This window comes from Hypanus sabinus, chromosome 18 (assembly GCF_030144855.1).
Source record: "Hypanus sabinus isolate sHypSab1 chromosome 18, sHypSab1.hap1, whole genome shotgun sequence".
Classification (NCBI taxonomy): Eukaryota; Metazoa; Chordata; class Chondrichthyes; order Myliobatiformes; family Dasyatidae; genus Hypanus; species Hypanus sabinus.
Window position 1 is genome coordinate 31187713 of NC_082723.1, and position 144179 is coordinate 31331891.

Here is a 144179-nt window from a genome sequence, read left to right on the forward strand (position 1 = left end):
GGTGAATCGTCACCGAGTCCAGAGACACGAAGCCCGGAGCAGGCCCTCAGCCTGATTCAGTTCATCACACAGCAGGATGAATCGTCACCGAGTCCAGAGACACGAAGCCCGGAGCAGGCCCTCAGTCTGACTCAGTTCATCACACAGCGGGATGAATCGTCACCGAGTCCATGGACACGAAGCCTGGAGCAGGCCCTCAGCCTGACTTAGCACGTCACACAGCGGGATGAATCGTCACCGAGTCCAGAGACACGAAGCCCGGAGCAGGCCCTCAGCCTGACTCAGCACATCACACAGCGGGGTGAATCGTCACCGAGTCCAGAGACACGAAGCTCGGAGCAGGCCCTCAGCCTCAGTTCATCACACAGCGGGGTGAATCGTCACCGAGTCCAGAGACACGAAGCCCGGAGCAGGCCCTCAGCCTCAGTTCATCACACAGCGGGGTGAATCGTCACCGAGTCCAGAGACACGAAGCCCGGAGCAGGCCCTCAGCCTCAGTTCATCACACAGCGGGGTGAATCGTCACCGAGTCCAGAGACACGAAGCCCAGAGCAGGCCCTCAGCCTCAGTTCATCACACAGCGGGGTGAATCATCACCGAGTCCAGAGACACGAAGCCCGAAGCAGGCCCTCAGCTTGACTCAGCACATCACACAGCGGGATGAATCGTCATCGAGTCCAGAGACACGAAGCCTGGAGCAGGCCCTCAGCCTCAGCACATCACACAGCGGGATGAATCGTCACCGAGTCCAGAGACACGAAGCCTGGAGCAGGCCCTCAGCCTGACTTAGCACGTCACACAGCGGGATGAATCGTCACCGAGTCCAGAGACACGAAGCCCGGAGCAGGCCCTCAGCCTCAGCACATCACACAGCGGGATGAATCGTCACCGAGTCCAGAGACACGAAGCCCGGAGCAGGCCCTCAGCCTCAGCACATCACACAGCGGGATGAATCGTCACCAAGTCCATGGACACGAAGCCTGGAGCAGGCCCTCAGCCTGACTCAGCACATCACACAGCGGGATGAATCGTCACCGAGTCCAGAGACACGAAGCCTGGAGCAGGCCCTCAGCCTGACTCAGCACATCACACAGCGGGGTGAATCGTCACCGAATCCAGAGACACGAAGCCCGGAGCAGGCCCTCAGCCTGACTCAGCACATCACACAGCGGGGTGAATCGTCACCGAGACCATGGACACGAAGCCCGGAGCAGGCCCTCAGCCTGACTCAGTTCATCACACAGCGGGGTGAATCGTCACCGAGTCCAGAGACACGAAGCCCGGAGCAGGCCCTCAGCCTGACTCAGTTCATCACAGAGCGGGATGAATCGTCTCCAAGTCCAGAGACACGAAGCCCGGAGCAGGCCCTCAGCCTGACTCAGTTCATCACACAGCGGGATGAATCGTCTCCGAGTCCAGAGACATGAAGCCTGGAGCAGGCCAACAGCCTAACTCAGTTCATCACGCAGCGGAACAACTCATAGTGGAGCAGCAAGCAGAACTGGCCTGACCCTCTGGCCCCCACACCCTGCCTTTTCAATCCATCCAGCCTGGCTTTTAACTTGTCAGCCTCAGCATTCAGGTCATTCCTTGTTCTAAGACATGGGCCCTGTCGATACACTCTGGACCTGGACCTCACTGCCAAGTCTGGGCTCGCGTCTGACCTTTCCAAATCGGCCTGCAGTTGGATCAAGCAAACCTCTCTCTCAGTTTAGATGGACGGGTTTGAATCTCCTCTGCCCCGCACGCCCGACCTTGCTTTGACTTTGCACCACATCTGCACGCCTCGGCCCTCGTGTCACCCTTGCCTTAGTTTGCCTCTTCATTGCTTGCAGTGATCGTTTGCCATAATCCTTTAAAGAAAAAGTGTTTTTAATAAAGTATTTAGTTGTATTTCTTGACTTGGGAACCACCTGTAAGTTGTCGCATGCGTCCAGCAGCACTATCTGAAACTGGTCCCGTGACCACGAGGGTTGCTTCCCAGTGCTCCGGTTTCCTCCCTCATTCCGGAGACACGTCAAAGTTAAAAGTAAGTTTATTATTAAAGTATATACATATCACCATATACAACCTGAGATTCGCTTTCTTGTGGGCATTCACAGTAAATACAAAGAAACAATATTAACAATAATAACACCACTCAACTTAAATAAAAGTATGACGCAGGAAACTGAAGACACTATCACATTATCAAATGTCAACCAACATCATCACGATCTGAAGAAACCAGCTGTCAGCACGGGAGCATCAAACGCCGGCTCAGAGTTGGGGACCTCTTCCCCGAGACAGAAGGGCTCCTTGCTGCAATACAGGACCAGGAGGTTAACATAAAAATTATCAAAAAAACGCGATAAAAGAACAGCAAATTCAAGATGATAGATGTAGAAAATGCCATGAAAAAACAGAAACAATCCAACACGTTACAGGATCTGCCAGGAGTTAAACTCAGTCTGATTACGTACACAGGCACAATCGAGTGGCAAACGTCACTCACCAAACTCTTGCTTTAAAATACAAACTCACCATTCCTTACTATAAACACAAGCCTGATCCAGTTTCAGAGTCAAAGTCCCACAAATTATATTACAACCAATCCATTATTACAGTAGGGACAATTCATAATAACCATCTGGATAGAATATTACAGGAAAAACAAGCAAGATCACCTTTCTTAATAGATATCGCCATTCCAAACACACATAACTTACAGAAATCAATTAAGTGTCAAACACCAGAAATACATTGAATTAAAAAGGGAAAATTGAAAGACTTTGGAACATAAACAATGTATCCCTTGTCCCAATGGTAATATCTACAACTGGCCTCGTCCCAAAGGCACTACACAATAACATTAAGCAACTAGGCCCACACAGCAATATTTATGCAAATCTCCAGAAAGCTGCAATGCTAAACACCACAAGAACAGTCCGAAAGTTCCTGGCAATTGAGAAGTGAGTGTGTTTGGCTCTGCCCATACCTCAGGTTTTACCAACTTGAGCTGAGAGAAACAACTAACAAATAAACAAACGAATACAATGAAAGAATAAATAAATAGTAAGATGGATGGACAGATAGATAAATAAATAGGAAATTTAAAAAACTGAGAACATGAGATGAAGAATGCTTTAATGACAGTTCAAAGTTTATGGGAACGGTTCGGTGTTGGGTTGGGTGAAGTTGAGCGAAGTCATCCCCACTGGTTCAAGAGACTTACTGTTTCTGAACGTGTTGGTGAGGGTGCTGAGGTTCCGGAACCTTCCTCCTGGTGGCAGCAGTGAGAAGAGAGTGTGGCCTGGATGGTGCGATCCTTCATAGTGGATGCTGCTTTCCTGGGCCAGCGCTCCACGTAGCTGTGCTCAATGATAGGACGGGCTTTACCCATGATGGACTAGGCCAGATCTACTACTTTTTGTAGACTTTTCCATACAAAGACATTGGTATTACCATACCAGGCTGTGATACAGCCAGTCAATATACTCCCCCTCTGTACATCTGCAGAAGTTCGCCCAAGTCTTAGGTAGCATATTAAATCTTCACAGACTCTAAGAAAGTACGGTAATTGGGTGGCGTGAGGCACTTTGAGTGGGGAGGGCCTGTTACCATGCCTCATCTCTAAAACATTAAAAATACAGAAAAGGCCAGTGAGTAATATCATACTCAGAGATAAAACAGTTCCAGAAAGTTACATAAATAAAAATATAATTAACTGAAAACACATTCCCTAATTACAGATGTAAGCATTCTTTAAACACAATTCTACCCACAGGACATGAAGAAACTCCATTTTATATCAACCAATTATACTTGGCAGCAATATTTATATAACATTAAAATGTTAAATTCCAGATTGTTTAATGTCAATTTCCTGTACACAAGTGTAAAGGAAACAAATAATTATAACTCCAGATCTGTTGCAGCACAAAAAAATCACAATAACGTAAAGAAAAAAGTATGATAAAGAACACCATAATTGTCAAAACACAATAAGTATAAATATATAAGATAGACTTATATAATTTGATTGTATGTCTATAAAGTGACACTAGGCACAGGAGTGTCCGTACATAAGGTGACTGACAGGAAATGATAAAGTAACGGTGATTGGGGGTGTGGAGGGGTGGGTCAGTAGGTGGAGGGGTTGATCAGCCTTACTGCTTGGGGAAAGTAACTGTTTTTCAGTCTGTAGACTGAAACAGGACTGATGAAGGGTCTCGGCCCGAAACGTCGACAGAGTTTCTCCCTATAGATGCTGCCTGGCCTGCTGTGTTCCACCAGCATTTTGTATGTATTGTTGTTTGAATTTCCAGCATCTGCAGATTTCCTCATGTTTGTTTTTCAGTCTGGTGGTCCTGTCATGGATGCTACATAGCCTCCTCCCTGATGGGAGTGGGATAAACAGCTCATGAACAAGAGAAAATCTGCTGTTGCTGGGAATCCAGGCAACACACAAAAAGCTGGAGGAACTCAGCAGGTCAGGCAGCATCTGTGGAAAAGAGTAAACAGTCGGTACTTCGGGCCAAGACCTTTCATCAGTACTGGAGAAAAAAAATGAGGAGCAGAGTTAAAAGGTTGGGGGAGGGCAGTGAAAAACACAGGGTGATAGGTGAAACTGTGAGGGGCAAGGTGAAGTAAAGAGCTGGGAAGTTGATTGGTGAAAGAGAAGCAGGGTTGGAGAAGTGGGGGTCTGATAGGAGAGCACAGAAGGTCGTGGAAGAAAGAAAAGGGGGGAGGAGCACCAGAGGGAGGCAATGGGCAGCAAGGAGATAATGTGAGAAAGGGAAAAGGGGATGGGGGTTGGTGAAGTGGGGGGAGGGGCTATTACCAGAAGTTTGAGAAATCACAGTTCATGCCATCAGTTTGGAGGCTACCTAAACGGAATATAAGGTGGTGTCCCTCCCACCTGAGTGTGGCTTCATTGCGACAGTAGAGGAGACCATTGATGGACATCTCGGCATGGGAGGTGGAATTAAGATGGGTGGCCACTGGGAGATCCTGCTTATCCTGCCAGATAGAGCATGGGCGCTCGGTGAAGTGGTCTCCCAATCTGCATCGGGTCTCACTGATATACAGCTCATGAGTAGGATTGATCAGACACGTGACTATCTAAATATATTTGTCTATGGGATGTGTCTGTCTCTGGCATTTATTGACAATTCCTGAACTAAAGATACTTAAATGTCAATCATTCAGTGGGTTGGAAGTCAAGTGTAGGCCAAACTGCCTGAAGACAGATATTTTCTTCTCTCTCGTCGTTTCATAGCTTGTTTTTCATGTTTTGTGCTTTTCTCCTTAAATTACCGGACCTATTTTATCTCCGAGTGTCACGTTACTTGCAGGCCTTTATGTTTTAAATTTATTTATCTATTTAGTTGAGCTTGAGTCCCTCAGCTGCTTCAGTGAGGTTTGAACTCTTGCCCCTGGATTTCACCATCTCCCCCGTGGTGTAAACAGGAACTGACTGCCCGTAAACCCAGAAAACTAATCAGCTGGAATGGGCTGAGTATTCGACTACGTATCCCTGGAGTGATCTCCGTATCACAGCTTGGGTGACAGGCTGATTTGCCTTCACTTGTGGCAACCAAGCATGAGATGAGGAACTGCTGCGTGCTTGTCCTTGTAGAAACATGGCTCCTGTACAGCACCCCATGCACCATCAGGCCATGACACTCAGGGACCTGTGCTGATATTATTTTGTGACTGTATGTGCTATCACGATTCCTGAAGGTTATCTTAGCCGTGGGTGGTAATGAGGACAAGCCCCCACTACCTGAGGACAAGTGCTCCCAACGGCGCGCGCCTCAACTAGCCTCTGACAACCAAGTCCAGCTCCTGGCCTCCACGTGTGGCCTAGCAGAACAGTTTCTACAAACAGGAGAAGGTGCAAAGGCGGATGACTGGCACCTTAAAACCAGCGACTTTGGGCAGATGGGAGCCATCAGCCGTGGCTGGCAGCTCATCAAGGAGAAGGAAAACTCCGATCTCACACCTCCGCTCCCTTATGGCCAGACCCACCCATGGGGAGGGCTTCGGGAGAAAACCCCGAGAGAAAAATCCGCAACAGGGGTTTCTAAACCAGCCCTACAGTTGAGTTCGACACCGACTGGCAACTCCTGCAACACCACAGGTGCCCAACTGTTTCAGCCTCTGCCATTCCTTCACCAGCTGTGTGGAGAGGGTGAGTCAGCTACATGGACAACAGCTTCCCCTCCCCTCCGCATCATACAGCCCTAGCTTGTGTATTCACCCCAACATCCTTGGTTGAGCTTGACCAATGGAGGGCCTGGTGAGCGACCATAGCTATGTGTGCTGGTGTGACAGAATGTGCTGGTTTTGCATCTCTGCCCCGGAGCAACACTGAGCTGTTTAGTTGTATACACGTGTATGGTTGAATGACAATTAAGCCTGAATTTGAACTTGTAATCCCTCTCCACCTACAGATCCACTGGTCCAGATGTTGTCCACTGCTGTTGGATGTGAAACTGCCGACAATTCTCAGCAACGATACCCAGAAGTTTCAGAGGGCAACCAACAGAGAAACTGGAAAGCACAGACCTGTTTGTCCTGGTACTTGTCCATATGGGGAAAACATTTAAAAACCAGAGGTGCAAAGGGATTTGGGAGTCTGCATGCAGGAATCCCTAAAGGCTAACTTGCAGGTTGAGTCAGTGGTGAAGAAGGCAAATGCAATGTTAGCATTCATTTCGAGAGGACTAGAATATAAAAGTGAGGACATAATGCTGAGGCTTTATAAGGCACTGGTCTGACAGCACTTTGAGCAATTTTGGTAAGCAGTTTTGGGCCCCTGATCTAAGAAAAGATGTGTTGGCAATGGAGAGTCCAGAGGAAATTCACAAGAATGATTCTGGGAATGAAAGGGTTTACATATGAGAATCATTTCATGGCTCTGGGCCTGTACTCAATGGAGTTTGGAAGAATGAGGAGGGATATTATTGAAACCTATTAAATACTTAAAGGCCTTGGTAGAGTGGATGAAAGGAGGGTATTTACTATAGTGGGGGAGTCTATGACCAGAGGGGACAGCCACAGAATATAACTCAAAAAGAGAGCAGGGTAGTGGAGGTGAAGAAGCTGTTTTTACAGCATTGAGAAACACACACAAACTGCTGGAGGAACTCAGCCATTCGGGCAGCATCTATGGAAAGGAATAAGGAGTCGCCGTTTTGGGCCGAGACCCTTCATTATTACCTATGAAAAGGGTAACTACTGGAACTGATTAAACTAGTAATTAAATGCCTAGCTGTTATAATCCCTACTGTCCAATCTCTTTAATGTCCCTTCAATTTCAACACATTCATTTGGCTATCGAAAGATGAGCTTCATTTGTCACACGTACACTGGAACATACGGTGAAACGCATTGTTTGTGTCGACGACCAACACAGTCTGAGGATTTGCGGGGGCAGCCCGCAAGTGTCTTCCCACTTCCAGCACCAATATCGCATGCCCACAATTTGCTAACACTAACATGTATGTCCTTGGAACGGGGGTGGAACTGGAGCACCAGAGGAAATCTAACGCAGTCACAAGGAGAACGTAGAAACTCCTTACAGACAGCGGCGGAAGTTTGTCGTAAACATCACTCTCACTTCCGCCTTCCCCACCAACCCCAGCAATGTATTACAGGCACCCACAACCAATGTTCCCTCTAATTTTTAGTAGTCAGTGTGCGCAAAAATCTTCTGTTGTGTAAATTTTTTTCCTGTGACAAAGGTATGTGTGCACTGAATGCACACATGGCACAGTTTATGTAGATTTACAAAATATTTGACATAAAACTGCACAGAATAACAAAATAGCATACATATTTAAGTCACTCAGTTATTTTTTCTCTCTCCTGTTTACCCATTCTTTGTAAACTCTATCTAGACTAACAATGTATAACTATTAATTACTCCATTATTTTAGGTAACTAACCTTTTGTGCGCACATTAATTTCCTTGGTGCGCTGGTTGAAAAACGTGTGTAGGCGCAAACACACACAGCTTAGAGGGAACATAGCCCACAGCCCTCTGTGTGAAAAAAACTTGCTCCACACGTCTCCTTTCAACTTGTCCCCTCTCATCAAGCCCTCTGGCAGCCAAGGAAAAAGATACCAGCTCTTCCTTTATCATTGCCTCTCATAACCTTATAAACCTTTATCATGTCTCCCCTCAGCCTCCACTGCTCCAGAGAAAGCAACTTCTTGTTATAGTTAATCCTCCCTAACCAAACAACATCCTGGCGAAACTCTTCTGCACCCTCTTTAAAGCCTCTGACCTTCCTGGGTAACACAACATGCTGGAGGAACTCAGCAGGTCAGACAGCTTCTGTGGAGAGGAGTAAAGAGCTGATGTTTCGGGCTGAGACCCTTCATCAGGACCAAATCACAGGCTCTTTAACAGTCTCCATTGATGCTACCTGACCTGTCGAGCTCCTCCAGCATTTTTAATAGGTTTCTCCTGATTTCCAGTATCTGCAAAATCTCATGTGTTTTCGTCCTTCCCGTAATGGGGCAACCAGAATTCCAGCATCTGTAGTGTTTTTGTTTTTTCAGTATTTCAGGGGGACATTTTCCAAGATTGTGACCCTTCATGCTATTGGCACTCTATTACACAAGTTACATTTGACAAGACTACAACAAACTCAGCGACAATAACTAACGCAATCACCATCGTGAACTGAATTTAAATGTTCCCATCTCTGTCCCAGCTGACAGTTTAACCCCTGTGGTGCCCAACAGCCATGGGCATCTCTGTCCCGGGTGACAGTTTAACGCCTATGATGCCCAACAGTTATGGGCATCTCTGTCCCGGGTGACAGTTTAACCCCTGTGGTGCCCAACAGCCATGGGCATCTCTGTCCCAGATGACAGTTTAACCCCTGTGGTGCCCAACAGCCATGGGCATCTCTATCCCGGGTGACAGTTTTACCCTTGTGGTGCCCAACAGCCATGGGCATCTCTGTCCCGGGTGACAATTTAACCCCTATGATGCCCAACAGTTATGGGCATCTCTGTCCCAGGTGACAGTTTAACCCCTGTGGTGCCCAACAGCCATGGGCATCTCTGTCCCAGATGACAGTTTAACCCCTGTGGTGCCCAACAGCCATGGGCATCTCTATCCCAGATGACAGTTTAACCCCTGTGGTGCCCAACAGCCATGGGCATCTCTATCCCGGGTGACAGTTTAACCCCTGTGGTGCCCAACAGCCATGGGCATCTCTGTCCTGGGTGACAATTTAACCCCTATGATGCCCAACAGTTATGGGCATCTCTGTCCCGGGTGACAGTTTAACCCCTGTGGTGCCCAACAGCCATGGGCATCTCTGTCCCGGATGACAGTTTAACCCCTGTGGTGCCCAACAGTTATGGGCATCTCTGTCCCGGATGACAGTTTAACCCCTGTGGTGCCCAACAGCCATGGGCATCTCTGTCCCGGATGACAGTTTAACCCCTGTGGTGCCCAACAGCCATGGGCACTGCCTGTTCCCTCTCCATGGTTACCCGGGCATGCACATACCACCAGGACATCCCCAGACAGACCCACCACTACCAGCTTCCAGGACCCATTTTTGTCAGCCCCAGGAACAGGTTTACAACAATACCCTCATCCCTCCCTACAGAGCGTCTGTGAGTAGGGCACCACAGAACTGCCCTCACTTGTGCGTGGTGAGAACTCATTGAGGGATCAGCAGTGGAAATGGTGAGCAGTTTGACATTCCTGGGTCTCAACATCTCTGACGATCTATCCTGGGTCCAATCTACTGATACAAAGAAGGTGTGGCGGTGGCTTTATTCATTAGGAGTTGAGGAGATCTGGTTTGTCGCCAAAGACACTCGCAATTTCTACAGATATACCACAGAGAGCATCCGAACTGGCTGCATCACCACCTACTAAGGGGGTGCAGGTTCGGGAAAAGCTGCAGAAAGTTGTAAATTCAGCCAGCTCCACCACAGGCACTACCCCCCCCCCCCCACCCCAGACTCCGGGGTATCTTCAGTAGGCAATGCCTCAAGAAGGTGGCATCTTCAGTAATGACCTCCATCACCCAGGACAGGTTCTCTTCCCTCATTCTTACCGTCGGGGAGGAGGTACAGGAGCCTGAAGACCCACCCTCAGTGACTGAGGAACAGCTTCTTCCCCTCTGCCGTCAGATTTCTGAACCGACATTGAACCCATGAACACTATTTTTGTTCTCTCTCTTTTCACTCCTGAATTTCTTTTTAAATGTATACTCTTTTTGTAATTGATAGGGTGTAGAAATCATTATGGATTGTAGTGTACTACCGCGTAATACCACATAGTTCATATAGCAGTCTGGTTAAACCCGATTCTGACTCCCCCAAACTGCCCAGAATGGGGGCGTTAGGGAGACCCTCGCTCGGTTCACAACAAGTTTACCGTCCCCGAGTCAGGACGAGACGTGCAGGTCAAAGCGTTGGGGAGTGGGTGGGGGTTGCAGCGATGTGGGAGGAGGGATCCCGCCTCTTTGGCCACTCGTCAAGGAGTGTGTATGTGTGGGGGTGGGTATCCGGCGCCGCAGCCACTTGTCTACACGAGTTGCGCGGGAGGCAACGCTTGGTTAGGCGGCGGATGAGAGCGGTCTCTGCGCCAATGGATGGTAGGGTCCCAACTTTCTTCCCCTCGGGGAGGTAGGGGCGGGGAGCTTGGACTCGGGCTTCGCCTCATCTTTACTATTTTTTGTGGTCTGTGTTTCAGCCGCCAAGAGCCTGTTGTTTCTGCTAAGTGTGCTGGAGGTGTGTGCAGCCGGTGAGTTTCCTGAGAGTCCGGTGTCGGGAATCGCGGACTGGCGCATGGGGCAGGGGCCACCCAAGGGAGATTCCCCAGGGGGTGGGCGCACCTAGAGCTTTGCGCTCTTCGGGCGGGACAACGGGCACTGCGACCCCAAGTCGCTCTTGCACTTGTCAGCGACAAGTCCGGGGGAGCGCCTGTTCCAGCACTGTCCGGGAACCAGGGGCGCATCGGCTATCTGTGTCTCTCCTTCCCTCCCGCGGGGAGAGGACGGGACTGCGGAGCTGCTGCCCTCCGCTGTTTCGCGGCTTCCGCTCCGTTTCCAGGCAAGGGAGTGTCCGCAGTTCGCTCGGGCCATCCCCGTCCGCACTCAGCATCCAGGTTCAATGTCCCACTCCGCGAGGGCAGTGCTCCGCGGGGAATTGCAGCGCCTTAAACATCTATGGTGGCTGTAATTAACCTTGCCAAGGCGCTTGACTCTTATTGGCCGTAGGCAAAGTTAGCGTCCATTTCGAGAGGTCTAGAATATAAAACAAGGGTATAATTCTGAGTGTGTATAAGACATTGATCAGTCCACACTTGCAGTACTGTGAATGGCTTTGGGCCCCTTGTCTATGAAAAGTTGTGCTGGCGTTGGAAAGGCTCCATTGAAGGTTCACAAGAATGAATAAAGGAATGTAAGGGTTAATATATGAGGTCTGCACACACGAGGAAATCTGCAGATGCTGGAAATGCAAGCAAACACACACAAAATGCTGGTGGAACACAGCAGGCCAGGCAGCATCTATAGGGAGAAGCGCTGTCGATGTTTCGGGCCGAGACCCTTCGTCAGGACTGACCGAAAGGAAAGATAGTAAGAGATTTGAAAGTAGGAGAGGGAGGGGGAAATGCGAAATGATAGGAAAAGACCGGAGGGGGTGGGGTGAAGCTGAGAGCCAGACAGGTGATTGGCAAAAGGGACACAGCTGGGTGAGGTGTGGTTGATGTTCTGGGTCTGCACCGGCTGGAGGTACAAGCACGGGGTTGGGGTTCTCAGTGAAACCTATCAGATGTTGAAAGGCTGGATGTGGAGAGGATGTTTCTAATAGTGGGGGAGTCTGGGTCCAGAGGGCACAGCCTCAGAATAGAGGGGTATCCATTTTGAACAGAGATGAGGAATTTCTTTGGTCAGAGGATGTTGAATCAGAGGGCTGCTGAGGCCTTTAGTAAGGGCATCGAACGTTATGGAGAAAAAGCAGGAAATGGAATTGAGAGGGATAATAAATCAGCCATGATGGAATGGTGGAGCAGTGTTGATGGGCCAAATGGCCCAATTCTGCTCCTATGTTTTATGGTCTTATTGTTAAATACTTAGACGGGATTTGGATTTGTGCCCATTTTGTGAACCTCATCACCGGTGTGTACCGATTCCTGCACTCTTATCCAGTGGTAAGGCTGTTCATGTATCAATTCAAGTTAAAATTTATTGTAATTTCAACTGTACACGGATACAGCGCCAAATGAAACAACATTCCTTTGGATCAAGGTGTACAACACAGTACATATAACTCATCCAAAACACCATGAAGTAATACTACCACAAATAAATTAAAAATAATGAGATATATTTGCATAGCACAAGTTGGAGCGTGTGTGTGTGTGTGTGTGTGTGTGTGTGTGTGTGTGTGTGTGTGTGTATAAAAGGCAGGGACAACACGTTTAGAGAACTTTGCTTTTCAAGAGATATTGAGGCCATGGTTATGAGAAAAAAGGTGCATAGGGTGCATAGCAGGTACATGCAAGTAGGAACAAATGAGGTGTTATGGAGTACAAGAAATACAAGAGGACACTTAAAGAAATCAGGAGGGCTAAAAGAAGGCACAAGGTTGCCTTAACGGACAAGGTGAAGCAGAATCCTGGGGGATTTTTCAGATACATTAAGAGCAAAAGGACTGCAAGGGACAAAATTGATCCTCTGGAAGATCAGAATGCTAATCCACGTGTGGAGCCAAAAGAGATGGGGGAGATCTTAAATGGATGTTTTGCATCAGTATTCACTCGGGATTTGGACACAGAGTCTATAGAAGTGAGGCAAAGCATCATCAACTTCATGGTCTCAATACTGGTTAGTTGCTGTCTCGAGGCCAATCAGGGAAGACAAATCCCCACAGCCTGATCAGGCATTCTCTTGGACCCTGCAGGGAGCATGTGCAGAAACTGTAGCAGCCCCAGCAGAGATAATTAAGTCATTTTGGTGACAGGTGAGGGACTGGAGGATAGCTAATGTTATTCTGTTTGAAGAATAAAGCAGGAAATTATTGGCCATTGAGCCAGACGCCTGTAGTGAGAAAGTTAATGGAGGGTATTCTATGAGGCCGATATGAGTATTTGGACAGCTTGGCTTTGTGCGTGGTAGGTCGTGTCTTGCCTACCTTGTAGAATTTTTTGAGGAAGTTACCAGGAAAGTTGATGAAGACAAGGCAGTGGGTGTTGTCTATGTGGACTTCAGCAAGTATTTGACAAGGTTCTGCATGGAAGCTTCAATCACTCAGCGTTCAATGTGAAAATTGGACTAGACATTGGCTTTGCGGGTGAAGGCAGAGAGCGGTAGTAGACGGTTGCCTCTCTGACTGGATGCCTGTGGCCAGTGGAGTGCCGCAGGGATCGGTGTAGGGTCCATTGTTGTTTGTCTTCTATATCAATGAACTGGATGATGATGTGGTGAACTGGATCAGCAAATTTGTGGATGACAGTAAGATTGGAGGTGTAGTGGACAGCAAGAAAGACTATCAAAGCTTGCAATGGGATCTGGACCAGCTGGAAAAAATAGGCTGAAACGTGGCACATGGAATTTCATGCTGACTGATGAGTGTGAGTGTTGCACTTTGGGAGAACCAACCAAGGTAGGTCTTACACAGTGAGGGGTGGGGCACTGAGGAGTGCAGTACAACAGAGGGTTCTGGGAATATAGGTGCATAATTCATTGCAAGTGGCACCACAGGTAGATAGGGTCGTAAAGAAAGCTTTTGGCACATTGGCCTTCATAAATCAAGTATTGAGTTGGGATGTTATGTTGAAGTTGTATAAGATGTTAGTGGTGCCTAATTTGGAGTATTGTGTGCCGTTTTGGTCACCTACCTACAGAAAAGATGTAAATAAGAATGATAGAGTGCTGATAAAATGTACAAAGATGTTGCCACGACCAGAGGATGTGAGTTATAAGGAAAGACTGAGTAGGTTAGACCATTATTCCTCTGAAAGTAGAAGATTGAGAGGAGATTTGATAGCGATATACAAAATTATGAGGGTATAAATAGGGTAAATGCAAGCAGGCTTTTTCCACTGAGGTTGGGTAAGACTACCACTAGAGGTCATGGGTTAAGAGTGAAATGTTTAGAACCTTAGAACATTACAGCACAGAAACAGGACACACAACCCTCGGTGACCCTAAAAAAACTTACCCCTGATGTCTCCCCTAAACTTCCCTCCCTTAATCTTGTACATTTGCCTTCAATCGCCTCAACTCTGAACTGATTCCAGAACAAATTAACTCTCTCTCAAGGACTCCATAACACGTCTTCTCAATATTATTTATTTATTATTTGTTTTTTGATTTGTCTTTTGCACATTAGTTGTTTGTTGATCTTGTGTGTAATTTTTCATCGGTTCTATTGCATTTCCTGTTCTACTGTGAATGCCTGCAAGAAAATGAAACTCAATGTAGTTTTTGGGGACGTGTACATATGGAAGTTTGAACTCGGAATCCATGAGTGGCTGGATATCAATATAATCCCCATCACTCCTCTGAGCAGGCCTCATTAGTTACTTCACTTAATAATACTCCTCTCTCTATTTTTACCTTATCTATTATTTCACACCCTTCCTCCCAAGTCAATAGTTACCAGCATTGTTCTGTAGTTGAGATAGGCTGGAAGTTTTGAACTGGGTGCTGCTGTTGCACTCTCATCATCTGTTTGATCCGAAAGATCCAACTCTCTTCAGTTTCAACCTCCTTCCTTCTCCCTATTCCTAAAAGGTCTTTGCACTTCCCTGGATTTTATGTCCCAACTCTTCTGCATGCCAGCACTTTGCCTCGCTAATTGCTGAATCAATTCTACACTCAGCATCAGGATCAGGTTTAGGGTCACTGATATACATTGTAAAATTTGTGTTAGACAGACACGCACACCACGCTCGCTGGCAAATTTATCAGGTACAGGAGTGGAACCAGGTGTGGTCTCCTGTGGCTGTAGCCCGTCCATTTCGAGGTTCGATGTGTTGTGCGTTCAGAGATGCTCTTCTGCACACCACTGTTGTAATGTGTGGTTATTTGAGATACTATCACCTTCTTGTCAGCTTGAACCCGCCAGGCCATTCACCTCTCTCCGTAGCAAGTCATTTTTGTCCACAGAATGACTGCTCACTGGATTTTTTTTTGTTTTTCTGTAAATTCTAGTGACTGTTGTGCTTGAAAATTCCAGGCGATCAGCTGTTTCTGAGATACTCAAGCCACCCCACCTGGCACCAACAATCATTCCATGGTCAAACTCACTTAGATCACAGTCAAAGTCCGTTACATCGCATTTCTTCCCCATTCTGATGTTTGGTCTGAATAACAACTGAATCTCTTGACCATGTCTGTATGCTTCTATACATTGAGTTGCTGCCACACGTTGGGCTGATTAGAGCACGTGTACCGGTATATCTAATAAAGTGGCCACTATATAGACAAAAATAGTGAGGGGGTGTTCATGGACCATGGGGGAGTGGAAGAAACAGTTCCTAAAATGTAGAATTTGAGTACTCTTCTCTAGACTGCCAAGTTTCTCATTCACTCCTTCTCACCTGAAGTAACCTTACTGTCCAGTGGTAGAAGGGGACTGACTGGGGAGTTTGGTGGGGCAGTAGGTTAGAGATCTAGATTCGAGATCTAGATTCTAGATTAGATCATAAGACCAGAATTAGATAATTCAGCACACTCCATCATGGCTGATTTATTATCCCTTTCCATCCCATTCTCCTGCCTGCATTATCCTTTGACACCCTGACTAATCAAGGGCTGTCAGCCTCTGCTCTAAATATAGCCAATGGGTTGGCCTCCTTTTTCTAAACTCCAGTGAGTACAGGCAAAGAGCCATCAAATGCTCCTCACAATTTAACCCTTTCATTCCTGGAATCTTGTGAGCCTCCTCTGGACCCTCTCCAATGCCAGCACATCTTTCCTTAGATAAGGGGCCCAAGACTGCTCACAATATCGCAAGTGCAGTCTGACCAGTGCCTTAAATCCTCAGCACTACATCTTTGCTTCCATATGCTTGTCCTCTCGAAACGAATGCTAACATTGCATTTGCCTTCTTTACTACTGACTCAACCTGCAAGTTAGCCTTTATGGAAACGTGTGCGAGGACTCCCAAGCCCTTTTGTACCTCTGACTTTTGAATTTGCTCCCTATTTAGAAAATAACCTTTATTTCTTCTCATGGCCATACCCTTCCTTGTACTATATTCCATCTGCTATTTATTTACCCATTCTGCAGACTCCTTGCATCCTCAGCAATATGTGTGCCCCCACCTATCCTTGTATCATCTGAAAACTTGGCCACAAAGTAGTCAATTCCAGCATGCAAGTCAATGGTATACAGTATAAAGTGAGAAGTGGTCCCAATACCGACTCCTGCGGAACACCACTAGTCACCCGCAGCCAATCAGAATGGCCCCCTTCATCCTGACTCTTTGTCTCCTACCAGTCAGCTAATCTTCTGTCCGGGTTAGTATCTTTCCTGTAATTCAATGGCCTCTTATTCTGCCAAGCAGCCTCGTGCATCACCATAGTTCCACCCAATTTCTAAGAAGAAATATATTTAGTCTGAATCTGCATTATTTCCTCTCATTACCGCTATGGTTCTGACAATGATTCTTTTGCAAGCAGTTTGTTCTAGGTCATTGCTAATTACCTCTTAATCTTGTATCGCCGGGTCCCCTGATTTCTGAACTTTTTCTCCAGGCCTGTCTGCTTTTCAGGATTCGGATTGTTTAATGGCATTTCCAGTGCACAAGTGTAAAGGAGAATGAAACAACTGCTGCTCAACATCTGATGCAGCTTAAAAAACTAACAATAAGATAAAGAAGACATGTGTTACGGACCAGCAGCAATAGATGTAGAATGGAGTCATGGACTTATTGCAGAACAACTAAATTTATTAACATTTAAGCAGAAATATAGACAATTAAACAAATGACTAAATTAAACAGAAGTTAACGGTGTTATGCATCTATAGCTCCCAGTCAAACTTAGAAACAATTCTTAACCAAGTCTTACTCAAGCGCAGTCTTAGAGTGGCAGTTTAGAAAGTCCAGGTGATTCATGAAATCAGTGAGAGCAGAGACTTGTATGTTTACGATGCAATGAAGAGATGATCTTGGAGATTCACAATACAGCAGAGTAGCAATCTTACAGAGATGGAATAAACAGTTACCGTAGTTTGCAGCCGCAGAGTATGTTTTCCGGAGATTTCACAGTGTAACTGACAGGGAATGTCCCTTTCACCGAAATGGTCACTACACGACACCCGAGACCATGCAGGGGTTAACCAAAAGTGTGTGTCGCAATCCAGGTATGGACTATACGAAATGTCAGTCACATTTGAAATGCACAGAGGGCTGCCAGCTAACCCAATCCTTTGGGTTCGTTCGAAGCCTGCAATCTTCACTCTCACTCTCTCTTCCCGTCGATTCCTTAACGACTCCTTACTGAGCGACTATTTTCTAAACGGAGAAAATTATAAAATATGAGGTGCAGAGTCTTGGGAGTCCTCATGCAGGTTAACTTGTGGGCCAAATCGGGGGTAAGGAAGGCAAATGCAATTTTAGCATTAATTTCAAGAGAACTAGAAAGTAAAAGGAAGGATGTAATGTTGAGTCTTCATAAAGCACTGGTGAGGACTCACTTGGAGAATTGTGAGCTGTTTTGGGTTCCTTATCTAAGAAAGGGTGTGCTGATATTGAAGCAGGTTCAAAGGAGGTTCATGAAAATGATTTGTGGAATGAAATACTTGTCATATGAGGAGTGTTTGATGGCTCTGGGTCTCTTCCCACTGGAGTTCAGAATAATAAGGTTGGATCTCCTTGAACCTATCAAGTGTTGAAAGGCCTAGATAGAGTAGATGTGGAGAGGATGATTCCTGTACTGGGACAGTCTAGGATCAGAGGGCACAGCTTCAGAATAGAGGGACATACACGAAGAGGATGGTGATGATAGTCAGAGGGTGGTGAAACTGTAGAATTCCTTGCCGTGGATGGTTGTGGAAGCCAGGTTATTTGATGTGTAATTAAACTGGAGGTTGATAGGATCTGGATTAGTAAAGGATTGAAAGATTATGGATAGAAGGCTGGTGAACAGGGTTGAGAGGCAATGGATCAACCATGATCAAAGGGTGGACAGAATGGATGGGTTGAATGCCCAGTTCTGCTCCTACGTCTTATGGTCATAATAAAAAACACATTGATTGAAAATATGATAGCTTATACATAAATATTGATTGTACATCCATTGGCATGTCTATACTCGATGTGACCAACTGAATCAGAGATAAAATAGTTCCAGAAAGTTACATAAAATCAAATATAATTAACTGAGAACACATTCCCTAAGTACAGAGGTAAGCATTCTTTAAACACAATTCCACCCACAGGACATGAAACTCCGTTTTATATCAACCAATTATACTTGGCAGCAATATTTACATAACATTAAAATGTTAAATTTAAGATTGTTTAATGTCAATTTCTGTGCACAAATATAAAGGAGAACAAAGTAATTGTTAATCTGGATCTGATGCGTCACAAAAAACACAATAAGATAAAGAGCACAGTAATAATTAAAAAATACAATAGATAAAAGTACTTAAGATAGCTTATGTATTGTATGTCTATAAAGTGACACTAGGCACAGAAGTGTCTGTACATAAGGTGACAGGAAATGATAAAGTAGTGGTGATTGGGGGTGTGGAGGGGTGGGTCAGTAGGTGGAGGTGTTGATCAGTCTTACTGCTTGGGGAAAGTAACTGTTTTTGAGCCTGGTGGTCCTGGAGTGGATGCTATGTAGCCTCCTCCCTGATGGGAGTGGGACAAACAGTCCATGAGCAGGGTGGGTGGAATCCTTTATGATGTTACTGGATCTTTTCCGGCACCATTCTGTGTATTGTTGGAGCTTCAGAACTAGAGGCCACAGTTTAAGAATAAGGGGTAGGCTATTTAGCACGAGGTTGAGGAAAAACTTTTTCACCCAGGGAGCTGAGGATCTGTGGAGTGCTCTGCCTCAGAAGGCAGTGGAGGCCAATTCTCTGGATGCTTTCAAGAAAGAATTAGATAGGGCTCTTAAAGATAGCGGAGTCAAGGGATATGGGGAGAAGGCAGGAACAGGGTACTGATTGTGGACGAATAGCCATGATCACGGTGAATGGCGGTGCTGGCTAGAAGGGCCAAATGGCCTACTCCTGCACCTATTGTCTATTGAAAGCAGCATCCATCATCAGAGATCCCCGCCACCCGGGCCGTGCTCTTTTCTCAATGCTGCCATCAGGTAGAAGGTACAAGAGTCTCAGGCTACGTCCACACTAGACCAGATAATTTTGAAAACGCCGGTTTCGCGTAAAAACGATAGGCGTCCACACTAGGCGTTTTTCAAAATATCTCTGTCCACATTAAAGTGGATATTTCAGCAAATCTCCTCCTACTGTGCATGCGCAGGACACATCTACCGAAAACAAGCGACATGTTTGGTGTTGAATCTTGCTGTGAAAGACTTGGTGCGCGTTTGTTCAGTTACAGACTAGAAAAACTTAAACGACGGACAGCTATTGGCTCTCGCGCAGGAGGACTTAAAAGTTAAAAAAAACAAATACTGGAGCATATGGAGGCAACCGACAGGGAGTTCATGGACAGTATGACCCGGCTGATGATGAACATTGAAAAGCTGATGAACTCTGTTGCATTAATAAAGCCCCTTGTTAAATGTGTAAAACATGTCTGCATCAGTATTATCTTGTATTTCCATACAATGTTACATTAGGCTGCTACACATCTATTGTCAGAGAAGTACTTGCATAAATAGGTAAACCTTCATACGAGCAAGGACAGAAAACAGGGCAAAGTGAGTATACTTATTTATTCAGTAAGTTATGGGTCAAAGTATTTGGTGAGTACATTTCTAACTCTTCTGGCTTCAGTCTCGTTGCCGTCTGTTCTGAGATTGTTAGGTTTCATTCATGAAAACAATGAAACGGCACCCTGCCATCACCATCTGTTCCAGCACGTCATGACAGCATTTTTAGATTTCTCTGGTTACCCCGTCCACACTGCTCTGGCCAATCCGGTGTTTTCAAAATTACACACTCTGGAGAGCGTTTCTGAAAATCTCCGGTTTCGGGGGACTTAAACGCCATTTTAGTGTGGACGGAGGGTAAAAACGAAGAGAAAAAGCTTCGATTATGGATTTATCCGGTGTAGTGTGGACGTAGCCTCAGGACTTGCACCACCATGTTCAAGAACAGTTACTACCCCTCAACTATCAAGCTTTTGAACAAAAGAGGGTAATTACTCATCTATTGAGATGATCCCACAACAAGTGATCTCACTTTAAGGACTCTTTATCCATTATCTCATGCTCATGTTATTTAATGCTATTTATTTCTATTTGCATTTGTACAGTTTGTTGTCATCTTTGCTCTTCTCTTTCATTGATCCTGTTTACAGTTACTGTTCTATAGATTTGCTGAGAATGCCCGCAGGAAAAAGAATCTCAGTCTACATCCACATTGAGCAGGTGAATTCTGAAAACGCCAGTGTCGCGAAAAAACGATAGGCGTCCACACCAGGCATTTCTGAAAATACCTCCGTCCACATTAAAATGGGTATTTGGGCGAATCTCCTCCTACTGGGCATGCGCGCAGGACACAGCTACAGAAAACAAGAGAAGAAGAAACGGCATACTATTTCCGTTTCCTCCTCTTAGATCAAGAAAACAATGAAATGCTGCGCTGCAGCCACCATCTGTTCCGGCACGTCATGAAAGTGTTTTTAAAAAGCTCTGGTTACCCCGTCCACACTACACTGCTCAGCTGGCATTTCAGATTTACACACTCTGGAGAGCGTTTTAGAAAAGCTCAGTTTTCGGTGGAGGAAAATGCCATTTCATTGTGGATGCAGGGTCAAAATGAAAAGAAAAAGCTTTAGGTACGGATTTATCCGGTCTAGTGTGGACGAGGCCTCTGAGTTGTATGTGGTGACTTATATATACTCTGATAATAAAATTTACTTTGAACTTTGAGCTATTTTCTTTTTGATCTTGTTGTAGCTGCTGTACCATACTCTCCTGCAGTAGATCAGTATGGCACATCGGCAAAAGGTTACCGGTAGCTTTTGGGGCAGAATTGCTCTGTTTAAATTTGTAAGATAGTATAGGCCCTCCCAGAACTTTAGCTGGAGATCCTTTCCACTGCTTCACCATTTATGAGTAGAGGAACTTGTTTATAGCTTGATTTCCTGAAGTTGATTTTTTGTTTGTTTTTTTTGATGTTGAGTGAAAAGTTATGGTTTTTGCACCATTCAGACAGTTTCTGCACTTCCTGTCTGTAGGCTGTTTCATTGTTATTTCTAATGAATCCAGTCACTGTGGTGTCATCTGTACATTTGATGATGGAGCTGGTGGCATAGGCAGAGCCGCGGTCATGGGTGATTAGAGTGGGTAGTAGCCCAGCGTTCAGGGTCAGGGAGGTTGATGAGTACCTGCCTAGTCTGACTGTCTGGGTGGGATTGGTAAAAAAGTCCAGAATCAGTTGCAAATTGATGTTATTCAGTCCCAAACTGTGTAGTTTAATGGTCAGTTTATTGCAGAGTATGGTGTTGAAGGCAGAACTGCAGTCGATTTAAAAAAAACATTCTGGCATGGGTTTCCTTATGCTCCAGGTGTTCCAGTATGGTGTGAAGAGCATTGGAGGTGGCGTCCTCAGTTGATCTGTTTCGCTTATAGGCAAACTGGTGCTGGTGCAGAGTATCAGGAATTGCCTCCTTAGCATGGGGCAAAACTAGTATCTCCAGGCACTGGGGGTGAGAGTCTGAAGTCGTTGAAGCATTGGTGCTGCTGACTACTGTGGGATTGGTATGACGATTGATGTTTTGAAGCACAGCAAGGGTCAGGGAGAGGTTATCGATCTCAGTAAAAGAGGACCCGTCCTCTATGCAGTCTGGTCCAGCAGCTCTTCATGTGTTGATGCTGCAGAGAGTACATCTCACCTCGTGTGCTCGGTGTCAGAATTGTGTCTGCCTCGCGTGTCTAGGCCTTCGTTGCTGTCTCTGTCAAACCCAGCAGAGGAGTTGTTTTACAAGCAAGAGAAAATCTGCAGGAAATCAAAGTAACACACACAAAATACTGGAGGGACTCAGCAGACCAGGCACCATCTACAGAAAAGAGTACAGTCAACGTTTTGGGCCAAAGCCCTTCATCTGGACCGGAATAAAGAGCTGAGCTAGTGTGGTGTCGCAGCAGAACTTACCTTATTTGCTTTTGGTCAGTGACGGACTTGATACCATCGGGGGTTGGTGGCCTTATTGAAGAGAGTCTCTATCTGCTGTTTGGCAGTTTTAATGCCTTTTAAAGTTTGACCTGGCGTCGCTGGATCTTGAGGCAGCATCTCGAGCCCTGAGCAGGTTTCCGGCATTGTTGTTAATGCATGGCTACTGATTGGGAACGCACTGATGTTTTTATTGCTGGTGACATTGTCTATGCAGTATTTGACATAGACCATGACCATAGTGGTGCATTCCTCTAAGTCATTTCCCATATCATGCATTGCTTGGCTGCAGACAGGTTCCAGTCTCTGCAGTCGAAGCATTCCCGAACTGAGAGACAACTCCCTTGGGTTACACTGTCCCTGCTTTCGTAAATGGTTTGTCTTCCTTACCACTGGTCTGCAGACTGGAGCTAGATGGTCCATCTAACCCCTTGGTGGCTGTTGGGCTAGAGCCAGTGATGCATTCAGCCCTTTTGGCTACTCATTGGAGAGCATTTCTGTAACTAGGTCAAACTTACAGATATAAGACACTGGGATTGTGAAACGAGCCCAGCAGAGATTGCACTTTTTGAGGAAGCTTGAACAAGCATCACTCCCCACTAACATCTTAACTACATTCTACAGAGGCGTGGTTGAGAGTGTGCTAACCTTTTGCATCACAACCTGGTACTCCAGCTGCAGTGCTGCCGACAAAAAAGCTGCGTTTGTTATGTTATGATTGCACTGCTCCTGGAAAACGCAGTCTCATTCTGCCCTGCAGAGCTGATGTACAGTTAGAATGACAATAAAGTTTTGGACTGATCTCTGCATTCAATGCCACAGGTCCAGGTACCTGCCTATTTGTAATATTGCATTTAGTTTTGGTCACCCTGCTGTGGGAAAGATGCCATGGTGCTGGAAAGAGCGTGGGGAGACACTGTATATGAGGATGTTTCTGGGACTCCAGGATCTGAGTTATAGAGGGAGGTTGCATAGATTGGGACTTTTTCTTTGGAGTCGAGGAGTCGGGAGGTCTAATGGAGGTGTGTGAAGTCATGAGGGTCATGCGTAGGGGGAATACTGACACTTTTCCCCAAGGTTGAGGAAACAGAGATCATAGGTTTAAGTTGAGTGAAAGGACATACACTAGGGACCTGCGGGAGAACCTTATCACCTAGAGGGTGGTCAGTATATGGAACGAGTTGCCAGAGGAAGTAGTTGACTATTAGATTGCAAAGTCATAAGATATAAGAGCAGAATTAGGCCATTTGGCCCATCGATTCTGCTGTGCCATTTCATCATCCACTTACATCTAGCCCCAATCTCATGCCTTTTCCCTGTATCACTTCATGCCCTGACTAATCGAGAATCTATGAATCTCTGCCTCAGTACACCCAATGACTTGGCCTCCACAGCCGACTGTGTAACAAATTCCACTGTTTCACCACTCTCTGGCTAAAGAACTTCTACCTCATCTCTGTTCTGAAAGAATGCCCCTCTATTCTGAGGCTGTGCCCCCTGTTCCTAGATACCCCTACTATAGGAAACATCCTCTCCATATCCACTCTATCAAGGCTTTTCAACATACATTAGTTTTCAATGAGATCCCCCTTCATTCTTCTGAATTCCAGTATGCAAAGGCCAGGACCATCAAATGCATCTCATACGACAAGCCTTTCTATCCTGGAATCATTTTCCCTCTCCAATGACTGGTGAACCCTCTCCAATGTCTGGTTGAGGCAGGTACATCACAATATTTAAAAGGTACTTGAACAAGTAGATGGATAGGAAAGGTTTAGAGAGATGTGGGTCAAATGCAGGCATGTGGGACCGGTGTAGATGGGAATCTTTGGTAGCATGAACCAGTTGGGACGACGGGTGCAAGGACCCTGTGTGCCCTGTTCCATTGTCAATGAATCTGCTACTCGTGCTTCAGCACAGAAACAGGGCATTCAGCCCATCTAGTTAGTGCTAAATGGTTATTCTGCCTTATCCCATTCACCTGTACCTGGACCAAAGCCCTTCGATCCCCTCCCATTCATGTACCCATCTTAACTTCTCTTAAATGTTGAAATCGAAATTGCATCCGCCACTTCCACTGGCAGCTGGTTCCACACTCTAACCACCGTCTGAGTGAAGAAACTTCCCCTCATGTTCTCCTTAAGCAGTTCAGCTTCCATGCTTAACCTATAACCTGGAATTCCAGCCTCACCCAATCTCGGGGGAAAAAGTCTACTTGTCCACCCCTCGTAATTTTATATACCTCTATCAAATCTCTTCTTATTCCCTACGCTCCAGGAAATAAAGTCCTACCCTATTCAGCCTTTCCCTATAACTCAACATCCTTGTCAATTTTCTCTGTACTCTTTTCAATCTTTATCTAGGTGCCCAGTAGCATGGCGGTTAGTGCAATTGGTTCATTGCTCCAGCAGTCAGAATACCTGGACACAGTTCTGACACTATCTGTAAAGGGCTTGTATGCTCTCCCCATGAACGCTTGTTCAGCTGCTCTTCATTATGAGTAGTGAAGACGACTCACACACAGCGTGCTGGAGGGCAGTGTCTACAGAGGGAAATGGGCAGAAATGATTCAGCTCAGGACCCTTCAGTGCAGTGAGACGGTTAGTGTGCCACTATTACAGCTCAGCGTCAGAGTTCAGAGTTCAGTTGCAAGGTCAGCTGTGAGGAGTTTGTTCATCCTCGTGCTTGGGTGAGTTTCCTTCAGTTTCTTCTGGGTGTTTCGGTTTCCTCCATAGTCCGGTAGGGCCTGTTCTGTGCTCTATCCCTAAATAGAACAAAAACCAGGATTGGTAAAAGGAACGGGAGATAGCAAATGCAGGAACAGCTTCTTCCCCTCCATCATCAGTTTCTGAATGGACAATGCACCCTTGAACACTTTCTAACTACTTATTTAATGATTTTAATACATAATTCTTATCGTGATTTATTGTACATTTTATATATTGTGCTGTACTGTTGCCACAAACCAACAAATTCCACAACGTAGGGGATAACTGCATTCAACTTCACTTACACCATCATTGAAATGTTCCCACAAGCTATGGGCTCACTTTCAAGGACTCTTCATCTCCCTGTCCTTGATATTTATTGATTTATTATTATTTCTTTCCTTTTGCTTTTGTACAGTTTGTTGTCTTTTACACACTTGTTGAACACCCAAGTTGATGCAGTCTTTCATTGATTCTGTTATGGTTGTTATTCTGTTGTAGAGTATGCCCACAAGGAAATGAATCTCAGGGTTGTATATGGCGACATATATGTACTTTGAGAATAAATTTACTTTGAACTTTGATACGCCAGCGATAATAAACGTGATTCTGATTCAGTATAAAAGGGAGGGGGTTAGGGAATGGACTGGGAGCAGTTAGGGTGGGTCCAGGTCAAAGGCGTTTGATGGTTTTACACGCACAAGAGATTCTGCAGATGCTGGAAACCTAAGCGATACACCCAAATGCTAGATGAACTCAGCAGGTCAAGCAGCGGCTATGGAATTGAATAAGGAGCTGACATTTTGGGCTGAGACCTTTCATCAGGACTGGAAAGGAAGGGGTGGGGGGGGGGGAAAGATGCCAGAATAAGGAGGAGTGGGGAGGACAAACTAAAAGGTGATAGGTGAAGCCAGCTGGGTGGGGGAGGGAGGTGAATTGAGGAGCTGAGATGTGATGGGTGGGAACGGTAAAGGGCCGGAGAAGGCGGAATCTGATAGGGAGGAGAGTGGACCATGGGAGGAAGGGAAGGAGGAGGGGCGCCGGGATAGGTGAAAGGCCGATGAGGAGAAGAGGTAAGAGGCCAGTGTGGGGACTGAAGAAGAGGGAAAGGGAAGGGGGATTAAATTGCTGGAAGTTGGATAATTCAATGTTTGTGCCATCAGTTTGAAGGCTATCCAAATGGAATATGAGGTGTTGCTCCTCCGGCTGATGGTTTGTGTGCAAGTTACTGTAGTTAAAGTGCTGATGCAGCCAACAATTTGCTTAGCAATCAATTTGATGGCCTATAATGAAAGAGGATTTGAGTTCAAAGGAAGAAATGTGACTGTATAAATTGTGTGAAACCATATCTACAAATAGTGAACAGATCTGATCTTGCTGCCTAAGGAAAGATGTACTAGCGATAGAGAGAGTGCAGCTAACGTTTACCACATCAGAGCCTGGATGTGGTTTGTTGTATGAAGGGGGAGTAAACAGGACTCTTGAGATCTGATCTCAGTCCTAACAGGGTGAAATCGCAAATAATGGTTTGCCTAGTTGGTATCCAGAAACATAAGAACTAGAAGCAGGAGTCGTTCTGGCCCATCAAGCCTGCCCCTGCCATTCATTAAGATCATGGTTGATCTGGCCATGGACTCGCCTCCACCTCCCTGCCTTTTCCCCAGAACCCGCTACTCTCTGCTATGCAAACATCTGTCTGACTGTGTCTGAAATATATTTAGTGAAGTAGAGAAACTGTTTCTCCAGGCAGATTCACTACTCTTTGGGAAAAGCACTCTTCTCCATCCTAAATCTATTCCTCTGAATCTAAAGGCTGTGTCCCCTCATTCTAGCCTCACCTACCAGTGGAACTAATTTTTCTGTCTTGATCCTGTACATCCCTTTCATAAAGGAGAAAACCTCTTCCTTTCTAAGCTGGCCAAATTCTTGGCCCCTGTGAAGTTTATTCACCCAAAGGTTGGTGAATCAGAATTTGCTACCCTAGGGAACTGTGGCAGTCTTGATACTGAGTTCGCTGTCCGTAAGCTCTAAATTTCAGTGAAGGCCTCAAAGTTCTTGGATAGAGTAGATATGGAGAGGATGTTTCCTATAGTGGGGTAGTCTATAATCAGAGGGCACGGTCTCAGAATACATGGTCATCTATTTAGAAAAGAGATGAGGTATTTCTTTAGCCAGAGGCTGCAAATCTGTGGGATTCATTGCCACAAAGGACTATGGAGTCTGAGTCATTGCTTCAGATTTAAAGTGGAGGTTGACTGGTCCTTGATTAGTCAGGGCGTCAAGGATTATGAGGAGAAGGCAGGAGAATTGGGTTGAGCGGAGTAATAAATCAACCTTGATGGAATGTTGGAGCTGACTCAACAAGCCGAAAGGCCTAATCTTGCTCCAATGTCTGATATAAGTATGTACAAATGCATTCACTTTAGGGAGGATATCCCAGATCAGGCTACTCTTCAAGGACTGTGTTTGCTTCCATGGTAATGTCTATTCTGTCAGTAATCGCTATTTGAATGGTGGTTCCCAGCCTGGCCAAAGAGGATGTCAATAAGATTGAGAGAGTACAGTGGAAATTGAGAAGGATGTTGCTGGGACTTGAGGACCTGAGTTGTAGAGAAAGTCTGAGTAGGTTAGGGCTTTAGTCCCTATAATGTAAAAGATTGAGAGGAGATTTGGCAGAGGTTTACAAAATTTCGAGGGGTATGGATAGGGTAGACGTCAGCAGACTTTTTCATCTGAGGTTGGGTGAGATTAGAACCAGAGGTCATGAGTTAAAGGTGAAAGGGGAACATGAGGGGGAACTTTTTCACTCAGAGAGTTTGGAACAAGTTGCCAGAACAATTGTGGATGCAGGGTTGATTTCAACATTTAAGAGCAATTTGGATAGGTACATAGATGAGAGGGCTTTAGCCTGGCTGCAGATCAGTGGGACCAGGCAGACTAATGATTCAAGATGTCACCATGTCCATATTTCCATGGCACCCACCCAGATCATTTCATTACAACAATACATTGATGTAATAGAAGGTAAAAGGTTAACACAATTCTGTGCTTTGCTACTGGTTGAGAAGTTGCAGAATCCCACAATCCTGACTGAGAAGTTGCAGAACCTAGGCCTCTGTACCTCCCTCTGCAATTGGATCCTCGACTTCCTAATCAGAAGACCACAGTCTGTGCAGATTGGTGATAATATCTCCTCCTCGCTGACAATCAACACTGGCGCACCTCAGGTGTGTGCTTAGCCCACTGTTCTACTCTCTGTATACACATGACTGTGTGGCTAGGCTTTGCTCAAATACCATCTAAAAATTTGCTGATGATACAAACACTGTTGGTAGAATCTCAGATGGTGAGGAGAGGGCATACAGGAGTGAGATATACTAACTAGTGGAGTGGTGCCGCAGCAACAACCTGGCACTCAACGTCAGTAAGACAGAAGAGCTGATTGTGGACTTCTGGAAGGGTAAGATTAAGGAACACATACCAATCCTCATAGAGGGATCGGAAGTGGAGAGAGTGAGCAGTTTCAAGTTCCTGGGTGTCAAGATCTCTGAGGATCTATCCTGGTCCTTACATATCTAAGTAGTTATAAAGAAGGCACGACAGTAGCTATACTTTATTAGGAGTTTGAAGGGATTTGGTACGTCAACAAATACACTCAGAAGCTTCTATAGTTGTACGGACTGAAAGAAGCTGCAGAAGGTTGTAAACCTAGTCGGCTCCATCTTGGGGACTAGTGTACAAAGTACCCAGGACATCTTCAGGGAGCGGTGTCTCAGAAAGGTAGTGTCCATTATTAAGGACCTCTAACACCCAGGGCATGCCCTTTCCTCACTGTTACCATCAGGTAGGAGGTACAGAAGCCTGAAGACACACACTCAGTGATTCAGGAACAGCTCCTTCCCCTCCGCCATTCAATTCCTAAATGGACATTGAAGCTTTGGACACTACCTAACCTTTTTTAATATACAGTATTTCTGCTTTTGCACATTTTCTAAAATCTATTCAATATACGTAATTGATTTACTTATTTATTTATTATTATGTTTTATTTTATTTATTATTATGTTTTTCTCTCTCTGCTAGATTATGTGTTGCATTAAACTGCCACTGCTAAGTTGATAAATTTAATGTCACGTGCCAGTGAGAATAAACCTGATTCTGATTCTGGATCCAGCATCATCCTGTTTTCAGACCTGCCAATAATAACTGTTGGGGAAATGAAGGCAGGGAATGGGCAAGCCCAGATGAACGAGTTCAGCCTGAACCATTGACTGTTTATTCCCCTCCATAGATGCTGCCTGACTTGCCGAGTTCCTCTAACACTTTCTGTGTGTTCTATCTTCAAATTAATTTCTCGGTGATTCCTTTTACTACGCTGCAGGAGTTGATAGAGAGAAAACTTGTGAATAGACCTTTTTGGCAAATGCAATCTCTCAGAACTTAAATCTGAAACCTATTCCATATCGAAAGACCTAGATAGAGTGGATGTGGAGAGAATGCTTCCTATACTGGGGGAGACTAGGACCAGAGGGCACAGACAGAGGGGTGTGGAAAGGATGTTTCCTACAGTGGGGGGTCTAGGACCAGAGGGCAGAGCCTCAGAATAGAGGGAGGTCCCTTTAGAATGGAAATGAGGGGAATTTCTTTAGCTAGAGAGTAGTGAATGTATAGAATTCATTGGCATAGAAAGTTGTGGAGGCCAAGTCAATGGATATATTTAAAGTAGAGATTGATAGGTTCTTGATTAGTCGGGGTGTCAAAGGTTACGGTGAGAAGGCAGGAGAATAGGGTTGAGAGGGATAATAAATCGGCCACGATGGAATGGCAACACAGACTGGATGGGCTGAATGGCCTAATTTGCTCCCTCAGTATGTCTTTTATATCTTATGCCTCACAGTCTTAAATCGACTTTTAACTTTGTTTGTCTTTTTTTGCAGTGAATCTCTGCTGTTATTGGCCCTGTCAGAATAAAGGAGTTTGTGTTAATGTTGGTCTAGAAGGTTATGAATGTGACTGCACACACACTGGCTATCATGGAGTTAACTGCACCGTGCGTAAGTTGTTTTCAAATTACAGTTCTTTGTAAGATTATACAATGTAGTTGTATTCAATGTTTTGAGGTTAAAAGTCAAGCAGTAGGTTTGATGTTTATAACATTGAATAAACACCAGCATGACTTATTTTTGGAGTTTTGTCATGATGGAACTGTGTAATTAAAAGGAAGTCCCTTTCCCTAAATGTTTTTGCACGTTAAATATCCAAACGGAGAAAACCTCTTCCTTGATGTGGTCCATCTCTATGGGGACTGAAGGGCTTAAGGAAAGACTGGATAGGCTGGGACGTTTGTTCCCTAGAATGTAGGACTTTGAGAAGCAATCTTTAAAGAGGCTTATAAGATCATGGGAGTCCTAGATAAAATGGTTGATTGGTTGCAGTCCTTTCCCCAGGGTAGTCAAATCTAAAACTAGAGGGAATAGGTTTAAGGTGAGAGGTGAATGATTTACAGGAGACTTGAGGGGCAAGTTTCACACATAGGGCAGTGGTATATGGAAAGACCTATCAGAGGAGGTGTGATAACAACTTTCACGAGACATTTGGACAGGTACAGGGGTAGAAAAGACCCAGAGGGATATGAGCCAAACACAGGCAAATGTACCCAGCTCAGATAGGCATGGATAAGTTGGATTCACGGATCTGTTTCTAAAGTTCTTCTTGGTATCTTAATTAAAACACTGCTTACAAATGCTCCATTCTCATGAATTTTGAAAATTTGTGAATTTAATTTTGGAGAGTGTTAAACTTCTCAGAAATTGCGAGAGTGATGGGATTCAGTAATTGGATAAAGATTCAGATGTTTTGAAGATTAAAGCTGAAACCTGAGGCGTCTTCAGGAGTAGTCATTTTGAGGCCAGGAGTGACAATGGATGTTGCATCCTAGCTGTCTATGTGATACGGAAGCCAGGGCAGAACAATATGGAGAGCAGCTGTTGTCCGTGCAGCGGGCTCCCCCTCTCCACGCAGCTGGTGAATCCAAGGGAACAGCAGAGACCGATACAGTTTGGCACTAGTGGTGTTGCAGGAGTCACCAGTCAACAATGAACTCAATGTGGGGCTGACTTATTGACACCAGCTCTGGATTTTTCCTTGGACTTTACTCCCAGATCCATCCCCATGAGTGGATGTAGCCATAAGGCGGTGGAGTGTAGGGAAAGAAACTCCTAAGGAGATACTTTGCTAACGTTGCTTGCACAACGGATGGGATTAATAAATGGTCAATGGCTATTAGATCCAACTGTTTAATTCTTAGGTTAGACAGTTTAGAATCATAGAAAACTACAGCACAGAAGCAGGCCCTCTGGCCCACCTAGTCCATGCTAAATCATTTAAACTGCCTAGTCCCTTCACTCTGCACTGGGACCATTGCATCCATACCCCACCCATCTATGTACGTATCCAAACTTCTCTTAAAATTTGAAATTGAATCACTTGCATCACCTGCACTGACAGCTCGGTTTAAATGTTATTTTCTTTGCAGTTTAACAATTAACTTTCTACCTGTGTTTGAAGTAGCCTGTAGTGGTGATACGAAGTATAATTCTGGAAAGCTCTGGAAGCTTCTTTGTCCTGAATTACTTGAAGAAGTGCTTTTGCATTGCTTAACTTGGTACTTCAGTATTGAATAAGTGCTTTCTAATTGGTTCATTCTTATCTATCGATTTAAATGGAATTTTCTTCACCTCTGTGACTATAAAATAGCTAAATAGAAAGCAGCTCCATCTTAATGACAGGAGACTGTGGACGTGAACGGGACACCCAGATGCCAGGGTCAGGGACATCTCAGATTGTGTCCACAGCATTTTGCAGAGGGAGGGAGAGCAGCCGGATGTCTTCATACATGTTGTACCAATGATTTAGGAAGGGAAAGATATGAGGTCCTGAAGAGAGAATTTAGAGAGCTAGGGAGAAAGCTGAGAAGCAGGACCTCCAGGGTAGTAATTTCTGGATTGCTACCTGTGCCAGTGAGGGTAGAAACAGGATGATTTGGTGGATAAATGTGCGGCTAAGAAGCTGGTGCAGGGGGCAGGGCTTCAGGTTCTTGGATCATTGGGATCTCTTCTGGGAGAAGTATGACCTGTTCAACAGTGATGGGTAGCACCTGAACCCGAGGAGAACCAATATTCTTGCAGGAAGGTTTGTTAGAGCTGTTGGGGAGGGTTTAAACTAATTTGGCAGGGGATGGGAACCAGAGTGAAAGGGACTCAAGAATTGATGAATGGTAAAAAAGCAAGGATAGTGAGCAGTCGGACTGTCAGGAAGGGCAGGCAGATGACAGAACAAAATTGCAGCCAGCAGGGTGAGTATCAGTGCATTAGGGATGCAGAATCAAAATGGGTAGCAAATAGGCCAATCAAAGTGTGATATCTCAATGCACGGAGTATAAAAAATAAGGTGGATGATCTTGTTGCACTCTTACAGATTGTCAGGTACAATGTTGTGCTATCATGGCTGAAGGATGGTTGTAATTGGGAGCTGAAGGTCCAAGGTTACAGTTTGTATCGGAGGGATAGGAAGACAGGCACAGGGGGTGGTGTGGCTCTGCTGGTAAAGAATGGCATTAAATCAGTAGAAAGATGTGACATAGGATCGGAAGATTTTGAATTCTTGTGGGTTGAGTTAAGAAAATGTAACGTGGACTGCAGATTGCAACGAGAAATTGAACAGGCTTGTCAGATGGGCAATGTTATGATAGTCATGGGAGAGTTTAACATGCAGGTAGATTGCGAAAATCAGGTTGGTAATGGACCCCAAGAGAGTGAACTTGCTAAACATAGAAACATAGAAAACCTACAGCACAATATAGGCCCTTCAGCCCACAAAACTGTGCTGAACATGTACTTAGTTCAGAGATTACCTCAGGTTTCCCATAGACCTCTATTTTTCCAAGCTCCATGTACCTATTCAGGAGACTCTTAAAAGATGCTATCGTATCTGCCTCCACCACCATCACCGGCAGCCCATTCCACACACTCAGCACTCTCTGATTAAAAAAAAAACTTGTTGAATGCCTATGAGATGGCTTTTTAGAGCAGTTTGTCATTGAGGGGATCAGCTATACGTGATTTGGTGTTATTTGATGAACCGGAGGTGATTAGGGAGCTTAAGGTAAAGGAATCCTTAGGAGCTGTGATCACAATATGATGAAGTCAAATTTGAAATTTGATAGAGAGAAAGTAAAGTCTGATATAGCAATATTTCAGTGGAGTAAAGGAAATTATGGTGGTATGAGAGAGAAGTCGGCCAAAGTAAATTGGAAGGAGATGCTGGCAGGGATGTCAGCGGAGCAGCAATGGAGTGAGTTTCTGGGAAAAATGAGGAAGATGCAGGATAGATGTATTCCAAAAACAAAGCAATACTGAAATGGCCAAATAGTACAACTATGGCTGACAAGGGAAGTCAAAGCTAATGTAAAAAACGAAAGAAAGGGCATACAACAAAGCAAAAATGGTTGAGAAGATAGAGGATTGGGAACCTTTTAAAAACCTACAGAGAGCAACTAAGAGAATCATTAGAAGGGAAAAGATGAAATATGAAAGCAAGCTAGCAAACAATATCAAGGTGGATAGACAAAGCTTTTTCAAGTATATAAAAGAGAGGAAAGTGGATATAAGACCACTAGAAAATGAGGCTGGAAAAATTATAATGGGGGACAAGGAGATGGTAGATGAACTAAATGAGTATTTTGCATTAGCCTTCACTGTGGAAGGAGCTAGCAGTATGCCAGGTGTTAAAGGGTGTGATGAAAGAGAAGTGAGTGCAGTTGCAAGGGAGAAGGTGCTCAAAAAGCTAAAAGGTACATAAGTCACATGGAGCAGATGAACCCTAGGGTTCTGAAGAGGTAGTGGTAGAGATTGTAGGGGCATTAGAAAAGATCTTTCAAAAATCATTGGACTCTGGCATGGTGCCAGAAGACTAGAAAATTGCAAATGTCACTCCACTCTTTAAGAAAGGAGGAAGGCAGCAGAAAGGAAATTATAACCAGATATCCTGACTTCATTGTTTTGGAAGATGTCAGAGTTAATTGTTAAGGATGAGGTAATGGAGTACTTGGTGTCACAAGACAAGGTGGGGCTAGGTCAGCATGGTTTCCTTAAGGAAGATGTTGCCTGTCAAACCTGTTGGAATTTTTTGTGGTGTAGGATAGGAATATGTAGGATAGATAAACAGGATGCAGTGGATGTTGTGTATTTGGATTTTTAGAAGGCCTTTGACAAGGTGCCACACACGAGGCTGCTTACCATGGTATTACAGGATAGTTATTAGTATGCTTAGAGCATTGGCTGATTGGTAGGAGACAGCGAGTAGGAATAAAAGGATTCATTTTTGATTGGCTGCCAGTGACTAGTGGTGTTCCACAGGGGTCGGTGTTGGGACCGCTTCTTCTTCTGCTGTATATCAATGATTTAGATGATGGAATAGATGGCTTTGTTGCCAAGTTTGCAGATGATACAAAGATTAGTGGAGGGGCAGGTAGTGTTGAGGAAACAGGTAGGCTGCAGGACTTGGACAGATTAGAAGAATCCAGAAGAACCCTGGATCAAAAACATCAGGATCCGACAAAGGTAAAAAGTAGCCTTCTATAAGCCATTGTCTTCTTGTACTTCATGCAATCTTTGCTGTTTCCTGAATTATGTATTTTTAATTGCAGCTTATTTCTGGACAAGAGTTTACACAGTGTTGAAGCCGAGCCCTGCTTTTGTGCATTATCTATTGACACACTATAAATGGATGTGGGATATTATAAATAAGATTTCATTCCTCCGTGACAACTTGATGCGTCTAGTTCTAACAGGTTTGTAGAATTTATTGAATTTAATATCTGAGTTTTGGTAAGTGCAAGAGAGAATTGTTACGGATTAATTTACTTCCTTGTCAAAGATAACACAGTCATTGCTTAAATTGAAGTGGGGATCAAAGACCAGTATTCAGGTCAAATGTGATCAGTGGACCAGAATTCATATAAATTTAGTTTATTTTTGAATCATTTATTTAGTATCTTTCACAATGCCCAAGACACAGAGAAGTATAATTAAAGTGGTGTCACAGTTGTAATCTTGGAATCGTGAACATTAAGTCCCCAGCCACAGATATATGGCAATGTATCGGTGCATGGTACTTGACAAGTGAATTTCAATTTCATCAACTTTGCCTCCAACTTCCATCCTGCCCTTAAATTCACTTGGTCCATTTGAGCCACCTCCTTCCTCTTTCTCAATCTCTCTGTCTCCATCTCTGAGACAAGCAGTCGACCAACTTCTTTTATAAACCCAATGATTTCCACGGCAATCTGGACCATACCTCTTCTTACCCAGACTCCTGTAAAAATGCCATTCCCTTTTCTCAGTTCTTCGTCTCCACTGTATCCGTTTCCAGGAAGAGGCTTTTCTTTCCAGGACATCTGAGATGTCCTCCTCCTCCAAAGAATGGGGTTTCCCTTCCACTTCCCTTGATGCTGCCCTCACCTGCATCTCCTCCATTTTCTTGACATTTTCATTCACTCCGTCTTCTTACTACCTTAACAGTCCTCTTGTCCTTACCTACCGCCCTATGAGCCTCCACATCATTCTCTGCAACTTTTGCCACCTCCAAAGGGATATGCTTCACCACCAAACATATCTTTACCTCCTCCCCCTCCACTTTCAGCACGGATCACCCCCTCCATGATCCTCTTGTCCAGTTCTCCCTCTCCACTAATCTTTCTTAGCACTTACCTCTGAAAGCAGCCAAAGTGCTACCCATGCCCATTCACCCGCTCCTCATCTCCATTCTGGGCCCCAAAATGTCCTTCCAAGTGAGGCAACACCTCACCTGCAAATCTGCTGGAGTCGCCTATTGTGTCCGATGATCCTGGCGCAGATTCCTCTACGCTGATGAAGCCCCTTGTAAGTTGGGGGATCGCTTTGTTGAACGACTCGATTCCATCTGCCAGAAGTGGAACTTCCTGGTGACCAAATATTTTAATTCCGATTCCCGTACTGGCACGTTGGTCCATGGCCCCCTCTTGTGCCATGATGAAGCCACCCTTAGGGGGGAGGAGCAACACCTTGTATTCCATCTGTGTAGCCTACAACCTGATGGCAGAAATATCAACTTCTCCTTCCAGTAAAAAAATTCCCTCCCCCTTCCCTCATCTTCTGTTCCCCGCTCTGACCTTGTACCTCTTCTCACCTGCCTTTCACCTCCCTCTGAGTCCCGTCCCTCCCATACTACTATCCTTTTACTCTGAGTATCACACTCCTCAGGGAGGAGGTTCTGCTTAGACATAAGACACAGGAGAAGAATCGGCCCATTCACTCTGCTCTGCCATTTGACCATGGCTGATTTATGAGTGGCATGGTAGCACAGTGGTTAACGTGACGCTTTACAGCAGTTAGCTATGAAATCTACCGCTCTCTACAAGAAGTCTGTATTCTCCCCTGTGACCACGTGGTTTCCTTCCAAATTCCAAAGGTGTACTGGGTAGGGTTGGTGAGTTGTGGGCATGCTAGGCTGGTGAGTTGTGGGCATGCTAGGCTGGTGAGTTGTGGGCATTCTGGGTTGGTGAGTCGTGGGCATTCTGGGTTGGTGAGTCGTGGGCATGCTGGGTTGGTGAATCGTGGGCATTCTGGGTTGGTGAGTCGTGGGCATTCTGGGTTGGTGAGTCGTGGGCATGCTGGGTTGGTGAGTTGTGGGCATGCTGGGTTGGTGAGTCGTGGGCATTCTGGGTTGGTGAGTCATGGGCATTCTGGGTTGGTGAGTCGTGGGCATGCTGGGTTGGCACAGGTGTATGGTGACACCTGCAGGCTGACCTCAGCGTCTCCCATGAACTCACTTTTAACAACTCTACAACTCACAACTCATGTTCTCGGTATTATTTATTATTATCATTTTTTGTATTTGCATAGTTTGTTGTCTTTTGCACATTGGTCATGCATCTGTCTCTGTGTGCAGTTTTTTATTGATTCTATTGTGTTTCTTTGAATTTACTCTGAATGCCATAAGAAAATGAATCTCAAGGTTGTATATGGTGACATATATGTATCAGTTTAATTGTCATTCAATCATAAGTGACTACCCATGAATACAGCCAAACAAGACAGTGTTACTCTGGGGCCAAGGTGCAAAACGCAGAACCAACAGTCATACTCAGCACAAAGCACACATAGCACATGCAAAATACCAGTAAAATACAGACACGTAAAAAAAATGTAATCTAAGTCCCTGAGTCCATGAAGGTTGTTGCAGTCTGCAGTTGAACAAAATATGTACTTTGATAATAAACTTACTTACACTTTGACAGATTCCTTGCTGATTAAGTGACTTTTAAATCAGCACATGGATGATAGAAAAATGGAGGGCTATGTAGGAAGGAAGGGTTAGATTGGTTGTGGAGCAGGTTAAAGTGTCAGCACAATCAAATTGACTTTATTTCTTACATCCTTCACATGCATGAGGAGTAAAAATCTTTATGTTATGTCTGTCTGAATGAGCAATATGCAATTTATAGTCATTTTTAATAAATAGTATGTACAACAGGACTGACAACATGGCTTAGAAACACATTGTATCGGCGTGAGTTAATCAGTCTGATGGCCTGGTGGAAGAAGCTGTCCTGGAGCTCATTGGTCCTGGCTTTAATGTGTGGTGCCATTTCCCAGATGGTAGTAGCTGGCACAGCTGCAGGGATGTGTGGGAGGGAAGGTTGATACTGGAGCCAGTTAAAAGGTTGGCACAAAATTGTGGGTTGAGGGGTCTGACCTGTATTGTGCTGTGCACTCTATTCAGTTTCCACATTTTGCAGCTTACCTTCAGTTTGGTGATAAGCAGAGCTGACCACTGAACTCCCGTCCGCTGCCTTCGCAAGGAAGAGACTGTAAAACAGGGGTTTCCAACCTGGGTCCACGGACCCTCGGTCAGTTGTGTTGGTCCAGGGCATCAAAACGGTTGGGAACCTGGGATCTGAAGTGACCAATTCAGCATCAGTGACATTCAGACAGGTGCCGGATCCAGGTGGTAAAACACACAAGGGAGGCTCTACTGAAGCATCGTCTGCTTGCTCTTCCTCTGAGCCACAGTGCCCCGGTTTCAAAGCCCAGTGATTTGGTTGATTAGGGCGGCATGGTAGCATAGGGGCAACGTTGCACTGCTCCATTTTCCAACACTTCCAGCAAGCTGATCAGCGTGATCGGATGTGCAGGAACAGATTACAATACAGACTTTGACTGATCTGAGCCCACACACCACATATCTGCTCTTGGCCAAGGCTGCCTCGCAGCGTTGAGTGTGTTGTGGGAAACTCAGAGTGACATGCAGCTTAATCCTAAGTCATCTCTGTAGAAGTTATTGCGTTTGCGAATAGGACCTTGAAAGCCTTTGGATCAAGTATTCTGAGAGGAAGGCAGTGTTATGATTCTGTGGTAGTGATATTGGTCTCTTTCTCTAGCTGAATAAGAATTATGTTCAAAACTCCACAAGTTCAAAGCACATTTATTATCAAAGTGTGTACAGTATATCATATACAACAAGATATCATGTACCTTGCAGGTAGCCACAAAACAAGGAAACATAGAACCCATTTAACAGAAACATACACAACAAAGACCATCGAACACCTAACATGTGAATGAAAAGAAAAAATTGTACAAATAATTTTTTAAAAATTAAACAAATAACACACAGTACATTAACTGCAGAGTCCTCAAAAGTGAGTTCACAGCTACTGAGTCAGTTCAGTGCCTCAGTCAGTCCAGGAGCCTGACGATTGAAGGCCACAGTCACGGAACCGGGTCAGAGCCAAGCCGAGTGAGACTAGTCCAGGAGCCTGATGGCTGCAGGCCACAGTCACGGAGCCAGTTCAGAGCCAAGCCGAGTGAGACTAGTCCAGGAGCCCGATGGCCACAGTCATGGAGCCAGTTCAGAGCCAAGCCGAGTGAGACTAGCCCAGGAGCCTGATGGCTGCAGGCCACAGTCACTGAGCCAGTTCAGAGCCAAGCTGAGTGAGACTAGTCCAGGAGCCTGATGGCTGCAGGCCACAGTCACGGAGCCAGTTCAGAGCCAAGCCGAGTGAGACTAGTCCAGGAGCCCGATGGCCACAGGCCACAGTCATGGAGCCAGTTCAGAGCCAAGCCGAGTGAGACTAGTCCAGGAGCCTGATGGCTGCAGGCCACAGTCACGGAGCCAGTTCAGAGCCAAGCCAAGTGAGACTAGTCCAGGAGCCCGATGGCCACGGTCACTGAGCCAGTTCAGAGCCAAGCTGAGTGAGACTAGTCCAGGAGCCCGATGGCCACAGTCATGGAGCCAGTTCAGAGCCAAGCCGAGTGAGACTAGTCCAGGAGCCTGATGGCTGCAGGCCACAGTCACAGAGCCAGTTCAGAGCCAAGCTGAGTGAGACTAATCCAGGAGCCTGCACCGCCATTCTGAGATCATGGCTGATTATCTATCAATACCCTGTTCCTGTCTTGTCCCCATATCCCTTGATTCCCCTATCCATAAGATACCTATCTAGCTCCTTCTTGAAAGCATCCAGAGAATTGGCCTTCACTGCCTTCCGAGGCAGTGCATTCCAGACCCCCACAACTCTCTGGGAGAAGAAGTTTTTCCTTAACTCTGTCCTAACTGACCTACCCCTTATTCTCAAACCATGCCCTCTGGTACTGGACTCTCCCAGCATCTGGAACATATTTCCTGCCTCTATCTTGTCCAATCCCTTAGTAATCTTATATGTTGCAATCAGATCCCCTCTCAATCTCCTTAATTCCAGCGTGTACAAGCCCAGTCTCTCTAACCTCTCTGCGTAAGACAGTCCTGACATCCCAGGAATTAACCTTGTGAATCTACGCTGCACTTCCTCTACAGCCAGGATGTCCTTCCTTAACCCTGGAGACCAAAACTGTACACAATACTCCAGGTGTGGTCTCACCAGGGCCCTGTACAAATGCAAGAGGATTTCCTTACTCTTGTACTCAATTCACTTTGTAATAAAGGCCATGATACACAAAGTACAATGTTAAAAGTTACAAAGGGGCTTCACGGCAGGGTAGTGGTCAGTGCAACACGGTTGCATCTCAGAGTGTCGGGTTTGGGAGTACAATCCCAGTGTCCTCGGTGAGGAGTCTCTGTACGTGATTCCTGTGAAATACGTGTCTTTTCTCTGGTGCTCCGGTTCCCCCGCTCAGCCCAGAGACTTGCTGGGTAGGGTAGTTGGCTGTTGTAAGTTGTCCCGTGACTGGGTTAGGGTTAATCGGGTTTGCCGGGGACTGCCAGGTGGTGGCACAAAGGTTCGGAAGGGCCTACTCGGCACCCTATTGCTAAATAAAATAAAAATGGTTTCCTGGTCGAGATTCTGTACGAGGAAACTGAAAACAATTCTGCCAGGCAGTGACATTCATACAGCCAGTTGAAACTCCTGGTTTACATTAGGTGGAGTTGCCTCGTCGGAGACGAGTAAATCCATAGCCTTTGAAAGTTCCAAAGCTCATTGCTGAGACCGCAAGTACAGAGGCAACAGCGTGTTGAGCCAGTGTGTAACTGGCCAGCTCTTGGGACAACTTCCGAAGAGGCATTGACTGCCGACGGGACAACTTGCGCTGAGGAGCTGGATTAACACTGACAGTGATGACCCAGATCTGTTGATGGTCGTGTTCCAGACAGTCCATCTCACCTTTCACTAACAGTGATATCTCAATAATGACACTTCAATTATAAGTGTCCCGTTTTGGATACTGTTGTAGCGGATGACCTCCCAAGGGAACGCCACAGAGACTGGGTTACTGGCATTGAGCATGGGTCCATGGTGCAGAAGGGAAAGAGGGGACAGATGGTGATAGGGGATTCAATAGTCAGAGGAAAAGACAGGAGATTCTGTGGACATGAACGGGACACCTGAATGGTATGTTGCATCCCAGGTACCAGAGTCAGGGTGTGTCAGATCGTGTCCACAGCATTTTAGAAGGGGAGGGAGAGCAGCCAGCTATCTTGGTGTATATTGTTACCAATGCCATAGGAAGGAAGAGCAAAGAGGGCCTGAAGAGAGAATTTAGAGAGCTAGGAATAAAGCTGAGAAGCAGGATCTCCGGGGGAATACTATCTGTGCCATGCACCAGTCAGGATGATTTGGTGGATAAATGTGTGGCTGAGAAGCTGGTGCAGGGGGCAGGGCTTCAGGTTCTTGGATCATTGGGATCTGTCTTGTGGGAGGTATGACCTGTACAAAAGGGACAGGGTGCACCTGAACCCAAGGGGGACCAATATTCTTGAAGGCAGGTTTGTTAGAGCTGTTGGGGAGGGTTTAACGTAATTTGGGAGGGGGGTGGGAAATGGAGTGAAAGGACTCAAGATATGACTGATGGTAAAAAAGCAAAGATAGCGTGCAGTTAGGCTGTCAAGAAGGGCATGCAGATGATGGGAGAAAATTGCAGCCAGCATGGTGAGCGTCAGTGTATTAGTGATGCAGAATCAATAAGGGTAGCAAATACAGTACTCAAAGTGTTATATCTCAATGCACGGAGTGTAAGAAATACAGTGGATTATCTTGTTGCACTATTACAGATTGTCAGGTATGATGTTGTGACCGTCACTGAATCATGGCTGAAGAATACTTGTAGCTGGGAGCTGAATGTCCAAGGTTACACATTGTATCGGAGTGATAGGAAGGTAGGCAGAGGGGGTAGTGTGGCTCTGCTGGTAAAGAATGGCATCAATTCAGTAGAAAGATGTCACATAGGATCGGAAGATGTTGAATCCTTGCAGCTTGGGTTAACAACTGCAAGGGTAAAAGGATGGCAGTTATATACAGGCCTGCAGATTGTAGCTGGAATGTGGACAAGAGTTTACAACAGGAAATAGAAAAGGTGATGTTAAAAGGGCAATGTTAGGATAGCTATATGGATCTCGAGAGTGGGTTTGTTCAATGCCTTTGAGATGGCTTTTTAGAGCAGTTTGTCATTAAGACTGCTTGGGGCACCAGCTACTGTGTATCGGATAGGGTGCTATGTAATGAACCGGAGGTGACAAGGAAGCTTAAGGTAAAGGAATCCTCAGGAGACATAGATAACAATATGATTGTGTTCAACTTGAAATCTGATAAGTTTTGAAATCTGATAAATCTGATAAATCTGAAAGTAAAGTCTGATGTAGCAGTGGTTCAGTGGAGTAAAGGAAATTACATTGATATGAGAGAGGAGCTGGCCAAAGTAAATTGGAGGGAGAAGCTGGCAGGGATGAAAGCATTGCATCAAAGGCTGGAGTTTCTGGGAAAAATGGGGAAGGTGCATGATAGATGTATTCCAAAAATGAAGAAATATTCAAATGGCAAAATAGTACAACCGTGGCTGACAAGGGAAATCAAAGATAATGCAAAAGCAAAAGAGAGGGTATACAACAAAGTAAAAAATGTGTGGGAAAATAGAGCATTTGAAAGCTTTTAAAAACCTACAGAGAGCAAATAAAAGAATCATCAGGAATGAAAAGATGAAAGTAAGATAGCAAACAAAATCAAGATAGATAGAGAAACTTTTCAAATGTATAAGAAGTAGAAGAGAGATGAGAGTGGATGTAGGGCTGGTAGATAATGAGGCGGGAGAAATAACAACAGGTACAAGGACATGTCAGATGAACTGAATGAGTATCTTGCATCAGTCTTCATTCTGGAAGACACTAGCAGTGTGCCAGGTGTTAAAGGGTGTGAGGGAAGAGAAGTGAGTACAGTTACTATTACAAGGGAGAAAGTGCTCAAAAAGCTGAAAGACCTAAGGGTACATAAGTCAGCCGGAACAAATGAACTGCAACCTAACATTCTGAAGGAAGTAGCGGTAGAGATTGTGCAGGCATCAGTAATGATCTTTCAAGAATCAGTTGACTCTGGCACTATTCCGGGTGACTGGAAAATTTCAAATGTCTCTCCAATCTTTAGGAAAGGAAGGAAGCAGCAGAAAGGAAATTATAGACCAGTTAGTCTGACCTCAGTGGTTGGGAAGATGTTGAGGTTATGAAGTACTTGGTAACACAGGACAAGGGAGGACAAAATCAGCGTGGTTTCCTTCAGGAAAATCTTGCCTGACAATCCTGTTGGAATTCTTTGAGGAGATTACAAGTAGGATAGATAAAGGGGATGCAGTGGATGTTGTACATTTGGATTTTCAGAAGGCCTTTGACAAGGTGCCACACTTGAGTCTGCTTACCAAGTTAAGAGCCCATGGTATTTCAGGAAGGTCACCAGCATGGTTAGAGCATTGGCTGATTGGTAGGAGGCAGTGAGTGGGAATAAAAGGATCCTTGTCTGATTGGCTGACAGTGACTAGTGGTGTTCCACTGGGGTTGGTGTTGGGACCACTTCTTTTTATGCTGTTTGTCAATGATTTAGGTGATGGAATAGATAGCTTTGTTGGCAAGTTTGCAGATAATACAAAGATTGGTGGAGAGGCAGGTATTGTGAGGAAACAGGAATGCTACTGAAGGACTTAGACAGATTAGGGGAATTGGCAAGAAAGTGGCAAATGAAATATAATGTTAGAAAATGCATTTTAATGCACTTTGGTAGAGGAAACAAATGTGTGGATTATTTTCGAAATGGGTAGAAAATCCAAAAATCTGATGCATAGGGACTTGGGAGTCCTTGTGCAGAACACCCTGAAGATTAACTTGCAGGTAGAGTCAGTGATGCGGAAGGCAAATGCAATGTTAGCATTCATTTCAAGAGGTCTAGAATACAAGAGCAGGGATGTGATGCTGAGGCCTCACCTTGAGTATTGTGAACAGTTTTGGGCTCTTTATCTTAGAAAAGATGTGCTGGCATTGGAGAAGGTTCAGAGGGAGTTCACAAAGATGATTCCTGGAATGAAAGGATTATCATACAAGGAAAATTTGATGGCTCTAGGTCTGTACTTGCTGAAATTTAGAAGGATGGGGGGGGGGGTTCTCATTGAAACCTTTCAAATGTTGAAAAGCCTAGACAGTGTAGATGTGGAAAGGACTTTTTCCATGGTGGGAGAGTCTAGGACAAGAGGGCACAGCCTCAGGATAAAGTGGCATATATTTAAAACAGAGATGCAGAGAAATTTCTTCAACCAGAGGGTGGTGAGTTTGTGGAATTTGTTACCACAGGCATCTGTGGAGGCCAGGTCATTGGGTGCATTTAAGGCAGAGATTGATCAGTTCTTGATTGGTTATGGGAGAAGACCAGGGAGTGGGGCTGAGAATGAGAAAAAGGATTGGCCATGATTGAATGGTGGAGCAGACTTGACGGGCCAAATGGCCTAATTCTGCTCCTATGTCTTATGGTCTCACAGGTAGATCTGTTGGGGCTCGCGACCCACAAAGTTGTGCCGAACATGGCCCTACCTTAGAAATTACTAGACTTCCCCATAGCCCTATATTTTCCTAAGCTCCATGTAGCTATCTAAAAGTTTCTTTAAAAATCCTATCGTATCCGCCTCCACCACCATTGCCGGCAGCCCATTCCACACACTCACCACTCTCTGAGTAAAACACTTACCCCTGACATCTCCTCTGTACCTACTCCCCAGTACCTTAAACCTGTGTCCTCTTGTGGCAACCATTTCAGCCCTGGGAAAAAGGACTATCCACACGATCAATGCCTCTCATCATCTTACACATCTATCAGGTCACCTCTCATCCTCTGTCGCTCCAAGGAGAAAAGGCTGAGTTCACTCAACCTGTTTTCATAAGGCATGCTCCCCAATCCAGGCAACAACCTTGTAAATCTCCTCTGCACCCTTTCTATGGCCTCCACATCCTTCCTGTACTGAGGCGCAGTACTGAGCACAGTACTCCAAGTGGGGTCTGACCAGAGCCCTATATAGCTGCAACATTACCTCTCAGCTCCTAAATTCAGTTCCGTGATTGATGAAGGGCAGTACACCATACGCCTTCTTAACCACAAAGTCAACCTGCACAGCTGCTTTGAACATCCTATGGACTTGGACCCCAAGATCCCTCTGATCCTCCACACTGCCAAGAGTCTTACCATTAATACTATATTCTGCCATCATATTTGACATAACAAAATGAACCACTTCACACCTATCTGGGCTGAACTCCATCTGCCACTTCTCAGCCCAATTTTGCATCCTATCAATGTCCTGCTGTAACCTCTGACAGCCCTCCACACTATCCACAACACCTCTAACCTTTGTGTCATCAGTAAACTTACTAACCCATCCCTCCACTTCCTCATCCAGGTCAACTATAAAAATCACGAAGAGAAAGGTTCCCAGAACAGATCCCTGCGGCACACCACTGGTCACCGACCTCCATGCAGATTATGACCCGTCTACAACCACTCTTTGCCGTCTGTGGGCAAGCCAATTCTGGATCCACAAAGCAATGTCCCCTTGGATCCCATGCCTCCTTACTTTCTCAATAAGCCTTGCATTGGGTACCTTATCAAATGCCTTGCTGAAATCCATATACGCTACATCTACTGCTCTTCCTTCATCAACGTGTTTAATCACATCCTCAAAAAATTCAATGAGGCTCGTAAGGCATGACCTGCCCTTGACAAAGCCATGCTGACTATTCTAATCATATTATGCCTCTTCAAATGTTCATAAATCCTGCCTCTCAGGATCTTCTCCATCAACTTAGCAACCACTGAAGTAAGACTCACTGGTCTATAATTTCCTGGGCTATCTCTACTCCCTTTCCTGAATAAAGGAACAACATCCATAACCCTCCAATCCTCCGGAACCTCTCCCGTCCCCACAGAGTCTTTGTGTTGACCAGACCTGCAGGAGTATTGTTTAAACACCTTGACGATAATACCAAGACACAAGCACTACTTTCCAGGGAATTCAATTCCATTGGAAGCTCGAAGGAGACTATGTTCCAACATAGCCCGTCTTGTTTGCTGGCATTTCAGACACCACCTGGCAGTGTCTCCAGTGTTTTTATCCTGTATGGGATGGAAATGCTATTAGGCTTAATCCGTGCTTGCCTTTGGGGCATCATGCACCATAGTGGTTAGCATGCCGCAATTATAGCTTGGCGTGTCAGAGTTCATTCAGAACTCCTTTTGAATGGATGGGTTTGCTCTGAGTGCTTCTGTTTCCTCCTGCTGGCCCGGGAAGGAATTAAAATATGGAAGGAAAAGTCAAACTCGAATGGGTCAAGGGCAGTGGAAGCAGACAAAGCAATTGTCTTTGTTCTTGCCATCTGGTGGAGGCTGCCATTTTGTGAAGCTGCTTTGTAACCTCCATTTTGTGAGCTGTCTTGCAAGCAGATTTTGCTCAGGAATCGTTCTATCAAAGTGCTCTAAAGTTGACACAGTGATCTCCTGATAATCTGCTGAACTAGAGATAATTTCCAAATGAGAGATTATTTGTGAGGTGTTCTTTGGTACGATAGAAGATGCAGGTTTATGTATAGGGGATTCTGAGTCTGACCTGAGTAACTCAAACCTAGTGGCTGACTGATTCAGAACTAAACAACTTTAATTACAAGTTGTCACTTGCAGAAAGGCAATACATTTGTGCTGGTTTGGACTACATTCAATGGAAATCTGAAACACATCAGTTAGATAACTTCAAGCCAATAAGACTGCAACAAAACACTTGAACTGATAGGCAAAGACTGTAAGAATAAGAAATGCAAAGCAGTGAGAACTCCTGAGACTAACGAATGCACACAAGACTCCTGTGGCAGGGGTTAAGAGAAGAAGGATGAATCATTTAGCCAATGAGAGATCAATCATTTGGCCAGTGAGAGATCAGACGTGGCTGGTGAGAGATTAGACGTGGCCGGTGAGAGATCAGTTGTTTGGCCAGTGAGGGTCACCCATTTTGATATTATAAATTGGAGAAGAGGGCTGAGTATTGGTAGAGATGAACAGCTGAATTCATGCTTTAAGCTGTTGGCCTAGTTACATTTAATTGTCTCTGCACAAACATCAGTGAAAGCTTTGATTAATTTAGAGATGCGGAGTGAATCTCCTAAACCTAAACCAGTTGATGATTGGTCAACATTCCTACAGTCTGAAGACGCACTGAGCAGGTTAATTGCACATTAACAGTGACGTCTCACAGGTAGATCTACCCAATCTGGACTGGTCTGGAACACAACCACTGACAGATCTGGGACGTCACCGTCAGTGTTAATTCAGCTCCTTCGGTCGAGTTATTTAGAAATACAGCATGAAGAAAGTCCTTCCGGCCCTTCAAACTGTTCTGCCCAGCAGCCCAATTTAACCCTAACCCGCTCACGGGTAACTTACATCGAGCAATTAACCTGCTCAGTGTGTCTTTGGACTGAGCCCCCCAGACCAGCCCCCCTACTCTCATCCCTCCCCTGTCCCATCCCCGTTAGGTCAGTGTGAATACACAGCCGTTTTAGGAGATCACAGTTAATGAAACAGGAACCGGGAAAAGGGAAACCCGTTGCAGAAGTTGATGAAGAGGAGGAGCCTCTGCTTTAAACATCCATCTGCCTGTAGGCTGTTGAGGAACACTGCCAACAGCCTGCTCCTTTGCTTCAATCATCGTTACTTTGTGTTGACCAGACCTGCAGGAGAATTGTTTTCACAGCTTGATAATAATATCAAGGCGCAAAGCATCACTTTCCAGGAAAATCAATTCCATTGGAGCAAGTTCCAACATAGCCCGTCTTGCTCTCCAGGGTTTCAGACACCACCCAGCAGTGTCTCCAGTGTTTCTATCCTGTATGGAATGGAAATGTTGCCAGGCTTAATCCGTGCTTGCCGTTGGAGCATCTCAGTAGTGTAGAGGTTAACACACCGCAATTACAGCTCAGGATATCAGAGTTCAGAGCTCAACTCCGTAAGAAGAGTTTTATATTTTCCCTGTGAATTGTGTGGGTTTCCTCCCATAGTCAAAGACATTCTGCTTAATAGGTTAGTTGGTCACTGTAAATTGTCCTGTGACTAGGCTAGGGTTTAAATCGGTAGTTGGCTGTGTTCTGCGGCTTGGTGGGCTGTTCTGTGCTGTATCGCTATATAAAACAGGAAGAAAATTCACTGCCTCTGGGCTGGGGGGAGGGCAGTCACCTTCACTACCACGAACTCCTCTTGGTGTCAGGAGTCGCAACATGGCCCAGGTCCAAGTGAAACTGCAGTTCAGAAACCTATAGCACCCAGTACAGTTTCAAGGAGAACAGATCTGCAGAGCAGAGTCTGGTTTATTGTTACTGATGTATGTTGTGAAACTTGTCATCGTCTGCAGTGGGACAGTGCAATGCGTGAAAATTACTATAAATTACAAAAAGAATAAATAAGTAGCGCAAAAAGAGAACAAAATAGTGAAGTACTGTTCATGGGTTCGTGGACTATTCAGAAACCTGTTCCTAAAATGTTGAGAGTGCATCTCAGAATCAGAATCAGGTTTAATATCACTGGTATATGTCATGAAATTTGTTGTTTTTCAGCAGCATTACGTTGCAATACATCATAATAAAAGCCATATATGAAAAAGGAAAACTAAATAAATAGTGCAAAAAGACGAGACATGGTGTTCAAGCATTCATTGTCTGTTCAAAAACTGGATGGAAGCTGTCCCTGAATCATTGAGTGTGTGTCTTCAGGCTCCTGTACCTCCTCCGTACAGTAGCAATAAGAAGAGGGTATGCCCAGGGTGATGGGGGTACAATGATGGATGCCATATTTCCAGGACATTGCCTTTTGAAAATGTGCTGGATGGTGGGGAGACTGGTGCCCATGATGGAGCTAGTTGAGGTTATAATGTTCTGCAGCTTTCTCAGATCCTGTGCACTGGCCCCTCCATACCAGATGCTGATGCAACCGGTTAGAATGTTTTCCATTCTGTAGAAGTTTGCTAGTCTTAGTTGACGTACCAAATCTCCTCAAGTTCCTAATGAAATATAGGCACCGTTGTACCTTTGTAATTGTGAAATCAAGCGGGAATGACCTCTGCTGTGCCGCAGAGAAAAACAAAAGGAGAGACTGAACAACCAAGAGACTCGACCACTGACCACAGCCACACTTATTCTTGCCCACACTGCACCAGAGTATCAGCCTCTACAGTAACCTGAACATCAGCCAATAGACAACCCCTTAGGACAGGGGTCGGCAACCTTTACCACTGAAAGAGCCATATGGACCCATTTCCCACAGAAAAGAAAACACTGGGAGCCACAAAACCCGTTTGACATTTAAAGTGAAATAACACTGCATACAACGTTTTTTTTTGCCTTTATGCTATGTATAAACAAACTATAATGTGTTGCATTTATGAAATTGATGAATTCCTGCAGAGAAAGCGAAATTACATTTCTGCATGCAACAAAAACATTTTGAACTCCGAAAAAAAGATGTTGGGTTGAAGGTTACTCCATAGTTAGCCTACCTTGGATCGAAAAATTAAAAGAAATCGCGCACTGGTGGGTGTCAGACATTGGCAGTGGTGACGTATATTAATAGCGATAAAAAACACGTTGTAGTGGTGTGCTACACGCAGCGCTAAAATAACAACACTGCAGTCAAAGATAACTTTATTCGAACTAAACAGCCTTGCTTTAAAGCCTCCCTCAACCCGACCCCCGTGGGCGCGGATGCTCCAAAAGGCACGTACTCACAAACCCCCGTAGGCTATCTCCCTTAGCCGGAACGGTGGCTAATTGTGAGCCGGTTCGGATGTGCCAGGAAATGGGGTCGCCACAACGTTTTATTTATATTGTATAAGATCACCATAATCTTCAAATTTCAAATTACATTTCAAAAACTAACAAACTAACAAACTAACATAAAATACATTTTAATTAAATACTCATAATTTATTTTCCAAAGCCACGGGGAGCCGCAGCACAGAGATGAAAGAGCCGCGGGGAGCCACGGGTTGCCGACCCCTGCCTTAGGAGAACATCTTACTCAATTCAAGTAATCATACCTACAATATGTTGGGCTTCAGGATAAGTCCTTTGAGATAGAATGAAGCCTTTTTGAAACCTTTTCGTTTGTTAGGAACCTTGGCTTTTGCACTGATGTTTGCAAAGTTAGAGCAAACATCAGTGTTATGGTATTCCTTAAGGATGAGGAACAGCAGTTGTTTCCTGTATTGTCCGGTGTTCAGTTTTGTCCATCCTGCCATGGAAAGCTGGAACGACTAAGAGAAGTACGAGGACTCCATGAACTGAGTTATAGGAAATGCTTAAGCAGGTTGAGACTTTTCCGTCAGAGTGTTGGAGAATGAAGGACAATTTTCCCCACTGGCACTTGGTTCCTCGACTACTAAAGGTAAGCATGCCGTATACCTTCTTTACTGACCTATCAATCTGTGTAGCATTTGGAACAGTGTTTGGTTTTGGTCACCTACTATAGGAAAACTGACATTAAACTGGAAAGAATGGAAGATGTAAACATGTTGCCTGGAGTCAAAATTAATCTAGGAAATGAAAAATTGTGTGTGGAACAGAGGAGATGGCAGAGGTACTTAATGAGTAATTTGCTTCAGTATGCACTACGGAAAAGGATCTTGGTGATTATAGTGATGACTTGAGAATGTCTTGAGATTGTAGCTTAAGAATGTAGATATTAAGAAAGAAGATGTACAGGAGCTTTTGGAAAGCATCAAGTTAGATAAGTCGCCAGGACTGGATGGGATGTACCCCAGGCTACGGTGGGAGGTGAGGGAGGAGATCGTTGTGAGTCTTTCTTCAGTGCTTGGTAAGTTGATGGAGAAGTTCCTGAGAGACAGGATTTATGAACATTTGGAGAGGCATAAAATGATTAGGAATTGTCAGCATGGCTTTGTCAAAGGCAGGTCATGCCTTATGAGCCTGAATGAATTTTTTGAGGATGTGACTAAACACATTGATGAAGGTAGAGCGGTAGTAGTGTATATGGATTTCAGCAAAATTTGACGAGGGACCCCATGCAAGGCTTATTGAGAAAGTAAGGAGGCATGGGACCCAAGGGGACATTGCTTTGTGGATCAGAACTGGCTTGCCCACAGAAGGCAAAGAGTGGTTGTAGATGGGTCATTTTCTGCATGGAGGTTGGTGACCAGTGGTGTGTCCCAGGGACCCTTACACTTTATGATTTTCATAAATGACCTAGATGAAGAAGTGGAGGGATGGGTTACTAAATTTGCTGATGACACAAAGGTTGGAGGTGTTGTGGATAGTATGGAGGGCTGTCAGAGGTTACAGCGGGACATTGATAGGATGCAAAACTGGGCTGAGAAGTGGAAGATGGAATTCAACCCAAAAAAGTGTGAGGTGGTTCATTCTGGTAGGTCAAATATGATGGCAGAATATAGTATTAATGGTAAGACTCTTGGCAGTGTGGAGGATCAGAGGGATCTTGGGGTCCGAATCCATAGGACACTCAAAGCAGCTGCGCAGGTTGACTCTGTGGTTAAGAAAGCGTACGGTGTATTGGCCTTCATCAATTGTGGGATTGAGTTCAGGAGTTGAGAGGTAATGTCAGACCCCACTTGGAGTACTGTGCTCAATTCTGGTCACCTCACTACAGGAAGGATGTGGAAACCATAGAAAAGGTGCAGAGGAGATTTACAAGGATGTTGCCTGGATTGGGGAGCATGCCTTCTGAGAATAGGTTGAGTGAACTTGGCCTTTTCTCCTTGGAGCGACAGAAGAGGAGAGGTGATCTGATAGAAGTGTATAAGATGATGAGAGGCATTGATCATGTGGATAGTCAGAGGCTTTTTCCCAGGGCTGGAATGGCTAGCACGAGAGGGCACAGTTTTAAGGTGCTTGGGAGTAGGTACAGAGGAGATGTCAGGGGTAAGTTTTTTTTTTACACAGAGAGTGGCGAGTGCGCAGAATGGGCTGCTGGCCACGGTGGTGGAGGCGGGTATGATAGGGTCTTTTAAGAGACTTTTGGACAGGTACATGGAGCTTAGAAATATAGAGGGCTTTGGATAGCACAAGGTAATTTCTAAAGTAAGGACATGTTTGGCACAGCATCATGGGCTGAAGGGCCTGTATTGTGTTGTGGGTTTTCTATGTTTCTATGAAGAGTCTACAAGAACCTCAATGATTGGCATGTCCTTATGGAGGTGTATACAATCATGAGGGGTGTAAGTAAGGTGATGGGAAATCAATAACTAGTGGGTACAGGCTTAAGGTGAGAGAGGAGAGATTTCACAGGAACCTGGGTGGTAACTTTTTCACCCAGAGGATGGTCAGTGACTGGAACGAGCTGCCAGAGGAAGCGGCTGTGTTGAGGCAGGTGCATTAACAATATTTAAAAAAGCACTTGGACAAGTACATGGATAGGAAAAGTTTAGAACAGGGGTTCACAACCATTTTTATGCTGTGGACCCACACCATTAACTGAGGGGTCCAGGTAAAATGTGGTTGTGGGACTGGTGCAGGTGGGAGTCATGGTTAGCCTGACGGGTGGGTCTGAGGAGCCTGCTTCTGTATGCTGTAAGATTTCCTGTTTGGTCATAGATACTCGATCTATTTGTTTAAAATTGTATATTAACTGTGTGGTTAGACCACACTTGGAGTATTGTGTTCAGTTCTGGTCGCCTCATTATAGGAAGGATGTGGAAGCTGCGGATAGGGTGCAGAGGAGATTTACCAGGATGTGAAGAGTGTCTCCTATGAGGATAAGTGGAGTGAGCTAGGACTTTTCTCTTTGGAGTGAAGGGAGATGAGAGGTGACTTGATAGCGTTGTATAAGATGATAAGAGGCATAGATGGAGTGGACAGTCAGAACTTTTACACAGGGTGGGAATGGCTAACACGAGGGGGCGTAACTTTTAGGAGGAAACCTGTTAGAGGGGTGTCAGGTGATTTTTTTTTACAGAGAGTAGTGGAAGTGTGGAGCACACTGCCAGGAGTGATGGTAGAGGCGGGTACGTTAGGGGCTTTTAAGAACCTCGTAGATGGATGATGGAGAAATGGAGGGAAGGGTTAGATTGATCTTGGAGTAGATGAAAGGTCGGCACAACTTTGCGTGCCAAAAGGTCTGCACAATGCAGTGATGTTTTATGTTCTGACTCTCTGAATATCAGCAGTTACTTCCTTCTCATTGTACTTCACAGTTTATCAATTCCTGTCTCATACTTCGCTGCTTCTTTTAGATTTAAGACCCTTGTTTTGAATTGGACTAAATCATCTTCCGTTTTTATGTAAAATTCAATTATATTGGATCACTGTTGTGGAAAGGCCTCCTTTGTCACCACACAATGCAAGATCTGTTGTAGTCCCTATCAATGCCTCAACATACTGATGCAGGAAACTCGTACTCCCGATCCCCCTGCAGATTTCCGTTAAGCCGATGGATCAACAACTGAAGACAAAGCATGAGCAGCATAGTTGTTGTTGGCCCACGGCCTCCTCTGCTGCTGCAATGAAGTTAGAAGTCTGTCTGGATAGCCTCCAACCTCACTGCATAAATGTGTATTTTTCTAACTTCTGGTCATTTCTCCCACCCTCCCCCTTCTCTCTTTTTCCATTTTCCATTCTAGTTTCCCTCTCACCTCTTCACTTCTCCTCACCTGTCTACTTATCACCTCCCAGCGTATTTCATTCCCCCTCACCTGGTCTGAACTAACACCTGCTGCTGGTATTCCCTCCCCTGCTCCACCTTCTCTAGTGACTCAATGCCGAGCCGACCCCTCTGGCCTTCAAGCCATGCTGCCCCAGGAACACTCAACCAGCCCGATTAACCCTAACCCTGTCAGGGGGCAATTTACAAAGACCAGTTAACCTAGCTGGTGTGTCTGGACTGTGGGAGGAAGCGAGAGCACCCAGAGAAAGCCCATTCATTCCACATGGAGGGTGTACAGATTCCTTACAGAACAATGCCGACATTGAACTCCCAAGTCCGGAACACCCCAAGCATTGTGCTAATGGCTACGTTACCAGCGCCCACATATCCTGCCTTCTACCTCACCCTGATGAAGGGTCTTGGCCCGAAACATTGACTGTTTATTCCCCTCCATGAATGCTGCCTGACTTGCTGAGTTCCTCCGGTGTTTTATGTGTGATGCATTAGATACTAATGACCAGCAGTTTGTGCATATGACCAGTTTCCAGCAAGAGATTTGAATAAGTACTGGGCGGAGACTAGCTCTCCTCAAAGCTGGTGTGTATAGTATCTCCCGTGGCCAGTCGAGGCACCCCTCCCTCTTCCTTCCTGCATAAAGCACTGAGTTCCCGATTCTGTCATTAATCTGGTCAGCTCCGCATCCCACCGCGTGATGTGCTGAAATACTGAGCAGCTGGCGTGGTTGTTAACATCGGTGACAAGTCCAGTCTGAGTGGTGCTTGACCTTGTTGCTGTTCCAGCAAATCCTTGCAAACAAAATGATTTTTCATTCAAGACAGCGCTGAGCTGCAGTCTCCAACATGGTCCCAGTTCAAATGTCATGTTTTTAATTGTTTTTTCGGTTCATGTGGATACTTTTAGGGGCACAGAGAGGAGTTCATCAAAGTTATAGACATTACAGCACAGAAACAAGTCCTTTGGCCCATCTAGTCCGTGCTGAACTATCAATCTGCCTAGTCCCATCAACCTACACACACACTACCACCCTCCACACCCTTCCCATCCATGTACCTATTCAAATGTCTCTTAAATGATGAAAACAAACTCACATCCACCACTTTTGCTGCCGGCTCATTCCACAGTCTCACAACCTCTGAGTGAAGAAGTTCCCTCTCATGTTCCCCTTAAACATTTCATCTTTCACTCTAGCCCATGATGTCTAGTTCTAGTCTCACTCAACCTCAGTGGAAAAAGCCTGCTTGCATTTACCCTAGCTATACCCTCATAATTTTGCATCGCTCTATCAAATCTCCTTTCAATCTTCTATGTTTTGGGGAATGAAGTTTGAAGCTATTCAATCTTTCCTTATAACTCAGGTCCTCCAGACCCGGCAAGATCCTTGTAAATTTTCTCTCTGTACTCTTTCAACCTTATTTACATCTTTCCTCTACATAGGTGACTCCAAATTAGGCCTCACCAATGTCTTATACAACTTCTACATAACATCCCAACTCCTTTACTCAATAGACTGATTTATGAAAGCCAATGTTCCAAAAGCTTCCTTTATGACATTATCTACCCGTGGTGCTACTTTCAAGGAATTATGCATCTGTATTCCCAGATCCCTCTTTTCTACTGCACTATTCAGTGCCCAAATATTCACCATTTAAGACCTACCCGGATTGGTCCTTCCAAAGTGTAACACCTCAGATGTTTGCATTAAATTCCATCTGCCATTTTTCAGTCCAATTCTTCCATCTGGTCTACATCCCACTGCAAGCTTTAATGGTCTTCCCCGCTATCCACAAACTTGGTGTCATGCGCAAGTTTAGAGGCCTGTTCGGCATTTGGGGATGGAGATGGGGCTGTGGATGTCTTGTTGTGTTCTGTGTTGCTCTGCCGGGCGTGGTGGGCATGCTATGTTGGCACCAGACTGTGTGGCGACATTTCCATCTGCCCCCTTCACATACTTGTGTTGATGCTAACGCAAGCAACACATCTCACTGTATCTTCAATGTACGTGTGATAAATAATCTTGAATCTTTGCATCCCAATGCAATGTCACTTCTAATTTGGCAGGAAGCCCCAGAAAGAACTTTAAAATGATTAATTTCCCATCTATCTGAAGGCAAAAATAGAATAGTGTGCCATTGATGTTAAGTACGTGATGTTTGTAACTGTGATCCTAAAGCTGTTCAAACACGTTAACATGACAGGACATCTGTCCGAGAGGTCTGGACAATGACAGCATGAGCAGTATTGTCTTGTATCTCAATTCCATACTGTTCTTTTTCAATTAAAAAAAAACGTAAGGCATAGGAGCAGTATTAGGCCATTCAGCCCATCAAGTCTGCTCCACCTTCCCATCATGGCTGATTTATTAACCCTCACAACCCCATTCTCCTGTCTTCTCCCCATAACCTTTGACACCCTGACTAATCAAGAACCTGTCAACTTCCACCCATTGACTGGGCCTCCATAGCCATCCGTGGCAATGATTTCCACAGATTCACCACCCTCTGGCAAAAGAAATTCCTCTTCATCTATCTTCTAAATGGACTTCCATCAATTCTGAGGCTGTACCCTCTGGTCCTAGACTCTCCCACGATAGGAAGCATCCTCTCCACATCCACTCTATCTAGGATTTACAATGTTCAATAAGTTTCAATAAGACTTGCCTCATTCTTCAGAACTGTAGTGAGTACAGGCCCAGAACCATAAAATGCTCTTCACATGTTAACTCTTTCATTTCTGGAATCATTCTTGTGAACCTCTTTGCCCATTCTCCTAATCTGTCCAAATCCTTCTGCATGCTCCCTCCTTCTTGAACACTACCCAGCCCTCCACCTATCTGCCTATTGTCCACTCAGGACTCCTGCTGCCCACGAACAGAACTGTCACTCCACCAAGGGTGAAGGTTTACATACTTAGAGATGCAAAATGGAACCGAGCTGCCCAGCAACCCCAGACCGTCTCAGGACAATGTACATTGACCAATTCATTTACTAGCCAGTGCTTTTTGGATGCCGGAGCACCCTGAGGAAAGCCACTCTGTCATTGGGAGAAAGTACAAACCTTACAGAGAAGACCGGAATTGAACTCTGACCTCCGACTCCTCATGTTCTAATAGTATTGTACTAACCGCAATGCTACCGTAGCGCTCTGCAGTCCCTGAGAGATCAGCTTTATTTGCCACACGTATGTTGAAACATAGAGTGAAATGTGTCACTTGTGTTAACGACCAACGCAATCCAAGGACATGCTAGGGGCAGCCCACAATTGTCACCATGCTTCTAGCACCAATATAGCATGCTCATAATTTACTAACCGTAATCCATAAGACCATAATGAGGGAAAAAATGAAAAAACACGAAATGCTGGCAGAACTCAGCAGGCCAGACAGCATCTATGGGAGGAGGTAATAACTGAATAACTGTCTGGCCTGCTGAGTTCTGCCCGCATTTCATATTTTTTTTATTGTTATTACCTCCTCCCATAGATGCTGTCTGGCCTGCTGAATTCTGCCAGCATTTTGTGTTTTTTTTATCTATTTCCAGCATCTGCAGATTCATTCGTGAGACCATAATGGGGGTTGGGAACCGAAGTGAAGAGATGGAGGAAGGGATAGTTGGCTCAAAAATCGAGAAAGCTTGGAAACAGTGCAAGAGGGAGGATAGACGGGTGATAGAGAAGGGATGTGTTCAGACCGATAGTTTGGAATGTGTCTATTTTAATGCAAGAAGTATCATGAAGAGAGCAGCTGAGCTTAGAGCGTGGATCAGTACTTGGAGCTATGATGTTGTGACCATTAGAGAGACTTGGATGGCTCAGGGGCAGGAATGGTTGCTTTGAGTGCCAGGCTTTAGATGTTTCAGAAAGGACAGGGAAGGAGACAAAAGAGTTGGGGGTGTGGCACTGTTGATCAGAGATAGTCACGGCTGCAGAAAAGGTATAAGTCATGAAGGGATTGTCCACTGAGTCTCTGTAGGTGGAGGTTAGGAACAGGAAGGGGTCAATAACTCTACTGGGACAAGGACATCGAGGAGCAGATAGGGAGATAGATTCTGGAAAGGTGTAATAATGACAGGGTTGTCATGATGGGAGATTTTAATTTTCCCATTATTGATTGCCATCTCCCTAGAGCAAGGGGTTTAGATGAGGTGGAGCACCAAATTTCTTGGTGCTCACCTGATGGAGAACCTCACCTGGTCCCTCAACACCAGCTCCATAGCAAAGAAAGCCCAGCAGTGTCTACTTTCTGCGAAGGCTGAGGAAAACCCATCTCCCTCAACAGCATTATGAAGGACCCCATGCACCCCTCATACAATCTCTTCTCCCTCCTGCTGTCTGGGAAAAGGCTCCGAAGCATTCGGGCTCTCACGACCAGACTATGTAACAGTTTCTTCCCCCAAGTTATCAGACTCCTCAATACCCGAAGCCTGGACTGACACCTTGCTCTACTGTCCTGTTTATTATTTCTTGTAAATGCCTGCACTGTTTTTGTGCACTTTATGCAGTCCTGTGTAGGTCTGTAGTCTAGTGTAGCTTTCTCTGTGTTGTTTTTTTTTGTGTAGTTCAGTCTAGTTTTTGTACTGTGTCATGTAACACCATGGTCCTGAAAAATGTTGTCTCATTTTTACTATGTACTGTACCAGCAGTTATGGTTGAAATGACAATAAAAGTGACTTGACTTGACTTGACTTGACTTGTTAGGTGTGTTCAGGATGGTTTTCTGACATGATATGTAGACAAGTCTACAAGAGGAGAGGCTGTACTGGTGCTGATATTAGGAAATGAACCTGGTCAGGCGTCAGATCTCTCAGTGGGAGAGCATTTTGGAGATAGTGATCACAATTCTATCTCCTTTACCATAGCATTGGAGAGGGATAGGAACAGAAAAGTGAGGAAAGCGTTTAGTTGGAGTAAGGGGAAATATGAAGTTATCAGGCAGGAATTTGGAAGTATAAGTTGGGAACAGATGTTCTCAGGGAGATGTATGGCAGAAATGTGGCAAATGTTCAGGGGATATTTGCATGGCATTCTGCATAGGTACATTCCAATGAAACAGGGAAAGGATGGTAGGGTACAGGAACCATGGTGTACAATGGCTGTTGTAAATCTAGTCAAGGAGAAAAGAAATGTTTACGAAAGGTCCAAAAAACTAGGTAATGATGGAGATCTAGAAAATTATAAGGCTAGCAGGCAGGAGGTTAAGAATGAAATTAGGAGAGTAAGAAGGGGCCATCAGAAGGCCTTGGCGAGCAGGATTAAGGAAAACCCCAAGGCATTCTACAAGTATGTGAACAGCAAGAAATTAAGACGTGAGAGAATAGGACCAATCAAGTGTGAAAGTGGAAAAGTGTATATGGAACCAGAAAAGGTAGCAGAAGTACCGAATGAATACTTTGCTTCAGTATTCACTACAGAAAATGACATTGACAATTATAGGGATGACTTACAGCTGACTGAAAAGTTGGTGAGCATGTAGACATTAACTAAGAGGATGTGCTGGAGTCTTTGGACAGCATCAAGTTGGACAAGTCACCAGAACCAGATGAGATAAAACCCAGGCTACTGTGAGAGGCGAGGGAGCAGATTGCTGATCCCCTGGCGATGATCTTTACATCATCAATGGGGACGGGAGAGGTTCTGGCTGATTGGAAGGTTGCAGATGTTATTCCCTTATTCAAGAAAAGGAGCAGGGATAACCCAGGAAATTATAGATTAGTGAGTCTTACTTCAATGGTTGGTAAGTCGATGGAGAAGATCCTGAGAGGTCCATAGAAGGCTAAGAGTGGTTGTAGATGGGTCATATTCTGCATGGAGGTCGGTGATCAGTGTTGTGCCTCAAGGATCTGTTCTGGGAACCCCTCTCTTCGTGAATTTTATAAGTGACCTGGATGAGGAAATGGAGAGATGGGTTGGTAAATTTGCTGATGACGTAAAGGTTGGGGGAGTGTTGTGGATACTGTGGAGGGCTGTCAGAGGTTACAGTGGGACAATGATAGGATGCAAAACTGGGCTGAGAAGTGGAAGATGGAGTTCAACCCAGATAAGTATGAGATGGTTCATTTTGGTAGGTCAAATATGATGGCAGAGTATAGTATTAACGGTAAGACTCTTGACAGTGTGGAGGATCAGAGAGATCTTGGGGTCCGAGTCCATGGAGCACTCAAAGCAGCTGTGCAGGTTGACTCTGTGGTTAAGAAGGCGTATGGTACATTGGCCTTCATCAACCATGGGATTGAGTTCAAGAGCCAAGAGGTAATGTTACAGCTATATAGGACCCTGGTCAGACCCCACTTGGAGTACCGTACTCAGTTCTGGTCGCCTCACTACAGGAAGGATGCGGAAACTATAGAAAGAGTGCAGAGGAGATTTACAAGAATGTTGCCTGGATTGGGGAGCTTGCCTTATGAGAAAAGGTTGAGTGAACTTGGCCTTTTTTCCTTGGAGCAACAGAGGATGAGAGGTGACCTGATAGAGGAGTATAAGATGATGGCAGGCATTGATCATGCAAGTAGTCCGAGGCTTTTTCCCAGGGCTGAAATGACTAGCACAAGTGGGCATATTTTTAAGGTGCTTGGAAGTAGATACAGAGGAGATGTTAGGAGTAAGTTTTTTACTCAGAGAGTGGTGAGTGTGTGGAATGGGCTGCCGGCGGCGGTGGTGGAGGTGGAAACAATAGGGTCTGTTAAGAGACTCTTGGATAGGTATATGAAGCTTAGAAAAATAGAGGGCTATGGGTAACCCTCAGTAATTTTTAAAGTAAGTAAATTTTCGTCACAGCATTGTGGATTGAAGGCCCTATATTGTGCTGTAGGTTTTCTATGTTTCCATAAGATAGGGGAGCAGAATTAGACCATTTGGCCCATTGAGTCTGTTCCGCCATTTCATCATGGCTGATCCATTTTCCCTCTCAGTCTCAATCTCCTGTCTTCACACCATATCACTTCATGCCTTTACCAATTAAGAATCTATCAACCTCTGTCCTAAATATACATAGAGTCTCAGCCTCCACAGCTGTTTGTGGCAATGAATTCCACAGATTCACCACTCTCTGGCTGAAGAAATTCCTCCTCATCTCCATTCTAAAAGGACACTCCTCTGTTCTGAGGCTGTGTCCTCTGGTCATAGACGCTCCCACCATAGGAAAAATTCTCTCCATATCCACTCTAACAAGGCCTTTCACCATTTGATAGGTTTCAATGAGGTCACCCCTCATTCTTCTGAATTCCAGTGAATGCATACGTCTTTGGACTGTGGGAGGAAACTGGAGCACATGCAGGAAACCCACGCGGTGGCGGGGAGAGCAAACAGCGGTGGGATTGAACCCGGGTCACACATGCTGTAAAGTGTTGTGCTATGGTCCCATGCTGCCCTAGTGACCCAGTATGGACTTAACACACTTTGCTGATACACCGGATATTGCCACTTCGCTTTGCGAGAACTTCTGCTATGCAGCTGTGTTACCAAGTGTGAAAGCATGATACAGCAACTGCAACCAGATCAAAAGGAAGGCACTTCAAAGTCAAGTAAAATCTACTATCATTTTTTTGTGGGCATACTTACCAAATCTACAGAAAAGCAACTGTAAACAGGATCAATGAATGACAGACTGTTCAAGTGCAATGATAAATAACGAGAGCATGAAATAGCAAGATAAAGAGTCCTTAAAGTGATTCCATTGGTTGTGGAAACACCAGAACTAGTATGAGTGTAGTTATCCCCTTTTGTTGAGGAGCCTGATGGTTGAGGGTAGTAACTGTTCTTGAACCTGAGTCCTGAAGCACTTATACCTTCTACCCAATGGCAGCAGTGAGAAAAGAGCACGGCCTGGGTGGTGAGGACCTCTGATGATGGATGCTGCTTTTCTACGGCAACGTTTCATGTAGGTGTGCTCAGTGGTTGGGAGGGTTTTACCTGTGATTACTGGGCTGACTCCATTGCCTTTTGTAGGATTTTCCAATAAAAGGCACGGGTGTTCCCACACCAGGCTGTATTGTAGCACTGGCTCTGGGGCTCTGAAAGTGAGGGATCTGAGGAGATCCACCAGGACACTAACTGGATTAGAAAGCACATGTTAAGAAACTAAGGCTTCTTTTTCGGGACATGACTTGATAGAGGAGTGCAAGATGATGAGGCATAGGTTGAGTGGACAGGCAAAGGACTTTACCAGGGTGGATGTGCCTAATACCAGGGGGCATAATTTTAAGTTGATTGGAGAAAAGTATGGGGGGGTGAATATCAGAAGCAGGCTTTCATCACAGTGAATGGTGGGTTCAGGGTTAGTGGTAGTGGCAGACACATTAGCGACATTTTAAAAGACTCTTATGTAGGCACATGGATGATAGAAAAATGGAGGGCTACATTATGTGGGAGGGAAATAAAATTAAAGTGTATGGGCCACATCATTTCATGGAATTGTGCCTATTAGTTTTAAAGATCTCACTATTCTCACTTTGATGCTGAACAAATAATTAAACCTCTCCCCCCCCCCCTTTATTTTACTAATTTGCTTTTTTGTTGGTGGTAGAGACATTTAAGAGACTCTTAGAGAGGCACATGGATGATTGAACTATGGAGGGCTGAGTAGGAGGGAAAGGTTAAATTGATCATAGAGTAGATTGAAAGGTCAGTACAACGTCGTGGGCTGAAGGGCCTGCACTGTGTGAGACTGATAGCTGACCTACATAAGAATGCAGCGCTGGCAATTCTCCATCCAGTTTGCCATTCAGCAAGTCTCAGTGGTTTTGTGAGGCTTCTCATCAACCACAGCTGCTCCCCAAGCATTAACCTCTGTCTGATCTCACCGACTGAGCAAGCTGATAGCACAGGGAGAGCAACAACGCACCCTGACAGATAGGCATACTTCTTACACGTTACCTCTTCATGCCAGTGAATCTGGACATTACTCTCACAGGACATGGTACAATCAGATATAATCACCATGCTTCATAGTTTGAAGTAAATTTATTATCAAATTACATGTGTGTCACCATATGCTACCCTGAGATCCATTTTCCTGTGGGCATTCACAGTAAGTATAACAAACACAACAGAATCAATGAAAGACCTCACACAACAGGACAGACAAACAATGTGTAAAAGACAACAAACTCTGCAAATGCAAAATAAAAGAAAAAATAAATGAGCAATAAATATTGAGAACATGAGAGCAGTGAATCATTAGGCTGTGTGAATAGTCTAGTGTTGGAGATGAGTGAAGTTATCCCTTCTGCTTTAAGAATCTGATGTGTGGATCATGAGGCTCTTGTACCTTCTTCCTGATAACTGAGGGGTAATAAATGTTCCTGAACCTGGTGGTGTGAGTTCTGAGTCTCCTGTACCTCCAGAGGCATTTAAACACGTAAATAGGCAAGACATAGATTGATGTGGCTCTAATATGGACAAAACGGTGTTATTAATTAATAACTGATTTATTTAGAGATACAGAATTGGCACTGAGTCCAGCTCTGGGACTCAGAAACATAAAGGGGAGAGAAGAGGCACGCTGTGGTGATAGGGAATTCATTAGTTAGAGGAACAGACAAGAGGTTCTGTGGCCACAAACAAGATTCCCAGAATGTATGTTGCCTCCTGGGTGCCAGGCCCTGGTGCATCTCGTATCAAATCCTCAGCATTCTTAAGTGGGAGGGTGAGCAGCCAGAGGTTGTGGTCCATGTGGATACCATTGATATGGGTAGGATGAGTGACAAGGTTCTGCACAGGAAGTTCAGGGAGTTGGGTGCAAAATTAAAGGCAGGACCTCCAAGATTGTGATCTCAGGATTGCTACCCATGCCACGTGCTAGTGAGGCCAGAACGAGGAAGATTATGCAGTTTAACACGTGGCTAAGGAGTTGGCGTAGGAGGGAGGGCATAAGGTTTTTGGATCATTGGGCTCTCTTCCAGGGAAGGTGGGACCTGTACAGATGGGACTGTTTTCACCTGAACTGGAGGGGGACTAATACCCAAGCAGGAAGGTTTGTTAATGCTGGACAGTGGGGTTTAAACTAGAGTTACCGGGGATTGGGAACTGGAGTGCCAGAACAGTCAGTGGAGAGGTTGTGGAGGCAGATGTTGATAAGACCTCAGACAAAGTTAGAAATCAAAAGGTTGAGTGTGGAGTGACCAGTGTCCTGAGCTGCGTATATTTCAATGCAAGACGTATCACAGGAAAAGCAAGTAATTGTGCTGAAGGTGAGGTAGCTGGTTTACAGAGACAGTGTGTACTGAGGAGAGGCTACTGACAGGGCAAAATTGCAGTCAGCAGGATGAGTTGCAAAGTTAAAGGCAGACAAAATCGAAAAAGGTGAATACAGGTGTTATATTTAAATGTGCACAGAATCCAGAACAAGGTAGGTGAACTTGCAGCAGAGTTGCCGGTTGGCAGGTACGATGTTGAAGGCATCACAGAATCATGGCTGAAAGATTATAGCTGGGAGCTTAATGTCCAAGGACTGTATCGAAAGGAGAGGCAGGAAGGCAGAGGGGGCTGTGTTGCTCTGTTGGTTAAAAAAAAGAAATCAAATCATTCGAAGGACATGACATAGTGATGGAGGATGTTGAATCATTGTGGATAGAACTAAGGAAGTGCAAGGGTAAAAAGAGCCTTGAGGTTGGTTAGGGTGAAAGGTGAAATATTTAAGGGGATCATGAGAGGGAACTTCACTCAGAGAGCAGTGGAAGTGTGGAACAAGCTGCCAACAGAAATGGCAAATGTGAATTAATTGTAACATTTATGAGACTTTTGGATAGGTGCGTGGATGGGACAGGTACAGAGTGCTGACCCGGTGCAGGTCGGTGTGACTCAGCAGAAATCCAGACCGGTAAGGACTAGATGGGCTGGGGGGCCTGTTTCTGTAGAGCTCTATGACTATGGAGGAGATGGTCTGATGGGCCTTTTTCTGTGCCTTAGGGCTCTGTGACAGGGTGGCACAGTAGTATGTGGTTCGCTTAATGCTATGACAGTGCTACTGACTCGTGTTCAATTCCCACCGCTGTCAGGAAGGAGGCTGTACATTCTCCCTGTGACTACGTGGGTTTTCTCCAGGTGCTCTGTTTTCCTTTCACAATCCAAAGCTGTACCGGGTGTACAGCATTGTTCACATGGGTGTAATTAGGCAGTGTGGGTTCGTTGGGCTGGAAAACCTGTTACCATGCTGTATCTCTAACTAGCTTAGGCTCTAATGTAGCTGAACAAAATTATTGGCAGAGATGTGAAGAGTCAAATTGCCTACTTGTATACTATGCCATTCCACAGCTGTAAAATCTCTTTTTTGATTACTCTAGCAGAACTTTGTAGGTTTAGTTTGTTGGTTAAGCTAGTCAGTATTGATCAAATGGCATTAACGATAAGATTGGTGTGTTGATAATGAAAACAGTCATATGTGAGAGACTGATTCTGATCTGCTGATTTGGAATGAGCAATAACAGGACCCTCAGAATCAGCTTTGTTATCACTTTCTTATGTGATGTGAAATTTGCTGTTCTGTGGCAGCAGTATAGTCCCGAGATGTACAATAACTGTAAATTACAAAATAGTGTAAGAAAGGAATAACAAAGTAGTGGGCAGGGACTTTTCAGAAATCTGCTGGCAGAGGGGAAGAAGTTGATCTTGTGCCATTGGGTCTGGGTCTTGTACCTCTTCCCCGAAGGTAGCAATAAGACGAGGGCATGTCCTGGATGGTGAGGGTCCTTCTAGAAGCACCACCACTTGAAGATGTCCTTGATGGTGGGTACAGTTGGCTCCACGGTGGATCTACTCAGCAGGCACTGGTCTATTTTGTGTTTCACTAGCGCTAAGCCAGTCCAGGCATCAACTTTGGTGGTGAATGGCTGAGAATTGGAAATGAGATGGTGGAAAACAGAGTGACCTAAATTTAATCAGCCAATCCCCATCATCTCATCGCTATTTATGCTGCTTAGCAAATTCTTATCAAGTAGCTCTGGTGGAAAATTACTGAACTGATATTTACTGTGTTAAGCTATCTTATGTATTTATGTTTATTTGTGTATCATTTTTATTTTACTATTATTATTGTTGTACTCTTCACCTAATTGTGTGTGATTATTTTTCTTGTGCTGTATCAGATCTGGAGTAACTATTATTTCATTCTCTTTGACACTTGTGTACAGGAACTGACACTTAACAATCTTGAAGTCAATTGTCAAGAAGTACACTAGTTCTTACTTGGAAAAGTGAGGGTTAACAAATGTTTGTTAAAGGCAGATTGTCCCCAATAAACTTCTGGATAAAGTGAGTGAAGGTGTCCATGATGTTAGATACTGCTGTAGAAGTAAATTTACTTGTTTATTTAGAGATACAACGTGGAACAGGCCCTCTCGGCCCTTCGAACCTCACCACCCAGTAACCCCCAATTAATCACAGGACAACTTACAATGACCAATTAACCTACCAACTGGTACGTCTTTGGATGTGGGAGGAAACCCACATAGTCACCAGGAATATATACAAACTCCTTACAGGCAACAGAGGGAATTGAACCCAGGTCTGTACTGTAAACCGGTGTGCTAACCACTATGCAACCATGTAAATGCAACCTAAGTAAAAGTCAAGATTCAAGATTGCGTAATGACATTTCCTGTTCACAAGCGTAAAAAAGAACAAAAGAATTGTTAATCTGGTTCTGATGCAGCACAAAATAACATAAAGAACACAGTAATAATAAAAACACAATAAATATAAATACGTAAGATAGCTCATACGTGATTGAATGTCCATAAATTGACTCTAGGCACAAGACTGTCTGTACGTTAGGTGACTGACGGGAAATGGTGATTAAGGGTATGTTGAGGTGAGTTATCAGCCTTCACTCAACACATCCAGCATTACTGCTTGGGGAATGTAACTGTTTTTGAGTCTGGTGGTCCTGGTGTGGATGCTTCTTCAACCTCCTCCCGATGTCAGAGTCGGGTTATTCGCAGATACACGTGTGCATGGGTGCAATAACAAACTTGCAGCAGTGTCGCAGACAGAGCAGCAGTCACCAGAAAAATGTAAATTATACACAATCTACACCAGAAAGGAAAAGTGGCTGCTTTAGTGCAAAGAAAAGCACAACAGAAAATAATTATTCATAGAACAGAAACTAAAAGGAGTTAACAGCTCATAAGAGATAGAAAGATGACGAACATCTTTTTCAAACTGAGCACCGGGTGTTGTCCCAGAGATGTAAATTAAGACAAGTGTGTAAAGATTAAACCTCAAGACCATAAGATATAGGAACAGGATTAGGCCATTTGACCTATTAAATCTGCTGTGTCATTGACTGATCCAATTTCCCACTCAGACCCAATCTCCTGCTTTCTCTCTGTATCCCATCATACCCTGACCAATCAAGCATTTACTTTAAATATAGATAGAGACTTGGCCTTCACAGCTGTCTGTGGCAAAGAATGCCACAGTTTCATCACTTTGGCTAAAGAAATTCATCTTCAATTCTATTCTGAGGCGGTCCTTTAGTCTTAGACTCTCCCACCATAGGAAACATTCTCTCCACATTTACTCTATCAAAGCCTTTCACCATTTGATAGGTTTAATTGAGGTCACCCCTCATTGTTCTGAATCCTAGTGAATATAGGCCCAGAGCCATCAAACACCTTTCGTATGAGAAATCATTCACTCCTGGAATCATTTTTGTGAACCTCCTTTGAATCCTCTCCAGTTTCAGCACATTCTTTTGAAGATAAGGGGCCCAAAACTTTACAGTACTCCGAGTGGGGCCTCACCAGTGCTTTATAAAGTCTCAATTTTGCATCCTTGCCTTTATATTCTAGTCCTCTTGAAATGAATGCTAACATTGCATTTGCCTTCCTCACCACAGCCTCAACTTGTAAACTAACCTTTAGGAAATCCTGTACAAGGACTCCTAAGCCCCTTTGCACTCAGATTTTTGTATTTTCTCTCCATTTAGAAATTAACCAACCCTTTCATTTCTTCTACTAAAGTGCATGACCATGCACTATCCGACTCAATATTCCATCTTCCACTTCTTTGCCCATTCTCCTAATCTGTCTGTCCCTCTGTAGCCTCTCTACCTCCTCAAAACTACCTGCTCCCTCATCTATCTTCTTATCATCTGCAAACTTTGCAACAAAGCCATCAATTCCATCATCCAAATCATTGACGTATAACGTTGTGTCATCTTGCCTTTAGAATACAATTGCTTCTTTGGGATACATATACCCTGTGACTTCCAAAGTGCTTTCTGAAATTCCAGCCATTGCTGCTCTGCCATCATCCCTGCCGGTGTTCTTTTCCAATCATTTCTGGCCAGCTCCTCTCTCATGCCTCTGTACTCCACTGTAATACTGATACATCTGACATTCACTTCTCCTTCTCAAATGTTAGGGTGAATTCGATCATATTATGATTATTTGCCTCTAAGCTCTCTAATCAATTCTGGTTCATTGCACAACACCCAATCCAGAATAGCTGCTCCCCTAGTGAGCTCAACCATGAGCTGCTCTAAAAATCCATCTCGTAGGCAATCTAGAAATTCCCCTTCTTGGAGACCAGCACCAATCTGATTTTCCCAATCTTCCAGCATATTGAAATCCTCTATGATTATTGTAACATTGCACATTTGGCGTGCATTTTCCATCTCCTGTTGTAATTTGTTTACCACATCCTTATTACTGTTTGGGGGTCTGTATATAACTCCCATCAGGGTCTTTACCCTTGCAGTTCCTTGGCTCTCTCCACAAAGATTCAACATCTTCTGACTCTATGTCAGTTCTTTCGAATGACTTGATTTCATTTTTTACCAACAGAACAGTGCAGCCCCTCTGCCTTCTTGCCTGTCCTTCTGAAACAATGTGTATCCTTGGACATTAGGCTCCCAGTTACAATTTTCTTTCAGCCATGATTCACTTGTGCCCACAACATCATTCAAGCCAATCTGCAACTATGCTACAGGTTTATCTACCTTATTTCATAAACTGCATGCATTCAAATATAACACCCTATCTTCAATAATCAAACACGTACATTAATTAAATTGTAATTTGAATTATAATAATTTTATTATTAAAAAAAGGAATCTAAATCCACTGCCAAGATTGAAGCTGCTTGGTAAAGAAAGAAAGAAGGAAAAAAAATCCTGATCACATAGTAATTTATGTTATGAGCCAACATCTGTACTTTAACAGCAAATCAAAGGTTTTGAAAGTAGTTAAGAATGGTCCCCACAATGTGAGAAAGTCTTGGTTAGAATCAGAAGTTGAACAACGGATCTTCTCTAAATTTAAACATGACATAACATAACATAACTATCAAGCGTGAGTAGGCGGAGCAGTATCCATCCATTTAAGCAACACCGCCCTTCTAGCTATAAGAGAAATAAAAGCCAATATATGCAAATCTGATGTCTCCAAAGTTATGCCATTTTCTCCAACAATACCAAACAAGGCAGTCAAAGGGTTAGGCTTAAAATTTACTTTAAAAAGTACAGAAAAAGTTTGGAATACTTCCCTTCAGTATTTTGATTTTGTCTGCCTTCTACGTTGCAACTCATCCTGTTGACTGCAATTCTGCCCTATCAACAGCCTCTCCTCACTACACATTGCCTCTGTTTGTAAACCAGCTATCTCATCTTCAGCACTATCATCCGCCTTTCCTGTGATACGTCTTGCACTGAAATATAGGCAGCGCAGAACACTAGTCGCACAATGGTCAACTTTGTGATTCCCAACTTTGTCTGAGGTCTTACCAGCATCTGCCTCTACAACCTCTCCACTGACTGTCTTGGTACTCTGCCTCCCAACCCCCTGCACCTTGAGTTTAAACCCCATCGTACAGCATTAACAAACCTTCCCGCAAGGATATGTCCCACTCCAGTTCAGGTGCAAGCTGTCCCTCTGTACAGGTCCCACTTTCCCTGGAAGAGACCCCAATGATCCAAAAATCTAATACCCTCCCTCCTGCGACAATTCCTTAGCCATGTATTAAACTGTATAATCTTCCTAGTTCAGGCCTCACTAACACGTGGCCTGGGTAGCAATCCTGAGATCACAACCCTGCCCTTTAACTTAGCACCGAACTCCCTGAACGCCCAATGCAGATCCTGGTCCCTCGCCCTACCTATCTCATTGGTACCTATGTGGACCATGACTTCTGGCTGTTCACCCTCCAACTTAAGAATGCTGAGGACTCAATCCAGGAAGTCCCATGTCCTTGTATCCGGAAGGCAACATACCATCTGGGAATCTTGTTCTCGCACCACTGACCCTCCCGTCCATTCCCTAAATCCCCTTTCACCCCAGTGAACAGCTTCTCCTGTCTCCTCTTCTGAATCACAGAGCCAGACTCAGTGCCAGAGACCCAGCTGCTGTGACTTTCTGCTGTTAGGTCACCACCCCCCTCCCCAACAGTATCCAAAGTGATGTACCTTTTGGTGAGGGGGATGGCCACAGGGGTACCCCTTTCCCTTTCCTGACTGTCACCCAGTTTCCTGTGTCCTGCACCTTGTGTGTGACTACCTCTCTATATGTCCTATCTATCACCCCTCCAGCCTCCCAAATGATCTGGGGTTCATTCAGTTCCAGCCGCAACTCCTTAATGCAGTTAGTTAGAGGCTGCAGCTGGATGTACTTCTTGCAGTTGTAGTCATCAGGGACACTGGAGGTCTCCCTGCCTTCCCACATCCTGCAAGAGGAGTATTCCACTATCCTGCCTGGCATCCCCACTGTCCTAGCTGAGCAGATATAAAGAATGGAAGGAAAAAATATCTTAACCTTGAGCTTTTCTTTTACTTTCTCTGACTGAAGCCTCTCTTCGCTAAAGCTTTAACATAGAACGTAGAACAATACAGCACAGTACAGGCCCTTCGGCCCACAATGTTGTGCCGACCCTTAAACCTTGCCTCACGTATAACCCCCCCACCTTAAATTCCTCCATATACCTGTCTAGTAGTCTCTTAAATTTCACTAGTGTATCTGCCTCCACCACTGGCTCAGGCAGTGCATTCCACGCACCAACCACTCTCTGAGTGAAAAACCTTCCTCTAATATCCCCCTTGAACTTCCCTCCCCTTACCTTAAAGCCATGTCCTCTTGTACTGAACAGTGGTGCCCTGGGGAAGAGGCGCTGGCTGTCCACTCTGTCTATTCCTTTTAATAGCTTGTATACCTCTATCATGTCTCCTCTCATCCTCCTCCTCTCCAGAGAGTAAAGCCCTAGCTCCCTTAATCTCTGATCATAATGCATACTCTCTAAACCAGGCAGCATCCTGGTAAATCTCCTCTGTACCCTTTCCAATGCTTCCACATCCTTCCTACAGTGAAGCGACCAGAACTGGACACAGTACTCCAAGTGTGGCCTAACTAGAGTTTTATAGAGCTGCATCATTACCCCGCGACTCTTAAACTTTATCCCTCGACTTATGAAAGCTAACTTAAGCTTTCTTAACGACCACTCTGGTTAAGATCACCGCTCTGACTATGTCTACTCAGATAATGGCCGCTGCATTTGCCTCTGCCTTCCTTCACTTTGCTCTCGTTAATCAATCCCAAATGCAGATTGGTGGCTGGTCAAAGCTCTATTTCGCTGAAGCAACCTGCTGCTCCTTTTCCTACCTGGGTAGTGGAGCTGAATGAAATCCCGTCTCCTCAAAACTTCCGCTATCCAGGTTGGTTTGCTGGAATCTCTGTTAGCATTGTTTCCTCAACACCACTGAGCACGCTTATAAGGATCAGTGCCACAAGAAAGCAGCTCTCACCACCCAGGTCACACTCTCCTCTCACTGCTGCCATCAGGAAAGAGGTACAGGAGCTTCATAACTTACCCTCTCATGATTTGTAACTCCAAAACGTTAATTCAAAGAGAGACTGGGCGTCGGCAAATACAGATGTAACCGAGTTTACTTTAAGCGAGCGCTCACTTATCATGTAGTAGCATAATGACATAATTAACGTATTTTTGCATATGATGATGGCTGGTTTTTTGCTTGCGAAGATCAAGAGGGAACTCCATCACTGTCGGACTGTTGTTCACACCCGCGCTGCGTAGGTTTGTAGAGAGGATCGGTACACACGGACCAATTCCACTCTTTAGGGCCGGGGACGTTCCACAATGGTGAAGGGAGCTGTGACAACCGCGACGACCGCAAGGCTGTAGGTTGAGTGTGGGACTTTTCCTTCTCCTAGACAGACTGCCCGGCAAGGTTTATGAATCAATAGTAACAGGGACATCGAAGAGCAGATAGGGAAACAGATTCTGCAAAGGTGTAATAATAACTGGGGCATTGTGGTGGGAGATTTTAATTTCCCAATTATTGATTGGCATCTCCCTAGAGTGAGGCATTTAGATGGGGTGGAGTTTGTTAGGTGTGTTCAGGAAGGGTTCTTGACACAATATGTAGATAAGCCTACAAGAGGAGAGGCTGTACTTGATCTAGTATTGGGAAGTGAATCTGGTTAGGTGTCAGATCTCTCAGTGGAAGAGCATTTTGGAGATGGTCATCACAATTTTATCTCCTTTACCATAGCATTGGAGAGGGATAGGAACAAACAAGTTAGGAAAGCGTTTGGTTGGAGTAAGGGGAAATATGAAGCTATCAGGCAGGAACTTGGAAGCATAAATTGAAAACAGATATTCTTGGAAAACGTACGGAAGAAATGTAGCAAATGTTGAGGGGATATTTGCGTGGGGTTCTGCGTAGTTACATTCCAATGAGACAGGGAAAGGATGATAGGATACAGGAACCGTGGTGTATAAAGGCTGTTGTAAATCAAGTCAAGAAGAACAGAAGAGCTTATGAAAGTTTCAAAAAAACTAGGTAATGATAGAGATCTAGATTATAAGGCTAGCAGCATGGAGCTTCAGAATGAAATTAGGAGAGCCAGAAGGGGCCATGAGAAGCCGTGGCAGACAGGATTAAGGAAAGCCCCAAGGCATTCCACAAGAATGTGAAGAGCAAGAGGATAAGACGTGAGAGAATAGGACCAATCAAGTGTGACAGTGGAAAAGTGTGTATGGAACCGGAGGAGATGGCAGAGGTACTTAATGAATATTTTGCTTCAGTATTCACTCTGGAAAAGAATCTTACGATTGTAGGGATGACTTGCAGCAGACTGAAAAGCTTGAACATGTAGATATTAAGGAAGAGGATGTGCTGAAGCTTTTGGAAAGCATCAAGTTGGATAAGTCACCAGGACTGGACAGGATGTACCCCAGGCTACTGTGGGAGGCAAGAGAGGAGATTGCTGAGACTCTGGTGACAATCTTTGCATCATCAATGGGGATGGGAGAGGTTCTGGAGGATTGGAGGGTTTCAGATGTTGTTCGTTTATTCAAGAAATGGAGTAGGGATAGCCCAGGAAATTATAGATCAGTGAGTCTTACTTCAGTGGTTGGTAAGTTGATGAAGAAGATCCTGAGAGGCAGGATTTATGAATATTGGGAGAGGCATAATATGATTAGAATAGTCAGCATGGCTTTGTCAAAGGCAGGTCGTGCCTTACAAGCCTGATTGAATTTTTTGAGGATGTGGATAAACAGATTGATGATGGTCGAGCAGTAGATGCAGTGTATGTGGATTTCAGCAAGGCATTTGATAAGGTACCCCATGCAAGACTTATTGAGAAAGTAGGGAGGCATGGGATCCAAGGGGCATTGCTTTGTGGATCCAGAACTGGCTTGCCCACAGAAGGCAAAGAGTGGTTGTAGATGGGTCATATTCTGCATGGAGGTCGGTGACCAGCGGTATGCCTCAGGGATCTGTTCTGGGACCCCTACTCTTTGTGATTTCTATAAATGACCCGGATGAGGAAGTGGAGGGATGGGTTAGTAAATTTGCTGATGACACAAAGGTTGGAGGTGTTGTGGATAGCGTGGAGGGCTGTCAGAGGTTACAGTGGGACATTAATAGGATGCAAAACTGAGCTGAGAAATGGCAGATGGAGTTCAACCCAGGTAAGTGTAAGGTGGTTCATTTTGTTAGGTCAAATATGATGGCAGAATATAGTATTAATGGAAAGACTCTTAGCAGTGTGGAGGATCAGAGGGATCTTGGGGTCTGAGTCCATAGGACACTCAAAGCTGCTCCGCAGATTGACTGTGTGGTTAAGAAGGCATATGGTGTATTGGCCTTCATCAATCTTGGAATTGAATTTAAGAGCCAAGAGGTAATGCTGCAGCTATATAGGACTTTGGTTAGACCCCACTTGGAGTACTGTGCTCAGTTCTGGTCGCCTCACTACAGGAAGGACATGAAACCATAGAAAGGGTGCAGAGGAGATTTACAAGGATGTTGCCTGGATTGGGGAGCATGCCTTGTGAGAATAGGTTGAGTGAACTTGGCCTTTTCTCCTTGGAGTGGCGGAGGATAGAGGTGACCTGATAGAGGTGTATAAGATGATGAGAGGCATTGATCGTGTGGATAGTCAGCGGCTTTTTCTCAGGACTGAAATGGCCAGCATGAGAGGGTACAGGTTTAAGGTGCTTGGAAGAAGGTCCAGAGAAAATGTCAGGGGTAAGTTTTTTACGCAGAGAGTGTTGAGTGCGTGGAATGGACTGCCAGTGGCGGTGGTGGAGGTGGAATTGATAGGGTCTTTTAAGAGACTCCTGGATAGGTACATGGAGCTTAGAAAAATAGAGAGCTATGGGTAAAGCCTAGGTAGTTCTAAGGTAAGGACATGTTTGGCACAGGTTTGTGGGCCGAAGGGCCTGTATTGTGCTGTCAGTTTTCTATGTTTCTATGATAGAATGGCAGGAAAGACTCAATGGGCTGAATGGTCTAATTCTTCTCCTATGTCTTACAGTGTCCTGGATGGCTTGGACTTTTGAGCACCAGGCTAGCACAGCAACCTTCCTTTGCTAAAGGACATTTGTGAATGGGGCAGGTTTTAACCACAGCCCAGTTACTGAGACTTTATCGCAGATTTATCTGAAAGATTTAAGTTGCCCAGCTGCTGATGTGGGTTTGAACTCTCATGTCCACACGATCAGACTGGCATTGGGATTACTCAGTAACAGGACAGCTACGTACTGAGCTGATAAACCCAGGGGCTGGTGAACGGTTCACCACTATCCTTGCCCTGTTACCCCACTGCACCTGCACAGAGCTCTTGCCCAGAACGGGGTTGAAATCACTTGCACCGCATCCCCTCTGGCTGCCTCCCAGACTGTTCCCATAGCAACACAGGCACAAATGTTTGATTGAAAACAGAGACGGTGTCAACAATCCGTCAGAATCAGGTTTAATATCACTGGCATATGCTGTGAAATTTGTTGTTACATAAATTATAAAGAAATTGATGTATAAAAATTCAATAATTATTACAAAAACAGAGCAAAAACACTGAGGTAGTGTTCACGGGTTCGCTGTCTGTTCAGAAGTCCGATGGCGGAGGGGAAGAAGCTGCTCTTGGATCATTGAGTGTATGTCTTCAGCCTCCTTTACCCACCCACCCCGCCCCCCCCCCCGCCCTGATGGGAGCAGTGAGAAGAGGGCATGTGCTGAGTGGTTGGGGTCCTTAATGATCGATGCCACCTTTTTGAGACATTGCTACTTAAAGGTGTCCTGGAGGCAGTGAAGGCCAGTTCCCATGTTTACAACTTTCTGCAGCTTTGTCCCTCCGTACCAGACAGCAATGCAGCTTGTTGGAATGCTCTCCACGGTACATCTGTAGAAATTTGCTATTGAAGTTCAGAAACCACCTCAGCCATTTGGAAGCAGTTTCAGCATTTGTTTAGGAAACAGGAAGTCGTTATGAAGGCTTTAGGAGAATTTATTTTGTCACAATTCCAACATTGGTACGACAGATCATTCCCTGACATCTGAGTCATTTCAATAACTTATATTCCCAGATTCTCTCTCAATCACTTTCAAAAAGAACAGCACATCAGGGGAAGAAGCCTGCCCTGACTGTGCCAAACTAGAGTAAACTCGCAAATTCTGCAGATGCAGGAAATCCAGGATGCTGCAGAAACTCCACGGGTCAGGCAGCATCAGTGCAGAGGAATAAACAGCCTACATTATGGGCCAAGACCCTTCATCTGCCTCCTTTAAACTGTCCCCCATCTCTCCTCAAAGCTATGACCAAAACTATTAGGCATTTCCAGACCTCGCAGGGGTGGTGGAGGGCAGATATGTCCCTACCAAAGGAAGTGTAAGGCACTCCCTCCCCTCACTATCCTACAGGTCACCCTTGGGCAAGGTGTATCACCTGCTTAGCCCCACGATCAAGGTCACATGAAGCCATGGGAGCAGCTGGTGCATATTACAAATCCTACTTATGTGACCACTGACGCCAGGCAGACCATCTCTGATGAGTATCGACAATGGCTGGGGTCACCCGTCTTGGAAAGACACTGCCCAGAAGAAGGCAATGGCAAGCCACTTCTGTGGATAAATTTATCAAGAATAATCATGGTCATGAGACATCAAAGGTCACCCATCTCAAAGGACACGGCTCACAATCCAGATGCTGATGTGAACCATAAACAACCTTGAGACTGGCAACTGCAAAACCAAAAAACGCAACAGAAATTACAAAAACACACATTAACAAGACAGTCAAACATCCAATCAGTCAAAAAGAAAGAACAAATCGTGCAAACAATAAAAAAGCAATCCACAGTGCATGAACCATAGGGACCCTGAAAGTAAGACTGCAGCCATGGAGCTAGCATCAGTGCCTGGCGACTGTACACCACGGCCATGGGGACAGGTTCAGTGCCTGATGACTGTACACCACGGCCATGGAGCTGGTTCAGTGCCTGGCGACTGTACACCACGGACATGGAGCTGGTTCAGTGCCTGGCGACTGTACACCACGGCCATGGAGCTGGTTCAGTGCCTGGCGACTGTACACCACGGCCATGGGGACAGGTTCGGTGTCTGACGACTGTACATCACGGCCATGGAGCTGGTTCAGTGCCTGGCGACTGTACATCACGGCCATGGGGACAGGTTCGGTGTCTGGCGACTGTACATCACGGCCATGGAGCTGGTTCAGTGCCTGGCGACTGTACACCACGGCCATGGGGACAGGTTCAGTGCCTGATGACTGTACACCACGGCCATGGGGACAGGTTCAGTGCCTGATGACTGTACACCACAGCCATGGGGACAGGTTCAGTGCCTGATGACTGTACATCACGGCCATGGAGCTGGTTCAGTGCCTGGCGACTGTACATCACGGCCATGGGGACAGGTTCGGTGTCTGACGACTGTACACCACGCCCATGGGGACAGGTTCGGTGTCTGACGACTGTACACCACGGCCATGGGGACAGGTTCAGTGCCTGATGACTGTACACCACAGCCATGGGGACAGGTTCAGTGCCTGATGACTGTACATCACGGCCATGGAGCTGGTTCAGTGCCTGGCGACTGTACATCACGGCCATGGGGACAGGTTCGGTGTCTGACGACTGTACACCACGCCCATGGGGACAGGTTCGGTGTCTGACGACTGTACATCACGGCCATGGAGCTGGTTCAGTGCCTGGCGACTGTACACCACGGCCATGGGGACAGGTTCGGTGTCTGATGACTGTACACCACGGCCATGGGGACAGGTTCGGTGCCTGATGACTGTACACCACGGCCATGGGGACAGGTTCAGTACCTGATGACTGTACACCACGGCCATGGGGACAGGTTCAGTGCCTGATGACTGTACACCACGGCCATGGGGACAGGTTCAGTGCCTGGCGACTGTACACCACGGCCATGAAGCTGGTTCAGTGCCTGGCGACTGTACACCACGGCTATGGGGACAGGTTCAGTGCCTGATGACTGTACACCATGGCTATGGGGACAGGTTCAGTGCCTGACGACTGTACACCATGACTATGGAGACAGGTTCAGTGTCTGGCGACTGTACACCACGGCTATGGGGACAGGTTCAGTGCCTGCCGACTGTACACCACGGCTATGGGGACAGGTTCAGTGCCTGACGACTGTACACCACGGCCATGAAGCTGGTTCAGTGCCTGGCGACTGTACACCACGGCTATGGGGACAGGTTCAGTGCCTGATGACTGTACACCACGGCTATGGGGACAGGTTCAGTGCCTGATGACTGTACACCACGGCTATGGGGACAGGTTCAGTGCCTGACGACTGTACACCACGGCCATGGAGCTGGTTCAGTGCCTGGCGACTGTACACCACGGCTATGGGGACAGGTTCAGTGCCTGATGACTGTACACCACGGCTATGGGGACAGGTTCAGTGCCTGATGACTGTACACCACGGCTATGGGGACAGGTTCAGTGCCTGACGACTGTACACCACGGCCATGGAGCTGGTTCAATGCCTGTCCACTGTACACCACGGCTATGGGGACAGGTTCAGTGCCTGATGACTGTACACCACGGCTATGGGGACAGGTTCAGTGCCTGATGACTGTACACCACGGCTATGGGGACAGGTTCAGTGCCTGACGACTGTACACCACGACTATGGAGACAGGTTCAGTGTCTGGCGACTGTACACCACGGCTATGGGGACAGGTTCAGTGTCTGACGACTGTACACCACGGCTATGGGGACAGGTTCAGTGTCTGACGACTGTACACCACGGCCATGGAGCTGGTTCAGTGTCTGGCAACTGTACACCACGGCTATGGGGACAGGTTCAGTGCCTGACGACTGTACACCACGGCTATGGGGACAGGTTCAGTGCCTGGCGACTGTACACCACGGCTATGGGGACAGGTTCAGTGCCTGGCGACTGTACACCACGGCTATGGAGACAGGTTCAGTGTCTGGCGACTGTACACCACGGCTATGGGTACAGGTTCAGTGCCTAACGACTGTACATCACGGCCATGGAGCTGGTTCAGTGCCTGGCGACTGTACACCACGGCTATGGGGACAGGTTCAGTGCCTGGCGACTGTACACCACGGCTATGGGGACAGGTTCAGTGCCTGATGACTGTACACCACGGCCATGGGGACAGGTTCAGTGCCTGACGACTGTACATCACGGCCATGGAGCTGGTTCAGTGCCTGGCGACTGTACACCACGGCTATGGGGACAGGTTCGGTGCCTGTCCACTGTACACCACGGCTATGGGTACAGGTTCGGTGTCTGACGACTGTACACCACAGCTATGGGGACAGGTTCGGTGTCTGACGACTGTACACTAAGGCTATGGGGACAGGTTCAGTGCCTGACGACTGTACATCATGGCCATGGAGCTGGTTCAGTGCCTGGCAACTGTACACCACGGCTATGGGGACAGGTTCGGTGCCTGTCCACTGTACACCACGGCTATGGGTACAGGTTCGGTGTCTGACGACTGTACACCACAGCTATGGGGACAGGTTCGGTGTCTGACGACTGTACACTACGGCTATGGGGACAGGTTCAGTGCCTGACGATTGTACATCACGGCCATGGAGCTGGTTCAGTGCCTGGCGACTGTACACCACGGCTATGGGGACAGGTTCAGTGCCTGATGACTGTACACCACGGCCATGGGGACAGGTTCAGTGCCTGACGACTGTACACCACGGCCATGGGGACAGGTTCAGTGCCTGACGACTGTACATCACGGCCATGGAGCTGGTTCAGTGCCTGGCGACTGTACATCACGGCCATGGGGACAGGTTCGGTGCCTGACGACTGTACACCACAGCTATGGGGACAGGTTCGGTGTCTGACGACTGTACACCACGGCTATGGGGACAGGTTCAGTGTCTGGTGACTGTACACCACGGCTATGGGGACAGGTTCAGTGTCTGGTGACTGTACACCACGGCTATGGGGACAGGTTCGGTGTCTGACGACTGTACACCACGGCCATGGAGCTGGTTCAGTGCCTGATGACTGTACACCACGGCTATGGGGACAGGTTCGGTGCCTGACGACTGTACACCACAGCTATGGGGACAGGTTCGGTGTCTGACGACTGTACACCACGGCTATGGGGACAGGTTCAGTGTCTGGTGACTGTACACCACGGCTATGGGGACAGGTTCGGTGTCTGATGACTGTACACCATGGCTATGGGGACAGGTTCAGTGCCTGATGACTGTATGCCACGGCTATGGGGACAGGTTCGGTGTCTGACGACTGTACACCACAGCTATGGAGCTGGTTCAGTGCCTGGCGACTGTACACCACGGCTATGGGGACGGGTTCGGTGCCTGACGACTGTACACCACAGCTATGGAGCTGGTTCAGTGCCTGGCGACTGTACACCACGGCTATGGGGACAGGTTCGGTGTCTGACGATTGTACACCACAGCTATGGAGCTGGTTCAGTGCCTGATGACTGTACACCACGGCTATGGGGACAGGTTCGGTGCCTGACGACTGTACACCACAGCTATGGGGACAGGTTCAGTGTCTGACGACTGTACACTACGGCTATGGGGACAGGTTCAGTGCCTGACGACTGTACATCACGGCCATGGAGCTGGTTCAGTGCCTGGCGACTGTACACCACGGCTATGGGGACAGGTTCAGTGTCTGATGACTGTACACCACGGCCATGGGGACAGGTTCAGTGCCTGACGACTGTACATCACGGCCATGGAGCTGGTTCAGTGCCTGGCGACTGTACACCACGGCTATGGGGACAGGTTCAGTGCCTGACGACTGTACACCACAGCTATGGGGACAGGTTCGGTGTCTGACGACTGTACACCACGGCTATGGGGACAGGTTCAGTGTCTGGTGACTGTACACCACGGCTATGGGGACAGGTTCGGTGTCTGATGACTGTACACCACGGCTATGGGGACAGGTTCAGTGCCTGACGACTGTACACCACAGCTATGGAGCTGGTTCAGTGCATGACGACTGTACACCACAGCTGTGGGGACAGGTTCAGTGCCTGACGACGGTACACCACGGCTGTGGGGACAGGTTCAGTGCCTGACGACTGTACACCACAGCTGTGGGGACAGGTTCAGTGTCTGGCGACTGTACACCACGGCTATGGAGCTGGTTCAGTGCCTGGCGACTGTACACCACAGCTGTGGGGACAGGTTCAGTGCCTGACGACTGTACACCACAGCTGTGGGGACAGGTTCAGTGTCTGGCGACTGTACACTACGGCTATGGAGCTGGTTCAGTGCCTGACGACGGTACACCACGGCTATGGAGCTGGTTCATTGCCTGACGACGGTACACCACGGCTATGGAGCTGGTTCAGTGCCTGACGACGGTACACCACGGCTATGGAGCTGGTTCAGTGCCTGGCGACTGTACACCACGGCTATGGAGCTGTTTCAGTGCCTGACGACTGTACACCACGGCTATGGGGACAGGTTCGGTGCCTGACGACTGTACACCACAGCTATGGAGCTGGTTCAGTGCCTGGCGACTGTACACCACGGCTATGGGGACAGGTTCGGTGTCTGACGACTGTACACCACAGCTATGGAGCTGGTTCAGTGCCTGATGAGTGTACACCACGGCTATGGGGACAGGTTCGGTGCCTGACGACTGTACACCACAGCTATGGGGACAGGTTCAGTGTCTGACGACTGTACATCACGGCCATGGAGCTGGTTCAGTGCCTGGCGACTGTACATCACGGCCATGGGGACAGGTTCGGTGCCTGACGACTGTACACCACAGCTATGGGGACAGGTTCGGTGTCTGACGACTGTACACCACGGCTATGGGGACAGGTTCAGTGTCTGGTGACTGTACACCACGGCTATGGGGACAGGTTCAGTGTCTGGTGACTGTACACCACGGCTATGGGGACAGGTTCGGTGTCTGACGACTGTACACCACGGCCATGGAGCTGGTTCAGTGCCTGATGACTGTACACCACGGCTATGGGGACAGGTTCGGTGCCTGACGACTGTACACCACAGCTATGGGGACAGGTTCGGTGTCTGACGACTGTACACCACGGCTATGGGGACAGGTTCAGTGTCTGGTGACTGTACACCACAGCTATGGGGACAGGTTCGGTGTCTGATGACTGTACACCACAGCTATGGGGACAGGTTCGGTGTCTGACGACTGTACACCACGGCTATGGGGACAGGTTCAGTGTCTGGCGACTGTACACTACGGCTATGGAGCTGGTTCAGTGCATGACGACTGTACACCACAGCTGTGGGGACAGGTTCAGTGCCTGACGACTGTACACCACGGCTGTGGGGACAGGTTCAGTGCCTGACGACTGTACACCACAGCTGTGGGGACAGGTTCGGTGTCTGGCGACTGTACACTACGGCTATGGAGCTGGTTCAGTGCCTGACGACGGTACACCACGGCTATGGAGCTGGTTCATTGCCTGACGACGGTACACCACGGCTATGGAGCTGGTTCAGTGCCTGGCGACTGTACACCACGGCTATGGAGCTGGTTCATTGCCTGACGACGGTACACCACGGCTATGGAGCTGGTTCATTGCCTGACGACGGTACACCACGGCTATGGAGCTGTTTCAGTGCTGAGGCAAGTACCTCCACCCAGAGTAGCCAGTTGAACACCAGAACATCCTTTACCCTTGGCCTCAACACCGTAACCTTTTTAATCTGGTGATTTCACAAATTCTTTCTACCTGCACATTCATGTGCCTATCCAAAAGCATTTGAAATGCCTCTTAGTGCATCTGCGTCCATCACCATCCCGGGCAACCCAGATCCAGGCACCTGAGTGAAAAAAGACTACGCCCACATTTCCCATCGACAGAATTATTCAGTATCAGATTTCTGAATGGAAAATGAACACACTGCATCTGATTCTGCTCTCTTTTCACACTAAATGAATTACATTTTATATATCCTTAGCGTCATTTATAGATATCTTTATCATTTTGATTTGCAATCTACTGCTGCTACAAAACAGCAAATTTCACAGCGCATGCCAGCAATACTAAATGTGGCTCTGAGAAAAGGTGCTGTGGCCCAGATGGTGAGGATGATTGATGACCATTGTTGCCCACTTGAGGCAGCCTCATGATACCTTCGATGGTGGGGAGGGACGTGACTGCGATATATTGGGTTGAATCCATTACTCTCTGCAGCTTCTTGCATTCCTGTGCACTTGAATTGCCGTAACAGACTGTGATGCAGCCAGTATAGATACTTGCATCAGTAACCCTGCAGAAGTGTGTTTGAGGTCAGACTGAACCTCCTTGACCTCCTTAGAAAGTAAAATCGCAAGTCTTTGATCAAGTTTATTGTCATCTGACTGTACATATTCACAATCAAACGAAACCGGCCTTCTCCACCAATTCACCAGTGTAGATCGGCACACATTCACCCTCCTTTCCCTTCCCTTCTCTTTCACAGTGAGCAGGAGGATGAGTGAGGGGACACACTTGTATCCTGTAGGGTTAGATCTGGCCGCCAGTAGGAGGCAGTCAGAACAGGGAATCCTGGCAGATATTCCACACATCGGAAGTTTCAACATAAGATCATAAGAGATTGGAGCAGATTTAGGCCATTCAGTCCTCTGGGTCTGCTCACCAATCCAGCGTGGTTGGTTTATTACCCCTCTAATCCCCATTCTCCTGCCTTCTCCACACCGTTACTAATAAAGAAACTATCAATTTCCGCTTTAAGTATACTCAATGACGTCCTCCACAACCATCTGTGGCCATGAAATCACAGATTCATCACCCTCTGGCCGAAGAAAATCCTCCTCATCTCTGTTCTAAATGAACGTCTCTCTATTCTGAGACCGTGCCCTCTGGTCCTAGACTCCCCACTATAGGAAACATCCTCTCAATATCTACTCCATCTAGGCCTTTCAATATTTGTCAGGTTTCAATGAGATCTCCGCTCATTTTTTTAAACTCCAGCGAGTACGGGCCCTGAGATATCAAGCACTCCTTGTATGTTAACCCTTTCATTTCCAGAATCATTCTTGTGAACCTCCTCTGGACCCCCCCCCCCCCAATGCCCACACCTCCTTTCTTAAATAAGGGGCCAATGTTCCAGGTCAGTCACAAACTGGAGAAAATCTGCAGATGCTGGAAATCTGAGCAACACACACAAAATGCTTGAGGAGCTCAACAGGCCAGGCAGCACCTATGGAAAAGAGGACAGTCGATGTTTCGAGCCAGTCTTGGCCCGAAACATCGAATGTGCTTTTTTCCATAGATGCTCCTGGCCTGCTGAGTTCCTCCAGCATTTTGATTCTAGGTCAACGATTCTTTGTTTATTCCGACAATGAGTCAGAGTTGAGAAAGGTTTGGGATGAAACAACTGTTACAATGTACAGGAGCATGAAGGGAGGGGTTGGGGATGATAACACAAAGGGATGCGTATGATATTCAGAGGGAGTGCGTGATAAAGAGCTGGTAATGGGCAGTAACAAACAATGAGCGGGTTGGAAGTATAAACGACAACTACAGAATTGTTACCTGAAAGTAAAAGAAATTTGCAATGCAAAGGTTACTTTCAGTTCCTGCCAGAAATGCCTTAGCAACAAGGATGAAAAGGTTTGGATCCTCAACCTGAACTAAATACCTGTAAGCAGCTTGTCAGCCCCTGATGATAGAAACAATGGTCAAGAACTCCTCCTTCTCCTCCCAACGGCCCAACGTATGGACGCAACTGCAAAGAAGGACATAAAAGTTGTGAGCTACATCTGGACACTGTAGTGACTGACTGACTGACTACTCCTGTGGCTCCTCCCACAGACCCCGGTATAAAACTCAACTCACATCTCCGAGAGTTATTGATGGTGCATCAACAGTGGCTATATTTTATTAAAGGTTTGAGCAGACTTGGTACGTCTCCAAAGACTCTCAGGTTTCTACAGACGTATCATGGAGAGCATGCTAACTGGTTGTCTCCCCGTCTGGTACGGAGGGGCAACCGCACAGGATCGGAAAAAGCTGCAGAAAGTTGTCAAATCAGCCGGCTTCATCACAGGCACCAGCCTCCACCAGCATTGTGGACATCTTCTAAAGGTGATGGCTCAAAAAGACAACGTTCGTCATTAAGGACCCCCGTCACCCGTGACATGCCCTCTTCTCATTGCTACTATCAAGGAGGAGGGACTGGAGCCTGAAGACAAAGTCAACGATTCAAGAACTGCTTCTTCCTCTCTGCCTTCAATTTTCTGAATGGACACTGAACCCATGAACTTCACTACTTCTTGCTCTCTTTTTAATGTAATGTTATTGTAATTTTTAGGTTGATGTGTTATTATGATGCATTGCAGTATACAAATTTCACAACTATTGCCACTGATATTACACCCAATCCTGATTCTGAAACGGGATGTTTCTTCTCTCACAGTGAGGTCGAACCTGATCCCCAGCCCTCCAACATACAACTCGGACTACAACTACCTCACATGGGAAGGCTACTCTAACGTGACTTACTTCACCCGCTTGCTTCCCCCTGTGCCAAAGGACTGTCCAACCCCAGCCGGAACTAAAGGTAAGGACGTTGTTCAATGGTTCCATCCTGGAGATGAGTAACGTTATTTTCTGCTGTTTACAAAGGGTGTCCCAACAGCTTCTCGGAAAGGATTGAAACCAAGTGGGGATGGTCTCCCTGGGACTATCTCAACCACACACACAAAATGCTGGAGAAACTCAGTAAATCAGCCAGAGGAATAAACAGTTAACATTTCAGACCAATACCTTTCATCAGGACTGGAAAGGAAGTTGGGGAGGGGAGCTGGCAGGTGATAAGGTGAGACCAGGTAGGAGGGGGGGTGAAGTAAGGAGCTGGGAGATGATAGGTGGAAAAGGTAAAGGGCTGAAGAAGGAGGAATCTGATTGGAGAGGAGAGTGACTATGGGCGAGAGGGAAGGAGGTGGGGAATCAAAGGGGGATAATGGACAGGTCAAGCAAAGAGAAGGTGTCAGAGGGGAACCAGAATGGGGAATGGAAAAGAGAGAAGGAAGGGGAGAAATTACTGGAGGTTAGAGAAATTTCCAACCTTTCAGGTCTTCTACTTATCACCTCCCAACTTCTTACTGCATCTCTCTTCCTTCTGCCTCATTTGTTCCTCGCTTTGTGTCTGGGACTTGTACAGAGTTGAGTACCTGAGATGGTCGAACTTTCTCGAGGCAAGGGAAAGATTGTAAGCTGAAACATCAAGTTCAAGTGTATTGTCACCTGACTGTATGAGTGTGTGTGTGAGTGTGTGTGAGAGTGAGTGAGTGTGTGTGTGTGCGAGTGTGTGTGTGAGTATGTCTGTATGTGTGTGTGAGTGTGCATGTGTGTGTGAGCGTGAGTGTGTATGTGTGTTTGTGTACACACACGCACACCACCGAATGAAACAAATTGCTCTTGACCACAGTGTAGCCTCAAACCATGTATCGCACACAACACACAAACCAAAATATTTCCATAAATAAGTTAATAAAATATTCAAATGCATGTACTGCCCAGCCCAGGTAAACGGTAAACAGCTCGCTGCCCTGGTGATGAGACCTCGGTGGAGACAGGGTATTCATTAGCCTCACAGCCTGAGGGAAGAAGCTGTTACCCAGTCTGGCAGTCCTCATCCTGATGCTCCTGTACCTCTTTCCTGACGGTACTAGGTCAAAGAGATTGTGGGCTGGGTGGTAGGGGTCCTCAACAATACTTCAGGGCCTTCGTCTGCAACGCTGCTGCTCTTGGTTTGGTCTGAGCCGTTACTTTTTTTTTAAGGAATATATGGGTTGGCACAACATCAAGGGCTGAAGGCCTGTACTGTGCTGTGGTGTTCTAGTGTCTAGTTAGCTCCCAAGTGGTGCATAGGGCTTTGATGACCTCCCATCTCCATTATCTTCTGAAACTGACGGTGTGGTTAGAGTTGATCAGTGTTTCTGTAATCCACCGTACAGGGGATTGGCATGTACAGCTTCACCAGAACCTTGTTTGCTGGCCTCACCTGTCCCAACCTCTCATGATGGAAGTGTAGGGTTGGATTTTCAGAGGAAATGCTCCCAGTTAATGTTGCAAATATTGGGACAGGTGGTCCCAGTGACCCTCTGGGCAGTTTTTACTCTCCTCTGTAGGGTCTTGCAGCTTCCGTACCACACAATGATGCAGCCAGACAGGACGCTCTCGATGTGTTCCTGGAGAAAGTTGTTAGAATGGAGCCTCAGTCTCCTCAGAAAGCGCAGCCAGTGCCTTGCCTTCTTGACTAATGAGGTGTTGTGGGTCCAGGTTAGATCGTCCGTTATGTCCATCCAGCGGGATTAAACATAAAATTGCAGGGACTACTGAAAGAAGAGGGACCTACAATGGGAAAAGCCTTTGGCTTCTGCTGGGGTTATGGAAGAGGATGACGGCACTGAACAGTGTATAATGTGTCCTCCGTCCAGTTCCATCCTCTGATAACTAGGTATTGACCTTGACCAAAGAAAAACCCTGTGATTTCATACAAAGTGTGGTGAATAAACTTTACAGGTTCCACAGTGTTGCAGTTAGCGAAACACTACACGTCTTGGAGCATGGGACTTCAGTGCTATCTACAAGGATTTTATATGTTTCTTCCCATGAAGCGTGTGGGTTTCCTCCCAATGTTCTGGTTTCCTTGCACGTTTAAAAGATGTACCAGTTAGTAGGTTAACTGGTCATTGGGAGTTGAGGCCAGGGTTCAATCGGGGGTTGGTGAGCCGTGGTACTCCACCCGGCCTTCAAATTTACCTGGTCCATTTCCGACACCTCCCTCCCCTTTCTCGATCTCTTGTCCACTGATGCCTATTACAAACCCACAGAGTTTCACAGTTACCTGGACTATATCTCGTCCCACCCTTTTGCTTGTACAAATGCCATCCCTTTTTCTCAATTCCTCCGTCTCTGCTGCATTTGCTCTCAGGATGACGCTATTCATACTAGAACAAAGGAGATGTCCTCATTTTTCAAAGAAAGGGGCTTCCCTTCCTCCACTATTAACACTGCCCTCAGCCACATCTCTTCCATTTCACGCACATTTGCTCTCATCCCATCCACCCAGCACCCTACCAATGATAGGGTTCCTCTTGTCCTCACCTACCACCCCACGAGCCTTCACATTCAGCACTTAATTCTCTGTAACTTCCTCCATCTCCAACTGGATCCCACTACCAAGCTCATCTTTCCCTTCCCCCCCTTTCTGCTTTCCCTACTCACTCCCTACGCGACTCCCTTGTCCATTCGTTCCTCACCACTGATCTCCCCCTGGCACTTATCCTTGCAAGTGGAACAAGTACTACACCTGCCCCTACACTTCCTCCCTCAGTACCATCCAGGGCCCTGAACAGTCCTTCCAGGTGAGGCAACACTTCACCTGTGAGTCTGTTGGTGTCCTATACAGAGTTCAGTGTTTCCGGTTATGCCTCTTGTATATTGGTGAGACCTGACGTAGATTGGGAGCCACCAGAAGAAGCAGGATCTCCCAGTGGCCACCATTTTATTTCCACGTCCCATTCATATTCCAACATGTCCATCCATGGCCTCCTCTACTGTCATAGAGAGGCCACACTCAGGTTGCAGGAGCAACACTTGGTATTCCATCTGGATAGTCTCCAACCTGATGGCACTAACATTAATTTCTCAGACTTCCAGTAACCGCCCTCTCTTCTCTATTCCGCATCTCCTTTTCCCTCTCTCACCTTGCCCACCCATCACATTTCTCAGGTGCTGCTCCACCCCCCCCCCTTTTTCTTTCTTCTGTGGCCTCTGTCCTCTCCTATCAGATTCCCCCTTCTCCAGCCCTTTATCGATCTCACCAATCAATTTCCCATCTCTTTACTTCACTCTTCTCCCTCCTCCCGGTTTCACCTACCACCTTGTGTTTCTTCCTCCCCTCCCCTCCACTTTCTAACTCTGACTCCTCATCTTGTTCTCTCCAGTCCTGATGAAGGGTCTCGGCCCGACTGAGGGGGGATCTCATTGAAACCTATCGGATATTGAAAGGCCTCGATAGAGTGAATGTGGAGAGGATGTTTCCTATCATGGGGGAATCTAGGACCAGAGAGCACAGCCTCAGAATAGAGGGAGGTCCCTTTAGAACAGAGTTTAGGAAGGATTTCTTTAGCCAGAAGGCAGTGAACCTGTGGAATTAATTACCACAGATGGCTGTGGAGCCTAAGTCATTGAGTATATTTAAATCAGAGGTTGATAGGTTCTTGATTAGTAAGGGCACCAAAGTTTGTGGTGAGAAGGCAGGAGAATGGGGTTGAGAGGGATAATAAATCAGCTATCATGGAATGGCAGGGAAGACTCAATGGGCCGAATGGACTAATTATGCTCCTACAGCTTATGGGCTTATTGTCTTATGTTTGTCTGGGTAGCGTACAACCTGACCTAGTGAAAATTGATTTCTCTGACTTCTGGTAATTTCTCCCTGCTCCCTTCTTCTCTATGTTTCCATTCCCTCTTACCCCTTCGCTTCTCTTCACCTGTCTGTCACCTCCCTCTGGTTCCCTTCTTTCGTCCATAGTCCATCCTCCTCTCCTATCAGATTCCTCCTTCTTCAGCCCTTTATCTCTTCCACCTATCAGATCCCAGCTTCTTACCACACCCTCCCCCACACACCTACCTTTGCCCCCACCTGATCTCACTATCACCTGTCAACTTGTACTCCTCCCCCTCCTCCTGCCTTCTGCCCCCTTCCTTTCCAATTTGCAATGAAGGGTCCTGGCCGAAAGGGTCGACTGCTTATTCATCTCCACAGACGCTGCCTGGACTGCTGAGTTCCTTCAGCATTTTGTGTGTGCTGCTTGGATTTCTGCAGAGTCTCGTGTTTATGACCTGCCGTGAGTTTTGTGTGTTCCTGCGGTGTTAATGTCCCGCAGTTTTCCATTCAGTGAACGGGTAATGATTTTGACATCAGGATGCAGGGAGTTTCATGGATGTACAGGGAGGGTGAGTCAGTTCTGAGCGTGTAATGTTGGTGCCAGAAGTGTGGCATCTCTTGCAGGCTGCCCCCAGCACATCTCAGACTGTGTTGGTTGTTGTCAGTAATGATGCATTTCACTCTACGTTCAAAGTATATTTGTTATCAAGTACATCTATGTTGCCAAATACTACCCTGAGATTCATTTTCTTGCAGACATTTACAGGAAAATAAAGAAATACAGTAGAACTTATGAAAAATTATACATAAACAGACAGACATACTTTATTGATCCCGAGCGAAATTGGGTTTCATTACAGCCGCACCAACCAAGAATAGTGAAGAAATATAGCAATATAAAACCATAAATAATTAAATAATAATAAGTTAATCATGCCAAGTGGAAATAAGTCCAGGACCAGCCTATTGGCTCAGGGTGTCTGACCCTCCGAGGGAGGAGTTGTAAAGTTTGATGGCCACAGGTAGGAATGACTTCCTATGACGCTCAGTGTTGCATCTCAGTGGAATGAGTCTCTGGCTGAATGTACTCCTGTGCCTAACCAGTACATTATGGAGTGGATGGGAGACATTGTCCAAGATGGCATGTAACTTGGACAGCGTCATCTTTTCAGACACCACCGTCAGAGAGTCCAGTTCCACCCCCACAACATCACTGGCCTTGCGAATGAGTTTGTTGATTCTGTTGGTGTCTGCTACCCTCAGCCTGCTGCCCCAGCACACAACAGCAAACATGATAGCACTGGCCACCACAGCCTCGTAGAATATCCTCAGCATCGTCCGGCAGATGTTAAAGGCTCTCAGTCTCCTCAGGAAGTAGAGACTGCTCTGACCCTTCTTGTAGACAGCCTCAGTGTTCCTTGACCAGTCCAGTTTACTGTCCATTCGTATCCCCAGGTATTCGTAATCTTCCACCAAGTCCACACTGACCCCTTGGATGGAAACAAAGACTGACAGATAACCAATGTACAAAAGGAGACAAACACGACAAAATCTGCGGGTGCAATAAATCCAGAGCAACACACACAACGTGCTGGAGGAACTCAGCAGGCCAGGCAGCATCTAGGGAAAAGATGACGTTTCGGGCTAAGACCCTTCATGTGGCCTGGCCTGCTAAGTTCCTCCAGCATTTTGCGTGTGTTGCAAAAGAAGACAAATCGGCCATGAATGGGCAGGTAGGTAATAGTGAGATGAGCTGTAGACTCCTTGAAATTGAGTCTGTTAGGTTGTGGAATCAGCTCAGAGTGAAGTTGAGTGGTTATCCATGCCGGTTCAGGAGCCTGATGGTTGAGAGGTAATAACTGTTTCTGAACACAAAGTACACTGCAGATGCTGTGGTCAAATCAACACGTACAAACTAGCTGGATGAAACCAGCAGGTTGGGCAGCATCTGTTGAAATGAGCCGTCAACGTTTCGGGCCGAGACCCTTCGTCAGGACTCACCAAGTACTGACGGAAGGTCTCAGCCTGAAACATTAACTGCTCATTTCAACGGATGCTGCCCGACCTGCTGAGTTCCTCCAGCTTGTTTATGAACCTGCTGGTGTGGGACCTGAGGTTTCTGTACATTCCCTCCTGATGTTAATAAGAGAGCCTGGCCTGGGTGGTGGGGCTCCTTGATGCTGGATGCTGCTTTCTTGTGGCAGTGATCCTTGTAAATGTGCTCAATGCTGGGGAGGGTTTGACCTGTGACGGACCGTGTCCACCACTTTCTGTAGACGTGTTGTGATATAGTTTTTCTAAAGCCACGCAAGTGATGGAGATCTCTGTGCTATGTCGTAGGATACAAGACACGGCCTAACGCAACAAAATTAGCAGAGGAGTTCTTGCTGAGGCGTTCGTTCATCCCAGATCCCCAGGGCACCAACCTGATGTTTGCTTTTTTCGCTCAACACTTCACACATCAGTTCTTCAGAACCAACTTTGATCGAGGTCCTGGCTTCACAAAAGCTTTGGGTCACGGGGTGAGTGGCTGGACCTCTGTGTGTTAACTAACCTTCAACACAGCAACACAAGTGAAGGATGTCAGTAATACTCAGTGGCTGGGGAAGCACGCAAAGTGACAGGAATAGAACCAAATGTAGAACTATCAGGAAATGTAGAGGAGGCCCTACCCAAATGCAAAGCAGCAGAGATGATTCAATGATGAATGACAATTTTAGTAATAAACTGTGAAAATAACAAGCCACAAAACAAGGGAGAATGGATATTAAACAACACAGGCAACAAGGATACTGATTGAGGCTGGCTGGTCCAATGAGTGAACAGGGACTGCGGATGAGAGCTGGGTTTAAATAGGCCGCAGGTGATGGATTGGAAATGAGTGGCTGGAGACTTCTGTTAGCTGGGTGGAGACTGGAATGTGCCTGATGTCCCTAATGTCCCCCAATGTATCTGCCTCTACCAACAACCCTAGCAGAGCGTCCACTCACCCACCATCCCGTGTAAAACAAAAAACTACCTCTGACATCCTTCCTATACTTTCCTCTGATCACCTTAAAATTATTCCCCCTCGTACTAACCATTTCCACCCTGGGGAAAAAGTGCTTGTTGTCCATTCTTATCATCTTGTACAGCTCTATCAAGTCATTTCTCATCCTCCTTCACTTCAAAGAGAAAAGCCCTTGCTCGCTCAGCCTGTCCTCATTAGACACTCTCTCTAATCCAGGCATCGTCCTGGTAAATCGCCTCTGCACCCTCTCTAAAGCTTCCACATCCTTCCTATAATGGGGAGAATGGAACTGAACGCAATACTGAAAGCGTGATCTAACCTGGGATCCCTGGACCCCTTGTGTAATAGCTTTTGTCCATGGCATAGAAAGGGTTGGGAACCCATGAACTGAAGTTTTATCGAGCTGCAACATTATCTGGCAGCTCTTGAACTCAATCCCACAACTAATGAAGGCCAACACACTGTACATGTCCTTATGCATCCCGCCTTGCATAGCGACTTTGAGAGATCTAAGGACATGGACCCCAAGATCCCACTGTTCCTCCATGGCAGTCTCAGAAGTGGTTCCTTCTGCAGTAAGATCATCCATCTGCAAATTTTCTCTCCCTGTGGACACTGGCCATTACTTGGATTAGAGAATGAGTGAAGGTCAGACAAGCTTGGTCTATTTCTCTCCTTACAGCTCATTCCCTGTGAGCCTGATGGTGTGCTGCTGAACCTCTTCTGCAACCTCTCCAAAACCTCCACATCCTTCCTGTAGTAGGGTGACCAGCTTTGACTCCAATATTCCTGATGCAACTTCGCTAAATTTTTAAAAGCTGCAATCTAATTTCCTGACCCTTGAACTGAGTGCCTTGACGAATGAAGACAAATATGGCACACTTCTTTACTGTCCTATCAACCTATGCAGCCAACTGTCGTTGAGCAAAGGTGCAGAGGGCTGTGGGACTGGGACCAGGATCAGAATCAGAATCAGGTTTAATATCACTGGCATCTATCACGAAATTTGTTATTTTGCGGTAGCAATACATAGAAAACCTACAGCACAATACAGGCCCTTCGGCCCACAAAACTGTGCCTAACATGTCCTTACTTTAGAACTACCTAGGCTTACCCATAGCCCTCTATTTTTCCATGTATCCATGTATCCATCCAGGAGTCTCTTAAAAGACCCTATCATTTCCACCTCCACCACCACCGCTGGCAGCCCATTCCACGCACTCACCACTCTCTGCGTAAAAAAACTTACCTTTGACATCTCCTCTGTACCTGCTTCCAAGCACCTTAAAACTATGCCCTCTTTTGCTAGCCATTCCAGCCCTGGAACAAAGCCTCTGACTACCCACACGATCAATGCCTCTCATTATCTTGTACACCTCTATCAGGTCACCTCTCATCCTTCACACAACCTATTCTCATAAGGTCCTATATAGCTGCAACATTACCTCTCAGCTCTTAAACTCAATCCCATGATTAATGAAGGCCAATACACCATATGCCTTCTTAACCACAGAGTCTACCTGCACAGCAGCTTTGAGTGTCCTATGGACTCGAACCCCAAGATCCCTCTGATCCTCCACACTGCTAAGAGTCTTACCATCAATGCTATATTCTGACATCATATTTGACCTACCAAAATGAACCACCTCACACTTACCTGAGTTGTACACCATCTGCCACTTCTCAGCCCAGTTTTATATCCTATCAATGTCCTGCTGTAACCTCTGACAGCCCTCCACACAGTCCACAACACCCCCAACCTTTGTGTCATCAGCAAATTTACTAACCCATCCCTCCACTTCCTCATCCAGGTCATTTATAAAAATCACAAAGAGCAGGGGTCCCAGAACAGATCCCTGAGGCACACCACTGGTCTCCGGCCTCCATACAGAATATGACCCGTCTATAACCACTCTTTGCCTTCTGTGGGCAAGCCAGTTCTGGATCCACAAAGCAATGTCCCATTGGATCCCATGCCTCCTTACTTTCTCAATAAGCCTTGCATGGGTTGCCTTATCAAATGCCTTACTAAAATCCATATACACTACATCTATGGCTGTACCTTTATCAATGAGTTTAGTCACATCCTCAAAAAATTCAATCAGGCTCGTAAGGCACGACTGCCTTTTACAAAGCCATGCTGACTGTTCCTAATCATATTCTGCCTCTCCAAATGTTCATAAATCCTGTCTCTCAGGATCTTCTCCATCAACTTACCAACCACTGAAGTAAGACTCACTGGTCTATAATTTCCTGGTCTATCTCTACTCCCTTTCTTGAATAAGTGAACAACACCTGCAACCCTCCAATCCTCCAGAACCTCTTCCGTCTCCATTGATGATGCAAAGATCATTGCCAGAGGCTCAGCAATCTCCTCCCTTGCCTCCCACAGTAGCCTGGGGTACATCCCATCTGGTCCAACTTATCCAACTTGATGCTTTCCAAAAGCTCCAGCACATCCTCTTCCTTAATATCTATATTCTCAAGCTTTTCAGTCCGCTGCAAGTCATCCCTACAATCACCAAGAATATTACAATAAGAAATATCTAAAAAAAAAATAAATTGCATAAGTCGTGGAAAAAGAAACAAACGAAAGTACTGAGAGTGTTCACAGGTTCATTGTCCATTCAGAAATCTGACGGCAGAGGGGAAGAAGCTGTTCCTGAAACATTGAGTGTGTGTCTTCAGGCTCCTGGCCCTCCTGCTTGATGGTAGCAATGAGAACGGGACATGGGGGTCCTTCATGATGGATACTTCCTTTTTGAAGCATCGCCTGTTGAAGATGCCCTCAGTGCCCATGAGGGAGCTGGCTGAGTTTGCAGCTTTTCTGACCCCGTGCAGTGGCCCCTCCACACCAGTTAGAATGTTCTCCGTGGTGATCCACCCTTCACTGACGTGCTGAATTGGAAGTTGGTATGGCAGTGAGCCACATCCCTAGCCGGCAACCTCCAACACAAGGAGGTGTTCGGCAGCAGTCCCGGGGGAACACCACCACCAACAGGTTCCCACCCAAGGCCCACACCATCCTGACTTGGAAATATTTCTTAATTCCAGCATTACCACCAAATCTAAATCCTGGAGCTCCCTCCCCAACAGCTCTGGGGGACCATCTTCACCAGAAGGACTACAGTAATTCAAGGAAAATTCACCACCCAACCTCCTGGGCAGTTGGGAATGGTCAATAAATGCCTCCTTCATGAGCATTCAGGGATGAACACAAGGAAACAATCATTTATGTTGAAGTTACTTTGGGTTTTGCTGGCTGAGAATGATGGTTATGTTGAACATAGAACATAAAACGTTGAATGTTGCATTGTACTGTGGGCAAGCCAATTCTGAATCTTCTTGAGTAATTTGCCCACCACTTAAGTAAGACTCACTGGTCTATAATTCCCAGGGTTATCCTGCTCCCTTTCCTGAACAATGGAGTAACATTTGCCACCATCCAGTCTTCTGGTACTACTCCTATGGCCAGTGAAGACACAAAGACCATTGCAAAGTAACAAGATGCCGTCGTTAAATATGTTGCGTTTGACTCCATCGGACTCTTACTCACTGAGCTAAGCATTCAGGTGGGATGGTAGCATTACGATTAGTGTACTGCTTTACAGCACCAGCGATCTGGGTTCAATTCCCAAAGCTGTCTATGAGGAATTTGCATCTCCTCCCTCTAACTCTGTAGGTTTCTTCTAGGTGCTCCAGCTTCCTCCCACGTTCCAAAATTGGACGGATTATTAAGTTCTGAACATGCTCTGTTGGTGCCTGAAGCAAGGAGATGCTTACAGGCTGCCCCAGCACATCCTCGGGCTGTGTTGGTTGTTGATGCAAATTACATATTTCACTGCACGTCTTGATGTACATGTGACCCTCTTCTCATTACCACATCGGCTGGGGGTGGGGTGGGGTGGGTTCAGGAGCCTGAAGACACACACTCGATATCTCAGCTTCTTCCCCTCCACCGTTAGATTTTTGAACAGACACTGGACCCATGAACACTAGCTCACTACTTCCTCTCTTTTTGCACTACTTCTTTAATTTATTTATATATGTATCTCTTATTGTAATTTATAGTTTTTTAAAAATTATCATGTATTGCAATGTACTGCAACCACACAAAACAACAAATTTCACCAGATGCGTCCAGGAAATTGAAACTGATTGTGATTCTGGTCTGTCACGGTAGCACAGTGATTAGTGCGACGCTGTTTCAACTCCGGCCATGGGAGTTCAGAGCTCAGTCCTGGCCAAGTCAGTGAGGAAGTTTGTACGTTCTCCCCGTGAGTGCCCTGGTTTCCTCCCGTACCGGTTGGTAGGTTAATTGCTCATTATGGATTGTCCCGTGATTGGGCGGGGGTTAAATCAATCAGTGGGACGCTGGGCGGTGTGGCTCGGTGGGACAGGAGGACCGTTCCACACTGTATCTCCAAATAAATAAGTGAACCGAATCGTTATCTTTGAAATGTTGCCCAGGTGGACCTCAGCCACGTTTACGGAGAATCTCTGGAGAGACAGCACCATCTCAGGCTTTTCAAGGATGGAAAGCTGAAGTTTCAGGTAAGCTCCCCGAACCCACTGTCCTCGGTTACTGGACGGTTGTGCCGTGGGTCAGTGTGAGGCCCGCCTGCTGGAACTGCGGGGTGCAGGTCTCAACCTCAGCCCCGAGGCAGCTCCCCGTCACCAGGGCCGGACAGGAGACGGGAAACAAGAATCCTTTCGAGCAACACACACAAAATGCTGGAGGACTCAGTAGGTCAGGCAGTTCCCAGGAGGGGAATAAATAGTTGACATTTTCAGCTAACGCTGGGCCTGATGAAGAGTCTCGGCCTGAAACATTGATTCTTCATTCCCCTCCATAGAAGCTGCCTGACCGGCATTTTATGTGTGTTGCTCTGGATTTCTGGCATCTGCAGAATCTTTTCAGATGCAGGAATCCAGACAAAGTGCAGGAGGAACTCATGGGGCTGGCAGCATCTGTGGGAGGGAAGGAATTGTCAGCATCCTGGATGAGGACTGATTCAGGGTCTCAACCCTAAACATTCCTTTCCCTACACAGCCTGCTGATCTCTCTAGTGCATTGTGTGTTGCCTTGGGAGCTCCCTGTTGATCCCACAATATTGTTGAGAAAGACTTAACACAAATAACACACCAACGGTGCACAGAACATAGAGCTCCACCGCACAATCTGCGTCCTCTTTCCCACAATGCTGCACCAACCTTTTAACCTACTCTAGGATCAATCTAGCCATCCCTCCCACACAGCCCTCCATTTTTCTATCATCCATGTGCCTATCTAAGAGTTTCTTAAAAGCCCCTAATGTATCAGCCTCTACCTCCATGCTGGCAATGCTTTCCAGGCCTCGCCATTCTCTGTGTAAGAGAACTTACTTCTGGCATTCCCCCCAACGTTCCTCCAATCATCTTAAAAGCATACCTCCTTGTATTAGCAGAATTAGAATGAAGGGGGCAATGTTTAACTATCTGTTCTGCACCAAGGTGGTGAACGGAGAGGTCTACCCCCCATCAGTAAAAGACTCCTCAGTGAGAATGAAGTATCCGAAAACGGTGCCTGCGGAGAGACAGCTGGCTGTCGGCCACGAATTATTCGGGCTGATTCCCGGGCTTCTAATGTACGCCACCCTCTGGCTGCGAGAACACAACCGTGTCTGCGACATCCTGAAGGAGGAACATCCAACTTGGAGTGACGAGCAGCTCTTCCAGACCACCCGCCTCATCCTGATCGGTACAAAGCCCTGCCCCTCTCCTCGGGGAATGTGGACGAGACTGGTGTGGGTGTGTCTGTGTGTGTATGTCTCTGTGAAGGGAAATGTTGCCTGACAAATCTGTTAGAGTTCTTCGAGGAAGTAACCCGCAGGGTGGACAAAGGAGATGCTGTGGATGTCATTTACTTGGACTTTCAGAAGGCGTTTGATAAGGTGCCACACATGAGGCTGCTCAACAAGATGAAATTCCATGGTGTTACAGGGAAGATACTGGCATGGATAGAGAAATGGCTGACAGGCAGGAGGCAGTGAGTGGGAATAAAAGGGGTCTTTTCTAGTTGGCTGCCAGTGACTAGTGGTGTTCCTCAGGGGTCAGTATTGGGACCGCTGCTTTTCATATTATTCGTCAACGTTTTGGATAATGAAGTTGACAGCTTTGTGGCAAAGTTTGCAGTTAATGTTAGATAGGTGGGGGGTGGGGTGTGTTGGTAGTGCTGAAGAAGCAATTTGACTTGGACAAATTGGAAGAATGGGCAAAAAAGAGGCAGATAGAATGCAGTGTTGGAAAATGTTTGATAATGCATTTTGGTAAAGGAATAATAGTGCAGACTATTATCTAAATGGAGAGAAGGCTCAAATATCAGAGGTGCAGAGGGACTTAGGAGTCCTCGTGCAAGACTCCCAGAAGGTTAATTTACAGGTTGAGTCTGTGGTAAAGAAGGCAAATGCAATGTTGGCATTTATTTCAAGGGGAATAGAATATAAAAGCAAGGAGATAATGCTGAGGCTTTATAAGATACTGGTCAGGCCACACTTGGAGTATTGTCAATAATTTTGGGCCCTACATCTCTGAAGAGATGTGTGGTCATTGGAGAGAGTCCAGAGGAGGTTCATGAGGATGATTCTGGGAATGAAGGGGTTAACATATGAGGAGTGTTTGGCAGCTTTGGGCCTGAACTCACTGGAATTTAGAAGAATGCGGGGGGATCTCATTGAAACTCACCGAATGTTGAAAGGACTAGATAGGGTGGATGTGGAAAGGATGTTTCCTATGGTGAGAGTATCCAGAACTAGATGGCACATCCTCAAAATTGAGGGGTGACCCTTTAGAACAGAGGTAAGGAGGAATATTTTTAGCCAGAGAGTAGTGAATCTGTGGAACGCTGTACCACAGACTGGTGGGGGCCAAGGCCGTGGGTATATTTAAAGTGGAAATTGATTTTTCCTGATTGATCAGGGCATCAAAAGATATGGCGAGAAGGCAGGTGTATGGGGTTGAGTGGGATCAGGGATCAGCCATGATGGAATAGTGGAGCAGACTTGATGGGCTGAATGGCCTAATTCTGCTCATGTCTTAGGGTCTGATAAGTGATTGTGTGAGTGTGTTAGAGAAAGAATGAGTGTGCATCATTGTGTGTGTGTGTGAGAGTGGGTATGTGCATCATTGTATGTGGGAGAATGAATGTGTGTGAAAGGGTGAGTGTGTGTGTCAGAGTGCATGAGTCATGTGTCTGTAAGTGAATGTGTGCATTGTGTGTGCGAGTGAATGCATGTGTCATGTGTGCACCACTGTGTGAGAGAGAGAGTGTATGTGACCTCCTCCTCTTTGTGATTTTTATAAATGACCTGGATGAAGAAGTAGAAGGGTGGGTTAATAAGTTTGCTGATGACTCAAAGGTTGGGGGTGTTGTGGATAGTGTGGAGGGTTGTCAAAGGTTGCAGTGGGACATTGATAGGATGCAAAACTGCGCTGAGAAGTGGCAGATGGAGTTCAACCCAGATAAATGTGAAGTTGCTCATTTTGGTAGGTCAAATATGAAGACAGAATATAGTATTAATGGTAAGACTCTTGGCAGTGTGGAGGATCAGAGGGATCTTGGGGTCCTTGACTATTGGACACTAAAAGGTGCTGTGCAGGTTGAGAGTGTTATTAAGAAGGCCTGTGGTGTGTTGGCATTCATCAACCATGGGATTGAGTTCAAGAGCCGTGAGGTAATGTTACAGCTATATAAGACCTTGGTCAGATCCTGCTTGGAGTACTGTGTTCAGTTCTGGTCACCTCACTACAGGAAGGATGTGGATACTATAGAGAGAGTTTAGAGGAGATTTACGAGGATGTTGCCTGGATTGGAGGGTGTTCCTTATGAGAATAGTTTGAGTGAACTTGGCCTTTTTCCTTGAAGTGACGGAGGATGAGAGGTGACCTGACTGAGGTGTATAAGATGATGAAAGACATTGATTTTGTCGATAGCCAGAGGTTTTTTCCCAGGGCTGAAATGGCTAACAAGAGGGGCACAGTTTTAAGGCACTTGGAAGTAGGTACAAGGAGAATATCAGATAGGTTTTCCACACGGAGAGTTGTGTGTGTGTGGAATGCACTGCCAGCAACGGTGGTGGAGGCAAATACAACAGGGTCTTTTAAGAGATTCTTAGATAGGTACATAGAGCTTAGAAAAATAGAGGGCTATGCGGTAGAGAAATTCTAGGCAGTTTCTAGAGTAGGTTACATGGTTGACACAACAATGTGGGCCGAAGTTGTGCTGTAGTTGTCTATGTTCTATACTCCGTGGCTACTATTAGGTAGCTAAGAAAGTGGCCACTGGGTGTGTGTTCATGCTCTTCTGCTGCAGTAACCCATCAACTTCAAAGTTTAATGTATTGTGAATTCAGAGATGCTCTCCTGGACACCACTGTTGTAATGTGTGGTTATTTGAGTTACTGTCACCTTCCTGTTAGCTTCAACTAGTCTGGCCATTCTCCTCTGATCTCCCTCATTAGCAAGGTATTTTCGCCCAGAGAACTGCTATTCTCTGAATATTTTCTGCTTTTTGCAACAATCTTTGTAAACTCTAGAGATTGTTGTGCATGAAAATCCCAGGAGATCAGCAGTTTCTGAGATACTCAAACCTCCCCATCTGGAACCAACAATTATTCCACCTTCAAGGTTACTTAGATCACACTTCTTACCCATTCTGGTGTTTGGTCTGAGCAACAACTGAACCTCTTCATCATGTCTACATGCTTTTATGCATTGTTGCTGCCACGTGATTGGCTAATTAGATAGTTGCATTAATGAGTAGGTGTACAGGTGTAAATAAAGTGGCCACTGTGTGTATGGTTTAATACGGAAAGGCATCCATTTAAGATGAGATAGGGCAAGTGGAAAGACATGTCCAGGGCATTTTTATATACGTAGAAGGGTGAAACACATTGCCAGGGTGGTGGTGAAAGCACGTACACCAGGGGCATTTAAGAGACTCTTAGATAGGCTCATGGATGTGCAGAGACTGGGTGGATAAGATGTTGTGTAGGCAGAAGGGGGTAGTTCAGGTGGTTGTTTAACCTCAGGTTTAATTACCTTGCAGTAATGTTGTGGGCTGAAGGGCTGTTCCTGTGCTGTATTGTTCTTTGAGTTGATAGGGTGGTTATGAAGGTGTGTGGTGTGTTGTCCTTCATTCGTCAGTAGACTAAGTTCAAGAGCAGTGAAGTAATGTTGTAGCTCTATAAGCCCCTGCTTAGACCACACTTGCAGCATTGTGTTCCGTTCTGGATGTGGAAACTTCAGAGAGGGTGCAGAGGAGATTTACCAGGAGGCTGTCTGGATTGGAGAGCAAGCCTCATGAAGATAGGTTGAACGAGGTAGGGAGTTTCTCTTTGGAGTGAAGAATGAGAGGTGACTTGATAGAGGTGTACAAGATGATAAGAGATAGAGTGGATTTTTCCCAGGGCAGAAAATTATAAGAAGGTATAATTTTAAGGTGATTGGTGGAAAGTAAAGGGGGGATGTCGGAGGCAGGTTCTCTACACAGAGAGTGGTGGGTGTTTGGAACGCCCTTTCAGAGGTGATGGTAGAGGCAGATACATTAAGAACCTGTTAGACAGGCGCATGGATGATAGAAAAATGGAGGTCTGTGTAGGAGGGAAAGGTTGTATTGATCTTAGAGCAGGTTAAAAGGTTGATCCAACATCGTGCACCAAAGGGCTTGCTCTGTGTCTATGGTCTATGTATTTCAAATTTAAGTTTATTTTCACCTGACTACATATATACAACCAAACGAAACAACGTTCCGCCAGACCACCGTACACCCGCAGGTCATATACCACACACGGCACATAAAGCAAAATATTAAACTATAAATAAGTTAATAAAATATAATTCAAATGCCCAGTGGAGGTAAATAGTAAACAGCTCTCTGTTCTAGTGACAAGACCTTGGTGACGGTAGGGTATTCGTTAGTCTCACAGCCTGAGGGTAGATGTTACTGTGTGAACTTCCTGAGCTGGTGAACATCATCAGTTTGGTTTTATACATCTGTTTACTTCTCTCCACCACAGGTGAAACTATTAAAATAGTGATCGAGGACTATGTCCAGCATCTGAGCGGTTACCATTTCAGTATGCAGTTTAATCCAGAGCTCCTGTTTAAAGAGCAATTTCAGTATCGGAACCGGATTGCCGTAGAGTTTAACCACCTGTACCACTGGCACCCGCTCATGCCTGACACCTTCCGGGTCAAAGACCATGACTACAATTATGCAGACTTCCTCTTCAACCCGAGCATACTGTTGGATGAAGGAGTGGACACTTTACTGGAATCGTTCACAGTGCAAAGTGCAGGACGGGTAAAAATAATTTTTAGGCTAAAAGTGACTGAATTAGCAGAGGGTTACCATTAGATGTCTGTGTGTCTCAATCAGGAGTTACGTAGAACAGTGGTTATGTAAACACAAAGTACACTGCATGAAGGGTCTCGGCCCGAAACGTTGACGGTTCGTTTCCACGGATGCTGTTTGGTTCTACAGAAGAGCCATGAACTGAACAGCTGACATCCATCAACACACACAGAAAGCTGGAGGAACTTGGCAGAGTCCACAAAAATGATCAATGGACGTCTGACATAGTCCTCATTTTTAGTCCTGGTGAAGGGCCTCGGATAGAACCATCAACTGTTTCTGTGTGTTGTTTGGATTTTCAGAATCTGCAAATTTTCTCGTTTGTGATTGGATTTCCTCAACATTATATCCTTGATTTATATTCTTGTCCGCTTGAAACATTGCATTTGTCTTCTTCACCACTGACTCAATCTATAAATTGACCTTAAGGGAATCCTGCACAAGGACTCCAAAGTCCCTTTGCAACTCAGATTTTTTACTTTCTCTCCATTTAGAAAATAGTTGACCCTTTCATTTCTTCTACTAAAGTGCATGACCACACACTTCAAGATGCTGTATTCCATCTGTCACTTCTTTACCTTTTCTCCTAATCAAAGTCCTTCTGTAGCCTCTCTACTTCCTGAAAGCTACCTGCCCCTCCACCTATTTTCACATTGTCTTCAAGCTTTGCTACAAAGCTATCAATTCCATCATCCAAATCATTGACATGTAACATAAAAAGTATCGATCCCAACACAAGACCCTGTGCAACATCACGAGTCACTGGCAGCCAATCAGATAAGGTTCCCTTTATTCCCAATCAGCCTCTGCTTTATCCATGCTAGAATCTTTCCTGTAATACCATGAGTTCTTACCTTGTTAAGCGGCCTTGTGTGTGGCACCTTGTCAAAGGCCTTTTGAAAGTCCAAGTACAAAATGTACACCAATTCTCCTTTGTCCAGCCTGCTTGTTATTTTGTCAAAGAATTCCAACAGATTTCTCAGGTAATCATGCTAGAATCTATGGCCTATTTTATCATGTGTCTCCAAGTACCCTGAGACCTCATCCTTAACAATCGACTCCAACATCTTCCCAACCACTGAGGTCAGACTAACTGGCCTATAGTTTCCTTTCTTCCACCTCTCTCCCTTTCTGAAGAGTGGAGTGACATTTGCAATTTTCCATTTCTCTGAAACCAGTCCAGAATCTAGTGATTCTTGAAAGATCAGTACTAATGCCTCCACAATCTCTTCAGCCACCTCTTTCAGAACTCTGAGAGTACACCATCTGGTTCAGGTGACTTATCTACCTTCAGAGTATTCAGATTCCCAAGAACCTTCTCCCTCATAACGGCAGCTTCACACACTTCTGTCCCGTGACACTCTTGAACTTCTGGCACACTACTAGTAACTTCCATAGTGAAGACTGATGCAAAATACTTAGTCAGTTTGTTGGCTTTTATGTTGACTTTACTCTTGTTAGCCACGGTTGTGTCATCTTTCCTTTAGAATACTTCTTCCTCGTTGTGATGTATTTCTTCCTCTTCTTTCCTCTCTGTGCCCTCGGAATTTCTTCCAAAGTACCAGCCGAGCCGTTGCTGCTCTGCCGTCACCCCTGTCCATGTTGTGGACACAACTCAGTAGAGAGTAATGATGCTGTTCACTCTGAGGAGCTTGAAGCTCTCAACCCACTCGACCTCCATACCATTGATGTAGACAAATTCAAATTGCCCCTCTTCCTGAAGTCAATGATCAGCTCTTTTGTTTGGTTGACATTGAGGGAAATATTGTTGGCATGACAATATGTCATAAAACCATAAGGCATAGGAGCAGAATTAGGCCATTCAGCCCATTGAATCTGCTCCACCATTTCATCACGTGGCGCATCCCATATCCCACAATCCTATGCATTCCCTCCTCACCATATCCTTTGAGGCCCGTACCAATCAGGAAACAACCAACTTCTGCTTTAAAAATAGCCACAGTCTTGGCCTCCACTGCAGTCTGTGCCAGAGCAATCTGTACCATTCCACAGATTCACTACTCTCTAGCTAAAAAAATCCTCCTTATCTCTGTTCTGAAACACTGCTCCTCAATATTGAGGCAGTTCCCTCTAGTTCAGAGTACTCCCACCAGAGGAAACATCCTCTCCACATCCACCTTATCTAGTCCTTTCAACATTCGGTAGTTTCAAAAAGATCCCCCCCCCCCCCCCCACAACATTCTTCTAAGTTCCAGTGAGTACAGGCCCAAAGATGCCCAATGCTCCTCATATGTTAGCCCCTTTATTACTGGAATCATCCTCATGAACTTCCTCTGGACTCTCCAATGACAACACATCCTTTCTGAGGTATGGGGCCCAAAACAGTTGACAATACTCCAAGTGTAGCCTGATTAGTGTCTTATAAAGCCTCAGCATTATCTCCTTGCTTTTATATTCTAATCCCCTTGATATAAATGCCAATATTGCATTTGTCTTCTTTACCACAGACACAACATGTAAATTAACCTTCTGGAAGTCTTGCATGAGGACTCCTAAGTGGATATTTGAATCTTCTCCCCATTTAGATAATAGTCCACACTATTGTTCATTTTACCAAAATGCACTGTCATACATTTCCCAACACTGTATTCCATCTGTCACTTTGGTATCTACATCAATCCTGCTGCAATCACATTGCTTCCTCAGCACTAGCTGCCCCTCCACCTATCTTCATATCATCTGCAAACTTTGCCACAAAGCCATCAATTCCATTATCTAAATCATTGACAAACAATGTGAAAAGCTGCGGTCCCAATACTGACCCCTGAGGAACACCACTAGTCACTGGCAGCCAAACAGAAAAGGCCCCCTTTATTCCCACTCGCTGCCTCCTGCCTGTCAGCCATTCCTCTATCCATGCCAGTATCTTTCCTGTGACGCTATCGGATTTTATCTTGTTAAGCTACATCATGTGAGACACCTTATTGAACGCCTTCTGAAAATCCAAGTAAATGACATCCACTGCCTCTCCTTTGTCCGCCCTGCGGGTTACTTCCTTGAAGAGTTCTAACAGATTTGTCAGGCAAGATTTTTCTTTGCAGAAACCATGCTGACATTGACTTGTTTTATCTTTAGTCTGCAAGTATCCCGAAACCTCATCCTTACTAATGGACTCCAACACTTTCCCAACCATCGAGGTTAGGCTAACTGGCGTGTAATTTCCTTTCTTTTGCTTTCCTCCCTGCTTAAAGAGTGGAGTGACATTTGCAATCTTCCAGTCCTCCGGGACCAGCCAGAGTCAAGTGATTCTTGAAAGATCATGACCAATGCATCCGTTAACTCTTCAGCAACCTCTCTCAGGACTCCGGGATGTAGTCCATCTAGTCCAGGTGACTTACCCACCTTAAGACTATGAAACTATGAAAATGTATGTAACTATGAAAATGGACAAGGGAGAGGCAGTGGATGTAGTGTACCTGGACTTCCAGAAAGCCTTTGATAAAGTCCCACATAGGAGATTAGTGGGCAAAATTAGGGCACATGGTACTGGGGGCAGAGTACTGACATGGATTGAAAATTGGCTGGCTGACAGGAAACAAAGAGTAGTGATTAACGGATCCCTTTTGGAAAGGCAGGCTGTGACCAGTGGGGTACCGCAAGGTTCGGTGCTGGGACCGCAGCTGTTTACAATATACATTAATGATTTAGATGAAGGGATTAAAAGTAACATTAGCAAATTTGCTGATGACGCAAAGCTGGGTGGCAGTGTGAAATGTCAGGAGGATGTTATGAGAATGCAGGGTGACTTGGACAGGTTGGATGAGTGGGCAAATGTATGGCAGATGCAGTTTAATGTGGATAAATGTGAGGTTATTTACTTTGGCAGCAAGAACAGGAAGGCAGATTACTATCTAAATGGAGTCAAGTTAGGAAAAGGGGAAGTACAACAAGATCTAGGTGTTCTTGTACATCAGTCAATGAAAGCAAGCATGCAGGTATAGCAGGCAGTGAAGAAAGCTAATGGCATGCTGGCCTTTAAAACAAGAGGAATTGAGTATAGGAGTAAAGAGGTCCTTTTGCAGCTGTACAGGACCCTGGTGAGACCCCACCTTGAGTATTGTGTGAAGTTTTGGTCTCCAAATTTGAGGAAGGACATTCTTGCTATTGAGAGAGTACAGCGTAGGTTCACAAGGTTAATTCCCGGAATGGCGGGACTGTCATATGTTGAAAGATTGGAGCGACTGGGCTTGTATACACTGGAATTTAGAAGGATGAGAGGGGATCTGCTTGAAACATATAAGATTATTAAGGGATTGAAAACGCTGGAGGCAGGAAGCATGTTCCCGCTGATGGGTGAGTCCAGAATTAGAGGCCACAGTTTAAGAATAAGGGGTAGGCCATTTAGAACAGAGATGCAGAAAAACTTTTTCACCCAGAGAGTGGTGGATATGTGGAATGCTCTGCCCCAGAAGGCAGTGGAGGCCAAGTCTCTGGATGCATTCAAGAGAGAGTTAGATCGAGCTCTTATAGATAGCGGGGTCAAGGGATATGGGGAGAGGGCAGGAATGGGGATCAGCCATGATCACAGTGAATGGCGGTGCTGGCTAGAAGGGCCAAATGGCCTACTCCTGCACCTACTGTCTATTGTCTATTAAGACCTTTGAGTTTGCTTAGCACTTTTTCCTTTGTAATAGCAATGGCACTCACTCCCCCTCCCTGACACTCATGGACCTCTGGCAAACTGTTAGTGTCTTCAACAGTGAAGACTGATGCAAAGTACACATTAGGTTCATCTGCCATTTCTTTGACCCCCATTTCTACCTTACCAGCATCATTTTCCAGTGGTCCAATAACAACTCTCATCTCCTTTTTATTCTTTATATAACAGAAAAACCTGTATGATCAGCTGGCTTGCCCTCATATTTCATCCTTTTCTTTCTTGTAGATTTTTAGTTGCCTTTTCTTGGATTTTAAAATCTTCCCACTCACTTTTGCTACCTCATATGCCCTTTCCTTGGCTTTTATGCAGTCCTTAACTTCCTTTGTCAGCCATGGTTGCCTAACCCTGCCATCTGAGAACTACTTCTGTTGTCCTGCATCTTGTGAACTATTCCCAGAAACTTCAGTTATCTCTGCTCTGCCGTCATCCCACCAGTATCCTCCTCCAATCCACCTGGGCAAGCTTCTCTCTCATGCCTCTGTAATTCCCTTTTCTCCATTGTGATACTGATACAGGTGAGTTGTGCTTCTCCCTCTCAGACTGCAGTATGAATTCAATCATATTATGATCACTGCCTCCTAATTAGGTCTGGGTTATTACACAACACTCAATCTAAGATAACCTTTCCCTGAGTAGGCTCTAGCACAAACTGCTATAAAAAGCCATCTCATAGACATTCAACAAATTCCCTCTCTTGTGATCGGCCACCAACCTGATTTTCCTAAGTCCCCCAATACAATTGTAATATTACCAATTTTAATGCCCTTTGCAATCGCATCTCCACATCTTGGCTACTATTTGGAGGTGTTTGTATGATTCCCATAATTGTCTTTTCACCCTTTTGTCTTCCTGTACTCCGACTTACTGGGATTCCGACTCTGGGATTGAGCTGTTGCCTTGACACACTGCCCGGTTTAGTTTTAGACATTGATGAGAATATTAACATTATATGAAACCCACACAAAGTTATTATTTGGCTGCAACTGCAAACAGCTTCTATCCCAGACTATCCCTTGTAAACCCTAACCCTAATGTGTGTTGAGGAAATAATCACGGAATAACTTTCCCACACCAGGCACTAAAGAAAAACTTCTCTCTGCCAAAGGCAACTTTCCCACCACTGAGCACGTCAACAAGGACCACTGATGCCATCAGGAATGAGGTACAGTGTCCTCAGGACCCACACCTTCATGTTCAGGAACAGTTATTATCCCTCAACCATCAGGCTCCTGAACCAATGGGGAAGACTTCACTGAAACACCAACCTGTTCCCACAAACTATGAACTCAGTTTCAAGGACTCTTCATCTCATGTTTTCAATACATTGCCTGCCTATTTATCTATATCTATCTATCTATCTATTTATTTATCTATCTATCTATTTATTTATTATTACTATTTTGTATTTAGTATTTGCACAGTTTGTTGCCTTTTATACACTGGTTGTCTGTCCATCTTGTGTGTGGCTTTCCATTGATTCTATTGTGCTTCTAGTTACTGTGAATGCCCACAAGAAAATGAATCTCAAGGTTGTATATGGTGACATATATGTACTTTGATAATAAATTTACTTTGAACTTCACAAGGACTTCTATTCCAAGGTCTTGGGGCCAATGGTTCCTTCCCCATCACCACCAGTAGAACAAGTTGTTGCTGCTTGTGTTTATAGAGTGATACTGCACAGAGACATGCCCATTGGCCCAGCTCATCCACGCTGACTGCTATTCTGTTATAAAAATAAATTAGCTTTATTTGTCATATGTACTTCGAAATGTCAAAACACACAAAATTCTGCAGGAACTCAGCAGGCCAGGCAGCATCTATGGAAGAGAGTACCGTCAATGTTTCAGGCCAAAACCCTTCAGCTGGTCTGGGCTTGAAACATCAACGGTACTCTTTTCCATAGATGCTGCCTGACCTGCTGAGTTCCTCCAGCGTTTTGTTTGTGTTACTTGGATTTCCAGCAACTGCAGGCTTACTCTTGTGTACAATGAAATCTGTTGTTTGTGCCAACGGCCATCAGGGGCAGCCCCCATATGTCACCATGATTCCGTTGCCAGCATAACAAGCCCGTAACTTTGTTACGCTAACCCATACGTCTTTGCAATATGGGAGGAAACAGGATCTTGGAGAAAACATAAGGGAGAACATACAATTGAACCCTGATTGGTCATTATGGGTGCTATAAAGTGTTCCACTAACCACTACGCTACCAATAATCAAACTTTTCCATAAAGAAGCGGTGAATCAATTTTAAAAAAGTCCAACTTCTTGCCTCAGATCGGCGGGGGAAGAAACATAAACAAACACGTACTGAGTGTGGCCATCAACGTCATAGAGCATGAGCGACAACTGAGACTGCAGCCATTGAACGAGTATCGCAAGTGGTTCGGCCTGGTCCCCTACAAATCCTTCCAGGAGTTGACAGGTAAAGACAGCACCACAATCCCAACCTGAATCAGGCTTAATATCACTGGCATATGTCGTGAAATTTATTGATTTGTTGCCAAAGTATATTGTAATACATAATAAGAATGATAAATTACAGTAAGTACAGGCAGTCCCCGAGTTATGAATGTCCAGCTTACGGACAACTTGTACTTACGAATCGAGGAAGGAGAACGCCGTCTGCCATTTTGAGTCATTGCCGTTGACACTGTGTTGAGTGTGTAACTTTGTATTTTGGCTTAAATTTTTCTTTGCAAGATTCACCCTGACCACCCCCCCCCCCCCCCCAACCCCGTTCCGGTCGGCTGGTGGCGCAATCAGATTAGCACTGGACTCGAGAACGGACATTCCTGAGTTCGATCCAGTGACAGACAGCTCCCATGCCAGGTTGATGTCGTTCCAGTGACTCCCGTACCATCCATGCCAGGTTGATGTCGAGCTTGCAACTCGACATAGTAAAAAAAAACACCGCCACCTCCAGTTTAAATTCCCACGTGGAATATCGTGGAGGATCAAATACCCAAACCCAGCACAGCCCCCACTTGTCCCATTTAACCTGTTCAGTGCGGTGGACTTTAGGACCCGGGGAATTCAGTGCGGTGATCCTTAGGACCCAGTGGATCTCGGGAGCTGGCGCAGGTTGGGACCCACCGCCCGCAGTGTTTCTGTTCCGTTGATGGAAAGCGATCACGATTGAAAATAAAGTGGAAATAATAAAGTGTTTGGAAAGAGTTGAAATGCCATCGGTCATTGGAAAAGCGTTAGGCTACAGTCGGTCAACGATTGGAACAATTTTAAAGGATAAAGTGAGAATAATGGAGCATGTGAAAGGCCCTGCCCCGATGAAAGCTACAATTATTACTAAGCAACGCAGTGGTTTAATTAAAAACACAAAATGCTGGCAGAACTCAGCAGGCCAGACAGCATCTATGGGAGGAGGTAGTGATGACGTTTCACGCTGAAACCCTTCATCATCAAAACACTCCTGATGAAGGGTTTCGGCCCGAAACGTCGTCACTACCTCCTCCCATAGATGCCATCTGGCCTGCTGAGTTCTGCCAGCATTTTGTGTTTTTATTTATTTCCAGCATCTGCAGATTCACTCGTGTTGCAGTGGTTTAATTATTGGAATACATACATTTCTTAAGTGTTTTATATGCATTGAAAGGTAAAATATATACTATATACTAAGACAAACGTTTGACTAACTGACGCTAAATAATATCGGATGTACTTGTTCCGACTTACGTACAAATCCAACTTAAAGACAGACTCATGAATGGAGACTCGTACGTAACCTGGGGACTGCCTGTATATGTAAAAAAAAATTAAGTAAGTAGTGCAAAAAGGGAGCAAAAGGTAGTGAGGTAGTGTTCATGGGCAGAGGGGAGGAAGCTGTTCCTGTTACGTTGAGTGTGTGTCATCAGGCTCCTGTGCCTCCTCCCTGACGGTAACAATGAGAAGAGGGCACGTCCTGGTGATGGGGGCCCTTCATGATGGATCCACCTTTAAACACCTTTTGAAGGTATCCTGGATGCTGGGGAGGCCAGTGCCCATGATGGAGCTGACTGAGTTTTCAACTTCCTGCAGCTTTTCCGATCCTGTGCAGTGCACCCCCTCCCCATTCCAATCGGTGATGCAACCTGTACATTTCACAGCTCTGAGGGCGGTGAGGTCCACTGTCAACTGAAGGAGTGGCAGGCCAAGGTGAGCCTGTGTACCAGCAGGCAGGCAGGTTCATACAGATCCCGAGAACTCAGGAAATGGTCTCAGTTTCAACTGATGGACAGAAGGCCCAGCATGACGCTGCCTACCCACTGCCTGAGAGGTTGGAGGCGTGGGTAGAATGAGGGAGTGGGGAGATGAAGAGGAAGGGTAAGATAGGGTGAGGAAGTTGAGGAGATGGAAAGAGTCTGAGAGAATGGGGAAATGGAGAGTGTTGTGAGGGACAGGGGTGAGGATTTTGGTGGGTTGAGAAGTGAGGATGAGAGGTGCAGGGGGTGAGGATGTGGAGGGGTGGGGGAAGTGGAGGGGAGAGGAGGTGAACGAGAGGGTGATGGAAGAACGAGGTGGGGGATGGTTGGGAATGGAGGGCTGAGGAAAATACAAGAGATGAGGATGTGAAGAGAGGGGTTGAAAAGGATAGGTGAGGGAGGAAAGCAGTTGAGGATGAAGGGATTGGGAGTTGGAGAGGAGGGAGTGAGCTGGAGGCAGTAGAAATATGGAGGGGAGAAGGGGGGTGAGGACGTGGTGCATTTACCTTGCCTGGACCTTCCCCAGAACCCAAGTCTACCCCCGAGCTACTGGAGTATGTCCCTGTGAAGATGACCTTTCCCCAAGGTGTTGGACCATGTGGGTCACTGACCGACACAAAGGAGACATCTGTCTTCCACTGCCACCAGAGTAATTCCAGACCGGACATTCACCTCCCCAGATCTTCCAACAGGAGGTTACAGGGTCTCTACCCAAAACATCAACAGTTCCTTTTCCCAGTAAATCCAAAAAGAAAAGCCCTAGCTCGCTCAGTACTTCATTAGACGTGCTCTCTGTTATAAGTGGCATCCTGGTAAATCTCCTCTGCACCTTATTGATTTGTTGAATGTTTAACGGCCGGTACCACTGAAGCTGTTGTTCATCTTGCTCTCCACAGGCGAAACTGAAATAGCAGCAAGACTGGAGGAACTCTATGGAGACATTGACGCGATGGAGTTTTTTCCTGGATTGCTCCTGGAGACTCCATACAAGGATGGCATATTTGGGGAAAGCATCGTTGAAATGGGAGCTCCTTTCTCCCTCAAAGGCCTCCTAGGCAATCCAATCTGTTCTCCGTTTTACTGGAAGCCGAGTACGTTTGGAGGGCAAACAGGGTTTGACATAGTCAAGTCTGCAACGCTTCAGAAATTGGTTTGCCTCAATACCAAGGGATGTCCACAAGTAGCTTTCCACGTCTCCAGTAACATAGGCAGTGAGTCTAAAGAAGGAAGGGAGAGTCCTAAGAGTGAATTCTAACCAGGAAAACGCTAAGGCTGACCAGATTTGCTCCATATAATTCTAGCTTTAATCAGATTCAGATTTATTATCAATAACTTAAAGTTGTTGTCTTGTGGCAACAGTACCATTCAAAGATGTAAAATTACTATAAATTACAAAATAAATACTTAACTTTCTTAAACCCATCTTCCCTGCTGGGGCACAGGCTGCTGACAGAAGTCAGTCCTGGTCCTGGTCCCACACTTTCAGTCCTTCAAAGTGCAGATCATTGAAAATCCTGCCTTTCTCAGGCCTCAAGTCTTTGGAGCTTCTGCTGGCGTTTCTGTAATTTTTACAGGATGAGGTTGCTAGTCCCGTGTCCAACCCTCCTCCTTTCGCAGCCAGGCTTGGGACCCTATTTGGCGGAGTTACAAAATAAACAGACAAATAGGGGTGAAGGAAAGGTAGTGTTAATGGACAGTTCAGAAATCTGATGGTGAAGGGGAGGAAGTCATAGAGTGTGGGTCTTCAGGCTCCTGTAGCACCTCCCCAATGGTAGTAATGAGAAGAGGGCATGTCCTGGATGATGAGGGTCTTCAGTGAAGGGTGCATTCTCGAGGCATTGCCTTAACAAGCATGATAACAAATCATAAAAGGACTACATTTACTTGGATGGCCATTCAGTTTCAACAAGAACACAGTGCCATCCTGCAGCTTATAACAACACTATAACTGGAATCCCCAAGGGCATTTCACTAGGAGTGCCATCATCCAGGTGGGGGTGGGGTCACCTTTGTGCAGGGGCTTCCTTTATCTTGTTACTCTCCTTGAAAGGAACTCCAAACCCTCGTGCTAAGATAAAGACATCCACTCCACACAAGAACAGTCCTCCTTCCAAACTCAAATTCACCACATCGGCTCCAAGCATATCTGGCAAAGACAGATATCAAGTTCTCTGAAGCTCCACCCATTCTATCACAGAAGCAAAATTGATTCGAAATCTTTAAGTCAACAAAAAAGATTCCAAAATCCAGAGGGTAATAGGGTTCTAATAAAAACAAGCACAATTTCATTGCTAATCTAGGGGGAATTGTTCATGATGCCTGCATATTCCCCCAGCTGTGTCCCCATTTAACATGGTAAATAAATTGGTGATGTTTGTCTTACCTTTATCTTGTGCATTTCTTGTCGTCTTCACACCTTTGATTGAGTGAGTTCAAAATGTGTCTCCCATCATGTCGTTCCACATCTCTTAGAATGGACATTCGACCTCGCCCCCCCCCCCCCCCCCGATTGTCAGTGGACACTGATCTCACTGACATGCAGCAGATTGGCCTTAACTGATCCTCAGTCTTGTAAAACTTCCCAAAGATGTTTAGTTTCTGGGTTTGCTTTGGGAGAATTTGAGTTTGTCTACGTGAGAGTACACACTAAATGAAAAAGACATCAAAGTGAACATTGGCTGGCAACACACAAATGGAGGGAGATGTCCGGTGGTCCAAGCTACTGACATTCACAGTGGCCACTTTATGAGGTACACCTGCTCGGTAATGCGCATTACTAATCAGCCAATCATGTGGCAGCAACTCAATGCAATAAAAGCATGTAGACATGGTCAAGAGGTTCAGTTGTTGTTCAGACCAAACATCAGAATGGGGAAGAAATGTGATCTAAGTGACTTTGACTGTGGAATGATTGTTGGTGCCAGACAGGGTGGTTTGAGTATTGTATCTCTAAAACTCCAAGCATTTTCATGCACGACAATCTCTTGAATTTACAGAGAAAGGTGCCAAAAAAAAATCCAGTGAGCACAGGTTCTGTGAGCAAAAGGCCTTGTTAATGAGAGAGGTCAAAGGAGAATGGTTTAAGGTGGCAGCAAGTCCACTGTTACAACAGTGGTGTGCAGAAGAGCATCTCTGAATGCACAGCATGTTGAAACTTGAAGTGGATAGTCTACAGCTACAGAAGACTATGGATATACATTCATGGTCACTTTATTAGACCATAAGATATTGGAGCAGAATTAGGCCATTTGGCCCATCAAGTCTGCTCCACCATTTCATCATGGCTGATCCATTTTCCCTCTCAGCCCCAGTCTCCTGCCTTCTCCCCGTATCCCTTCATGCCCAGACTAATCAAGAACTTATGAACCTCTGTCTTAAATGCACCCAATGACTTGACATCCACAGCTGCCTGATTCCACAGATTCACCACCCAGTGGCTAAAGAAGTTCCTTTACATCTCTGTTCTAAACGGGCCTCCCTCTAACCTGAGGCTGTGTCCTCTGGTCCTGAACTGCCCCACTATAGGAAACATCCTCTCCACATCCACTCTATCTGTGTCCTCTGGTCCTGAACTGCCCCACTATAGGAAACATCCTCTCCACATCCACTCTATCTGTGTCCTCTGGTCCTGAACTGCCCCACTATAGGAAACATCCTCTCCACATCCACTCTATCTGTGTCCTCTGGTCCTGAACTGCCCCACTATAGGAAACATCCTCTCCACATCCACTCTATTTGTGTCCTCTGGTCCTGAACTGCCCCACTATAGGAAACATCCTCTCCACATCCACTCTATCTGTGTCCTCTGGTCCTGAACTGCCCCACTATAGGAAACATCCTCTCCACATCCACTCTATCTGTGTCCTCTGGTCCTGAACTGCCCCACTATAGGAAACATCCTCTCCACATCCACTCTATCTGTGTCCTCTGGTCCTGAACTGCCCCACTATAGGAAACGTCCTCTCCACATCCACTCTATCTGTGTCCTCTGGTCCTAGATTTCCCCACTATAGGAAACATCGTCTCCACATCCACTGTACCTAGATCTTTTAACATTTGATGGGTTTTAATGAGATTCCTTCCCCCCCCCCCCCACCACTTTCTTCTAAACTCCAGTGAGTACACGGGTAGAGCCATCAAATGTTCCTCGTACGTTAACCCATTCATTCCCAGAATCATTCTCCTGAGCCTCCTCTGAATTCTCCCCAATGACAGCACATCCTTTCTTAGATAAGGGGCCCAAAACTAGATACAGGAGGTACCTCATAATGTGGCATCACTGACCTTCACCTTGATGGAGTCATTGAGTAGAAACTGGCCCTTCGCCCCATCTAGTCTGGGCTGTACTATTATTTTGTCTGATCCCATCGATCTGCACCTGTATCATGTCTTCAATACCACTCTCATCCTTGTACATAGCCAACTTCCTCTTAAATATCCAAATTGAACCCATATCCACTGCTTCCACTGACAGCTCGTTCCACACTTGCACCGCTCTCTGTGAAGTTTCCCCTTTCACCCTTAACCCATGAACTCTTGTTCTAGTTTCACTCAACGTCAGTGAAAAAAGCCTGCTAGAATTTTTGCTATCTATACCTCTCATAATCTTGTAAACCTCTTTCAAGTTTCCTCTCATTCTGAGTTAGAGGGAAAGATTGAATAGGTTAGGACTTTAGACCCTACAACATAGAACACTGAGGGGAGATTTGAGAGAGGTGTACAAAATTATGATGGGAATCAGCAGGCTTTTTCCACTGAGGGGTGGGTCTACAACTAGGGGTCATGGCTTAAAAGTGAAAGGAGAGAGGTTTAAGGGAACATGAGGGGAATATATAAATATATACTGTGCGTGTGTGATATTTATTTTAAAATTTTGATATGATCTGCATCCATTTCTGTTGCTATCTAATCTTTCAGATATCAGAATCAGAATCCTAATGAGGTTTATCATCACAGACAGATGCTGTGAAATTTGTTTTGTGAGAGCAGTACAGTGCATAAATACTGTAAGAAATGTACATTCAAATTAAATAAGTAGTGCAAAAATAGAGAGGTAGCGTCCGTTGTCTGTTCAAAAATCTGATAAAGAGAGGAAGCTGTTCGTAAAATGTTGAGTGTGTGTCTTCACGCTCTGGTACCTCCTCTCTGATGGTAGTAATGAGAAGAGGGCATGTCCTGGGTGATGGGGGTCCTAATGATGGATGCCACTTTTATGAGGCATCACCTTTTGAAGGTGCCCTGGGTGCTGGGGAGGCGGGTGCCCATGATGAAGCTGGCTGAGTCTGCAATCCACTGCAGCTTTTTCCAATCCTGTGCAGTGGCCCCTCCATACCTGACAGCGATGCAACCAGTCAGAATGCTGTCCACGGTACATCTATAGAAATTTGCTGGAGTCTCTGGTGACATACCAAATCTCCTCAAACTCCATAAAATGTAGCTGCTGGCATTCCTTCTTTGTAATCGCATCCATATGTTGGGCCCAGGATAGGGCTTCAGAGTTGTTGATACCAAGAACTTGAAATTGCTTATCCTTTCGATGAGAACTGGTGTGTCTGCCCCCTGTGGTGAACTACATATACCTGTCTGGACATGCCCCCTGCTGACTGCTCCTGTGGCTCCTCCCACAGACCCCTGTATAAAGGCGATTGGAGGCACTGCTCCCCCCTCAGTCTCCAGGATGTTGTGTGGTGGTCTCTTGCAGCTAATCAAAGCCAATCGTTTGCTTCCCATCTCTGAGAGTTATTGATGGTGCATCACCCCCAACTTCCCCTTCCTGAAGTCCAAATCAATTCACTGGTCTTGCTGACTCTAAGTGCAATGTTGCTCAATTGACACCGCTCAACCAGATGATCTATCTCACTCCTCTACACTTCCGCATCACCATCTGCAACAACTGTGGTATCATCGGCAAATTATCGATGGTGGTTGAGCTGTGCCGAGCCACATAGACATGACCATAGATGGGTACACCCACGTACGATATGATTGCTCTTATCCTCATATCCCTCTGCTGATACTTGCGTCATTCGATCGGGCCCATTTCTAGGAACCAAGTCCAGCAATACTTTTGATGTGAGGGTGGGCAAACTGCGAACTGCAAACCAACACGTCATGGACACAGAGAATGAGTCCTCACAGACGGGCAACTGAGTGAGGTCAGCACATGAGTATACTCGTTCCAACTAATTAAGTTTTCTTTGTGGTTGTACTTAACGCTTTAGCTTTCCTTCCAGTCTTGTCAAGTCTCAACAGAGGCAGAGATACGGCACTCCCTGCTCACCTTAACCTTTATTCCGAGAAAGAAGATTACAATTATGACACCACAAAGGAGCAGGAGTAAATTAACATTAAATTACTGCTTCTGAGCCGCAGTGACGGTGCAGATTTCAGTTTGAGGGATTTAGTTAGTAACCCTGCTGACCTAGCATCTGGAATTTCCCTTTTGTTCTGAACAGTTCTTACTGAAACTCAGTGAACTCTTCATTCTGCTTCAGTGTCTCTCCCTCTGCACGTGGGTCATCACTGAACCCACCAGAACAAGTTAAATGCCAGAGTAAACGAGCACACAGCACACCATGGAACAACGAGGAAGTTAGTCCAGCTGCTTTGGAACACAGCATAGGAACAGGCCGCTGGGCGCAACATCTCGGTGTTGACCAGGATGCCAATTTAAATTAATCCTCTCTGCCTGTATATGGCCTATATCCCTCCTCCCCGCTGCCTGCATGTGGTCTAGATCCCTCCTCCCGTCTGCCTGCATGTGGTCTAGATCCTTCCTCCCCTGTTCCAGCAAGTGGTCTAGATCCCTCCTCCCCTCTTCCTGCATGTGGTCTAGATCCCTCCTCGCCTGTTCCTTCATGTGGTCTAGATCCCTCCTCCCCTCTTCCTGCATGTGATCTAGATCCCTCCTCCCCTCTTCCTGCATGTGGTCTAGACCCCTCCTCCCCTCTTCCTGCATGTGGTCCAGAGCCCTCCTCCCCTCCGCCTGCATGTGGCCTAGATCCCTCCTCCCCTCTTCCTGCATGTGGTCTAGACCCCTCCTCCCCTCTTCCTGCATGTGGTCTAGACCCCTCCTCCCCTCTTCCTGCATGTGGTCCAGAGCCCTCCTCCCCTCCGCCTGCATGTGGCCTAGATCCCTCCTCCCCTCTTCCTGCATGTAGTCTAGACCCCTCCTCCCCTCTTCCTGCATGTGGTCTAGATCCCTCCTGATCCCTCTGTCTGCATCTGGTCTAGATCCCTCCTCCCCTCTTCCTGCATGTGGTCTAGATCCCTCCTGATCCCTCTGTCTGCATCTGGTCTAGATCCCTCCTCCCCTCTTCCTGCATGTGGTCTAGATTCCTCCTCCCCTCTGCCTGCATGTGGTCTAGATCCCTCCTGATCCCTATGCCTGTAAGTGGTATAGATCTCTCCTCTCCTCTGCCTGCATGTGGTCTAGATCCCTCCTCCCCTCTTCATGCATGTGGTCTAGATCCCTCCTCCACTCTGCAGCGGAGTCCGTGGAAGCAGAGTCCTGGGCTTTGGCCAAGTGGGCTTCGGCGTTTGGGGACTTCGGTAAGCTCGCTGAGGGGAAGAAGGTAAGGTCGCTAGGTGCTTTTTAGACTTATTCTATTAATCCAGTTCAGGTATGGGGGAGACAGTCAGAGCAGTGGTGTGCTCCGTATGCAGTATGTGGGAGGTCAGGGTCATCACAGTTGTCCCTGATGACCACACCTGCAAAAGGTGCGTCCAGCTGCAGCTCCTATCAGACCGAGTTAGGGAGTTGGAGCTGGAGCTGGATGAACTACGGATCATTCGGGAGGTGGAGGCAGAGATAGGTAGGAGTTATCAGGAGGTAGTCACACCAAAAAACCAAGAAGTAGGCAGATGGGTGACGGTCCAGAGAGGCAGGGGGAGCAGGCAGAGAGAGCAGAGCACCCCTGCGGCCATTCCCATTAACAATAAGTATACTGTACTGGATACTGTTGATGGGGATGACCTACCAGGAATGAGTTGTAGTGGTCCTGCCTCTGGCACAGAGGTTGAACCCTCAACTAGAAAGGGGAGGAGGGAAGAGAAGAGAGCGATAGTTTTAGGGGACTCTATAGTTAGGGGGGCAGATAGGAGATTTTGTGGGGCAGATCGGGAGTCTCGGATGGTATGTTGCCTCCCTGGTGCCAGGCTCCGGGACATCTCAGATCGGGTGCAGGCTATTCTTGAGAGTGAGGGCATGAACCCAGATGTAGTGGTCCATGTAGGGACCAATGATGTAGGTAAGGTGAGTGAGGGGGTCCTGCTTAGAGAGTTCAGGGAGTTAGGAGTGAAGCTGAAAGGCAGGACCTCCAGGGTGACAATCTCGGGATTGCTACCTGTGCCACGTGCGAGTGAGGCGAAGAATAGAATGATTATGCATATTAATACGAGGCTGAGAGCATGGTGCAGGAAGGAAGGGTTCAGGTTTTTGGATAATTGGTCTTTGTTCCAGGGACATTGGGATCTGTTTCGAAGGGATGGTCTACATCTGAACTGGAGGGGTACTAACATTCTTGCAGGAGTATTTGCCAGTGCTGCTGGGGGGGGTTTAAACTAGATGTGCAGGGGGCAGGGATCCAGATCCAGAGAGTTGGTCAGAAGGTGCATGGGGTTAAATGTGTACAAGGTTTGGGTGATCTTGAGAAGGTCATCAAAATTCAGGGTGCAATTTGCCCGATGGAAGTTCAAGGAGCTGGGTTAGGTACAGTAGACAGTGTTTTAAGCAAAGAGAGAAGGAATGGGCTAAGAATTCTATACTTGAATGCGCGTAGTGTCAGAAATAAGACAGATGAGCTTGAAGCTCAGATGAAAATGGGGAACTACGATATTGTTGGGATAACGGAGACATGGCTGCAAGGGGATCAGGCCTGGGAATTGAGTGTACCAGGGTATACGTGCTATCGTAGAGACAGAAATATGGGAAGAGGGGGTGGGGTGGCCCTGTTGGTGAGGAATGAGATTCAGTCCTTAGCAAGAGGTGACTTGGGAACAGGGGAAGTAGAGTCTGTGTGGATTGAGCTGAGGAACAGTAAGGGTAAAAAGACCCTAATGGGTGTTGTGTACAGGCCCCCAAACAGTAGCGTGGATATTGGGTACAAGTTGATTAGGGAGTTAACATTGGCATGTGCTAAAGGTAATGCAGTCGTTATGGGAGATTTCAACATGCAGGTGGACTGGGAGAATCAGGTAGGTGCTGGACCCCAGGATAGGGAGTTTGTGGAGTGTCTAAGGGATGTATTTTTGGAACAGCTTGTGCTTGAGCCAACCAGGAACGAGGCTATTTTGGACTTGGTGATGTGTAATGCACAGGAATTGATAAGTGATCTTGAAGTAAAGGAGCCATTAGGAAGTAGTGATCATAACATGATAAGTTTTTATCTACAATTTGAGAGGGATAAGGGCAGATCAGAGGTGTCAGTGTTGCAATTAAATAAAGGAGCCTACGGAGCCATGAGGGAAGAGCTGGCCAAAGTTAAATGGGCGGATGCCCTGGCAGGAAAGACAGTGGATCAGCAGTGGCAGATATTCTTGGGCATAATACAAAAGATGCAAATGCAGTTCATTCCAATGAGAAGGAAGGATTGAAAGAGGGGGAAGGGGCCACAGTGGTTGACAAAGGAAGTCAGAGATTGTATAGCATTAAAGAAAAAGTAGTATGACAGGGCTAAGATGAGTGGGAATACAGATGATTGGGAAAGTTTTAAGGAACAGCAGATCTTAACTAAAAAAGCAATACGGAGAGAAAAAATCAGGTATGAGCTCAGTCTAGCCAGGAATATAAAGGATAGCAAAAGCTTTTTTAGGTATGTGAAGAGAAAGAAGATAGTTAAGAACAATGTTGGCCCCTTGAAGAATGAATTGGGAGAAATTGTTATGGGAAACAGGGAAATGGCAACAGAATTTAATGCATACTTTAGATCTGTCTTCACCAGGGAGGACACAAGCAATCTCCCAGATGTATGGATGGGCCAGGGTCATAAGATATCAGAGGAATTGAGACAGATTGACATTAGGAAAGAAACTGTGATGAGTAGACTGGTAGGACTGAAGGCTAATACATCCCCGGGTCCAGATGGTCTGCATCCGAGGGTTCTAAAAGAGGTGGCTCAGGAAATTGCGGATGCATTGGTAATCATTTTCCAATGTTCCTTAGATTCAGGATCAGTTCCTGAAGATTGGAGAGTGGCTAATGTTGTCCCACTTTTCAAGAAGGGAGGGAAGGAGAAAATGGAGAACTATTGCCCTGTTAGCCTAACGTCAGTCGTGGGGAAGATGCTTGAGTCCATTATTAAGGACGAAATAGTGGCACATCTAGATGGCAGAAATAGGATTAGGCCGAGCCAGCATGGATTTACCAAGGGCAAATCATGCTTGACTAATCTGTTGGAGTTTTTTGAGGGTGTAACAAGGATGTTAGACGAGGGTAAGCCAGTAGATGTTGTGTACCTAGATTTTCAGAAGGCATTCGATAAGGTGCCACATAGGAGATTGGTGAGTAAAATCAGAGCTCATGGCATTGGGGGCAGGGTTTCAACATGGATAGAAAACTGGTTGGCAGATAGAAAGCAAAGGGTAGCAGTGAATGGGTGTTTCTCAGACTGGCTGGAGGTGACTAGTGGGGTACAGGGCTCTGTATTGGGACCACAGCTCTTTACGATTTATGTCAATGATTTAGATGAGGGCATTGAAAACTATATCAGCAAGTTTGCTGACGATACTAAACTGGGTGGCAGTGTGACATGCGAAGAGGACGTTAGGAGAATACAGGGAGACTTGGATAGGCTGAGTGAGTGGGCAGATACTTGGCAGATGTCATTCAATGTGAATAAATGTGAAGTTATCCACTTTGGAAGCTGGAACAAGAGGGCAGAGTATTGTCTGAACGGTGTCGAGTTAGGTAAGGGAGAAATGCAAAGAGACCTAGGAGTCCTAGTTCACCAGTCAATGAAGGTGAATGAGCAAGTGCAACAGGCAGTGAAGAGGGCAAATGGAATGTTGGCCTTTGTTACAAGGGGAATTGAATACAAGAGCAAGGATGTTCTTTTGCATTTGTACAGGGCCCTGGTGAGACCACACCTGGAATATTGTGTACAGTTTTGGTCTCCAGGTTTAAGGAAGGACATTCTGGCAATTGAGGAAGTGCAGCGTAGATTCACTAGGTTGATTCCTGGGATGGCAGGGCTGTCTTACGCAGAGAGATTGGAGAGATTGGGCTTGTACATGCTGGAATTGAGGAGATTGAGAGGGGATCTGATTGAAACGTTTAAGATTTGATAGGATTTGATAGGATTGAGGCAGGAAATATATTCCAGATGTTGGGAGAGTCCAGTACCAGAGGGCATGGATTGAGAATAAGAGGTCAGTGATTTAAAACAGAGTTGAGGAAGAGCTTCTTCTCCCAGAGAGTTGTGGAGGTGTGGAATGCACTGCCTCGGAAGAAGGTGGAGGCCAATTCTCTGGATGCTTTCAAGAAGGAGCTGGATAGATATCTGATGGATAGGGGAATCAAGGGATATGGGGACAAGGCAGGGACTGGGTATTGATAGTGAATGATCAGCCATAATCTCAGAAAGGCGGTGCAGACTCGAGGGGCCGAATGGTCGACTTCTGCATCTATTGTCTATTGTCTATTGTGTGGTCTAGACCCCTACTCACCTCTTCCAGCATCTGGTCTAGATCCCTCCTCCCCTCTTCCTGCCTGTGGTCTAGATCACTCATCCACTCTTCCTGCATGTGGTCTAGATCCCTCCGGATCCCTCTGCCTGCGTGTGGTCTAGATCCCACCCCCCCCCCTCTTCCAGCATGTCGTCTAGATCCCTCCACCCCTCTTCCTGAATGTGATCTAGATCCCTCCTCCTCTCTGCCTGCATGTGGTCTAGATCCCTCCTCCCCTCTTCCTGCATGTGGTCTAGATCCCCCCTCCCCTCTTCCTACAGGTGGTATAGATCCCTCCTGATCCCTCTTCCTGCAAGCGGTCTAGATCCCTCCTGATCCCTCTCCATGTGGTCCAGATCCCTCCTGATCCCTTTGCCTGCATGTGGTCTAGATCCCCCCTCCCCTCTTCCTACAGGTGGTATAGATCCCTCCTGATCCCTCTTCCTGCAAGCGGTCTAGATCCCTCCTGATCCCTCTCCATGTGGTCCAGATCCCTCCTGATCCCTCTTCCTGCATGTGGTCTAGATCCCTCCTCCCCTCTTCCTGCATGTGGTCTAGATCCCTCCTCCCCTCTGCCTGCATGTGGTCTAGATCCCTCCTCCCCTCTGCCTGCATGTGGCCGAGATCCCTCCTGATCCCTCTTCCTGCATGTGGTCTAGCTCCCTCCTCCCCTCTGCCTGCATGTAGTCTAGATTCCTCCTGATCCCTCTGCCTGCATTTGGTCTAGATCCCTACTCCCCTCCTCCTTCATGTGGTCTAGATCCCTCCACCCCTCTGCCTGCATGTGGTCTAGATCCCTCCTGATCCCTCTTCCTGCAAGTGGTCGATCCCTCCACCACTCTGCCTGCATGTGGCCTAGATTCCTCCTGATCCCTCTTCCTGCATGTGATCTACATCCCTCCACCCCTCTTCCAGTGTGTGGTCTAGATCCCTCCTCCCCTCTCTCTGCATGTGGTCTAGATCCCTCCTGATCCTTCTGCCAGCATGTGGTCTAGAAATCTCCTCCCCTCTCTCTGCATGTGGTCTAGATCCCTCCTCCCCTCGGCCTGCATGTGGTCTAGATCCCTCCTCCCATCTGCCTACATGTTGTCTAGATCCCACCTCCCCTCTGCCAGCGTGTGGTCTAGATCCCTCCTCCCATCTTCCTGCATGTAGTCTAGATCCCTCCTGATCCCTCTTCCTGCATGTGGTCTAGATTCCTCCTCCCCTCTTCCTGCACGTGATCTAGATCCCTGCTCCCCTCTTCCTGCACGTGATCTAGATCGCTCCTCCCCTCTTCCTACATGTGGTCTAGATCTCTCCTGATCCCTCTTCCTGAATTTGGTCTAGCTCCCAACTCCCCTCTTCCTGCACGTGATCTAGATCCCTCCTCCCCTCTTCCTGCATGTGGTCTAGATCCCTCCTCCCCTCTGCCTGCATGTTGTCTAGATCCCTATTCCCCTCTTCCTGCATGTGCTCTAGATCCCTCCTGATCCCTCTGCCTGCATGTGGTCTAGATCCCTCCTCCGCCCTGCCTGCATGTGCTCTAGATCCCTCCTGATCCCTCTGCCTGCATGTAGTCTAGATCCCTCCTCCCCTCTGCCTGCATGTAGTCTAGATCCCTCCTGATCCCTCTTCCTGAATTTGGTCTAGCTCCCTATTCCCCTTCTTCCAGCATGTCGTCTAGATCCCTCCTCCCCTCTTCCTGAATGTGGTCTAGATCCCTCCTCCTCTCTGCCTGCATGTGGTCTAGATCCCTCCTCCCCTCTTCCTGCATGTGGTCTAGATCCCCCCTCCTCTCTGCCTGCATGTGGTCTAGATCCCTCCTGATCCCTCTTCCTGCATGTGGTCTAGATCACTCCTCCACTCTTCCTGCATGTGGTCAGAATCCCTCCTCCCCTCTGCCTGCATGTGGTCTAGATCCCTCCTGATCCCTCTTCCTGCATGTGGTCTAGATCCCTCCTCCCCTCTTCCTGCATGTGGTCTAGATCCCTCCTCCCCTCTGCCTGCATGTGGTCTAGATCCCTCCTCCCCTCTGCGTGCATGTGGTCTAGATTCCTCCTGATCCCTCTTCCTGCATGTGGTTTAGATCCCTCCTCCCCTCTTCCTGCATGTGATCTAGATCCCTCCTCCCCTCTTCCTGAATGTGATCTAGATCCCTCCTCACCTCTTCCTGCATCAATCTAGAACCCTCCTCCCCTCTGCCTGCATGTGGTCTAGATCCCTCCTGATCCCTCTTCCTGCATGTGGTCTAGATCCCTCCTCCCCTCTTCCTGCATGTGGTCTAGATCCCTCCTCCCCTCATCCTGCATGTGGTCTAGATCCCTCCTCCCCTCTGCCTGCATGTGGTCTAGACCCCTCCTGATCCCTTTTCCTGCAGGTGGTCTAGAACCCTCCTCATCCCTCTTCCTGCAAGCGGTCTAGATCCCTCCTCCCCTCTTCCTGCATGTTGTCTAGATCCATGATCCCCTCTTCCTGCAGGTGGTCTAGATCCCTCCTGATCGCTCTTCCTGCAAGCGGTCTAGATCCCTCCTCCCCTCTGCCTGCGTGTGGTCTAGATCCCTCCTCCCCTCTTCCTGCATGTGGTCTAGATCCCTCCTCCCCTCATCCTGCATGTGGTCTAGATCCCTCCTCCCCTCTGCCTGCATGTGGTCTAGACCCCTCCTGATCCCTTTTCCTGCAGGTGGTCTAGAACCCTCCTCATCCCTCTTCCTGCATGTTGTCTAGATCCCACCTCCCCTCTGCCAGCGTGTGGTCTAGATCCCTCCTCCCATCTTCCTGCATGTACTCTAGATCCCTCCTGATCCCTCTTCCTGCATGTGGTCTAGATTCCTCCTCCCCTCTTCCTGCACGTGATCTAGATCCCTGCTCCCCTCTTCCTGCACGTGATCTAGATCGCTCCTCCCCTCTTCCTACATGTGGTCTAGATCTCTCCTGATCCCTCTTCCTGAATTTGGTCTAGCTCCCAACTCCCCTCTTCCTGCACGTGATCTAGATCCCTCCTCCCCTCTTCCTGCATGTGGTCTAGATCCCTCCTCCCCTCTGCCTGCATGTTGTCTAGATCCCTATTCCCCTCTTCCTGCATGTGCTCTAGATCCCTCCTGATCCCTCTGCCTGCATGTGGTCTAGATCCCTCCTCCGCCCTGCCTGCATGTGCTCTAGATCCCTCCTGATCCCTCTGCCTGCATGTAGTCTAGATCCCTCCTCCCCTCTGCCTGCATGTAGTCTAGATCCCTCCTGATCCCTCTTCCTGAATTTGGTCTAGCTCCCTATTCCCCTTCTTCCAGCATGTCGTCTAGATCCCTCCTCCCCTCTTCCTGAATGTGGTCTAGATCCCTCCTCCTCTCTGCCTGCATGTGGTCTAGATCCCTCCTCCCCTCTTCCTGCATGTGGTCTAGATCCCCCCTCCTCTCTGCCTGCATGTGGTCTAGATCCCTCCTGATCCCTCTTCCTGCATGTGGTCTAGATCACTCCTCCACTCTTCCTGCATGTGGTCAGAATCCCTCCTCCCCTCTGCCTGCATGTGGTCTAGATCCCTCCTGATCCCTCTTCCTGCATGTGGTCTAGATCCCTCCTCCCCTCTTCCTGCATGTGGTCTAGATCCCTCCTCCCCTCTGCCTGCATGTGGTCTAGATCCCTCCTCCCCTCTGCGTGCATGTGGTCTAGATTCCTCCTGATCCCTCTTCCTGCATGTGGTTTAGATCCCTCCTCCCCTCTTCCTGCATGTGATCTAGATCCCTCCTCCCCTCTTCCTGAATGTGATCTAGATCCCTCCTCACCTCTTCCTGCATCAATCTAGAACCCTCCTCCCCTCTGCCTGCATGTGGTCTAGATCCCTCCTGATCCCTCTTCCTGCATGTGGTCTAGATCCCTCCTCCCCTCTTCCTGCATGTGGTCTAGATCCCTCCTCCCCTCATCCTGCATGTGGTCTAGACCCCTCCTGATCCCTTTTCCTGCAGGTGGTCTAGAACCCTCCTCATCCCTCTTCCTGCATGTTGTCTAGATCCCACCTCCCCTCTGCCAGCGTGTGGTCTAGATCCCTCCTCCCATCTTCCTGCATGTACTCTAGATCCCTCCTGATCCCTCTTCCTGCATGTGGTCTAGATTCCTCCTCCCCTCTTCCTGCACGTGATCTAGATCCCTGCTCCCCTCTTCCTGCACGTGATCTAGATCGCTCCTCCCCTCTTCCTACATGTGGTCTAGATCTCTCCTGATCCCTCTTCCTGAATTTGGTCTAGCTCCCAACTCCCCTCTTCCTGCACGTGATCTAGATCCCTCCTCCCCTCTTCCTGCATGTGGTCTAGATCCCTCCTCCCCTCTTCCTGCATGTGGTCTAGATCCCTCCTCCCCTCTTCCTGCATGTGATCTAGATCCCTCCTCCCCTCTTCCTGCATGTGGTCTAGATCCCTCCTCCCCTCTGCCTGCATGTTGTCTAGATCCCTATTCCCCTCTTCCTGCATGTGCTCTAGATCCCTCCTGATCCCTCTGCCTGCATGTGGTCTAGATCCCTCCTCCGCCCTGCCTGCATGTGCTCTAGATCCCTCCTGATCCCTCTGCCTGCATGTAGTCTAGATCCCTCCTCCCCTCTGCCTGCATGTAGTCTAGATCCCTCCTGATCCCTCTTCCTGAATTTGGTCTAGCTCCCTATTCCCCTCGTCCTGCACGTGATCTAGATCCCTATTCCCGTCTTCCTGCATGTGAGCTAGATCCCTCCTCCACTCTTCCTGCATGTGGTCTAGATCCTTCCGGATCCCTCTGCCTGCGTGTGGTCTAGATCCCACCCCCCCCTTCTTCCAGCATGTCGTCTAGATCCCTCCTCCCCTCTTCCTGAATGTGGTCTAGATCCCTCCTCCTCTCTGCCTGCATGTGGTCTAGATCCCTCCTCCCCTCTTCCTGCATGTGGTCTAGATCCCCCCTCCTCTCTGCCTGCATGTGATCTAGATCCCTCCTGATCCCTCTTCCTGCATGTGGTCTAGATCCCTCCTCCACTCTTCCTGCATCTGGTCAGAATCCCTCCTCCCCTCTGCCTGCATGTGGTCTAGATCCCTCCTGATCCCTCTTCCTGCATGTGGTCTAGATCCCTCCTCCCCTCTTCCTGCATGTGGTCTAGATCCCTCCTCCCCTCTGCCTGCATGTGGTCTAGATCCCTCCTCCCCTCTGCGTGCATGTGGTCTAGATTCCTCCTGATCCCTCTTACTGCATGTGGTTTAGATCCCTCCTCCCCTCTTCCTGCATGTGATCTAGATCCCTCCTCCCCTCTTCCTGAATGTGATCTAGATCCCTCCTCACCTCTTCCTGCATCTGGTCTAGAACCCTCCTCCCCTCTGCCTGCATGTGGTCTAGATCCCTCCTGATCCCTCTTCCTGCATGTGGTCTAGATCCCTCCTCCCCTCTTCCTGCATGTGGTCTAGATCCCTCCTCCCCTCATCCTGCATGTGGTCTAGATCCCTCCTCCCCTCTGCCTGCATGTGGTCTAGACCCCTCCTGATCCCTCTTCCTGCAGGTGGTCTAGAACCCTCCTCATCCCTCTTCCTGCAAGCGGTCTAGATCCCTCCTCCCTTCTTCCTGCATGTTGTCTAGATCCCTGATCCCCTCTTCCTGCAGGTGGTCTAGATCCCTCCTGATCCCTCTTCCTGCAAGCGGTCTAGATCCCTCCTCCCCTCTGCCTGCGTGTGGTCTAGATCCCTACACCCAGCGTGTGGTCTAGATCCCTCCTCCCTTCTGCCTGAATGTGTTCTAGATCCCTCCTGATCCCCCTTCCTGCATGTGGTCTAGATCCCTCCTCCCCTCTTCCTGCATGTGGTCTAGATCCCTCCTCCCCTCTGCCTGCATGTGGTCTAGACCCCTCCTGATCCCTCTTCCTACATGTGGTCTAGATCACTCCTGATCCCTCTGCCTGCATGTGGTCTAGATCCCTCCTCCCCTCTGCCTGCATGTGCCCCAGATCCCTCCGCCCCTCTTCCTGCATGTTGTCTAGATCCCTCCTACCCTCTTCCAACATGTGGTCAAGATCCCTCCTGATCCGTCTGCCTGCATGTGGTCTGGATCCCTCCTCCCCTCTTCCTGCATGTGGTCTAGCTCCCTCCTCCCCTCTGCCTGCATGTGGTCTAGATCCCTCCTTCCCTCTTCCAGCATGTTTTCTGGATCCCTCTTCCTGCATGTGGTCTAGATCCCTCCTCCCCTCTGCCTGCATGTGGCCCAGATCCCTCCTCCCCTCTTCCTGCATGTGATCCAGATCCCTCCTCCCCTCTGCCTGCATGTGGCCTAGATCCCTCCTCCCCTCTGCCTGCGTGTAGTCTAGATCCATACTCCCCTCTTCCAGCATGTGGTCTAGATCACTCCTCCCCTCTGCCTGCATTTGGTCTAGATCCCTTCTCCGCCCTACCTGCATGTGCTCTAGATCGCTCCTGATCCCTCTGCTTGCATGTAGTCTAGATCCCTTCTCCGCCCTACCTGCATGTGCTCTAGATCCCTCATGATCTCTCTGCCTGCATGTGGCCTAGATCCCTCCTCCCCTCTTCCTGAATGTGGTCTAGATCACTTCTCCCCACTGCCTGCATGTGGTCTAGATCCCTCCTGATCCCTCTTCCTGCATCTGGTCTAGATCCCTCCTCCCCTCTTCCTGCATGTGGTCTAGATCCCTCCTCCCCTCTGCCTGCGTGTGCTCTAGATCCCTCCTCCCCTCTTCCTGCATCTGGTCTAGATCCCTCCTGATCCCTCTTCCTGCATCTGGTCTAGATCCCTCCTGATCCCTCTTCCTGCATCTGGTCTAGATCCCTCCTCCCCTCTTCCTGCCTGTGGTCTAGATCACTCCTCCCCTCTTCCTACATGTGTTCTAGAACCCTCCTCCCCTCTTCCAGCATGTGGTCTAGATCACTCCTCCCCTCTGCCTGCATTTGGTCTAGATCCCTCCTGACCCCTCTTCCTGCAGGTGGACTAGATCCCTCCTGATCCCCCTTCCTGCATGTGGTCTAGATCCCTCCTCCCCTCTTCCTGCATGTGGTCTAGATCCCTCCTCCCCTCTGCCTGCATGTGGTCTAGACCCCTCCTGATCCCTCTTCCTACATGTGGTCTAGATCACTCCTGATCCCTCTGCCTGCATGTGGTCTAGATCCCTCCTCCCCTCTGCCTGCATGTGCCCCAGATCCCTCCGCCCCTCTTCCTGCATGTTGTCTAGATCCCTCCTACCCTCTTCCAACATGTGGTCAAGATCCCTCCTGATCCGTCTGCCTGCATGTGGTCTGGATCCCTCCTCCCCTCTTCCTGCATGTGGTCTAGCTCCCTCCTCCCCTCTGCCTGCATGTGGTCTAGATCCCTCCTTCCCTCTTCCAGCATGTTTTCTGGATCCCTCTTCCTGCATGTGGTCTAGATCCCTCCTCCCCTCTGCCTGCATGTGGCCCAGATCCCTCCTCCCCTCTTCCTGCATGTGATCCAGATCCCTCCTCCCCTCTGCCTGCATGTGGCCTAGATCCCTCCTCCCCTCTGCCTGCGTGTAGTCTAGATCCATACTCCCCTCTTCCAGCATGTGGTCTAGATCACTCCTCCCCTCTGCCTGCATTTGGTCTAGATCCCTTCTCCGCCCTACCTGCATGTGCTCTAGATCGCTCCTGATCCCTCTGCTTGCATGTAGTCTAGATCCCTTCTCCGCCCTACCTGCATGTGCTCTAGATCCCTCATGATCTCTCTGCCTGCATGTGGCCTAGATCCCTCCTCCCCTCTTCCTGAATGTGGTCTAGATCACTTCTCCCCACTGCCTGCATGTGGTCTAGATCCCTCCTGATCCCTCTTCCTGCATCTGGTCTAGATCCCTCCTCCCCTCTTCCTGCATGTGGTCTAGATCCCTCCTCCCCTCTGCCTGCGTGTGCTCTAGATCCCTCCTCCCCTCTTCCTGCATCTGGTCTAGATCCCTCCTGATCCCTCTTCCTGCATCTGGTCTAGATCCCTCCTGATCCCTCTTCCTGCATGTGGTCTAGATCCCTCCTCCCCTCTTCCTGCCTGTGGTCTAGATCACTCCTCCCCTCTTCCTACATGTGTTCTAGAACCCTCCTCCCCTCTTCCAGCATGAGGTCTAGATCACTCCTCCCCTCTGCCTGCATTTGGTCTAGATCCCTCCTGACCCCTCTTCCTGCAGGTGGACTAGATCCCTCCTCCCCTCTTCCAGCATGTGGTCTAGATCCCTCCTCCCCTCTGCCTGCGGGTGGTCTAGATCCCTCATCCCCTCTGCCTGCGGGTGGTCTAGATCCCTCATCCACTCTTCCTGCATGTGGCCTAGATTCCTCCTGATCCCTCTTCCTGCATGTGGTCTAGATCCCTCCTGATCCCTCTTCCTGCATGTGGTCTAGATCCCTCCTCCCCTCTTCCTGCATGTGGTCTAGATCCCTCCTCCCCTCTGCCTACATGTGGTCTAGACCCCTCCTGATCCCTCTTCCTGCAGGTGGTCTAGAACCCTCCTCATCCCTCTTCCTGCAAGCGGTCTAGATCCCTCCTCCCCTCTTCCTGCATGTTGTCTAGATCCCTCCTCCCCTCTTCCTGCAGGTGGTCTAGATCCCTCCTGATCCCTCTTCCTGCAAGCGGTCTAGATCCCTCCTCCCCTCTGCCTGCGTGTGGTCTAGATCCCTACTCCCCTCTTCCAGCGTGTGGTCTAGATCCCTCCTCCCCTCTGCCTGCATGTGTTCTAGATCCCTCCTGATCCCTCTTCCTGCATGTGGTCTAGATCCCTCCTCCCCTCTTCCTGCATGTGGTCTATATCCCTCCTCCCCTCTGCCTGCATGTGGTCTAGACCCCTCCTGATCCCTCTTCCTGCAGGTGGTCTTGATCCCTCCTCATCCCTCTTCCTGCAAGCGGTTTAGATCCCTCCTCCCCTCTTCCTGCATGTTGTCTAGATCCCTAATCCCCTCTTCCTGCAGGTGGTCTAGATCCCTCCTGATCCCTCTTCCTACAAGCGGTCTAGATCCCTCCTCCACTCTGTCTGCGTGTGGTCTAGATCCCTACTCCCCTCTTCCAGCGTGTGGTCTACCTCCCTCCTGATCCCTCTGCCAGCATGTGGACTAGATCCCTCCTCCTCTGTTCCTGCACGTGGTCTAGATCCCTCCTCCCCTCTTCCTACATGAGGTCTAGATCCCTCCTCCCCTCTGCCTGCGTGTGCTCTAGATCCCTCCTCCCCTCTTCCTGCATCTGGTCTAGATCCCTCCTGATCCCTCTTCCTGCATCGGGTCTAGATCCCTCCTGATCCCTCTTCCTGCATCTGGTCTAGATCCCTCCTCATCCCTCTTCCTGCATCTGGTCTAGATCCCTCCTCCCCTCTTCCTGCCTGTGGTCTAGATCACTCCTCCCCTCTGCCTGCATGTGGCCTAGATCCCTCCTCCCCTCTGCCTGCGTGTAGTCTAGATCCATACTCCCCTCTTCCAGCATGTGGTCTAGATCACTCCTCCCCTCTGCCTGCATTTGGTCTAGATCCCTTCTCCGCCCTACCTGCATGTGCTCTAGATCGCTCCTGATCCCTCTGCTTGCATGTAGTCTAGATCCCTTCTCCGCCCTACCTGCATGTGCTCTAGATCCCTCATGATCTCTCTGCCTGCATGTGGCCTAGATCCCTCCTCCCCTCTTCCTGAATGTGGTCTAGATCACTTCTCCCCACTGCCTGCATGTGGTCTAGATCCCTCCTGATCCCTCTTCCTGCATCTGGTCTAGATCCCTCCTCCCCTCTGCCTGCGTGTGCTCTAGATCCCTCCTCCCCTCTTCCTGCATCTGGTCTAGATCCCTCCTGATCCCTCTTCCTGCATCTGGTCTAGATCCCTCCTGATCCCTCTTCCTGCATCTGGTCTAGATCCCTCCTCCCCTCTTCCTGCCTGTGGTCTAGATCACTCCTCCCCTCTTCCTACATGTGTTCTAGAACCCTCCTCCCCTCTTCCAGCATGTGGTCTAGATCACTCCTCCCCTCTGCCTGCATTTGGTCTAGATCCCTCCTGACCCCTCTTCCTGCAGGTGGACTAGATCCCTCCTCCCCTCTTCCAGCATGTGGTCTAGATCCCTACACCCAGCGTGTGGTCTAGATCCCTCCTCCCTTCTGCCTGAATGTGTTCTAGATCCCTCCTGATCCCCCTTCCTGCATGTGGTCTAGATCCCTCCTCCCCTCTTCCTGCATGTGGTCTAGATCCCTCCTCCCCTCTGCCTGCATGTGGTCTAGACCCCTCCTGATCCCTCTTCCTACATGTGGTCTAGATCACTCCTGATCCCTCTGCCTGCATGTGGTCTAGATCCCTCCTCCCCTCTGCCTGCATGTGCCCCAGATCCCTCCGCCCCTCTTCCTGCATGTTGTCTAGATCCCTCCTACCCTCTTCCAACATGTGGTCAAGATCCCTCCTGATCCGTCTGCCTGCATGTGGTCTGGATCCCTCCTCCCCTCTTCCTGCATGTGGTCTAGCTCCCTCCTCCCCTCTGCCTGCATGTGGTCTAGATCCCTCCTTCCCTCTTCCAGCATGTTTTCTGGATCCCTCTTCCTGCATGTGGTCTAGATCCCTCCTCCCCTCTGCCTGCATGTGGCCCAGATCCCTCCTCCCCTCTTCCTGCATGTGATCCAGATCCCTCCTCCCCTCTGCCTGCATGTGGCCTAGATCCCTCCTCCCCTCTGCCTGCGTGTAGTCTAGATCCATACTCCCCTCTTCCAGCATGTGGTCTAGATCACTCCTCCCCTCTGCCTGCATTTGGTCTAGATCCCTTCTCCGCCCTACCTGCATGTGCTCTAGATCGCTCCTGATCCCTCTGCTTGCATGTAGTCTAGATCCCTTCTCCGCCCTACCTGCATGTGCTCTAGATCCCTCATGATCTCTCTGCCTGCATGTGGCCTAGATCCCTCCTCCCCTCTTCCTGAATGTGGTCTAGATCACTTCTCCCCACTGCCTGCATGTGGTCTAGATCCCTCCTGATCCCTCTTCCTGCATCTGGTCTAGATCCCTCCTCCCCTCTTCCTGCATGTGGTCTAGATCCCTCCTCCCCTCTGCCTGCGTGTGCTCTAGATCCCTCCTCCCCTCTTCCTGCATCTGGTCTAGATCCCTCCTGATCCCTCTTCCTGCATCTGGTCTAGATCCCTCCTGATCCCTCTTCCTGCATCTGGTCTAGATCCCTCCTCCCCTCTTCCTGCCTGTGGTCTAGATCACTCCTCCCCTCTTCCTACATGTGTTCTAGAACCCTCCTCCCCTCTTCCAGCATGAGGTCTAGATCACTCCTCCCCTCTGCCTGCATTTGGTCTAGATCCCTCCTGACCCCTCTTCCTGCAGGTGGACTAGATCCCTCCTCCCCTCTTCCAGCATGTGGTCTAGATCCCTCCTCCCCTCTGCCTGCGGGTGGTCTAGATCCCTCATCCCCTTTGCCTGCGGGTGGTCTAGATCCCTCATCCACTCTTCCTGCATGTGGCCTAGATTCCTCCTGATCCCTCTTCCTGCATGTGGTCTAGATCCCTCCTGATCCCTCTTCCTGCATGTGGTCTAGATCCCTCCTCCCCTCTTCCTGCATGTGGTCTAGATCCCTCCTCCCCTCTGCCTACATGTGGTCTAGACCCCTCCTGATCCCTCTTCCTGCAGGTGGTCTAGAACCCTCCTCATCCCTCTTCCTGCAAGCGGTCTAGATCCCTCCTCCCCTCTTCCTGCATGTTGTCTAGATCCCTCCTCCCCTCTTCCTGCAGGTGGTCTAGATCCCTCCTGATCCCTCTTCCTGCAAGCGGTCTAGATCCCTCCTCCCCTCTGCCTGCGTGTGGTCTAGATCCCTACTCCCCTCTTCCAGCGTGTGGTCTAGATCCCTCCTCCCCTCTGCCTGCATGTGTTCTAGATCCCTCCTGATCCCTCTTCCTGCATGTGGTCTAGATCCCTCCTCCCCTCTTCCTGCATGTGGTCTAGATCCCTCCTCCCCTCTGCCTGCATGTGGTCTAGACCCCTCCTGATCCCTCTTCCTGCAGGTGGTCTTGATCCCTCCTCATCCCTCTTCCTGCAAGCGGTTTAGATCCCTCCTCCCCTCTTCCTGCATGTTGTCTAGATCCCTAATCCCCTCTTCCTGCAGGTGGTCTAGATCCCTCCTGATCCCTCTTCCTACAAGCGGTCTAGATCCCTCCTCCACTCTGTCTGCGTGTGGTCTAGATCCCTACTCCCCTCTTCCAGCGTGTGGTCTACCTCCCTCCTGATCCCTCTGCCAGCATGTGGACTAGATCCCTCCTCCTCTGTTCCTGCACGTGGTCTAGATCCCTCCTCCCCTCTTCCTACATGAGGTCTAGATCACTCCTGATCCCTCTGCCTGCATGTGGTCTAGATCCCTCCTCCCCTCTGCCTGCATGTTGTCTAGATCCCTCCTCCCCTCTTCCAGCATGTGTTCAAGATCCCTCCTGATCCGTCTGCCTGCATGTGGTCTAGATCCCTCCTCCCCTCTTCCTGCGTGTGGTCTAGATCACTCATCCACTGTTCCTGCATGTGGTCTAGATCCCTCCTCCCATTTTCCTGCATGTAGTCTAGATTCCTCCTGATCCCTCTTCCTGCATGTGACCTAGATCCGTCCACCCCTCTTCCAGTGTGTGGTCTAGATTCCTCCTGATCCCTCTTCCTGCATGTGATCTAGATCCCTCCTCCCCTCTCTCTGCATGTGGTCTAGATTCCTGCTTATCCTTCTGCCAGCATGTGGTCTAGAAATCTCCTCCCCTCTCTCTGCATGTGGTCTAGATCCCTCCTCCCCTCTACCTGCATGTGGTCTAGATCCCTCCTCCCATCTGCCTGCATGTTGTCTAGATCCCACCTCCCCTCTGCCTGCATGTGGTCTAGATCCCTCCTCCCATTTTCCTGCATGTAGTCTAGATCCCTCCTGATCCCTCTCCTGCACGTGATCTAGATCCCTCCTCCCCTCTTCCTGCATGTGGTCTAGATCCCTCCTGATCCCTCTGCCTGCATGTGGTCTACATCCCCCCTCCCCTCTGCCTGCATGTAGTCTAGATCCCTCCTGATCCCTCGTCCTGAATTTGGTCTAGCTCCATACTCCCCTCTTCCTGCACGTGATCTAGATCCCTCCTCCCCTCTTCCTGCATGTGCTCTAGATCCCTCCTGATCCGTCTTCCTGCATCTGGTATAGATCCCTCCTCCCCTCTTCCTGCATGTGCTCTAGATCCCTCCTGATCCCTCTGCCTGCATGTGGTCTAGATCCCTCTCCCGCCCTGCCTGCATGTGCTCTAGATCCCTCCTGAACCCTCTGCCTGCATGTGGTCTACATCCCTCCTCCCCTCTGCCTGCATGTAGTATAGATCCCTCCTGATCCCTCTGCCTGAATTTGATCTAGCTCCCTACTCCCCTCTTCCTGCACGTGATCGAGATCCCTCCTCCCGTATTCCTGCATGTGGTCTAGATCCCTCCTGATCCCTCCCTGCAAGCGGCCTAGATCCCTCCTGCCCTCTGCCTGCATTTGGTCTAGATCCCTCCTCCACTCTTCCTGCATGTGGCCTAGATTCCTCCTGATCCCTCTTCCTGCATGTGGTCTAGATCCCTCCTGATCCCTCTTCCTGCTAGTGGTGTAGATCCCTCCTCCCCTCTGCCTGCATGTGGCCTAGATTCCTCCTGATCCCTCTTCCTGCATGTAGTCTAGATCCCTCCTCCCCACTACCTGCATGTGGTCTAGATCCCTCCTCCCCTCTACCAGCATGTGGTCTAGCTCCCTCCTCCCCTCTGCCTGCATGTAGTCTAGATTCCTCCTGATCCCTCTTCCTGCGTGTGCTCTAGATCCCTACTCCTCTCTACCAGCATGTGGTCTAGATCACTCCTCCCCACTGCCTGCATGTGCTCTAGATCCCTCCTGATCCCTCTTCCTGCATGTGGTCTAGATCCCTCTTGATCCCTCTTCCTGCATGTGGTCTAGATCCCTCCTCCCCTCTGCCTGCATGTAGTCTAGATTCCTCCTGATCCCTCTTCCTGCGTGTGCTCTAGATCCCTACTCCCCCCTACCAGCATGTGGTCTAGATCACTCCTCCCCACTGCCTGCATGTGGTCTAGATCCCTCCTGATCCCTCTTCCTGTATGTGGTCTAGATCCCTCCTGATCCCTCTTCCTGCATGCGGTCTAGATCCCTCCTCCCCTCTTCCTGCATACGGTCTAGATCCCTCCTCCCCTCTTCATGCATATGGCCTAGATTCCTCCTGATCCCTCTTCCTGCATCTGGTCTAGATCCTCCTCCCCTCTTCCTGCATGCGGTCTAGATCCCTCCTCCCCTCTGCCTGCGTGTGCTCTAGATCCCTCCTCCCCTCTTCCTGCATCTGGTCTAGATCCCTCCTGATCCCTCTTCCTGCATCGGGTCTAGATCCCTCCTGATCCCTCTTCCTGCATCTGGTCTAGATCCCTCCTCATCCCTCTTCCTGCATCTGGTCTAGATCCCTCCTCCCCTCTTCCTGCCTGTGGTCTAGATCACTCCTCCCCTCTGCCTGCATGTGGCCTAGATCCCTCCTCCCCTCTGCCTGCGTGTAGTCTAGATCCATACTCCCCTCTTCCAGCATGTGGTCTAGATCACTCCTCCCCTCTGCCTGCATTTGGTCTAGATCCCTTCTCCGCCCTACCTGCATGTGCTCTAGATCGCTCCTGATCCCTCTGCTTGCATGTAGTCTAGATCCCTTCTCCGCCCTACCTGCATGTGCTCTAGATCCCTCATGATCTCTCTGCCTGCATGTGGCCTAGATCCCTCCTCCCCTCTTCCTGAATGTGGTCTAGATCACTTCTCCCCACTGCCTGCATGTGGTCTAGATCCCTCCTGATCCCTCTTCCTGCATCTGGTCTAGATCCCTCCTCCCCTCTTCCTGCATGTGGTCTAGATCCCTCCTCCCCTCTGCCTGCGTGTGCTCTAGATCCCTCCTCCCCTCTTCCTGCATCTGGTCTAGATCCCTCCTGATCCCTCTTCCTGCATCTGGTCTAGATCCCTCCTGATCCCTCTTCCTGCATCTGGTCTAGATCCCTCCTCCCCTCTTCCTGCCTGTGGTCTAGATCACTCCTCCCCTCTTCCTACATGTGTTCTAGAACCCTCCTCCCCTCTTCCAGCATGTGGTCTAGATCACTCCTCCCCTCTGCCTGCATTTGGTCTAGATCCCTCCTGACCCCTCTTCCTGCAGGTGGACTAGATCCCTCCTCCCCTCTTCCAGCATGTGGTCTAGATCCCTACACCCAGCGTGTGGTCTAGATCCCTCCTCCCTTCTGCCTGAATGTGTTCTAGATCCCTCCTGATCCCCCTTCCTGCATGTGGTCTAGATCCCTCCTCCCCTCTTCCTGCATGTGGTCTAGATCCCTCCTCCCCTCTGCCTGCATGTGGTCTAGACCCCTCCTGATCCCTCTTCCTACATGTGGTCTAGATCACTCCTGATCCCTCTGCCTGCATGTGGTCTAGATCCCTCCTCCCCTCTGCCTGCATGTGCCCCAGATCCCTCCGCCCCTCTTCCTGCATGTTGTCTAGATCCCTCCTACCCTCTTCCAACATGTGGTCAAGATCCCTCCTGATCCGTCTGCCTGCATGTGGTCTGGATCCCTCCTCCCCTCTTCCTGCATGTGGTCTAGCTCCCTCCTCCCCTCTGCCTGCATGTGGTCTAGATCCCTCCTTCCCTCTTCCAGCATGTTTTCTGGATCCCTCTTCCTGCATGTGGTCTAGATCCCTCCTCCCCTCTGCCTGCATGTGGCCCAGATCCCTCCTCCCCTCTTCCTGCATGTGATCCAGATCCCTCCTCCCCTCTGCCTGCATGTGGCCTAGATCCCTCCTCCCCTCTGCCTGCGTGTAGTCTAGATCCATACTCCCCTCTTCCAGCATGTGGTCTAGATCACTCCTCCCCTCTGCCTGCATTTGGTCTAGATCCCTTCTCCGCCCTACCTGCATGTGCTCTAGATCGCTCCTGATCCCTCTGCTTGCATGTAGTCTAGATCCCTTCTCCGCCCTACCTGCATGTGCTCTAGATCCCTCATGATCTCTCTGCCTGCATGTGGCCTAGATCCCTCCTCCCCTCTTCCTGAATGTGGTCTAGATCACTTCTCCCCACTGCCTGCATGTGGTCTAGATCCCTCCTGATCCCTCTTCCTGCATCTGGTCTAGATCCCTCCTCCCCTCTTCCTGCATGTGGTCTAGATCCCTCCTCCCCTCTGCCTGCGTGTGCTCTAGATCCCTCCTCCCCTCTTCCTGCATCTGGTCTAGATCCCTCCTGATCCCTCTTCCTGCATCTGGTCTAGATCCCTCCTGATCCCTCTTCCTGCATCTGGTCTAGATCCCTCCTCCCCTCTTCCTGCCTGTGGTCTAGATCACTCCTCCCCTCTTCCTACATGTGTTCTAGAACCCTCCTCCCCTCTTCCAGCATGAGGTCTAGATCACTCCTCCCCTCTGCCTGCATTTGGTCTAGATCCCTCCTGACCCCTCTTCCTGCAGGTGGACTAGATCCCTCCTCCCCTCTTCCAGCATGTGGTCTAGATCCCTCCTCCCCTCTGCCTGCGGGTGGTCTAGATCCCTCATCCCCTTTGCCTGCGGGTGGTCTAGATCCCTCATCCACTCTTCCTGCATGTGGCCTAGATTCCTCCTGATCCCTCTTCCTGCATGTGGTCTAGATCCCTCCTGATCCCTCTTCCTGCATGTGGTCTAGATCCCTCCTCCCCTCTTCCTGCATGTGGTCTAGATCCCTCCTCCCCTCTGCCTACATGTGGTCTAGACCCCTCCTGATCCCTCTTCCTGCAGGTGGTCTAGAACCCTCCTCATCCCTCTTCCTGCAAGCGGTCTAGATCCCTCCTCCCCTCTTCCTGCATGTTGTCTAGATCCCTCCTCCCCTCTTCCTGCAGGTGGTCTAGATCCCTCCTGATCCCTCTTCCTGCAAGCGGTCTAGATCCCTCCTCCCCTCTGCCTGCGTGTGGTCTAGATCCCTACTCCCCTCTTCCAGCGTGTGGTCTAGATCCCTCCTCCCCTCTGCCTGCATGTGTTCTAGATCCCTCCTGATCCCTCTTCCTGCATGTGGTCTAGATCCCTCCTCCCCTCTTCCTGCATGTGGTCTAGATCCCTCCTCCCCTCTGCCTGCATGTGGTCTAGACCCCTCCTGATCCCTCTTCCTGCAGGTGGTCTTGATCCCTCCTCATCCCTCTTCCTGCAAGCGGTTTAGATCCCTCCTCCCCTCTTCCTGCATGTTGTCTAGATCCCTAATCCCCTCTTCCTGCAGGTGGTCTAGATCCCTCCTGATCCCTCTTCCTACAAGCGGTCTAGATCCCTCCTCCACTCTGTCTGCGTGTGGTCTAGATCCCTACTCCCCTCTTCCAGCGTGTGGTCTACCTCCCTCCTGATCCCTCTGCCAGCATGTGGACTAGATCCCTCCTCCTCTGTTCCTGCACGTGGTCTAGATCCCTCCTCCCCTCTTCCTACATGAGGTCTAGATCACTCCTGATCCCTCTGCCTGCATGTGGTCTAGATCCCTCCTCCCCTCTGCCTGCATGTTGTCTAGATCCCTCCTCCCCTCTTCCAGCATGTGTTCAAGATCCCTCCTGATCCGTCTGCCTGCATGTGGTCTAGATCCCTCCTCCCCTCTTCCTGCGTGTGGTCTAGATCACTCATCCACTGTTCCTGCATGTGGTCTAGATCCCTCCTCCCATTTTCCTGCATGTAGTCTAGATTCCTCCTGATCTCTCTTCCTGCATGTGACCTAGATCCGTCCACCCCTCTTCCAGTGTGTGGTCTAGATTCCTCCTGATCCCTCTTCCTGCATGTGATCTAGATCCCTCCTCCCCTCTCTCTGCATGTGGTCTAGATTCCTGCTTATCCTTCTGCCAGCATGTGGTCTAGAAATCTCCTCCCCTCTCTCTGCATGTGGTCTAGATCCCTCCTCCCCTCTACCTGCATGTGGTCTAGATCCCTCCTCCCATCTGCCTGCATGTTGTCTAGATCCCACCTCCCCTCTGCCTGCATGTGGTCTAGATCCCTCCTCCCATTTTCCTGCATGTAGTCTAGATCCCTCCTGATCCCTCTCCTGCACGTGATCTAGATCCCTCCTCCCCTCTTCCTGCATGTGGTCTAGATCCCTCCTGATCCCTCTGCCTGCATGTGGTCTACATCCCCCCTCCCCTCTGCCTGCATGTAGTCTAGATCCCTCCTGATCCCTCGTCCTGAATTTGGTCTAGCTCCATACTCCCCTCTTCCTGCACGTGATCTAGATCCCTCCTCCCCTCTTCCTGCATGTGCTCTAGATCCCTCCTGATCCGTCTTCCTGCATCTGGTATAGATCCCTCCTCCCCTCTTCCTGCATGTGCTCTAGATCCCTCCTGATCCCTCTGCCTGCATGTGGTCTAGATCCCTCTCCCGCCCTGCCTGCATGTGCTCTAGATCCCTCCTGAACCCTCTGCCTGCATGTGGTCTACATCCCTCCTCCCCTCTGCCTGCATGTAGTATAGATCCCTCCTGATCCCTCTGCCTGAATTTGATCTAGCTCCCTACTCCCCTCTTCCTGCACGTGATCGAGATCCCTCCTCCCGTATTCCTGCATGTGGTCTAGATCCCTCCTGATCCCTCCCTGCAAGCGGCCTAGATCCCTCCTGCCCTCTGCCTGCATTTGGTCTAGATCCCTCCTCCACTCTTCCTGCATGTGGCCTAGATTCCTCCTGATCCCTCTTCCTGCATGTGGTCTAGATCCCTCCTGATCCCTCTTCCTGCTAGTGGTGTAGATCCCTCCTCCCCTCTGCCTGCATGTGGCCTAGATTCCTCCTGATCCCTCTTCCTGCATGTAGTCTAGATCCCTCCTCCCCACTACCTGCATGTGGTCTAGATCCCTCCTCCCCTCTACCAGCATGTGGTCTAGCTCCCTCCTCCCCTCTGCCTGCATGTAGTCTAGATTCCTCCTGATCCCTCTTCCTGCGTGTGCTCTAGATCCCTACTCCTCTCTACCAGCATGTGGTCTAGATCACTCCTCCCCACTGCCTGCATGTGCTCTAGATCCCTCCTGATCCCTCTTCCTGCATGTGGTCTAGATCCCTCTTGATCCCTCTTCCTGCATGTGGTCTAGATCCCTCCTCCCCTCTGCCTGCATGTAGTCTAGATTCCTCCTGATCCCTCTTCCTGCGTGTGCTCTAGATCCCTACTCCCCCCTACCAGCATGTGGTCTAGATCACTCCTCCCCACTGCCTGCATGTGGTCTAGATCCCTCCTGATCCCTCTTCCTGTATGTGGTCTAGATCCCTCCTGATCCCTCTTCCTGCATGCGGTCTAGATCCCTCCTCCCCTCTTCCTGCATACGGTCTAGATCCCTCCTCCCCTCTTCATGCATATGGCCTAGATTCCTCCTGATCCCTCTTCCTGCATCTGGTCTAGATCCTCCTCCCCTCTTCCTGCATGCGGTCTAGATCCCTCCTCCCCTCTGCCTGCGTGTGCTCTAGATCCCTCCTCCCCTCTTCCTGCATCTGGTCTAGATCCCTCCTGATCCCTCTTCCTGCATCGGGTCTAGATCCCTCCTGATCCCTCTTCCTGCATCTGGTCTAGATCCCTCCTCATCCCTCTTCCTGCATCTGGTCTAGATCCCTCCTCCCCTCTTCCTGCCTGTGGTCTAGATCACTCCTCCCCTCTTCCTACATGTGTTCTAGAACCCTCCTCCCCTCTTCCAGCATGTGGTCTAGATCACTCCTCCCCTCTGCCTGCATTTGGTCTAGATCCCTCCTGATCCCTCTTCCTGCAGGTGGACTAGATCCCTCCTACCCTCTGCCTGCGTGTGGTCTAGATCCCTCATCCACTCTTCCTGCATGTGGCCTAGATTCCTCCTGATCCATCTTCCTGCATGTGGTCTAGATCCCTCCTCCCCTCTTCCTGCCTGTGGTCTAGATCACTCCTCCCCTCTTCCTACATGTGTTCTAGAACCCTCCTCCCCTCTTCCAGCATGTGGTCTAGATCACTCCTCCCCTCTGCCTGCATTTGGTCTAGATCCCTCCTGATCCCTCTTCCTGCATGTGGTCTAGATCCCTCCTCCCCTCTGCCTGCGTGTGGTCTAGATCACTCATCCACTCTTCCTACATGTGGCCTAGATTCCTCCTGATCCCTCTGCCTGCATGTGGTCTAGATCCCTCCCCCGCCCTGCCTGCATGTGCTCTAGATCCCTCCTGATCCCTCTGCCTGAATTTGATCTAGCTCCCTACTCCCCTCTTCCTCCACGTGATCCAGATCCCTCCTCCCGTCTTCCTGCATGTGATCTAGATCCCTCCTCCCCTCTTCCTGCATGTGGTCTAGATCCTTCCTGATCCCTCTACCTGAGTGTGGTCTAGATCCCTCCGCCCCTCTTCCTGCATGTGGTCTAGATCCCTCCTCCCCTCTTCCTGCATGTGGTCTAGATCCCTCCTCCCCTCTTCCTGCATGTGTTCTAGATCCCTCCTCCCCTCTGCCTGCATGTGGTCTAGATCCCTCCTGATCCCTCTTCCTGCAGGTGGTCTAGATCCCTCCTGATCCCTCTTCCTGCATCTGGTCTAGATCCCCCCTCTCCTCTTCCAGCATGTGGTCTAGATCCCTCCTCCCCTCTTCCAGCATGTGGTCTAGATCACTCCTCCCCTCTGCCTGCATTTGGTCTAGATCCCTTCTCCGCCCTACCTGCATGTGCTCTAGATCCCTCATGATCTCTCTGCCTGCATGTGGCCTAGATCCCTCCTCCCCTCTTCCTGTATGTGGTCTAGATCCCTCCTGATCCCTCTTCCTGCAAGTGGTGTAGATCCCTCCTCCCCTCTGCCTGCATGTGGCCTAGATTCCTCCTGATCCCTCTTCCTGCATGTAGTCTAGATCCCTCCTCCCCACTACCTGCATGTGGTCTAGATCCCTCCTCCCCTCTACCAGCATGTGGTCTAGCTCCCTCCTCCCCTCTGCCTGCATGTAGTCTAGATTCCTCCTGATCCCTCTTCCTGCGTGTGCTCTAGATCCCTCCTGATCCCTCTTCCTGCATGTGGTCTAGATCCCTCCTGATCCCTCTTCCTGCATGTGGTCTAGATCCCTCCTCCCCTCTGCCTGCATGTAGTCTAGATTCCTCCTGATCCCTCTTCCTGCGTGTGGTCTAGATCGCTACTCCCCCCTACCAGCATGTGGTCTAGATCACTCCTCCCCACTGCCTGCATGTGGTCTACATCCCTCCTGATCCCTCTTCCTGTATGTGGTCTAGATCCCTCCTGATCCCTCTTCCTGCATGCGGTCTAGATCCCTCCTCCCCTCTTCCTGCATACGGTCTAGATCCCTCCTCCCCTCTTCATGCATATGGCCTAGATTCCTCCTGATCCCTCTTCCTGCATGTGGTCTAGATCCCTCCTCCCCTCTTCCTGCATGCGGTCTAGATCCCTCCTCCCCTCTGCCTGCGTGTGCTCTAGATCCCTCCTCCCCTCTTCCTGCATCTGGTCTAGATCCCTCCTGATCCCTCTTCCTGCATCGGGTCTAGATCCCTCCTGATCCCTCTTCCTGCATCTGGTCTAGATCCCTCCTGATCCCTCTTCCTGCATCTGGTCTAGATCCCTCCTCCCCTCTTCCTGCCTGTGGTCTAGATCACTCCTCCCCTCTTCCTACATGTGTTCTAGAACCCTCCTCCCCTCTTCCAGCA

General features: G+C 47.4%; 1 protein-coding gene across 1 annotated transcript; it reads left to right on the plus strand.

Moving 5' to 3' along the window:
• The first annotated feature begins 10487 nt into the window (after positions 1-10487).
• Positions 10488-113350, plus strand: LOC132407455 (prostaglandin G/H synthase 1-like). Its single transcript, XM_059993984.1, has 11 exons — positions 10488-10619; positions 10718-10768; positions 29944-30060; positions 34713-34856; positions 84699-84842; positions 91023-91204; positions 96163-96246; positions 97186-97432; positions 101748-102034; positions 109047-109194; positions 111865-113350. The coding sequence occupies exons 1-11, from the start codon at positions 10592-10594 to the stop codon at positions 112221-112223; spliced, it is 1791 nt and encodes a 596-aa protein (XP_059849967.1). The 5' UTR covers positions 10488-10591; the 3' UTR covers positions 112224-113350.
• The last annotated feature ends 30829 nt before the right edge of the window (positions 113351-144179 follow it).

Excerpts from the sequence above, each read along its gene's own strand:
- LOC132407455 (XM_059993984.1), top strand. The coding sequence starts at position 10,592 with ATGAGAGCGGTCTCTGCGCCAATGGATG. Across the intron at positions 10,620-10,717 it reads GGTCTCTGCGCCAATGGATG|CCGCCAAGAGCCTGTTGTTT; the intron begins GTAGGGTCCCAA and ends TCTGTGTTTCAG. Across the intron at positions 91,205-96,162 it reads CAAAAGCTTTGGGTCACGGG|GTGGACCTCAGCCACGTTTA; the intron begins GTGAGTGGCTGG and ends AATGTTGCCCAG.